Source organism: Chlamydotis macqueenii, chromosome 5 (genome assembly GCF_036417535.1).
Source record: "Chlamydotis macqueenii isolate bChlMac1 chromosome 5, bChlMac1.mat, whole genome shotgun sequence".
Lineage (NCBI taxonomy): Eukaryota > Metazoa > Chordata > Aves > Otidiformes > Otididae > Chlamydotis > Chlamydotis macqueenii.
Window position 1 is genome coordinate 48688883 of NC_141560.1, and position 144179 is coordinate 48833061.

The 144179-nt window shown below is 43.5% G+C and overlaps 4 protein-coding genes across 6 annotated transcripts; 2 read left to right on the top strand and 2 right to left on the bottom strand.

Annotated features, from left to right (window-relative positions):
• Window positions 1-38: 38 nt before the first annotated feature.
• RAG1 (recombination activating 1) lies at window positions 39-3149 on the bottom strand. Its single transcript, XM_010117486.2, has one exon. It carries the CDS (start codon window positions 3147-3149, stop codon window positions 39-41), a length of 3111 nt encoding a protein of 1036 aa, XP_010115788.1.
• A 9288-nt stretch (window positions 3150-12437) lies between these two features.
• TRAF6 (TNF receptor associated factor 6) lies at window positions 12438-35091 on the top strand. Of its 3 annotated transcripts, none has more exons than XM_086748647.1 (8): window positions 12438-12469; window positions 20588-20914; window positions 26390-26540; window positions 27152-27310; window positions 28221-28292; window positions 29529-29606; window positions 30437-31321; window positions 32094-35091. In XM_086748647.1, the coding sequence occupies exons 2-7, from the start codon at window positions 20619-20621 to the stop codon at window positions 31316-31318; spliced, it is 1638 nt and encodes a 545-aa protein (XP_086604773.1). In that variant the 5' UTR covers window positions 12438-12469; window positions 20588-20618; the 3' UTR covers window positions 31319-31321; window positions 32094-35091. The 3 variants fall into 3 exon arrangements, with proteins under 3 accessions (XP_086604773.1, XP_086604774.1, XP_086604772.1); XM_086748648.1 differs by having other exon boundaries at window positions 34133-35091; XM_086748646.1 differs by having other exon boundaries at window positions 30437-35091.
• Window positions 35092-48932: 13841 nt separating this feature from the next.
• PRR5L (proline rich 5 like) lies at window positions 48933-97020 on the bottom strand. Its single transcript, XM_086748898.1, has 10 exons — window positions 96971-97020; window positions 95455-95524; window positions 84400-84657; window positions 82947-83027; window positions 79410-79458; window positions 66937-66994; window positions 63762-63853; window positions 60388-60528; window positions 58824-58950; window positions 48933-51340 (listed from the first exon to the last, which is right to left on the bottom strand). The coding sequence occupies exons 3-10, from the start codon at window positions 84567-84569 to the stop codon at window positions 50958-50960; spliced, it is 1101 nt and encodes a 366-aa protein (XP_086605024.1). The 5' UTR covers window positions 84570-84657; window positions 95455-95524; window positions 96971-97020; the 3' UTR covers window positions 48933-50957.
• Window positions 97021-127697: 30677 nt separating this feature from the next.
• On the top strand, window positions 127698-137202 carry COMMD9 (COMM domain containing 9). The gene is made up of 6 exons (XM_086748903.1): window positions 127698-127816; window positions 127921-128046; window positions 128535-128674; window positions 129451-129485; window positions 132742-132845; window positions 133661-137202. Exons 1-6 carry the CDS (start codon window positions 127766-127768, stop codon window positions 133799-133801), a joined length of 597 nt encoding a protein of 198 aa, XP_086605029.1. The 5' UTR covers window positions 127698-127765; the 3' UTR covers window positions 133802-137202.
• The last annotated feature ends 6977 nt before the right edge of the window (window positions 137203-144179 follow it).

The following is a 144179-nucleotide window of genomic DNA, read 5'->3' on the forward strand; positions in this document are numbered from 1 at the left end:
GATACCATCACAAACTCCACACCAAATGCACTTTAGATTTAGAGTTTCACTGAATCATGGCCTTCCAAGTCCTCCAGTGGCAAGGAGTCACCTAAACTATCCTCTGGATCAACGGTGAAGCCCTGGCTTTTTAATGTTTTATGAGCATTCATGAACTTCTGGAGGTACTTAGAGGTATATAGCCAGTGATGCTTCAAGACATCCTCCATCTCATAGCATTTGGATTGCCTGGCATTCATTTTTCGGAATCTCCTAAACAGTTTGTTTCCAGACTCATTTCCTTCACTTGCCCAGGCCCCAATGGACCCGTCTCTTTCAATGATTTCAGGAACATGAGCAAGGGTTTTGTGGAAATAATTTGTAATCTTGCCTTCATATCTGTACTTGAACTTTGTAGATAGGAGCTCAGCAAAACGCTGTGAGTTGTAGCTATACTGGCACAGCAATTCTGGACACTCCTTGGCAGGGCATGAAGAACGCCACACTGGCTTCATCTTCAGATAAAGGTCCATTAGTTCTTTTAGGGCTTCATGCCTTTCCTCACACTTTATTAATTCACATACCGCCTCTACTGTCTCTTTGGACATGAGCTTTCTAGCAAAATTTCCACTCATCCTCATCACAGGCTTCAAGTTCATCTTCTTCCTGAGGTGTTTGTCAAGAGTCAACTGCCACCTCTTCCGCTCCTCTTTAGACACATCAGGATTCTTATAAACTTCACCGATCTCCATCTGGAAAATCCTGTAGAATTCAGTTGCATTGCCAATGTCACAGTGCAACGCATCTATAGAGGGAACGGTTTCGATAAAAGGTTTCGCTGAAACACCCTTCACTCTGTCACGGAGCTCATCAACAGATTCGTGATATGGGTTGGACCTCCATATTTCATATCGCTCCAGATTTTCAGCATGGCTCCTGGTTATGGTGTGAAAGACCAAATTCTGGGACGCTTCCAGGCGGGTTGCGTCGCACAGGGTACAAATGTACGTGGAACCTGAGGCCTCCAGCCCTTCCACTTCCCGTACGAGTTTCTCATCATATCCTGTACCCCTGAAGATGAATTTGAATGTTCTCAGGATGCCTCCCATTTCAAGTAGCAGTTCACTGTTTTTCATAGCCTCTCTTTCCGCTATGAGGGGACTCAGGATTGCCGTCAGAGTTTCGTGATCTGATTCATCAGCCAGCATAAGGCACAAGGGCTTGCAACACAGCTCTGAATTGGGCTTTACTTCTTCAAAGATCCTCTTGCTTTCATTCCCATGTGCTATAGCAATGTTCATGACTGTGAAAGAGAAGCGAACAGCCTTCTCTGGGACAGCAGGCCCACTTCCATGCTTCTCGCTGACATCTCCCATTCCATCACAGGATTCTTTTACTACCACAGTGAAGGGACCACTCAAATAGTTATCCAGGTTTTTTGCTTTCATGCCTTCCAAGATCTCTTCCTCCATGTCCTTTAAGGCACAAACCAAGGCTGCATCATATCGAAATCTCTTTGCAATTGTGTCTACTGGGTAGTCATCTATTGAGAGTGGCAGTCCTGATAGTCCATCTATAATTCCCACTTCTGTGTTAGTGGATACATTTTTCAAGGGAGGTTTCCACTCGAATGGATGATAACCTGGTAGGAGGGCTTTCTCAGCAGTGCGAAGAGCATGCAAAGGCTGGAAGATCTGCCTCCCAGTGACAGCTTTTACTGTTCTATACATTTTATGATATTGGCTACAGCTGAGAAATGTGTTGACTCGGATTGCCAGGCAGACAGCAGGGTGAAGTCCAGATCCCCTCCCTTGCATTATAGCCTCCAATTCATCTGCTTGTCTATGTTCATTTTTTGCTCTTAAAGCTAGCAGGAACAAAGTCATGCATACAGCCTTTATATCACCACCCTCTTCTTTCTCAGCAAAAGCCTTGACTTGACGTTTCAGTTCTCTCAGACGATGTTTCTGAGCTCTCCTGGTCAAAGACAGGAGATGCTGCCTTGGTCGGCCACCTTTATTTATGTAGCTGTAGAGCTCTCTATTTTTCATCTCCTTGTGGCTGGAGAGGTGTTGGCCGTATTTTCCATGCAAGATCTCTTCATCACATTCCTTTACAGGGCATCTTATACCCAGGTTGTCAAGGATGTTCAGGAAGGATTTCACTGGGCTTACCAGATCAGTAGGGAAGCAAGGATACCAGCAGGAGGGGCAATAGCTGCCCATAACCTTGATACATTTAAGGATGCAAGTTCTGCAAAACAAGTGTCTACATGTTGTTTCCACTGGATCTGCCAAAATATGCTCACAGATCTGGCAAGAGATGGATTTAATGAAATCTACTGGGTAATCAATTGCAAGCAGCTTGGTGCTGAGATGTATATTCTTGCAATTGACAATCTCTTTCATTAAATTTTTGTTGTTTATCTGTGCTTGGTTCTTTACACTTCTGTTGATGCGAACATGTTCTGCAATGGTCTTCACACGTTTGCCATGCTGTACACTGGGTGGCTGGCTTCTTCTCTTGACTCCCTGATTGGTAGTGTGGCACACATCGCAGTTTGGGGAGTGGGGCTGCCACTCCATTGTGCTGTTCCTAGGAAAATATACTTCACATGGAGTATTACTGAATTTTCTATGGATAATACTCCAGCAGTTGTGACAAAATCGAGTGGGATGGATAGTATCAATATCCCCTCGCACATCAATCTTAAAAACCTTAGCGATAAGATCTGGCCAAGAGGTTGCTTTCTTCTCTTTCTTCCTCAGAAGCCACAGAGTTTCATCATCCACGGGCCCATGCACTGGATGAGTTCTCTTGTAACAATCAGTTTTAAATGAAACTCCACAGATGCGGCAAAGTTGCTTCAGATTGTTCTGATGAGCTTTATTGTCTTGTGTTTTTATGTCATTGGCACCTTTCTCAAGTGCTTGCCTGTTGCCCATTAAGTCCATATTTTCTCTTCTTGGCTCTGCTTCATCTTTTTGCAGTAGGATTTCTTTGTTTGATGAAGTGACCTCTTCTGCCTGATCTTTGGTTATGTGCTGGTTGTCATGAGAAGGTGTTTTTTCAAATGATCTCACTTTAAACAGCTTGAATTTCCATTCAGAAAATTTTGTATACGAATGCTGAATTTCTTCAGGCAAATCCATTTGTGACGCTACTGACATCTGCAATCTGGGAGAAACCAGATCACCTGAGAAAGAGAAAGAAGCTGTAAGTTTGCTTATATTCCAAAATTAATAATAATGCCGTAGTTTTTAATAGAACAGTTGTAATCACTTTAACTGAGAAATGCTTTGGAAGTGAGTTACTCATCCAAGACGCCTACTGAATCGAGAGGCCCAGACATGGCTGTCCACTCAGTATCTCAGGTAAGTACCCGAATGGCTTTTAACTTTGATCCTGAGGCATCCACATGTCCATCAGATCACTGATGCACCTTACATAAAGCTAGTACAAATATCCAAATCTGTCCCTTCCTTCTTATACTTAACTAAGCTTATCATAAGTAAAGCTACTATAGACAACAGAATTACATTCTGGAAATGTGGTGACTTTTTTATAAGAAACTGAACTCAATTGGTATCTGAAAGACAGAATTTTGTCTGCCTCATGCTGTATTATCTAAATCAGCAAGACCGCTGCTCTCATACCACTTGTTAGACCCAGGTAACTACAGGCCGGTCAGCCTCACCTCTGTGCCTGGCAAGGTCATGGAGCAGATTCTCCTGGAAACCATGCTAAGGCACATGGAGAGCAAGGAGGTGGTTGGTGACAGCCAACATGGCTTCACCAAGGGTAGATCGTGCCTGACCAATTTGGTGGCCTTCTATGATGGGGTGACGGCATCGGTGGACAAGGGACGAGCAACAGACATCATCTACCTGGACTTGTGCAAAGCTTTTGACACTGTCCTGCACGACATCCTTCTCTCTAAACTAGAGAGACATGGGTTTGATGGATGGACCACTCGGTGGATAAGGAGTTGGCTGGATGGCCGCACTCAGAGGGTGGTGGTCAACGGCTCAATGTCCATGTGGAGACCGGTCACGAGTGGCGTCCCTCAGGGGTCCGTGCTGGGCCCGGCCCTGTTCAACATCTTTGTCGGCAACATGGACAGTGGGATAGAGTGCACCCTCAGCAAGTTCGCCGACGACACCAAGTTGTGTGGTGCCGTCGACACGCTGGAAGGGAGGGATGCCATCCAGAGGGACCTTGACAGGCTGGAGAGGTGGGCCCATGCCAACCTCATGAAGTTCAACCAGGCCAAGTGCAAGGTCCTGCACCTGGGTCATGGCAATCCCAGGCACAAATACAGGCTGGGCGGGGAATGGATTGAGAGCAGCCCTGAGGAGAAGAACTTGGGAGTGCTGGTGGATGAGAAGCTTAACATGAGCAGGCAATGCGCCCTTGCGGCCCAGAAGGCCAACCGCATCCTGGGCTGCATCAAGAGAAGCGTGGCCAGCAGGTCGAGGGAGGTGATTCTGCCCCTCTACTCTGCCCTGGTGAGACCCCACCTGGAGTACTGTGTCCAGTTCTGGAGCCCCCAGCACAAGAAGGACATGGACCAGTTGGAGAAGGTCCAGAGGAGGGCCACAAAGATGATAAAAGGGCTGGAGCACCTCTCTTATGAGGACAGGCTGAGAGAGTTGTGGCTGTTCAGCCTGGAGAAGAGGAGGCTCCAGGGAGACCTGATAGCGGTCTTCCAGTACCTCAAGGGGGCCTACAAGAAAGATGGGGAAAGGCTGTTTAGTAGGGCCTGTTGCGATAGGACGAGAGGTAATGGTTTTAAGACTGGTGGATGAAGGAAAGGCTGTTGATGTGGTCTACCTGGACTTCAGCAAGGCCTTTGACACGGTCTCTCACAGTATTCTCCTAGGGAAACTGGCTGCCTGTGGACTGGGTAGGTATACCCTTCTTTGGATAAAAAATTGGCTAGGGGGCCGTGCCCAGCGGGTGGTGGTTAATGGAGTCAAGTCCAGCTGGCAGCCTGTTACAAGTGGTGTCCCCCAGGGGTCGGTACTTGGGCCCATCTTGTTCAATATCTTTATTGATGACCTAGATGAGGGGATTGAGTGTATCCTCAGTAAGTTTGCAGATGACACCAAGTTGGGTGGCGGTGTTGATCTGCCTGAGGGTAGGGAGGCCCTTCAGAGGGATCTGGATAGGCTGGATCGCTGGGCTGAGCTGAATGGCATGAGGTTCAACAAGGCCAAGTGTCGGGTCCTGCACTTTGGCCACAATAACCCCATGCAGCGCTATAGGCTTGGAGCTGAGTGGCTGGAGGACTGTGAAGAGGAAAGGGACCTGGGGGTGTTGGTTGATGCTCAGCTGAACATGAGCCGACAGTGTGCCCAGGTGGCCAAGAGGGCCAACGGCCTCCTGGCCTGCATTAGAAATAGCGTGGCCAGCAGGAGCAGGGAGGTAATCATCCCCCTGTATTCGGCACTGGTGAGGCCGCACCTTGAGTATTGTGTTCAGTTTTGGGCCCCTCACTACAAGAAAGACATTGAAGCCCTGGAACGTGTCCAGAGAAGGGCAACAAAGCTGGTGAGGGGTCTGGAGCACAAGTCTTATGAGGAGCGGCTGAGAGAGTTGGGATTGTTTAGTCTGAAGAAGAGGAGGCTCAGGGGAGACCTCATTGCACTCTGTAGCTTCCTGAAGGCAGGTTGTGATGAACAGGGGTTTAGCCTCTTCTTCCAGGCAACAAGCAGGACCCGAGGAAATGGCCACAAGTTGTACCAGAGGAGGTTTAGATTGGACTTGAGGAAAAACTTTTTCTCTCAAAGAGTGGTAAGGCACTGGAACGGCCTGCCCAGGGAGGTGGTGGAGTCTCCGTCCCTGGCAGTTTTCAAGAGGCGGCTTGATGAGAAGCTACAGGATATGGTTTAGTAGCTGTGGCAGCAATGGTAGTGGGAAGACGGTTGGACTAGATGATCTTATAGGTCCCATCCAACCATGTGATTCTATGATTCTATGATTCTATGATTCTATGATAAAATAGAGGGGGGTAGATTTAGATTAGAAATTAGGAAAAAAATTTTTACGATGCGAGTTATAGAACACTGGAACAGGTTGCCCAGAAAGGTGGTGGAGGCCCCATCTCTGGAAACGTTCAAGGCCAGGCTGGATGAGGCTCTGAGCAACCTAATCTAGTCAGGGATGTCCCTGCTCCTTGCAGGGGGGTTGGACTAGATGACCTTTGAAGGTCCCTTCCAACCCTAACCATTCTATGATTCCATGATTCTATGATTCTATGATCTGATCTGAAGTGTCTAATACATGCCATTCTCCAAGGGTAGAGCGACACATACTACTCGATCCCAGTGTAGACTTTATTCAGCCCTCAGTTTTGTAAAGTACTTCAGCATGTGCTTAATGAATGTGAGTAGCTCCATTGAAGCAGGAGTCTATCCTCTGTTAATGCAAAGCGCTATAGTTCCCTGGACTCTAAAGGAGATATGGCAATTTATACCAGGTGCAGATTTGCTCTAGAAAGAGCATTTATACACTCTAAGTTAGTCGTCTGTTTAAGTACCCTGCTGAGAACACTCTCTGTAAAGACTACTGGTACTGGAAAGCTGCAAACATCTGTTCAAATTTGACCCCAATTTTAGCTTTCATAGAGATGCAGCCAAAAGTAATATCAATGTGGTTGCCATGGAAATATGGTACTGTATAAAAATAAATACCAGACTTTCACCTCAAACACTGAAACTTTTTGCTACTGCACCAGACTTAGAAAACAAAATTGTGTAGAAACAACAACAAAAGTGACTAACCTATTTTTCATTACCTGGCTATGAGAAGTGCACAAAGTAAGCAAACAGTATAGAGAAGAGTTAATTATGTTTTCTGATTTATTTTGGTTTTATTGATCTGGTTAGTGTGAGTAATATGAATGAGGAAAACTGTACATGAAGACTATATACTAGAACCAGAAATGATGTGGGTGTGGCTGTGGTTTCTTTAACTGATTATATCGCCACTTAGCAATTCACATAACTTGCTAGAAATCTCAGTTCAGTGTCTATTCGGAAGGTGTCCTTCATGAGAAATACATCCAAGTCATGGTCTAAAGTGATGATGCACACGATGTTTCTGAGATTATTTAATTTATAACCTTTCAATGAAGCATCATTTCAGTACAGTCTTTCAGAGTCTGTTGGGAAAGGGCTGCATGCTTTTCAGAGCAGATCCAGAATGACATATCAGTCTGCTCAGTAATTTCCTTAAGAGCTGTGTTTAACTTCAAAGTCATTCATTAGGCCTTGGCAACTAAAATTTAGGTTTGTTTTCTTCCCAGCTCCTCTTCATTTTGTCCCACTGAGAACAAGCTGCCCATACCACTGTCCCCATCTGCCTGCATTGCTCCATTCAGCTGCCTCTACTGTTAAATATCTCTGTCTGCACTGCGGTCCCCTGCTGTACATCACCAATCCAGCCTGGCAACATGGTTGCTTTTATTCTGCTGTTCATAGAGCTGTGATGTGCAGCTGTGCCCAGATGTATTCAGAGCATTACTACTGCTTTCTTGGCTGCATCCTGTGGCAGACTTGGTAAAATCTATCCACTGAGCAATAACTTGTTTGCCCCTGAATAGTCTTGTGTTTCTATTACCTGCAGAGTAATTGAATAGCTAGTTGACCTATACTGTTTGCAGATCCTTTTCTTCTACATAACACCATATGCAATTTTGTGTGATTGCACCATCTCCAGCAACACCTTCAGAATCTCTTAACCCATGAGCAATGCCTCCTCAGGGAGGTATCTAAGTCATTGTAAAGGAACAGCCAGCACCAAGTACGTGTAGAGCAAAACATTTAATACTTTCTCTATTCCTCTAACCCTTTGACTAAGTGCCACCATAGTGCCATACTCATCTCCAAACCCCTGACCTAACTCTTGCTATTAATCACCAACCCCAATGAATCAGAGAGGATTTACCCCTGTTAAAGAAAAGTTCAAGTGTTCTTTTCTTTTTTTCTCTTCATTGAACATGCCCTAAAAGAAATGAATGACAAAGAAGCCCTCTCAGGTCACCCAACCTTTGCCTTCTGCAGTAGATAACTGTTGCCAACAGGCCACTCATCAAACACTTTGAACTGCCTAGCTCCCAGGCAGTGGAGATTTCAGCAGCTCTCTTAGGAGAGTTAGAAATATTCCCAGTGCTAGGAATATTTCCTTCTACTCGTGCTAAATTTGCCTGTGTTCTGTTAAACTAGGTGGGGATCATACTGAACAATCTTTCTTCTTTCTGCCTACTCCACTCAGATTTTTCTGGAGTGAACCCCAGGAATGAACTCCCAGCTGTGGCTGTTTAATCGACTTTGGCAGCTGTGTTCAGCATCACCTCTTTTTATCTTGAAAAGGGAAAAGAAATCCCTTTTGTTCCCAAATCATAGTATTTCATACATTTCTGAGGACGAGCAAGATTGCAATACTTTTACTCACATCACATTACTTTATAGATAGTCTCACTGAAATGAACAGAACAACCTCTGAGGTGAGGAAGCAAATACAAAATAAAATCATTGACCTGCACATTAAACCAGCAAAAGGAACCAACACTCGGATGTCCTACAAGCATCTGGGATGCTGTCATTAGTACTGCCAGCCTACCTTTAGCTCACTGTCAGTCTGCAGAGCTGCTGCTATGTCCGTTCAGTTTGCTCCAAAAGTCAAGCTTGCTTGCTCTCTCTCCTGCATGCTCCTGCTCTTTCTATGTTCCCTCTGCTTTTTAAAGACACTGCAGTGCTGTTTATCTCACTTATCTCTGTCCTTCTGAGCTCCCAGTACTACCCTGGTGCTAACCACAGGTTACTTCAACTAAACACAATACAGAACTCTCAGATCCAGGTGGCACCTGGCAATTTATGAGGCTTAACCACAAAATTCATATAAACAAGATCTTCTTATGTGAGACTCCTGGGCTCTGAGACAAGTATGCAGACTGTCTCTGAGAAGCACCTGCACTGTTTTTTAACACAAAGTTTTGCATTTGGCTTTCTCCTTTATAGTTTCAGAGCTGGTTCCTTCACTGTTAACTCTCAGAGAGGAGAACCTAGTGTCTGGTCACACCACGGTCCCACATCAAATCCATTTCCAGTTTGCACACTCTTCCCTGACAAGACAGCTACAAGGGAGGTAACTGTGCTTTCACGGCAGCTCAGGATCTGCTAGTTAATGCAGCTCCTACCTGACAGCATCTTACACGACACTGATGGCAGCCAGAGGGAAAATCAGCAAAAGTTGTAATACTTGGCATTTGCTATAGCTAAAAGAGGTGAGAGGATTCCCTCTCTATTATCCACTCTGATGTTACAATGCTTCCAGTTCTTAGAATCATAGAATCATTTAGGTTGTAAAAGACCCTTAAGATCATCAAGTCCAACCATAAACCTAACACTGCCAAGTCCACCACTAAACCATGTGCCTAAGCTCCACATCTCCATGTCTTTTAAATACCTCCAGGGATGGTGACTCCACCGCTTCCCTCAGCAGCCTGTTCCAATGCTTGACAACCCTTCAGCAGCTCTGTTGCCCTTCTCTGGACGCGCTCCAGCACCTCAATGTCTTTCCTGTAGTAAGGGGCCCAAACTGCACAGAGTATTCAAGGTGCGGCCTCAGCGGTGCCGAGTACAGGGGCACGATCACTTCCCTACTCCTGCTGGCCACACTGTTCCTGATACAAGCCAGGATGCTGCTGGCCTTCTTGGCCACCTGGGCACACTGCTGGCTCATATTCAGCTGGCAGTGGACCAACGCCCCTTTTCCACCGCCCAGCTTTACAGCCACTCTTCCCCAAGCTATTCTTGTAAGATGATGTCTTGGAGAAGCGGTTAGTCTAGAGTCTGTGTGCCACACAAGAGGCCAACAGTTCCTCGGTAACCAAGTGTAATGACTCATGCCAAAGCAAGTAATGCATAGAGAAAGTAAACAAAGTTCAGGGCGAAACCCTGATATCCTTGCTCAGATTCTCTCATGCAAAAAAAAACCCTGATGTGAAATAAATCTCGATCAGAAAAAAAACTGAATGAGACTGTCAGGATAAGGTGAAACAGAAATTTTTTCCAGGCTCAGATAATGTGGGACAAGGATGTCATGGCAGAGGTATTTCTAGACCTCTGAAAACATTAGCTGGCTAGTCCTGAGCCCAGCTCTTCTGCTGCCCCTGTTTTGCCTGTACTTCTTAACAACCTGCCTATTTTTACTGTTCACTCACTAGCATTTGGAGAGACCTTTTCAAAAACTGATCGGATCAGGCTGCAGTACCAGATATCAATCAAAATCATTCTCTGCAGTCACATACTAGTTTCCTCACTTATCTTGAAATGGCAGACGCAGCTCCCTGACAATAAGCATTGTTAGCATTGAGGGATTGGAGGCTCTTTGAGAGGTAGTTTAGCAAATCTTTCCCTCTGGGGTGCTTATTCAACACTTCACTCGGGTTGCTGGCTACCTGCCCCCGTTCCTCCAGGAGCCCGAGTTCCCATGCGAAAGGCACTGTACAGGCAGCAGCTTGGTTATCAAAGGAGCCACATGAGCATAGGTAAGCCTGACTAGTAAGTGCTTTACTTCCAAAGTATTCAGGAAATCACCTTGAAAAAATATTTTCTTGTAGGGGATACTGCAGGCAACTAAAGGTTTTAATTGATCTCGAATTGCTACAGCTTTGGGTGTGTTTTATGTCTGGATGAGCATAATTGCGCAACAGTTTGAGCTGCAGAGAGCCAGCGCTGGAAAATGTTTTCCCTGTGCAACTGGCACCACCGAGTGGAGAAAAGCATTTTTGCATTGATTTCTGTTACAGCGTGGGCATCTATACATGATTATGGGCCTAAGCTTGGAATCATAGAACAGTTAGGGCAGGAAGGGACCTTTAAAGGTCATCCAGTCCAACCTACCTGCAAGGAGCAGGGACATCTCCAACTAGATCAGGTAGCTCAGAGCCCCGTCCAACCAAGCTGCCTATAAATCATACAGATTTGGAAACTGCTCTGAATAAGGGCATTTCATTCATACTTGGAACAAAAACTCCAGATAAGTTCCTTGAATTCTCAATTAAAATAGACTGGGCATCAGTGCTCTAGGTACCTTACAAATTACTAAAAATAGTATCTTTCACCCACAGAAAACTCTCCATCTAAGGATATCTGTTTCACAAAGCTATGTAATGATAACTTTCCCCATTTTACAGCTAATAAAAGTAACATATGGTTTGTCCACTTGGCAGGAAAAAAAAAGAGAGCTCTGAAATTCAGCCAGTGGTCCAGGAAAGGGTCCACAAAGTTTTAAATTTGTTCTTAATATAGCTATTTCTTTATTGTGATATTTTGGAGACCTATCTGATGAGCCAGCTATCTCTCTCCTCTAATTCTTAGCTTCCTGGCAGGTCTTAACGAAAAATGTAAGTATGTTTTGGACAAAAGCAGGGCTTGGAGTGGTGGGTTAGGGTCCAGTGTGCACCTTTGCTCCAGCAGCAGCACCCTGCCTGCACCTGGGAGCTCAGCACTCGGAGGGAGATGGGCAGTTCAGCCACGGCACCAGCCCCTGGTTTCCAGCTCTCAGGGAGCATGGCGTGCAGCCAGAGACACTGAAAATTGCTGGCAAACTGTAGCCCTGCGACCCCCTCCAGGTTATATCCTCCCAAACACTGGGAACAGAAGTGTTTGCTGGATTTAAATATGTGTTAGTCAGAGATTCTTGCCAAGAGAACTCACTGATGCAAACACCCAAATTCCCCTTGTTCGTTTTTAAGGAAATGAAGCTGTCTTTGCGTTCACGCTGTCCCAGTTTTTCACTTCCTTAAAATTGCCCGTTGTCGCAAGCCACCGGGAAAGGTTAAGCTCAGCGCTTGCCCAGAGATGGAGGTAGGGCACCTTGCAGGAGTCCCCGTGCGGCAGCTGAGGTTGAGACAGAAATTATGTCTATTAAGGATTTGTCTTCCATTGAGAACTGGCTTTATGGGGAATCCCAAGTCACTTGCCAAAACTCCCTCAACCGGCTTTCCATGCCTCGTTTTTACTGGTGGCCACAGCGGAGCCGGGTAAATCCTGATGGCTATTCGTGAAAGCATCGGCAGCGAAAACTGGTCTGGCAGTAAAATTCGACGCTGACACAAGAACTGGTGACGGCTTTATTTCTTTTTAATGAAAGAGGTGACAGCTTCACTGAGATTTCCACAGCTCTGGGGAGGCTGCCCGCTCCGGGGCATACAGAGGGGAGACACCGGCCCCTGACAGGCACAAAACCTCTCCGGGTCCCCCTTCCCTGGGCCCGGAGAGCCGCCCCGCCCGCCGGGCCCCAGCGACTGCGACTGCGCTGACCGCCCCGCCTCTGCGCTGCCGCCGTTCCCCCTCCGCGGCGACAGGGGGCGCCGCAGCGGGCGTGGGGCCTCGGTGCGCCTCTCTTGGTCTGGGCGAGCGCCGCTCCGCCGCCTCCCGAGGAGAAGGCGGAAGTGGCGCCCAGCGGTGAGCGGCCGGCGGTGAGTACGGGCGGGGGGTGGCCCGAGTCGCGGCGGGCCGGGCTCCGGCAAGCGAGGGGCCGGCCGGGGCTCCGCCGGCGCGGAGCGTTGTCTCACCTAGGCCGGGGCTGCTGGCTCGGGAGCGGAGCGCGGCGCGGCCCTGGCTGTCGGGCGCAGCCAGGCTCCTGCCGAGCCCAGGCGGGCCGCGGCGCGCAGCACTGCGGCCTCTTCCCCCGGAGCAGGGCTCGGCGGCTCGGCTCTCGGCCGTGCCCGTCCGGTCCGGTCCGGGGACGTGCCGGTGAGGAGGACTCGCGTTAGAGGAGAGCGGTTACTCGGCCTGAGGCACGCCAGCCTGCTCTGCTCCGAAACTGAAACCGCGCCGGCTGCTGCAGGGCGAGCTCAGCAGCTGTGAGCCCGGCCCTGCCTGCCAGCGGCAGGGGCTCAGCGTTACGCTGCTTTAACTGGGGCGGGGTGGGAAGCCGGCTGGAATGACTTTCTCTTGTCTCCTAACTGTCCAGAGTGTGCCATCGGACAGCTGTAGGAGCAGTAGGAACGGGCAGCTTCCGAGTTGTAGTCCGAATGGTTAGTTGCTCTGCAGCCTCGAGTACACCACCTTAAAAGTGGGCTCTGTTTGCCCGCTGTGAAATGGAGATACTCAGTACATTCCTCGGGAACACACTAAAGGTCTGTAAGGATAATTTGTAAGAGAGGTTACTGTTTCTAAAACCGAGAGCTCCGTTTTCTGGTAGAGACTGGCAGCGCTTAATATTTATGGTAAACTTATTGACACGAGTAATAAGTTTGGACTTCAATAGTACTTTCCATCAATTTCATCTGTTTTAGATAGGTCACACGAAGTCTTTTCATACTTAAATGGAAATCTCAGCTGAAGGTGGGAGGAAAATGTTCTAATTATATCCCTTATACCCAGTAGTTAAAGCTAGCCGAAAGTATTTCTCCGCGTTTGCCTCTGGCAAATTCTGCATGCTGCAGAGCTACCCATAAGCTATGTGGATTTTGTTGTGTCTTAGATACCATTGACAGAATGATTAAGAAAGTATGGATGTGAAGCTTCTGGTGAGGGAGAGGTAGGAAAAGGAATAGCGGGGTGGGAGGCAAAGTTACTGGCTGTGCTAACAGCTTGTTTAACATCTCCAGTGCATTTTACTCTATGTTCACCAACTATGGTAACACTTGCAAGCAAACTGCTTTGTCTTTCCCTGGTATGAAAGGGCCATAAAACTAGTCCCAATAGTATCAGAAGGAAAAAAGGTCTCGGAAGCATGCTGATAAAAACACTTGGATTATTTTCATGGGCGTAATTCTTCTGCATGTTCCATGTTACCTTCAGCTTTTCCCGGCAGCTAAATATTTGTGGAGCTCAGTCTGGGTCTGTTGAATGAGATATCTCAGCACATAAATGGCTCTTTAAGTTTTGTAGTATTGCATCACTGCAGTACTGCTTTCTATTTTAAAAATGTGCTACTGTTTTTAAAAAGACAATGAGCACCATACATGCTTATGCTGATAGAACTTCAGAATGAAAAAATGTCTGAGGTGAACATGCTTTTTCTTCACTTGTTGAACTTCCATGAGTTGAATACGTCAAGAAGTATTCAGCACTTCAGTAGAACAAATTAGATAAACAATTATTAGAAAGTTTCAGATTCAAACTGTGAAAACGAACAATAAAAGATTCTGGGTATAAAGCATGTCAAAAAGAAAATAAAAGTAAACATAAGATAGAGTGAAAAGGAGAAATATTTGAGTTGTTTCAGAATGTGTGCTTAATTCACGATTTCTTTTCCCAGGGTCTCAAATCGTTTCACTAACGCCAGATATAAGCTTAATGCTGGTTGAGGTAGATGATAATTAAATCTAGCCTGGAGACTGTCTTGTGGAAATGGCGTTTGTTCATAGCCATGCTTCTCCCTGCCTCTTTTTGAAGTAATTTCTGTCCTGATGCTTACTTTGTCCCCATTATGGCAGCATCTTAAATTCTCTGCAGATCTACTGAGGGATATAGAAAGGCTCAATGTGTATCTCGGTGTTCTCGGTGTGCAAAGGGAGAGCAGAGGCCAAAGAGAGCACAATCTCTGCCAAAGTAAATAACTAAATAGTATTGTTCTTCTCACTAACAACACTTTCCTTGTATCTTTTAATCTGAACAATTCTCCATGAAATGTCTCTAGAAGTTAATCAACTGAAGAAAGATTTGGGGGATTTTGATTTGGGTTGGTTTTTTGGTTATGGAAAAACCCATGGAATATTTTGGTTTTAAATACAGTATAGTGCACTTCCACTGCTCACTAAAATTAAATTTGTTTTGATAGTACCTCAAGGGGGCCTACAAGAAAGATGGGGAGAGGCTGTTCAGTAGGGCCTGTTGCGATAGGACAAGGAGTCATGGTTTTAAAATAGTGGGGGGTAGATTTAGATTAGATATTAGGTAAAAATTTTTTACAATGCGAGTTATAGAACACTGGCACAGGTTGCCCAGAGAGGTGGTAGATGCCCCATCCCTGGAAACATTCAAGGCCAGGCTGGATGAGGCTCTGAGCAACCCGATCTAGTCAGGGATGTCCCTGCTCCTTGCAGGGGGGTTGGACTAGATGACCTTTGAAGGTCCCTTCCAACCCTAACCATTCTATGATTCCATGATTCTATATATAAGTAGGATAAAATATGAACATAACTGGGAATAATCTCCTAAGTAACACTTAAGCATAAAAATACATATGCGATTAAAGACTGACAGCATTCTCTCCAAGCAAAGAGAAATAATCTGGAAAGCCTCAGGAACTCCCCAAAAGCTGCTCTGCTCCAGTGGCAGGAGCTCTTGATACTGTCTGATGAACTTTTAATATTGTTGTTTGATTGTATTTGCCTCAAACAAAAATTCTTATTTTAAGTCTTTAGGTTCACATGTTAAAATCATAAGTATGGTGATTATCCAAAAGACTTGGAAGTCTTAGCAGTTACTGCTATTAGGAAAAAAAAAAAAAGTTGGTATCTCAACAAAATGTTTGCAGCATGCCTGTGGGCTTTTACAAGAAACCAGAATTTGTTTTCTGCAGTTACAAGTTTTGCCCAAATCTCCTATTGCTTTGGCTTGTCTCACCACTTGATAGCTTTGAAATGAAAATGTTTTGTAGGTATTAATTAAAAGGAACTTGCATCATTCAATATCTTCTGCCGGGATGAGGCCACAGTGATGATGGTTACAAACCTCATAATGGAAACACACAGTGCTTATCAGTTGTCAGTAGACCATTGATTAATATGCCTGGGAATACGTGTTGCAAGTATTGCTTCATAAACAAATGATCCAAAGTCACTCCACTAGTCTGTCAGTCTCGTGCCCCAGAAATCTTTATGTACAAAATTGTTCTCTGCGAGGCAGAAGAAAAGAGAAAAGTTTGGCCAATTTTTCTGTCCATGCGGTGTTGAAGGGATTTCCCCTGCTAGCTGTGTGCTAGCCAGGCTGCAAGCAGATTAATCATATTTGTGAACTTCAAGTAAGAAAAGGGATTTGGAATAGTCTTTGGTATTGATTTCCTTGTTTATAAGGCTAATCACTGTGAATTTTCTAGGAAAAAGCATGTGGAAATTAATTGTCTTCAGTACTTACTGATCAATATTCAAAATTTTCTATTTCATGGTAACTGCTAAACTCTCTGTACCATGTTCCTTCACCTTTGTGAGATGCTGAAAGGTATCTTTTCATATTTCAATGTAAATAGGATACAATGCCTACTTTTATTTCCTTCCTATTACTCTAATTATAGTGTAATTTCCCAGGCAATCTGAAGATATCTTCTGGTACCAGTAATATTTTTTTATTTAGGGAAACTTCTGAATTAAGCCTGTGGCTCTTTGGAGCATGAAACTCTGTAAAAGTCCTACCTAAACTCCATTATACTGTGGGATTTTGCAAATCAGAGTACTGAGTTTTGTTGCATGCGTTAATTTAAAATAAGAGCGCTTTTAAATTCTGTTTTGAAATTGGTTTTGTCAATCATAAAGTACAGTGCAGGATTTTGTTCTTCTGGACTGACTGTGCTCAGATCAGCCTAATTGCTTTGTAATGCAACAGTGTAAATAGCAACATAACACAAGTTACTTGCTGAAGAAAGGTTTCATTATGGTTTAATCTTAAAGTTGGAAGAATAGTGTGGAGACTCCCTATAATCTTAACTGTGTCTTTTCTGGGGCATGAAGGTTTGATCCTTAGGATGTTCCAGATTTCTGCAGCACAAATAATGATCAAACAAATTCTGTCCATTACCAGCTGGCTTGGAAAGCACCTTTCTTTCTGTTGTTAAACAATACAGCTGTTGTCTTGGAGAGAGAAATCAACGTTTGCTGGCCCAAGGACTTTGGGTACCTCATGTGTGCTAGCAAAAACCCATTATCTCTCTGCTCAGCAAGTCTGATAGGACTTCCTAGCTCTAGAAAAGGGTATTTCAGGTGTGTTACCAATGGAGTTTTAAGACTTTCTCTACCTGAGAAACTTCACACTATCAAAAACAAGAATTGCCATGTAATGATCCAGTTTAATTTCAGTTGTTCCTCAATCTGAAGGCTGGATTTTGTCCAAACAAAAAAGGTCACAGAGCAGGCTACCAAAGTGTTTAATGTATTAAACTACCACCGTCGAAAAATGGATAAATTCTAAAGGCTGTGGTGTAGACAAGGTATTATAAATATTTGCATGTTGTTGTACTTTGACTCAATTTTGTTCAGCACAGAGGAACAGTAACAACTATTATCAATAGAAAGAAAAACTGATGTGGTTTTGGGGGGATGCTTTTTGGGTTTTACTCCACTGGTAATCTGTTTGGTAATCAAAAAGAAAGGGAGTAATTTGATCTGAATTTTGGGAATTACTATTGATTTGGATTTTTAAATCCATCCTCTTCTAGCCTGAAATTTTTTTAAGTTCCCCAGAGGAGGAACATGCAAAACTGCTACAGTAGGCTCACAAATTGTCTACTCCACCTTCATCAGGGAAAAGATCTGTCATCAACATTCAAAGTGTACTCGGCTTTGCTCTTGCAGTGCTCTGCTCAAGAAGATTGAATCTATGTTCCTACTCTCAGAGGGAAGATACATGCCACAAGAAACAGAACTAATTTCTACTACAGTAGTTATAACTTGTAGAGGAATTGTTTTAAACTCTGGTGGAGTAATCATGTCTCAGTTAATGGTTTGAGGTAACAGCAGTGGTTTTTTTTTTATTTGGGAAATTGTGCCTTGTGCTACATCTATAAATACACGTGGAGGAAGGAGGATTTTCCTCACTGATTAGATGAAATTAATAAGAGTAGTAGGAGAAATCCTGTTTTATAGAAAACGTGAGCAAAATTAAAAATCTGATTCTTAGTCACCTTAAATTGCCTCTTTGTGGCTGAATTTCCCTATTTAAAAAGAGGAGCCAATGATACTTGCACTTCTTTTTTTTTATGAACCCCTTGGTCATGTGCAGACAAAAAGCTGTCCGTGGGAGTGGAGTTTATCACTGAATAAGGGAATTTTTGTGTGAGACTGGGATGTTGACTGTTGCGGTGACTTATTTGTTAAAATGACTGGTATAGGATTTTTGTTTCTGTAAACTGAATGTATATACCTGCTATGTCTGTAGAAACAATTTAAACAGGCAAAAAGAACACGACTTAAGTCTACGAAGTGTTCAACTGAGTCAGATGCTGTTTTCTTCCTTACAAGAACAGTGTTTCAAATAGTATGGGTTTTTTCCTAGGAAGAACCCAAGGGAAGAGTTGTGTACTTCTTTGCAATTAATGTGACAGCTGAAACTGGGTAAAGCTATTATATTTTCCTCCTTGCGACTTCCTCAGTTCCTTTGTGACATTGCTAAAGGGATAAATGTTCCTCTTTCCTTTCTTAGTCTCACTAAATATACCCTTGTGGCTTAGAATAATGTGGATTTTTCAGTCCTAGGCTGGCCTATGGATTCTGATATCCTGCATACCAACATTCCTACTCCATTGGCCCAACTTAGTTCCTGTAATTTTTTGTGATATATGGCCTGTGGACTAATCATCCTCTGCAGCAGCTGTTAAATAAAAGTTATGTTAGTTTAACAATAGAAACAAGTTGGTTTTCTTTCTCCAGAGAAACACACCTACCAATGGCAGTTTAAAAAAAAAATCTTTCTGTCAGAGAGCATCTTTCTAAGCATCGATTCTTCTGCTTCCATTCTAAGTCATTGAGGGAGCTGCTCAGTTCCATGGGATTAAATTGATTGTTGTTGGACTATGCCTGAAGCAACTGCTGAGAATTTATTTGGTGTTCAGTTTTCATTGCTGTTGTGTTTAAGAGCCTTGATTATAAAGCCTGTTGTGGTAGATAATGTATAGGGATAATAATGGGAGCAGGGAACAGCAGTAAAGTAAACATTGTGCCTTGGATGCAGGATAGTGTAAAAAAAAAAAAAAGAGAAAGCTCATACACTGTTAGCATGGGCAGTATTGCTAATTGTTTACCATGTAGGTGGCCTAAAGCCCATTTCTTTAAAGTTGCATTTGTTCAAAATGGATTTCCAGTAAATGCTGCTTGTGGCTTTGTGTGATTAGTATTTCCGTTGATGTAATCTTCAGGTGTCATATAATAAGTACCCAAATAAAACTACCTGTATGTCCTCCTTGTGTCCATGAATGTTTTGTTAAAATGACTTGTGATGTTCGAATTATGATAAAGGCAGGGAAAAAAATTCAGTTTTGTGAGCTTGTGGTCAAGGTAACCCTACTGATTGTGCATCCCTTGCTGCCCCCAGAGTCCGCAGTAGTGATGCAGATGAACAATCCTTACAGTTCAGCTTTTGATTCATCCGTAGATTTCCATCCCTATATGCTTTAATTGATGTAATGGTATTGCAGTGAATGCGATAGGTGAACATTGCAAGAGACCTTTGCCTATACTGCTGTGCAAAAGAAGATCAAACCTGGGCTTAGTGGGCTTGTTTTACATGCCTGGCTTTGTAATCCTCAGCCTACTCATATTGTCTTGCACTTGGTGATAACCTCTGTGGTTCAAAGAAATGTGATTTATAGAAAACTAACCACAGTAGGGTTCTAAGAAAATGGTTGTAACCATTTAAAAATTGAGGGAGAGGAAAATTTCTTGGACTTTCAGCATTTATATTTGTTGTTTAGGCCTTTTTTTAAAGTTCCCTCATTCAATGTAGAAACATTTGCAATCTATTTGGAGATACCAGCATTTTTTAAATTTCATACCTATGAGTTCAGCCTGCTTTGTCAGCATTATTTTAAAAGCAGGCTTTACTATGCCATTCACCACTCTTCAGGGAAATGTGACTTTTATCTTCTGTTCTTACAGTGGTGTCCCCTGTCCTCCCTGCCAACTAGACTGGAGTAGGGAAAGGAGAGCAAGAACTCTGAGTACTAGTAGTTTGTAGATAGCTTTTGAGCTGTGGAAGTATTAGCCTTATCTCATGCGTAGCTTCTTCCTCAATTTAAAGTCCTATTGGCAGTTTTAAAATGTTATCAGCAGTGTTGTATATTTGAATTTCATTTGCACCACAGCATCTGCTTGATTTCAGAACGTGGACTTGCATTTTATTTTTGGACATGCACCTAAACTGATTAGAACCCTATACTGTGAATCGCTGTTTACAGAAAATGATAAATAACATTTATTCACTCCAAGGAAATACGGAATTGAGCTATTGTCATCCAATAAAACTTCATTTTATACAGCATTTTTTGTGCACATCATATTTGAATGCTTTAAAAGTAAATAATACTGAAGGGGTAAAGAGGCATTTTCAGTAAACTAGCAAGGAGAAAGAGTATTCCTTTTTTTTTTTTTTTTTTTCTTTTTTTACAGAAACGAGGTAGTCAGATGAAAGAGATTACAGAAAGGTGTGTGTGTTTGTGTTTGAACTAGGCTGACAGGATGCAGTGCTCTTTCCTATGTATCACAAGATGAGTAAAAAAGATAGATAACAAACTGAGACAGAACAAAACCAGTGATTTTGAGTAGAACTAAGTCTGCACCACTTTCCCAGTGTTTCTGGTCAGAAATAAAACCTATTCTTGACTGGAAAGGGAGGTTTTGGAATACTTTAAATTAACACATCTTTTTGTCATTTTTCAGAGCATTTCTGTGTAGCACTTCATTAGCTACTATGAGCTTGTTATATAGTGATAACAGTTGTGGAGCCCGAGACGTGGAAAGTGGCTGCTGTGCAGCCATGGCCAGCGCCTGCAGCGCTGGAGCGAAAGAAGACAGCGTAAGCGTCAGCAGCGGGACTGGAAACCCTCCAAGTTCTTTCACAGAGGAAACACAAGGATATGATGTGGAGTTTGATCCGCCCTTGGAAAGTAAATATGAATGTCCAATCTGTTTGATGGCTCTTCGGGAAGCAGTGCAGACACCATGTGGACACCGTTTCTGCAAAGGCTGCATTGTCAAATCAATAAGGTAAAGGAAAATTTATGAAAGTTGCTTTTAAGAAGAAATTAACTTATCAAAGCAGAGCCGTTTAAGGACAATGTAAACTGAGTAGAAGAGCTTAAGGTGCATTAGCACTGAGTGCTAATAGAGCTCTCAGAATTTATAATTTATTAAAGATGCTTTCTAATAAGCACCGTGTGTGGCCAAAATGGCACGAGTTTGGAGGTTTCATGAACTTTAGATGTTTTGCCATTTATACAAATTTACCAAAGTTATGAATCTAAAAATTTGATTTGAGTAAACATTAAATAATAATTTTTAAAAGTAGGCAAATCCTCCAAATAAATTCCATTTTCAGCCCAAGATTATAAAACGTGTCCTTTCCCTGTGATTGTTTTTCTTGATAACTACAGGCAACTACAGACGACATGGTTTCTTGGTGCAGATACAGCAATCCATGCTTTCAGTTCTTCACTTGAAATCAGCTGCTTCCTTGTTGAGCTGGAAGAGAGAATGTAATGAGGGAATAGTCTCAAACAAAGCATTGAGAGAGAAACTAGGTGGCATATGGGGGGGAGTGGGAATGAGATATGAAGGCAAAAACAAACTGGGCTCATAAAAAATGATTGACTGAAAGAGCAAGGAAGGACAGAAAGTACACTGGTAGAGTGTACTTCCCTCACAGCTGGAATACAGTCGTCAGTGTCCCACACGTGTCAGTGAGTGTTGGATCACACTGACAGAAGGCTAGATAATATACTGCAGGGTTTTTCCTTCTCCACATAAGCCAGATTTTTTCTTATCAATTGCTTCCTTAGCTCAAATGGCAGGGTACTTTGGTAGGACTCTAAATTGTGTGACCCACATATAGAATTGGTTAATTTCCAACCTTACTTTGCACACCTTTGTGTAAAGATCAATCTGTCTTCAGTGTTACCGGACAACATTGTTTTTCTCAGGCATTTATTTTTAGCACGCAAAATGGACAGTGCTTTCTTGATTGGTTTTCCATACCATTTATCCATAGGTCTATTCCATTTCTTTTTCTCTATGGTCCATCATTTGTAGCTCACTAAATGAATAGTATGCCAGCAAAGATGTTCTCTAAATACAGTATTTTGTGGGCTTCTTTATAGCTTCTGTCGCTGTTGTGTCTGAAGCTACTGTATTTCTCTATGGCATCCCTTTTAGATCAAGGAGGGAAATGTCAGAGCTGAGCATGAGAAGACAAACTTAATTTTGCATTCCCTACTTATGATAATAAAAGAGCAGGGTATTTTCCTTTCTAGCAAGTGCTGAAATTTATTACGAGTGTTTGCAGCATGATTTTTGTTAACAGTAGTTTTATCAATATTTCTGAGAGAAGGATGCAGAATACCACCAGTATTCACCTGTGAAAAGTGACTCACCTGTGGATTCTGCAGAGGAAGCCGAGATACTCAGTTCTCCACTAACCATACCATGAGATCACTCTGGTCCCTTAGTCCCTTGCCCTGTTCACTAGTTTCCTACTTCTGCAAGGAAAGTCCATCAGGCCAGCCATCACTCAGTGGTATTCTCGGCAGCTGGGTGCATCAAAGAAGGCAAAAAACCCCAAACCTGAACCTGTCAGTTTTGACTTGTAATCCAGTTCCCTAGGCGCAAGCAGTTGGCTTCACTTTCTGGCTTTCACTTTGCATGTTCTAACCTAAATTCTTTCAAGAGGTTAATGTACATCATTTCATTCATGCATGTAAGCATTGAATTAGACGTTTGTACCAATAAAGGGTAGTAAATTTTGGAAGTCCTTACTTTATCTCTCTGAGCTTGCTGTATTTGTTGGGAGTGGCAGTTTTTATACCCTTCTTTAACTTGAGTATTTCTGGGAGAAAGCAAAGAAATCTTTAAACCTTCTCATGGGAGTATGGTGTCTATAAATCCTGAAGGTAAATTAGTCAGTACTTGAGTATACTGAGCTTTAGAAAAGACGACTCCCGAGTCACTTCAAAGACAAGAGAATTCCTAGGTTGAAAACTGGGAAAATTTACTAAACTTAAAATTATCAAAAATGAGTGTCTCATTTCCAGTCTTTCAGATCCTTGATAGCTAAGGTGATCTTGTTTTCTAATCCTGCTTCTGCTGATGAGTTGCGCAGTTACGGTTGATGGTTAGAATTTACCACAGCACTGAGTGAGGAACTGCAGTGAACCCATGCTCAGAAGGCAACATCTCCTAGCAGGTAGAGAAACTTCCTTGTTAAACCTCAGGCATGGGAAATGGTTTCTCTTCCTTCTTAAATTAACAGAGCATTTGCTCCGCTCAAAGCTTTAGGTCTGCAAACAGTTTCAATGACCAGAAGCTTTTGCTCCTTTTATACCCTTTCCCTATTTTACTTCATTTCTGTTTCAGTCAGGTGGAAAGCGTTTTTCATCTTGGAGACTACAGATTATCACTGTGATATTTCAGATGTTTCATTGATAGTAAATGTTTTCACTTTTTCCCCACTGAAATCTGTCTTTGGAGTGCAATTTGAGTGAATGCTTATGAAAGCATAGCAGACAACTTAAAGTGCCAGACCCCTCTGAACTGCATGCTTAATTGGGATCCACAGATCAAGCTATTGATTTAGAGTATGTAGTGTCTACAGTACCGTATTGATTGATGTCACTGAGAAGCTTCTATAGAACTAAAATGAAAATGGAAAGTGATTTTTACATTCTCTAAGTACTAGTTTTTTTCATTAAGTGATTGTCACAGCCTTTATTTGATCAGGGAAAAAAAAAATCTTATTTTTATTCCTCATTTCCCCACTGTCTAGCTCAAGTGAACACAGATTTTAAATTATTTAAAGGATTTTAAATTATAAAGGATGGACAAGTGGTTTTTGAGTAATTGCTTCTTGTGACTTACACAAACAATTGTAGTTGTCCATGTTGAAGAAGTTGCAGCTGAAACGAGAGAGTTTTTTTGTGGGTTTTTTTTTTTTTTTAAAGAGCTTCTAAAGACTGGAGTCTTACATCTTACAGTGTGAGGGACATGGTTAGACCAGATGGATTTGATCACAGTAAATGTTTGCCTCCCAGAATGTCTTGGCATCTTTATAAATAAAGTTGTCTGAAGTGCTTTGAAGTGCTGTGAGTCATGGTAGTGAAGAAGGTTATCTACCTAAGTAACTACAAATAATAGTTTACAGATGTTACTGTCTACAAAGTACTTGATTAGAAATTTTAGAAGAACTAAGTTCAGATGCAGTAGCTAATTAAATTGCCCTCTAGTCTTTCTCCTCCTATATCTTAGGTCAAAGCTAACTTAGGGCTTGTAGTAGAGCTTGCCAAATATCAGAAGCTCTTTTTATCAGAAAAGCAGAATTATGAGCTTACGAGGGGAGCAAGGAAAGCTTTGGGTGCTAGCAGTTCATCAAACAGCCAGTATGGATGCAGTTACAGTGTATGCCAACTGTTTCAGCTTCTAGGCTAAACTGCTCAGTTGCTAAAATCACAGAGGAGGTTTTTTCTTGAAACAAATTTATTCCGGCTTTACCTTTCATACCTATACTTTAATTCAAGGGAGATTATAGGAATATTCATTGTACTTGGTAGCAGATGATTATTGTTTCACAGGTACCGTTGTGGGTGGCACAGCCCAATTTGATAAATTATTCCAGCATAGGAAAGCCTCCATTGTAATGTAAATTAGAACTGAGGTGCATAAACTCAGTTGTGTGTTTGCAAATGTATAGCAACATCTTTGTCTGTAGGTGGATCTAGGCAGCCTTTTAAACACTGTCTCAATACTTGGAAATGGTGTTTGAAGTCTGTTTAATATACTACAATAAATTATTGCTCTTTCCATACTATAATTAGAAAATTGCTATTCATGCTTATTTTACCCTTTGTCTGCTAGTTATTTAAACTGGGGATCTGGTAATCATTATTTAAAATTAATCTGTTGTTCGCTGTTATTATACACGATTAGCTCTTCTGTGCAGAAATAAGGCTGTTTTATCAGCACGCCTACTGAGCTCTCATTATACTTCACTAAACAAGGTATTTGTAACCAAATTATACCTGTGAAAACTGATTTCCTGTAGGTTGCCTGAGAAGCGAGGGAACGTTTCTTGGTTGTGACAAAGATCAGCGCAGTGATCGTAGCTCAGGGGAGCTATGAAACAAAATGGCATGCTAGGTATTTTGTTTTTTCCACTTGTTTAGGAGTATGACTATCAGACTTGTGGCAAGCTAGCTCTTGCAAGCAAAACCTAGGAAAGGAAGTTCATTGGCTTTTTCTGAAGTCTCAACTTTACCTCTGCTTCCTCTAGCAGTGTTGCTGATGAAGGAGTTGCTGAGCAATTATTTCCTTTTCCCATAAAGAACACAAATTCCCTCCTGGTCTCCCCAGCCCACTAGGTTCTACTTCCCCCTCATGCTTGCAAGCAGTGACAATGATCTGGCCTTTGATCTTTGCACCACAAATGCTCTCTGACATTTTTCCGCCCCATGTATTTTTTCCATTTTATTGCAGTTTCCATTAGCACTCCAGCTGAGAAGCTTTGATCCCTCATGCCTTTTTAAACTCTATTACTTAATTGTGAATAGATCTCTTGACCTACTGCTTTCAGAAATGAGCTGCTAGTGGATATTTTTTAAAGGAAAATTCAGTGGAGGTGATCCCTTTTTTACTCCATTTGTAATGATTCTTGTGTTTAAATGCAGGTAGACAGAACCTGACAAAGTGGAACAGGCTGTTAGTTCTCTTGTGCAAGTTGTACGCACCCGCATTCCACAGTCCGACTCCCGGGTTCCTCCAGTTAGCACTGACTTCCAGTCTGTTTGCTGTTAAAATATCTTCAGACACAACACCAGTTCCAAATCCAGTGTATTTTTCATAGATATTAGTAATTTTTATGTCTGGAGTTTTTTCCACTCTGCTGTATAAATAAACAAATTGCAGGATGACCAACTGATCAAATGGTTGTAGAACAAAATAGTGAAATAGGCTATATGAAATGTAATGCCAAATAGATTAAGTGAATCTGGAAAAAATAAGATGTGTTTGCTTTTTATCTCAGCTGCGATCACCTTGGCTGTTTATAAAGTGAGAAAGAAAGGCAAGAACATCCAAAAATCTTTGAAGGATTGTTTTGAAATAGTATATGAAATATTATTTGATGTTTGAGCTAGGTGAAGTACTTAAAAAAAAGGTGACCATAACTTCTTAGTTTGTTTACATCCTCCTCAACTTCATTTCCAGAGTATCTATCATGGCATTTGTCCAAATAAAAAATATTGATTTGGAAAAGTGCTGCAATCCTAGTCATGCCACCTGGAGTGAAACTTGCATATTGTCCATTTCTCTGATGTACATTGCATACTTTCTGGTAGTTGCCACATAAGTGCCATTCTTTTCAAAGACTTTGTTCATGTGTTATAGTTTGGCCACTAATGTCTTGCTAGTGTAAAAATATTTTAAATGAACGGCAAAGGAAACTTGGAATCTCTTTTTCCTTTCTTTTCTGCATTGTAGAGATGCAGGTCACAAATGTCCAGTAGACAATGAAATTCTGCTCGAAAATCAACTTTTTCCTGACAACTTTGCTAAACGGGAAATCCTTTCATTAATGGTTAAGTGTCCCAACAAGGGCTGCAGTATGAAGATGGAGCTGAGGCATTTAGAGGTGAGAATTAGTTTTGAAAATATGGAAGCTTGTTTTCATGGACAAGTAAAAATTCAAAATAACTTAACATAGATCGTTGTACCTGATACCTGTTTATGCTGATTCAATGCATTGTTCAGTCAAGACTATAGCTACACATTTTTGTTTCTTGATGAGTCTTTTATTGTAATCAGGTGATTCTCAAATGAACATCGTAGTGCATGGAAATTCTACTAATGCAACTTTCTCTTTAGGATCATTCCTGTTTGTCTTTTGATCAGCTGTACCTATACTTCACACAAGCTCCCTGAAGTCAGTTTAATATTCCCTCAAAGCAGCTAGATATATTAGTTGAAATAATTGTTTTGGAAAATAATACACAAAGTGAAAAGGATAAACATAAAGCTGAATTTTTACCTGAGAGCATTCTTAAAGCTCTGAATACACAAAAGTCCTGATCTTGGTAATGGGACAATAACAGGCCATTGGTAAAGTCAGCGTAAGTGTATACGGATTTGCTTGCATGAAGAAAAGATTGCAATTTGTTCATCTTGTACTGTGCTTTATCTTGAAAACAGATGAGATGATAGTACCTGTTTGTAGTATTAAATCCCTCTTTTGTCCTTGTTCAGGACCACCAGCTGCAGTGTGATTTTTCCACTGTGGAATGCCCACAGTGCCAAGGAGCCTTCCAGAAGAACCATCTGAAAGAGCATATGACACAGGAGTGTCCAAGGCGTCAAGTCTGTTGTCCAAACTGTGCCACATCTATGGCCTATGAAGATAAAGAGGTACTTAGCAGGAGTCTCAGTTTTTCAACCTTCATCCACATGGGTTTGTTTGTAAATGGAACATCAGTTTAAAAAAAAAAAAAATTTCTAGAAGAGCTCTTTGTGCTGCACAGGTGAGAAGCTACAAACTCAGGACATTAGTCTGGAACAGGCGAAAGCTGGGAAGAGAGTTGTGCTTAAAATACAGGCTTATTGGGAACCCTGTGGTATGAAAAGACTTGTGTAAGAACCATTGATTTTTGGCTTTACCATCGGAGAGGCCAGTATCTACAGCCAAAGTAACACACAAAGCAATATTTACATTTACCGTTTGGCACAAGAATGTGTCAGGAAGTGCATCTTTTGGGGATATCTGCTAACACACAAGACCAAGATAATTTCTGAATTCTTCTCCTGGCTCTACGTATTTTACTTGGGTAATACTGAGGATAGGCCTTTTCTTTTGGAGCTTCCATTTCTTTTTCTGTATATGGATGTGTTTTATCTCAAGGGCTGTTAATTTTGTGATATCATATTATGAATTGTCAAACAAAAAGTACCTCATATAGTCCAACAACACAAAAAGTCCCTTTACTATAGTTCCACTACAATTAAACATTAATTTCAGAAACTTCTGGATAAATTCAGACCTTTGGACCATAAGAGCTTTAGGAAAATAAATATCTTTAGGAAATAAAATATCTACAACTTCATGAATCTCTTGTATGAGTCCAGGAAAAAACAGTAGTTCTAGAAAACATACTATTCAGGGTAAGGGCATTGTCTGTGTTTCACAATTACATACAGCTAAATGCAAAATTTACAATGTAAATAAAAATTTAACATCTTAAGAGAGGTGAATAGCACTCTTAAATTGTGTAACTTTATTGATTCTTTCTTTCCTCTCTTTTTTTTCTGTTTGATAATTAAGCTTCATGACCAAACCTGCCCACTCGCCAATGTATTTTGTGAATATTGCAACACAGTGCTCATCAGAGAGCAGGTAAGAGACTGCCTTTCTCTGTGTGTAATCTGGGTCAGATGTTTTCTATTTACGTTGCTGCTTTAACCTGAAATTAAACTTGAAGAAACAGTTTGTCTACTAGCTAATAAATCTCTGTCTCTCTGAAAATGTTGCATCCAGTGCAGGTGTAATACTCTTAAATGCTTCTCCAGCTTGCAGTTGCAATCTGGTAAACCTCTGTAGGATTATTGTCTGCAAATCACATTGTTTAGCTATACTGCTTTTTGAGAGGGGCCATGCTGCAGGTTTTTGATCTTTAATGGAGGTTAAAGAATACCAAGCAGCTGCTAGTGGTTCTTGCTGACATTAGAAGACAAGGCTTTGAATTGGGCAGAGAGGGGCAGTATTTTTAATTGGAAAGCCACTGTTGGAAAGTAGCTATAAATAATTCACTATCAAACTGTAGATGCTGGCTGAAATTCTGCTGTACATTACTATTGTAATAGCCATTATTATTTCTTCTGTTCAATAATAACTTACTTCATTGAGAGGGAAATGATAAATGTTATTTAATTTGCAGCCTATTCCTGTTTGAATAGGAGGGCAACTATGTTAATGACCTGGGTAAAATAAAGAATGACCTTGTTAAATTGGAGAAATACTCTGAAAAACAGGATTGAGTTCAGTAACAACAAAGGCAAAGATCTGTTGTTAGGTAGAATAATGAACTGCAAAAATAGGGAACAGAGAATGCTAAATTAGGTAATGGTTTAGAATTAATGGCTGATCTATATTAAGCTTATATTCTACTTCATCATGATGTTTAAACAAGGCAAACATACTGCGTTATATGAACACATGTTTTGCCTGTGAAACCCAGAGTTACCCTTTGCTCTGTTTAGAGCTCGTAAGGCCTCAGCTGAAGCTGTCCAGCTTTTGAGGTGGGGCTGGATAGGGAGGATCCACAGTAGTGAGATAGTTGGGTTTGGAAAACAGGGACCATACGAAAAATGGAAGTAACTTGAGCTTTTTGAGGAAGAGGATAACAAAGACACACAAGTATATGCAAGTAATACTTCAGAAGGGAAGGAAACAGACTGTAATCTAGCTTGAGGATAGGCTAGAAACAAAAGGCATTTGTTCTAGCAAGAAAACCTGAATGCTTTTGCATGCCTAATGTAAGAACAAAGGCAATGAATTGTTCAAGTACATACAAGGAGGATATAGAATTTTTATCATCAGCTAACATTTTTATTCAAAACTGATTTGTTTTAGATGCCTAACCATTATGACAATGATTGTCCTACTGCCCCAGTGCCATGTTTTTACAGTGCCTTTGGGTGTCCTGAAAAGGTAAGCTCTTATCAGAATCATGAATTGCAGACCTTCTGCATGTGTGTGTTTGAGGTTTTTAGTGTGTTTTCCTATTCTTGTCTCATTCACCAACCCAAATCCTTAGTGATTTGTGAGGGGTTTTTTTGTTTTGAGGTATCTTCATTCTAAAACACTGTATGTTGCTACATTGCCTTTTGAAAGTCCTTTTCAAATTTAAAATGTGAATGATGCTTAATGAACTTTTATTAATCCATGAGTGTTTTCTCAATTTTCATATCAATAAAGTAGCTTCTATAATTTTTTCCAAAGTTGTGACCAAATACCGTTATAGCTCTTAGAGTTCAGTGAAGAAAACATGACAATGCTTTCAAATTTATTAAATTCTAAAATTATTTAATCTGGATACTTTTTTCTGTTGTTTAATACCTCTTTGTAAAAATTGATTTTTCCCCTTCATCATTTCTGCAACAATTTTCATATACCTTTGTACTTGGTACCATGGAGCATTTTAGCAAATTAATAAGGGGAATACAATGTGATTTAGAACACAGAAAAAATACTAAATGTATGTTCATCACTAACACTTTTTTACCATGTCACTATTTTGAGTTGAACAATATTTGCCCACTGGCATTTGAACTTTTTTTCATTTGTCATAACACTGATCTTAAATTTGGAGCCCTCCATTGGTAAAGTGCTGCTTTACCACATCACCTGTCCTTGATTCACATTCTTTTTTTGCACATAACAGAACCAACTAGTTGTTTGATTTTCTTTAGAGTCATATTTAAGATGTGATTGCAGATAATGGTTGATATGTTCCTAATGCCACATCTCTTAAATTCTAGATGCAAAGGAATGAACTGGCACGACATATGCAGGAGTTCACTCAGGTTCATATGAGAATGATGGCTCAGAGTTTTCAAAATATCAGTGTTACTGCTACAAATCCTGTACCCTTCCTCAATGGCCTACCTTTTGAGCCTGCTGTCTTCTCACAAATGTCACATGCCACGTATGATTGTAATCCCGAAGTTGAAAACTTTAAAGAAACCATTCAGCAGTTGGAAGGTCGTCTGGTAAGACAGGATCATCAAATCAGAGAACTCATCGCTAAAATGGAGACTCAGAACACTCACATGGCAGAACTCAAGCGTACTATCCGAAATTTGGAGGGAAAGATTACTGAAATGGAGGCACAGCAATGTAATGGTATCTATATCTGGAAGATTGAGAACTTCAGTGGACTTCAGAAAGCCCAGGAAGAAGAGAGACCTGTTGTGATGCACAGTCCTGGCTTCTATACTGGAAAGCCTGGCTACAAGCTGTGTTTGCGCCTGCATATCCAATTACCAAATGCTCAGCGTTGTGCTAATTTTATATCTCTGTTTGTCCACACTATGCAAGGAGAATATGACAGCCATCTGCCCTGGCCTTTCCAAGGCACTATACGACTTTCTATTTTGGATCAATCAGAAGGCCCTGAAAGGCAGAATCATGAAGAAGTCATGGAAGCCAAGCCGGAGTTACTAGCCTTCCAGAGACCAACAATTCACCGCAATCCAAAAGGTTTTGGTTATGTGACTTTCATGCACCTGCAAACCTTGAAACAAAGAACCTTCATAAAGGATGATACCCTGCTGGTGCGCTGTGAAGTTCTAACACGTCTAGATTTGAACAGTCTCCGCAGAGAAGGATTTCAAGCTCGCAGTACTGATGGAGCTATGTAGCCTGTAAGTCTTAACCAGAGGAATGGAGCCACTAGTAGTGGTTTTCCACCACAGAGTACAAGTGCGCTTCGTCATCCATGTAGGCTGCATTTGTGAAAGATCATAGTTGCCAACATAGTTGATCTTCACCTCAATAGAACTTTCTTGTTGCTCATATACTTTTTTTCCTGTATGAGGTCATGTGTTCAAGTATTTGGTATTGTTCTCTATTAAAGTAATAAGCTACTTCTGTAGCAAGTTAACTAAATGAAGTGTTGTTAATTAAAATGTAACTGCCCACAGGAAAATCCTGTACCACTCAGTTTTGTAACACTTAAGTCATAATCGGAAAAGACCTGTAAATCTCTTCACCTCAGTGCCTTGGAATAGATACTGTAGCAAGGAAATACTGTACCAAGCTAAATTTAAAATTATGAGGGGTTTTTTGTTTGTTTGTTTGTTTTCACAGAGCTTGGGAAAGTTGAGACAGTTTCTATATTGACTTATCTAGAATTTTGAATTGGCTGTGTTTCTCTTGAAATCTGAAGTCAAGTTAAGACTTTGTTCACCTAGGGTTGAGATATGCTTTGACTCTTCCCTCCTGTGGACTTAGCTTCAGGAAGTTGCATGTTGACGTAGAGTTGATCCTAGTATTCCTGAAAGAAATGGGGTGGTGTTGTGGAGAAGTCTACATGACTGAGCTGAATTCACTGAAGAAATATTTGTAATGTGATCTGAAAGTGTCCTCTCCAGTCTATTTTTTTTTTATAAGTCTTTTTGTAAGTGTGTCAACCAGGCCCAGAATGTCAGTCACCATCACCAGAGAGATGAAAGTATAGCTTTTGAATGAGATACCTTTGTGCTGGCAGGATCTGCTCCTAGTGCTGGACAGCTTTCAGGTTGAGTGCATACGTGAGCAAAGGTATGTACTAACTAGATAGGGTGATGCAGAATTTGCTTTACTGTTGTTGAAACTTGGATTTGTACCAAAGCTGAACTTGTGACCTGCATCTGTTCGAGTGATCTGTTGGTGTTCTGGGTGACGTGTGACCTATGTCATCTCCTGTGAATTCTTAGGGGATAGCTGGCCATATCAACATCTAGCTGTTGTGAGGATTTCCTGTCCCATTAGACAATAGGAGCTGGGCCGCCCTCAATGCTTTGGAGGGGAAGAAAAGCCTATTAATTAGACAGTGTGAGGAAAAATTGCAATCCTTCTTGCTCTTAGGAAAATAAATCTGGCTTCCATAGTTACTAATTTGCCAAACACTAGATTCACTATTTGAAGAATTCATGAGCTTCCTAATGTTGTGTGTATTATTGTTTTCTGTACTGAGTGTTTGTATGCCATATAAATATTAGTTTTGACCAGTCAAAGCTGAGTAGTTCCAGTTCTCTGGTGCTAAAGATTTTAACTTACCACGGTGCTGATAAAGTTCTGAATTTTGTCTTTAAAAGGAGGGAAGAAAAAAGTTTTTGTTCACCCTGTGAAGTAAGCATTCAATCTGATACCGAAGAAAGAACTAAGCCATACATAAGCATGTGTGTATTATTTCTCCAAGCTAGTGGAACAACCTAAAGACTTGAGACTCTGCAACTTAGAAGATACTGAAGAGTATTCCAAGTATTTGGCCCCATCAAAGCAATCCCACGAAAATCATCAGTGGGAAAGTGCATATGCTTAGTATATACAAGGCTAATGAAAGACTACTGTAGTGCATTGATTTGGGAGGATACTCTGCCTGCCTGCACGAGATTAAAAGTTTCAGGACCCAGCCTACCACTTTGTTCATCATATCCAGATGAGTAAAATTTATATTGCAGATAGAGCCTGTTAGTTGAAGAGGGATTGTGTTCAATGGAGTATTGTCACTACTGAAACATGAACTTCTTGGCTAATAGAAAATGCAGTCAGTTGTTGATTTTATTTAGTGTATTCTGTCAATTTAGAGGACAGGTAAGCATATATTACTCAAAATAGGAAAAGATCTGTGCTTTAAAACTGTCTTTTCAAACTTCTTAAGTATTTTTTTTATACTGAATAGCCTCATCGTATTAGCTGAATTGTTTCAGAGTGTCTTCAGTTAGAGCATTCCTAGTAGTTAAACCATTCTTAACCAAGTGCACAGGTCCACTGTATACAGAAGGCACTGTACAATAGTTCTCCGATAATTTTCAAGCTATGTTAGTTATCCATGTTTTTCCAAGATGCTCAAAGACTACCATTCTCCTCTCTTTTTTTTTTTTTTTGGGGGGGGGGGGCGGGGGGCAGAAGAAACACTTGTAAATTGAGAGCTTCTTACTGCCACAGTTCCTTTCTCAATCCTAGTGATACTAACAAAAATGCCCTTAGTCTGTGCTCTAGTCATTTATACCCAAGACCCACTAAGTGCATTAATACTTTCTTTCCTTCTGAAGCTTTGCATTATGAGCTGAATTTTTGCTTTGAGCCTTATCTGCTAGATCTGATACACTTTCTGGGAGGAAACTCGATTTGGTGGCAGGTTCAGGAGTTTAAATGATGCAGGCGAATATTGTACAATAGCACAAACTAACAGGGAATAGAAGGCTACTGCATATATAGTACTGTATTGGCCACAGTAATATGAATGCTTTATTCACTGCTGCTATTCTACTGGTTTTGTGTTTTAATATTACCAAGTAGAACTCTGAGTGATGTCAAATTACTGTAATGCCAGAGTTCTACCTGGGAGATTTCAGAGCTAATTTGCCAAGTATCAGTTAAATCTTTCTGTCTTGAAAAATTATAAATGTTAATGAAATGTATATTCACCCACTTGTTCCGTTTTCCTCTTTCTTCCCCCACCTTCCAAGCTACTCTTCATTTTAACTGTGATTCCAGAGCTTTCTTTTACAAATAAGAACATCATCTTCACCTAATGGAAGAACTTCGTGAGTCTACATTGTTACCATCTCAATGTATAGTCTTCATGGCTTGCATTTTATTCAAACTTTTCTAAGGTGAGCACAAAGAGATTCAGTTTCTATGTGAAAATATATTTTCACTGAAACAGCCTCTTTTCCCCTTCCTCCAAATCTGATCTTGTTTTACCATGGTGGATTGAGATATAATTTCTAGAACTACTTAAAAAGAAGCAGTGTTGAGAGTTGTTCTCTGAAACAAATATGAAGAAATACAGGGATTTAACTAGTTCCCTGTGTGATTTCTTCAGGAATGGGGTTCTTTAGTTCTGTAACTCTCGATGCTTTGCAACATTACTGGATCTCAGTGTGGTTTAGAAAGTGGCTGACCTTCTTTTATCTTCCAAATTTGTGTTGTCTTGAACATATTTTAAGTCAGCCACTCTCAGTATGTGTATTTGCAAAGCTGCTATGGCACAAATTTTCCAATTATAATATATTGCCAATGTGTTTTCTTTTTTTGCCTCTGAATGTTTTCCCCTGCAGGGCAGGGTATGTAATGTATATGTGGGAGCTCGGATAATGTGAGATGTATAGACTTGTTTTTTTAAGTGGCCTCATGATATGCCTGGTCATGTTTGCTATCAAGGGGTTAAACTTGCTAATGACATAAAATCAGGGTGGCCTTTCTGTTCTTATTTAGAGATGCCTTCACATCAAATATATTGATGATGGATGCAAAAGATTATTCTGTGGTCAGTGTTAAAGGGTTTGTATTGCTTTGCATTTGAACAGAATGAAAGTACTCCTGTTCCCTTGGAAGTATCGATAAGATTGTTTTAATATATTTTGTAATTAATGCACAGCTATATTTCTGACAGGATTTTAAAAAATAAACTAATTAAACTGTGCACTGTATGTTGCATCTTCATTCATACGGAGGGCTATTCAAAAAGATTAACTGATACAGGACCAGTGTGATAGTTTCTCGGTCTTGTGGGTTTTCGGGTTGGTGGATTTTTAATGAGCAAGACCATGTGTCTTATAGCACCAAGAAGGCAAATAATCTATTTCGAGATAAAAAGCTTCTGCCGTTTATAAAGGGTAGTGGTAGTTTTGTTCATTACTAGAAGACAGAGCTAGTATAATGGGTAATAAATTAAGTGTTCTCATGATCATTCTGTAATGCAAGATGTAGCTCTGAAAAACACTTCTCTGGCCACATCCTGCTTGCCTGTTATATTTGTCAAAAAAACAACTATGGGTTGAAGCTTTGTTTTAAGATACTCAGAGAAACCAACAGGAGTTCCTTTGTCAATAAGAGAAACGAGTGTTTGCTTCATGGCAATCTGCTAATTTATCTCAACCACAGAGACATTCTGGATCTGTTTTTTAACAGCATCTGCAGGAAGGGAAATCTTTATCACAGACTCCATGCCCTGGAGAGTGTATAATGTTCAAGACCTTCAAATTCTTCTGAGGAAACTTAGTGGTATTTATCTAATGCAGTGCAGTTAATAATTATGACTTTATCTTTCATCCAAGTTGGTCCTTATAGCTTCCATGAGTAAAGGATAAGAAAGCATGCTCAGATTATCAGTATCTGTTGTGTTAATCTATTTTTAATGCTCCATCTTTTTAAGTGCACTAAAATGATAAGATGAAGTAATATTGCTGAACAGGAAAACAGACATATGCTGCTGCATCTGTGAATGGAAAGTCAACATGCAGAAATAGAAGATGACAGCAATATAAGTATCTTCACACCCATGTAAACATAAATGTCCCAGATACCTGCATGTGTCTGAAAAAACTTGGCTTTGTACTGCTAAACTAGATGTGGAGACGGATGTTCTGACTGAATATTTTATTGGACAAATACCTGTTCATTGCCACAGCTTCACAGGAAGAATGCGTTTGTTTTAGCTAAAATCCTTAGAGTGTAAAACCAGTTGCTCTGCTGCCTTACTCATCCTCAAAAAGCACTGCCCAAGCACTAAGGCTGTTCTGTCTGGAAAGATAAAACTCCTTGTGCAATTCCTTACTACACTATCCTGAGAGAGTACACACAGTACTAGACTTCAGCTTTCCTGTGCTGTGTCTCTCATTTAGATGTTCTGGCTATTTAGCCTCTTATGACACCATTTGCAGAAGTCCACAAAACTTCCTGAGGGCTGAGTATGCAATTAACATGTGCAATAAATACAAAGCAATGGAATGGGAGATTAATGGACAAAAAATGCTAAGTAGGGAAACTAGGCCTGCCTGGATGAAGTGAGTTAAGATGACTCATGAATTCTTCCTGTTGCACATTTTGGCTCAAAAGAAAAAAAAAAAAAAAAACACAAACCAAAAAACCAACCACCACCCTCAAAGCTGCACTCCTGCCACTCAGAGGAAACTATTATCCTAGCAGGAAAAATGACCAAAGGAAACATAACTCACTGTCACTGTTGTCTCACCCTCATCATTTTCCCACCACTGAGCCTTTGTCTGCTCCATCTGGAAGGAGGGGCTTGACTCATGGCCACACCACCCTTCTAGGATCTGAGTTGCTTAGTGACCTGCAATACAAAATTTCAGAATCTGTGGCCTTTATGTCTTTCTCCTTTACTGGTTTTAATTTTTTTCAGTTAAAGCTAACCTCCTTGATAAAAACATGTCTCAGCGCAGAGGCATCCATTTAATGGTTATTTTAAGCTTGTAAGGGCTCAGAACGTGTGAAGAGTTTGTGTTACTTCTGCAGTGTTTTCCAGTTCACAAACACCAATTAAAAAAAAAAAATCAACCCACAGACAGAACTGTCTTGGTTTCTCCTATTCTTTTTTTCGTTTCCTCTTGCCTGCAACAAAGCAGAAAGAGATTCTGAAGCAGTAGTCATAGCTTTAGTCCACCCTCACTTGTATTTTATTCCAAGCAGAGCTGTTATTATCACCGCCTCTCCTCTCCTCTAAAAGAATGCAATTTTCTCTATTTCAGAAAAAAAAAAAAAATATGATATTGTAAAAGTGAATTTACCTTGCTATTTTATGATTGAGGAGAAGCAAGTAAAGACTGAGCTACAGCATCATGAAGATAGTCTTTCAGCTCAAAACCTGGAGCCCTGCTTCACTGTCCAGTCTTTCGGCAGTCATGTTCTTTGAACCCATTCGTTCCTCGGAAACAAGCGCTCAGATTTCACAGCTGAAAGGCTAGGTTTGGTTGGGTTTTTTTTTCCTCTCAGATAGAATAGGAAAATTTCTGAAACTATGTGAGAGGAGGCCACTGAAACAGGAAAATAGTTTTGTTATTAGGTGCATTCCCAGCCTCAACTAATGAGCCTCCTTTGCCTTTCAGTTTGTGCTCTGCCTGATCTCTGAGGCAATACAGCCCATGAAGGTTCCTGAGGTTAGTGATTTCAGCTGGTGGCTTTCGTCCAGGAGACTTAACCCACTCCACCATGAAGGGGCCAAGGGGTAAAGGGAGCAGTGCTTTAGCAGTTGAGTACTGATAATGTTGGGGAAAAAAAAAAAAAAAAAAAACAAAACCTCCTGCATTCTCTCAGCTTATTAAAAGCAGAAGTGATAGCTTGCTAAAAACCCTGTGATCAACTGCCCAAAAACATGAGTTTTCAGTTTCTTACCTCTCCCAGACAGAACCCAATTTCCATGAAACTCAGCTGATAATAGGGGTGAGGGGGAAAGCAACAAGACAACCCTCATCTTATCTCACCTGATCTGCAGAGAACATTGTTTTCTGCAGAGTCCCTATTCCTCTGCTACAGACCAGTGTTGGTTACATGTTGGTTTTCCGTTCTGTCCTCAGCAGCAGATACTCCTCTTGCTGACTGCTCACACAGCAGCAGGGTGGCAGGCAAAGGTGTCCTGTGAAGTCCAGGAGTTTGGCTTGCCAAGTTCTATGACAGGATGCTTGAGCTCAGCATTTTCATTACCATTTCGGTAATCATTTATGCATGCATGGACCTGTTTCTCTCTAAGATTTAACTTTGCTTCTGTTGCTGCCTTTAATAAAGCGGTAGCTTCAGCCAGGTATGAACTTGGGCTTTGCTAACAGAGTGTTAAGGAACCAAGGTACTGCCAAGGAAAAGTGACACATACAAGTTTTCCTAGTTTCAGTGTCACACTCAGGTGTGATAAACTTCCCACAATGTGGAGTTCAGATTTACCTAAGGAAGAGCCTCCAGTGTGATTCACCGCCTAGAAGCAGCTCCTTGGGCTAACACTTGGGTTTCTTCATGCCACAGTCCTTTATACAGGCATGTGCCTGTCCTTATGCTTCTAATTAAAATTCAGTATGTGAATCAAGATTTAAAATTCAGCTCAGTGATCTGCTTTTTTTTTTTTTTTTTTTTGCTTTGCTTCAGCTACGGCACCTGGACTTTTTTTTTTAAAAAAAAAAAAACCCTGGCAATGGAAGGGGGTTAGACTTCATAAGAGTAGAAAACACAATGATCTTGAAAGGCAAGTCAGTACTGTTGGGAAGGGGAAGGTCAGACCACCGACCACCGTGACCAAACAATTAAATAGAAGGACAGAGGTGAATGCCCACAGCGGGTTCCTTGGTTCCTTGCACAAGGCTTTCAGACAGCAATGCAGGCCAGTGTGTGAATGCAAAGGAGCCGTATTTTAACTTCTGCCCATTTCTGACTCTTGTGTGTTCTCAGCCCAGCTGTAATAGTCTCAAATAAAGTTAATGAAGCAGTAATAAAGATAATAAACTCAATTAAAAAATCACAAGTATATAATATATACAAATTAAATACATATTTTAAAATTGTTGAAAGTATGTAATGTGATGTAATAATATTGATATAATGTATTAAGTATATACAAATATAATATAATGTATAATATAAATAGATCATATATAAATGTACACAATATGTAACTAGTGTTGTGGTTTTGTTTAGTGGGGGTGGGCCCTAAGGTGGCAGCTTCTGTAGGAAACTGCTAGAAGTCGCTCCCCTTTGTTCAGTGGACTCGGCCGGGCCTAGGGCAGACCCGCTGCTGGCCAAGGCCGAGCCAACTGGCAGCAGAATGTCGTGTGATAACGCCTCTGCGATAACGTATTTAAGAAGGGGGGGGGGGGGGGGGGGGGGGGGGAAGAGAGAGAGAAGAGAAGATGTGAAGAAGCTGAGCAGGGGCAGAGGGGGAGGCACAGGCCTCGTGGGCCTTGCAGGCCTCACCCTCTGGCCTCTCACCAGGCAGCCGACTGGGCGCAACTCAGCCCGGCCTGGCTGCAAGAAGTGGAGAGGAGATGAGCTGGATGATGTGAAGAGATTCTGAGAGGTGTCTGCCAGCCTGTTGTGAAGAACTTTTCTTGTGAGAGGAACGGCTGCAGATGCCAAGGTCAGTGAAGAAGGAGGGGGAGGAGTAATGCGGCTCCTGGCCAAGATTCCCCTGCAGCCTGTGGTGACGACCATGGTGGAGCAGGTTGTCTCCCTGCAGCCCATAGAGGCCCATGGAGGAGCAGAGATCCACCTGGAGCCCGTGAAGGACCCTGTACTGGGGGAGGTGGATGCCTGAAGGTGGTTGTGGCCCGTGGAGGGCCTGCTGGGGCAGCTGTTCTGTAGGGACTGCACCCCATGGAAGAGATGACCCACACCGAAGCACTTTCACAAAGGACTGTTGCGTACGGGTGGGACCCCACGAAGGAGCAGGGAAGGAATGTGAGGAGTTCTTCCCCTGACTATGGAGCAGTGGCGTAAAACAACGCGTGATGAACTGACCACAACCCCCATTTTCTCTTCACCCCTGTGCCGCTCATGGAGGGAAGGTGGTAGAGATAATGTTAAGCTCGGGAAGAGGGAGGGGTGGGGAGAAGTTATCTTGTTCTCTGTCTCATTATCCTGCTGTTTTTAGTAATAACTGAATAGTTTTCCCCAAGTCTTTGTTTGCCCGTAACGGTAACTTTAAGGAGTTTCTCCCTGTCCTTATCTCAAACCTTGAGCCGTTTTTCTTATATCATCTTCCCCTATTCTCTCGGAGGGTGGGGGGAGTGAGAGAGAAACTGCGTAGTCTGGTCCCGATCGAGGCCGAACTACGACACTAGATATAAATATAAAAATCATAAAATCTAATAAAGATCATCTCAGTCCAGTCCAACTGTCCTCAGGTTTTTGAGCCAGAACTGTGTGTCCAACATCTTCATGTGTCCTTATCAGAATCAGAAAGGGTAAGAGTAAGGGTAAGCCCTTTTGATTCATTACCATGCATTGTTGCAATAACAGAACTGGACTGCTGCACCTAAACTCTGTCTTAATTTAATTGTAATCACTGAACAAGGCTTATTGCTCCTTGAAAATATATCTGAATAGGGCAACACAAGACCACACAAAGTGAGGATGATGCCCTTTGAAGAAGCCACCACAAGGAATGGAAGAACTAAGAGATGCTCACATGTACAGGGTACCAGACCTCACCCCCTCACTCAGTCCCTCCTTCAATGAAAAGCTTTTGTCAGGGTACTACCTTCACATCCATTTTGGTACAGCTTCCTACTGCAAAATTAAACTAAACTCCTGAATGTCAATGAGCAATAACAAAAAGTAAGAGCAATGAGGTCTTTTCAGCAGGAAGGAGTACCGGCCTGCACATTGGTGTAGCAAACGCCTACTTGCAGCATTCAGTTATTTGAAAGAGGGCAAGGACACCCGGCTCATGAGCACTTATTTCCAGGATTAGACAGGACATAACCCACAAGACTATAAGCACAAACTAACATACATTCATCCAGTTATTCAGGCAGAAAGCATGGCAGAGCACTCCAGCTGCTTCTGATTGAATCATCAGTGCTTTTTTTTTTGGTTGGTTTTTTGTTTGGTTTTTTTTTCCCCCCCCTGGAGGATGGGGTGGCAGAGGTGAGCATTATTCATAGAATCATAGAACGGTTTGGGTTGGAAGGGACCTTTAAAGGTCATCTAGTCCAACCCCCCCTGCAAGGAGCAGGGAGATCTCCAACTAGATAATTATTTTCAAACAAATTTATGGCTGAGGTCTTCCAAAGCACATTACCAGTGAAGTGTCCTGCCCTCAGTGCTTCTTGACCATTGTAATTTACTGTAATTCATGCTGAACATCTCTCTCTTTGGAGGACTATTTACTCAAGCCTAATTTAAAGACATCTAAAACTTCCCTGTCTTAAGAGATCATTTTCTTGCAAGTCATTTCCAAAACTGAGAGGTTTTACTCCTTGCTTGATTTGTGGAAAGTTCTCTTAACAGCCGCCAAAGATGATTTTCCTTTTAATTTAGGATTCAAACTCCATGTAAGGACAGACGTGGAGTTTTTTATTTTGATCTCAGCCTTTTGCTGTTTGGGCCCATCATAACCAATCTCTATTTTCCACTGAGACCTTCCATCCCAGTCTGCCTCAGCTCACTGTGCTGCTCCACATCTGTTGTGGCTGCAATGCCATGTGCCAGGCTCTCATCACACGCTGTCTTTCTGGCCTCTCCTGCAAACTGGCACTCAGCAAGGAGATTTTTTTTTTTGTCTTGGCAGAATTTCTTTACTGAGTCAAGGCTTTCCACAGACAAAACCACACATTTTCTCCCCACGTCTTTCAACAAGCGGTGGCATTTTGTTCTGGAAAAGAGAAGTCACAAACTCAGGCTTCATTCCTGTCACTTTTGATCCATCAGAAGGGTGACATGAATGCACCTTCACACGCAGGTTGTTAATCCCAGAGCATGCAGCAACATAAACATGTACAAAAATCTGTCTTTCCCCCTAGCCTTTGATCTCCCTGAACCCACAAAATCCCTGTCTCAGGGTAGGGGGGAGATGTTTATTCACCCAGACTTTCAGTTCATGACTTTACCAATTCACTTGCTTGTCCACTTTCCCAAACAGCGTTTCTCAGACCATGACCTCAACGCCACAGCTCATCACTGAGTGATGGTGAGTAGCACAGGAAGGAATGTCTCTGAACAAGCAATTCCGATACAAAGCAAGATAGAAACAGGGGTTGGTTTGTTTTGGTTTTTTTTTGCCTTTGCAGTGTGAGCTTCAACCCTTAGAGCAATCCACGCCTGTTGTTGCACTCTATTGATTGTCCTTCAGAAACACAAGCTGATCCGTTACAGTTCATTTAACCATTCTATTTACTTGCTTCCCTTCAAGGTCACAAGATAAACTTGCATCCAGCTGCGTGCTGAATCCCTGAAAGGCCAATGGATAGTTTTCCCACATAACAGAGTGCCCTGCCATCCAGTGAGGTAAATAACTGACCTCCTCCATCCAAGGCTTTCACAGTATGTTTCTCATGAGTGGCTTGCTAACAGACCTGCAGTTTTTGTTATCTATAATGTCTGAAGCAAAAGAAGATTCCAGCATTAATCGCAGGACCACGTTGGTCCCACTTCCACACGTGGCTCCCCCCTTCACCAAAGGCTGCCCTGCCTGTGAGATGCAAGCCTACAGAAGCTGCACCTCAGCCAGCATTTTGATGCAATTGCCTGTTTTATGAAGGGGTGATTGTGGAGCCTGCTGGTAGCACTTGATACCTGTGATTTCTCATGATTGAAAGGCACACCCAAAAAACCTGATCTGGCTTAGGTCTCTCAGTTTGGACTTCAAACACCACTGCAGCTGGAGAAACTTTGGAGTTTCTGGCAATGTGAGCCCTGTAGGGCAGCCAAAAACTTCAGTTCCTTGATTTCCACTGGTTACATTTACAGACGCTGCTGGATAGAGCAGATCTGCAATAGTGAGATAAACACACCTTTTATCAGCTTCAGCAAGAAAAAGGACACCTATTAGCAGTCTCAGGAAGCTGGAGGATAGGAAACAGGTTGAAAGGATATACTGAGTATGAGCATGGCTGTTGCTAACCCAAAAGCTTCATCTCCTACACACACCCCTTGCTTTCCCCACAAGAATTGCCAAAGGAGGCTTGTGGCACTAAGCACCTGGAGCCCCTTCAGGCCTGGCCCAAGGGTTCTGCCCTCCTCCTCCCCAAACCACATTTTCTGCGGTAATGCCCTGTACCCCCTCTCCAGCATTAACAAAATTGACTTACCTCCTTTCAGAGCCACTTTGCATCTCTCTGCACAGCACAGCCCCTGAGCTGAGCGCACGGCAGCACACTGAGGCCCACACAGCAGGTACAGGAGGTGAGGGCTGCCAGCTGGCACCGAGGGGAAGGGAGGGCAAATGGGGTAAGGGACAGGGCAAGTGACAAAGGACAAATTTGCTTTCCTCTAAGACTGTCAAAAGCCCATTTGAGGCAACCCCAAACAAGTAACATAGGAACATGTCTACAAAGTAAACATCCAACCTCTCAAAGGCCTAGCTCCACTCCACCTGCCTCCCCACAGTTGAATGCACCCCCACTTAATATTTTATAGAGCTGGGTCTTCCTGCCAAGCCGGAGGAGGTGTGGATAGAGCCCTGCTGCTGCCCTCTGAGGGCATCACTGGCTCTGCAGGTGAATCAGGTAATCATCACAATTGGGGGGGCAAAAAAAACCCCAAACAGATGGAGGGTACAGATCTTAACCGATTTCCACTCCACATTGTAAGCCCGGAGCGAAGGAGGATGGCAATAACAATGCAGCCAGCCAGGGGATTCGATTAAGCACTGGGGAAAGACAAAGACATAAGCTTTTGAAGATGGGCTGCTTTGTTTGTTTGGCTGACAAGCGTGGGCGTCTTGTTCGCACCAGCTTACACACTGTCAAAAGCTAGGAGGGCGCTCATGGCAAATGCTGTCAGGCCTCATTTACTTCAGCATTTGTTTTCATTTCAAAGAGCTGGACTTTAAAGACATGGGGACGCTGTCTTTGATGGGGAAATGACTAGATAGCGGCAGCTGCTTTTTGCCACAGTGCTGTTAAGGATGAGCCACCGCTTTTAACCAGGACGATGGGAGCAGTGGGCAGCACGCCTCCGGTCCGACACTGGGCTGGCAGGGAAGAAAGATGTGTAACGTTTAAGAGCCAGAGGAAAGGCTGATGATATCCAGCACCAGGCTGAACGGAGGAGCTTAGAGGAGCTCCATCTGCATTACCAAATGCAGTGATGCTCAGCATGTAATAGCTGCCCACCACTGTCTTCTGAGAAAAACTGAGGATTGGGGAAAAATCACAAGAAATCCCCTTCTTTCTCCCCTCCCCAGCACTCACTCAAACTTGTAAAGGAGAGTCATTCTGAATCCCTGAGAGTCAAAGTCCCAAATGCACATGGGAGCTCCCCTCCCATCCCCACCAAAGAGAACAAAAAAAAAAAAAAAAGGGATTAGAGCAGGGTGTTTCTTGTAAATACAGTGCATATATCACTTAAGGGGGACTTTTCACACATAGGGTGAGTCCCCTCCTTCAGAACAGCCTCTCCCACCTTCTCATCTCTTATATCCAACCACACAGCAAATAAATGATAATTCATTGGCCTGAGATGAGCCTCAAGAAAGACAGCATGTTTAGCACTTGTAATAGTGAAGCTGCCCCTTAGAGATAGATACACAGGAGACAAGAGAGGACTTCTTGTTTCTGCTCCAAGAACCACTGGTATATGTTAATCAATAAGCATTTAGTTTGAAGTGGATTAAAACTTACGGTGGAAAAGAGGGCTTGTTTACCAATAACGGGTATACATCAGCCTAAGAGGCCTACAGGGCAGGTGATGTATGGCACAGATTCTGCAGTTTCTTGCTAACATTTAAATTCTATTACTTTCCAGGTTGTGCTGGTGCAGTACTGACTTGAACCCTGAGCATCTCGTAACTGGCCTGTCTGCTTTTTGAGGATTCTCACAGAACTCATGCTTTCAAGTTAAAAAGAAAAGAAAAAATAAAATAATTTTCAATGATGATAGCAACTGCAGAAAACTCCTGGGTGTGAGCCAATGCAGCTGCCTTCATAAATTTCAAGATCAGAATGATTCTATGACTGCAATCTATTTTCCAGTGTAACAGAAGATGTTACTGCACAGTTTATGATAATTACGCCACAAGAATTACAAACTAGCTCTTGGCATAAGTGGGAGTTAGCTCTGAAGCCCAATGACAGACACTTCAAACAGCAACTCCCTGAATATTGCTGCAATTTATAGCTACTGCAAAGCTGCTCTGTACTATGGTAGAGTTTAAGGTAGGTGAGGTCCTTCAAGCCATTTTATTTTTGGAGTTTTTTGAAGGAGTTCGCTTCCCTTTTGCTCATTGAAAAGTCTGATGACCAAACTATAATTAAGCCTCTACCCCACCTTCTGTTATACCAATTATCTGGGAAAAGATTAATCTAGTCAGCTATTTCCTTTACCTGCCTGTATTTCTTCTTCATTGCCCTCTCCCATACGTTCTCCCACACAGATGTGTCTCCTACACGCACACCTGTCTTTGCAGCCCAGAGAGTGTGTTGGCCATACACAACTAGGAACTACTGGTTAATAACGACAATTTTCAGTTCACTTATTTCCTCACTGGAATTGCTCTTTCTTTTTATCATGTGGACTGGAGAAATGCAGCCCAAACTACTAATACACACCAAGTTGCCACTCCTTGTGTACTTCAGACAGCTTTCACCAGATTTAGAGAAATGCTTGGGGCAAGATTCCTTCCCTGAAAGGGATGAGCTTACACATAGGGGAGACATAAGCTGGCAAAACAATTACACAGCACTTGCTCTCCCAGGTGGGAATAATGGTTGGATATAACCAACAGAGGTACTCAAGGCATCTTCGGGTGCAATGAATAAAGATCAGCCAGTGCTGGGGTGGAAAGCGGCTGCTATCTTACCGCATGCCTTTTTAAGCACTGTATTAATGAGAATAGGCTGTGCCTTTGCTGCTAAGCTGCTTTAAAAGCTGGCACTGCTCTTTTGAAGCTTTTGTTTATTTAGTTAGGTGTTTGGTGCCCTCACTGGGAGCTGTTGGGATAGCAAGGGGGACTGTAAGCACTCTCCAAACGGGTGAGTAAGTAACAAAATCCCATTTAAGCTGTTGTTGTGCTGCCAGACGTGCCTTCCACATTTGAAAAATGTATAGGATGACTAATTATCTCCTCTTTGCTCAGGGAGATACCAAATAGCGGCCACACTCTTGCCACTTTGAATTAGGAGGAAAATTTGTGGTGGCTTTCCTATGGAGCTGTAGTGTTTGTGAGCGAGAAACAAGCTGACTGTGGGCTGAATTTCCAGCTCACGTCCCCCTGGGAAACTCCCTGGGTACCACGGGCCATCTGTGCCAGGGTAAGTCTTACTTTCTCACCTGATTTCCTGAGCTCCGCTGCCAGGCCGCTTGGCGCGGGAAGCGGTGGCGGCTCTGCGGAGACCCATCCCATGCAAGGAATGGGGCAGCTGGGGAGTGCAGACAGTCTGGCTCCCCACCTTTTTTGGGAGTTTCAACGCCTGATTTGTGGCTCGATATGACACGCACATTTCTTTCAGGAGTGGGTGGTTTACCACAAAGGGCAGACTAACAGAAGGATGCGCTCTCTCAGCCTCCTCCACAGCCCGTTGAAGATGTGCCGCTGATGAAATGGCACGGGGAAGATTCGTGGGGCTATGGAAAGGGCCTGACTCTGGCTCGGTGAGGAGGTACCTGGGCCTCACGGCATGGATAGGTGCCTGCTGAAATAAAATCACTGGTTAAAGCACAATCACTCGCTTCTACTGGCTGCAATTTCCACAGCTGAACAGATCTTTATCTGCTTCTAAATTTCAGTTGTGAATTAACATAGGAGCTTACTTTCACTTGTATAGCACCAACACTTAAAAAATCACCCTTTTTCAGCCTTTCCTAAGTATGAGAAAGACCCATACAGAGTGAGCGTGAGTGTCACGGCAGGGCCCTGCCTGCAGCCCTCTGCACGGGCAGCACCTTCTGCTCTCAGCACAGAACTTGCAATTCTGGCTCTGGCAATTCAGTGCAAGTCAGTGTCTCAGCTTTGGCTGAGTTTCTACACTGCTCAACTCCCCTTTCTCTCGCTGGAAACCCCCACACGCAGAATGTGAGGTGTGTGCCTGGCCCAAGAGCCCTGCTGCTGGCACCGGGAAGGAGCCAGGTTGGGAAGGAACAGGGAACCCAGTTAGGGAAACTGGCTACTCTGGGTCTACAGCAGAATTAAGAAGTTCATATAAGTGCACCATAAACACCACAATTTGTGCCTCACTAGACACTCAGTTTCTGCTCTCTGGGACACACAGGCTGCCTGTCAGAGCCAAGCATTCTCCATCTGTTGACTCAGGGTTTTAAGCATCAGAAGACTATTCCTTCCAGGGGAACCTATTGCCATTTGGATCTAAAAAGAAAGGGCAATACCCTACCTTAGGATCAATGCAAACCCTGCAGCACTCTCCCTGCTGCCACCAGTGCCAGTACCAAGATCTACTGCATTTCTTCAGAGAGAAAAAAAAACAAAATATAAACCAGGTTGCTGCCCACGCAGCTGAGGACTGAAGAAGCTCTGCTTGCTGGTGATAAAAACATGCTGCTTGCCTATGGGGGATGTCATGAAAAAGGCCAGTTGTACTAAGAATAGCTTTCTGCTGAGGCCCCCTCAGTTTATGACAGAATTGTACAGACATGGAAAATAAATTACATACCTTAAGAAGAGGAGACAGAGTAAAAATATAATTTTTCACAGATTTGGTGTGATGGGAAGTGACTCAGTCTAAATAATTATCCCATTAGAAGGTTACACACAGACTTTGGGAGGTGGTGAGAGAAATCCCTCCTTCCCATTCTGACAGCTCTTCCAAGAGGTTTTCTCAAGTAGATGACCATGAGGGTAGAAAAGACCTGCCCTGTAGCCCCACAGCTGTGTGACATGGTGAGTGGTGAAGGAGTGTAATCCCAGACCAGAACCCTGTATCCAAAACGCAAGTGTTCCTCACATTGCGGTTCTGGCCCGGGGACAGAGTCTTTGCTTTTCACTTCCAGGGGACTGAGCCTCTGCAGGATGAGAGCATCCTCAGCGGAGAGCAGCCACTCAGCGCTGCCCCCCAGGTCTGCCCCCATGGCCCTTGGGTCCCAGCCTCGCACTGCCATCACGGCAGCCGCAGGGCGCAGCTTTCCCACCACTTCCAGGTTCACCCAGTCTGCCTGTGAAAGGTATGGGCTTGCAGAGGCTTGTGCATTGCACATGGCTGTAAAAGTGGTGCTCATGACCAGACCCTCAGTGTGGTTTACAGAACAAGTTGTTTTTTTTTTTTTTTACTTCAGTTTACAAAGTAAAGCCACCAGCTTTAATTCTCCCTAAAAACCAAAACAACTGGGGAAGTGCATGATTCAGAGTGGCTTGGTGCAAATTTTTGCAAAGTAACAGACACAAAATCAAAATAATTCAAATTATACATACATGTAAAACAAAATAAATTCAAGTTAAAACCAGGACCGGATCCGTATTAGCCCTAGAGATGATCCAAGAATACGTCAGGAAATAAATAAATCATTCTAATTTTCATCATAAAAGAGGGCGCTACTCACTAATCCAAGTGGTTTGGGTATTTACAGAAGGCAAAGGGGTTAGAGGAGAAACAGAAAGAAAAAAGCGTTCATAAGAGTGAACTGAAATGCTGCAGGGTGATCACATCCCCACACGCCCCACTATGACTAAGAGAAGGCTTTAAATCACTGCAAGGGGCCAAATAAATTCCTTTTGAGCAGGATGCCATCATGTGCTCCACACTGGAGGGACTGTGCCAAGGTGAGACCAGCATGGTCTACTAGGTTCGGCTGTCACCACAGACAGCCTGAAGCTCCAGCACAACCCATGGCCACACTGGGGCATATGACAACAAATAAGTTGGCCTGGTCAATCTAATCCGTGAATAGGAGGGCAATTTATCCTATCATACATCTGAAAAGAAGACTCCTTAAAGCCACATCTTCCTGCCCTCCACTGGACCATGCATGCTCTGAGGAGGAGGCAACCAGCACAACTAAATCTTTGTTCTTCAACATGTAAGCACAGCTGGTGATCAAAACACTCAGCATTTCCACAAAGGCCAACAGCCAGGGGCCTTTAGGTGACTGCAAGAAAAAACCAGGCCCATTCAAGTATCTCTTTCAACATTTGCAAACCACAGGAGACAAAGCAATCACCTCTTTTACAAAGGTAGTATGACTTGTGCTCATCTCTGGTGTTTCTGATGCTTTGTTACCAAATAATCTGCTTTCTTTTTGCTGCACATGCCACTAAGGCCATATCCTGACAGGTCAGAGCTGTACTTTCGGTGCAACCAGTGGAGCAGAAGATGCTTAATGCCCAACAGAAGCAGGGCAAATTCTGCAGTTAATGTCATAGCATGCAAAGAAAAATCCTGAAGGCTCATCCTAAACTTCTGTTTCCTCGTCAAGACAGATTTATTTACAGTCAGTACCAGAGGGACTAGATTCAAGTGGCAGTGGTGTTATATCCATATTTTTAATGGGATTTGACATTTAAGGCAGCATTTCAGTTCACCTCTAAGCCTGTAATTACACTTGCAAATCTGCTTAGCAAGACATCAGCAGAGGATCCCAGGGGACTGCTCGAACAGATTGGTTCTGTTCCCATAGAAGCAGCATTTGAGTACCAAGTGATGCTACAAAGCAGACACTGCGGACTGCAGTGCCTAACCCAGACATTTGCAAACTGGACTCACTCCTAATCTTAAAAATAAAAATAAAAACAAAGACTGCAAAGAGCCCTTGCTTTATCTTAAAAGCAACACTGTGCTGAGTCAGATACCACTGGAGGTCAGGAGCACTTCACGAATACAATACCGGACAGGACTCCTTTCTACACCCTGCTGGTTATTTTGGTCTCACGAAATCTACAAGTGCTAAAAGTACCAGAGCAGCCCAAGGATGAAATCCTGTTTGTCACCTCCTGGTCTGGAATCACGATGGCCCAGTGCTGACAGGCATCTTAAAGTCTCCCGCACAAGTGCGGACTCTGCCCAGCATCTCCTTCGCAAAGGAATTCAGTTAGATTTGTCCTTTCATTGTAGCCCTGCCACCACTTCCAATTGATGCCAAATGCTAGGATGCTCAGGTTTATATTTTGGCCTCACTTTACACACCCACTCATCCTTTGCACCCAATTTACACCAGCACCCCAAAGATATGACTGAAACCAAAGACAGTACATATTAATTACTCAGCTGGGTATTACTGGGTATAATATTAATTACATCCGTGTATACTCAGTTCTATTCAGGTGTAGGAAAAAAGTCTGATTTGTTCAGATTTGGACTTTTCATCCATGCTCGTGGGAGGCAAAGTGAAGGATCTCCTTCTCTCACAAGCCAACTAGCCAACTGAGCAGATCTTTCTGCAGGATCCAAGTGGTTTCATCCCTGAGTTCACCTTTAAAAGAGAAAAATGCAGTCCTCGCCGTCACCACCCTAGTGCCACATGCAAAGAGAACATTTAGCACAGAGATCTCTGCTGGAGGAACAAAGAGTAAAGAAGCAGCATAAAGCTGGGGAAGAGGGAGAAAAGCAGAAAGAGGCTAATTTGTATCATTCCAAAGAAACAGAAGGAAACCTGAGGCTGAAGGGTTTGGACTAGTAAAGGCAGAAAGCTTACAGAAAGTAGACTGTGCTGTTCAACAGCGACACCTTTGCAGCCCTCAGTGCTCATTTGGGAGCAGCCTGGTACCTCCATAAACGATGATCCCAGACAGGCAAGAAAAACAAATCTAGAGAGCGTTTCCAAAGAGATGTAAGATTCCTCATGGCCATTTCAATGGCATGAACAGAACTCGAATTTTTCTCTTTTTTTTCCCAGCAGGGATGACACAACACTTTGTCCAGCTTAGTGCATACAGTTTTCCTCTCCTCAGCAAGACTTCTTCTAGCTGACTGATGTGCAGTTCAGCTCTGCAGGGTCCTGCCTACCTACTGCCATGACTCCCTCTGGCCCGTCGGCAATACTGGGCTCACTGGAGCACTGCCTGTGGCTAAAACTGGGCTGCCGGAGGCGGCACTTGTCGGTATTGTCAGACTCCTCAATCACCATTCCTGTGTGCATCATGGAGGCCATTGCCAGGAGCTGAATGTCAGAGTGAGCGTTGGCAACAGTGTGGCGACGGATGCTACCGCATTTCTCCAGGTAAGCCTCACCCTCCTGCTCTGTCAGCGGGGTCAGGGCCATCTCGCTGGGCTGCCGGCTCGTCACCACGTGAGATGAATAGTTCAGTACACCAGTCTTAGGGCGGGATCTGGAGTACCGCCTCTCTGAAAGAGAAAAAGGAAGCAGGAACGGTCAACAAGGCACAGACAAAGACATCCCGAACTGCTAGGCTGGCCTCAGGGAACAGAGAGGACTCAGTGAGCAGCTACAGAGCATCCTGCCTCATTGCCACCAAAAAATGGTCAAGTTCATTCTGCCAGGGTTTGGAAAGCAGGTCTGCCTCTCCCCGGGTTAAGAGACACCTCCCATCCTGCTGTAAGGACATGGTACTGCTGCCTGTAAGAGAAGAGAGCCAAAAAGTAATGAGTACAGCAAAGGGGCTTTCTTCAACATCGTGACGGTCTCCTCTCTTACCCAAGGGGCTGAGGCCTGAGTAGAAGCTCTCACATGCAGGTTCACGAAAATCAGTCACACAAAAGTGGCACAAGTCCTCAGAGAAACATTCAGTGAGGACCTGAGTTGCCATCCCTTTCTCTGGAAAATTTCTCTAAGGAGATTCTGTTAGCTGGTGTCAACATGAAATTCCTGATGCTTACAGTGGGCTGCCTCTCCAGCTGCCTAGGGAAAGGTGGTTCTGCTAGCATTATCCCACTGATTATTTTTTTTTTTAAGATTATACAAGAAAAAGAACATTTCATCCACTGGTCTGGTTTTGGCACTGGGTACTGAAAACACCTAACAGTGCACAGCAACAGCGCACAACAGCCCGGGGGGAAAGGCGCAGAAGAGGAAGGCAGTGACACAGAATTGATGGATGCAGGGTCTACCATCTGCTTGGCAAAAAAAATTAAGGGGGAAAAATGCCTAGTTTAAAACTCAAATCCAGGGCACAGCCCCCAGCCTCATTTTCTGTCGCGGAAAGCTTTAAGAAAAGCAGGGGTCTGAGTTTGTGCCTTGGTTCGCTGTAATTCGCTGCCCTAGCAGGTGGAATCAGACAGTATCACTTTTCACCTGCTGCCTTCCACCGCTGTACATGGTTGCCATGTGGTGTTAAACCCCTCATGTGGTCTGTCTCCAAAGTGGCTGATAAAGCTATTCCCTACCTGTCTTTCTGTTTCTCACCAACTTCCTTGAAGTGCAGGGTCTCATTTAGTAAAGTCGGAAGCCTTTAAACTGTATAAAATACTTCCACCAACACTGCAGAGCATAAGAGAGTAACAAAATGCAAAGCAAAGTATGTGTCACTGAAGGTTATAAAAGAGTTTTGGAAGCTTGCATGAGGAAGAAAAGCAGAAAACAAACTCTATATTGTTGCAGGGAGGAACGAGTGAGCAGCCAAAACTCCACCACTGGCAGCAGCCAAGCTATGACAACACTTCACCCGGCTGCTGCCAGTAACACATTCATTCAAAATGGCTCATTTCATGCTTAAAAGTATGTGCAAATGATTTTTGAGGCTGGTTACTGCAAATATACTCTTGAAGTGTCATCTGCAGATCAAGCCACAGCAAGCTGTAGTGTTGGAGCGCATTGGGAAAAAGTAATTTAAAGGAGGAGCCAGACAAGCAGCCTTCCACTCTGCAACCCCCTTTGCAGCTCCGGCAGCAGCAGCAGGCAGGGCAGCGGCAGGGCGAGCATCCTGGCCCACCACTGGCATCACCAAACCCCATGCACTGCCTTAGCGTTCTGCTGCTGCCCGTGTCAGGGTCTTGGAAAGTTACCCTGGCACAGACAAGACCAAAGTAACACCGGTATCATTAGCAGTAGCTGCTTCTCTGCCTTCACGGGTACTTATCAGGGCTTCCTCATTTCTGACTCCTGTGAAGTACTGATACCGAAAGAGAGAAGGCAGTGGTGGGGGCAGTTGTATACTTGCAACTCAACTGACCCAGGCTGGAGATCCTCAAATGCATCTAGGTGCCCATCTCCCCTCTACATGAGGGAGTCAGACACCTTTAAGAGCTGTTTAGCTCTTGGGCTGAGAGGAGAAAGAGAACTCAGTAGCCCCTTGAGGTAATGGCTCATTGCACTCCCTCATCCCATGATTTAATATTTACATTACATCTATCCTGCAGTGGCTTCAGCTATGCAGAGGTGCCTTAGCTAACTAGAGAGGTCTGAGGAGATCAAACTGAACTGAGCAGTGCAAAACGCTGCCAATTTTCCAGACTCCACAGCTGCAGATTTGTAGGCAAAGGCTGAATCTTTGTTTTTCTCTGTTTCTATACAACACAATCAAAATTAAAACATGCCACATTTAACAGGGACAGCTTGCAGCCCTTCCCAAAAAGCCAGGATACACAGGGGAAAAAAAAAAAAATCATGGCCATGGCTTGATGTTCACTTAATAGAGAAATAAAAATATTCCTGTGAGAAAAAAACTGCCAGTTTTGTGTGTCAACTTTCAGTGCTGCTGAAAGAGCCAAGCCTGATGATCTGAGAGATTAAAGTCCACTAGAAGCAAGCATGGTATAGGATGCAATAATATAAAATCATTCTTGCCCAGCCTGGTGACCCTGCCTTCACATGTATGATGGTGCCCCATCCCTGGAAGTGTTCAAGGCCAGGTTCGATGGGGCTCTGAGCAACCTGATCTGGTGAAAGGTGTCCCTGCTCCTTGCAGGGGGGTTGGACTGGATGATCTTTAAAGGTCCCTTCCAACCCTAAATATTCTATGATTCTGGCAAGGAGACCCTGAGTTCCTTTTCTGTCATGACCTTGGCTGCAGTGGTAAGATGGTCAACTAGTATCTTTAGTTATATCAACTACTGTGGTAGTTTGCAATCCAGCCAGTCTGTATTCATCATTTCACAGGCTTATAGATGATGTATGTACTGACAGACACATTCACATGGGTGTGTATGTACACACACTCACTGACTAGCAGACTGCACAGAGCTGGTGCACATGCCAGTGTTTCAGCTTTTGAATATAATCAGAACTTGGACGGAGAGATTGTAAACACCTGCTGGTATCAAAGGAAACACTGGCAGTAATTAAGAAGATGACGCTCTTCCCTCAGACCTAAATCAGCATGGAAACAGAAGCATTGCACTGCCTCCTGCATGCAAAAATAAAGCAAGTGTCGAGAGTTTGACTATACTGATGTAACTGCTGTAACCCAGACACCCTGCAATAAGCTGAGCCTAGAATTGAGCTTAGGTTGCACCCAGGAATCTGGACAGAGACGCAGGCAGCGTGCCCTGGGGCTTGTGCTGCCACAGCAGTCTGCCATTCGCCTAAACCACGCAGCTGGGTACCAGCATGAGCGCATTTATACTAAAAGTAGAGCCACATTTAGTCAGCATTCACATGGCATGTTTTTTAAGCAGGTAAGCAATCAATAGCAGTTTATCCCCAGTGCATACTTTCGTTTGGATAAACTAAACTTCTCCTCCCTTCTATTCTCTTACAGTCAAGTTGCTACTTTCAGTCCCAGAAAGAGCAGCATTTCACCATACTCTTCTTGCTCTTTTGAGATGATAAAGGTGCTGCTCAAACAGACACTGGGTTTCAGATACAGCTGAATGTAGCAGACAGCAGAAGAGTTAAACAAGTGACAGAAAAAGTGAGTTTTGAAAATTACAGAAACTCCCCTCCAACTCCTCTTATGGCAGTCTTAATCACCAACCAGGATAACGCTAGCACTTCACTGGTGGACTTGGAAACCCAGTTGTTTAAGTATCCAAGTGCCTTTGATAATCTAGACCTTTATCTGCGTCAATTCCTGACCATAAAATTTTACAGAAGTTGGGACAGAGGAGGGAGGAGGAAGGTAGAGTTGGTGTGAAATAAACTAAAGAGGTTAAAGAGCAAAGTTCTAAAATTTTATCTGGTGTAGCCACAGGAATTATCCAGCTTCACAGCAGCAGAGGAATGGTCCAGTACTCTGCTGTCACAACAAAATGAGCAGGACTCCAGTGAAATGTGTGTTGGAAGCACATATGACAGAGCTGGTGGCGTTCAATGGAAGAAGTTAGAAAAAAGTCTTACTTCTCCCCCATCAGCAAACGTTTTTCCTGAGCGAGGGCTGGGAAGGCTTGCCTGGACAGTTACAGGAAGCCAGCTGTTGTGCAACTAACTTAAGAAGAAAAAAAGGCAGTTTGGTTGCCATCTACTAAGGCTACTCAGTCTTCAGCTTGACTGAGGAAACAGGCCTGGCTTTTGACTCCTAAATTTGCTAATTCAGCTAAGAGCTGATAGGTCTCTGCTCTTATTTTCTCCCCACAACAGTGGCAAAGATATTTGGTGGCCTTCTACAACGGGGTTACAGTATTGGTGGATGAGGGCAGAGCAACTGACATCATCAATCTGGACTTGTGCAAAGCATTTGACACTATCCCTCATGACATCCTTGTCTCTAAACTGGAGAGACGGATGGATAAGGTGGATAAGAAATTGGCTGGACGGTTCAACTCAAAGGGTTGTGGTCAATGGCTTGATGTCCCAGTGGAGACTGGTGACGAGTAGCATTCCTCAGGGGTCGGTACTGGGACTGGCCCAGTTTAACATTTTTGTAGGTGACATAGACAGTTGTATTGAGTGCACCCTCAGCAAGTTTGCCAATTACACGAAGCTGTGTGGTGCCATTGACACGCTGGAGGGAAGGGATGCCATCCAGAGGGACCTTGACAGGTTGGAGAAGTGGGCCCATGCAAACCTCATGAAGTTCAACAAGGCCAAGTGAAAGGTCCTGCACATGGGTCAGTGCAATTCCAAACACAAAGACAGGCTGGGCAGAGAATCGATTAAGAGCAGTCCTGAGGAGAAGGACTTGGGTGTGCTGGTGAATGAGAAGCTCAACATGAGCCATCAATGTGTGCTTGCAGCCCAGAAAGCCAACCACATCCTGGCTCAAAAGGAACATGGCCAGCAGGTCAAGGGAGGTGATTCTGCCCCTCTGCTCTGCTCATGTGAGACCCCTACCTACAGTACTGCATCCAGCTCTGGAGCCCCCAACACAAGAGGAACGTGGACCAGTTGGAGAGAGTCCAGAGGAGGTCCACGAAGATGATCAGAGGGCTGGAGCACCTCTCCTGTGAGGACAGGCTGAGAGAGTTGGGGTTGTTCAGCCAGGAAAAGAGAAGGCTCCGGGAAGACCTTATAGCGGCCTTCCCATACCTAAAGGGGGCCTACAAAGGGACTTCTGACAAGGGCATGTAGTGATAGGACTTATGGCTTTAAATTGGACGGGAGCAGATTTATATTAGACATAAGGAAGAAATTCTTTACTGCAAGGGTGGTGAGGCACTGGAATAGGTTGTCCAGAGAAGTGGTTGCTCCATCCCTGGGAATGTTCAAGGCCAGGCTGGATGGGGCTCTGAGCAACCTGATCTAGTGGAAGATGTCCCTGTCCATGGCAGGCTGGTTAGACTAGATGGTCTTTAAAGGTGCCTTCCAACTCAAACCACTCTATAATTCTATGTTTATTCTCTTCAACGGAGGGATGACTCTTTTGAGGAAAAAATATCCACAGATTATTTTTGTGTAACAAAATTAAAATCGTTATGATGAGAATCAGGTAAAAATTACGCATTTGTTGCTTTACTTTTCTCCCTTTACTTTCGTGGCCATAAAAGACAGTCTCTTAAGGGACCCGTGATGCATAATATAACAAGAATTTTTATTGCTATTTTGGTGCATTATGGCCTGGAACATAAACTGGGAGGAGTTTTTAAGGCATTTTTTTTGCAAGCAAACTCAAATCAGCAGTGATGTTAGGGTTAATACATGGGGGAATAGGGTGAATGTTTTATCTTCCTCCTTATTCCAAATTTAAACATTGTTTCTTAGACAACTGGATTCCTTCAGCATACTCCAGCCTTACAGTGCAGGTTATGTATAATTTTACATGGGGAAAGCAAGAAGGGTGGTATAGCAGAAGAGCAGGTGGGGACACCGCCCTTTACAAATCCCCTCTGTGAGCCGTCCCGTCCCCTTTCACACCTATCCCTGCTGCACTCCTCTCTCACTTTAAATTAAGATACAGCAGCCTTGCAGGCTATGTGTATTCACAGCTGTGATCAGACACCTTCAGTTGCATTTCTCAGCACTCATTCGTCTTGAAGGCTCCCGTCCAGGGGGCAGTTTGGCCTCCACAGCAGCTGTCGAGAATGCAAGCATACCCAAAGCCCACCAGTGCATTTCCAAAAAGCTACTATAGGGGGCCTACTGGCTTTCATTGTCATTACAGGCTGCCCAGTGAGAGAAGGAACTCGTTCTGAGAAAGCAAAAAAGTGACCGAAAGAGGGAGAGAGGAAGAGAAAGAAGTTTGATTAGAAGTGGGACTTAAGGAAAACTTAACCATCACAGCAGCACTTTGAAAATACCAAGGTTATTTGCAGAAAAGTGCTGCTCTATTTTCAATGTCATACAATCCAAATACAAGTTCTTTCTTTCCTCCCGCTTGGCACAGGGTGGAGCAGGGGCAAAAGGCCACCTTGGAAATATATACAACTAAATGACAGCTAAAATTAAAGTCAATACAATGATTTTACGGCACATAATCTTTACAAGGTCAGTTCAAATTTTTTTTTTAATGACATTAGTGCCTTGTTCAGCTGTTAGAAATCCAGGATGGCTAGAAACTTCAGTACAGGTCAGACAGCTACCTTTCAAACTATCCCAGCAGCATGCAACATCCCTAAACAGCAAAGCAATCAAATCTGTCAAAGCTCAACTTTTTCAGGGGAATGTGGTGTAGATTTAGGCTCAGGATCAGGTCTGCAAATCAGTGCTGAACTGTATAATCACAGTCACTTGCATAAAAGGTATTTAATTGTTGTGTGTCTCCACGTTTCTGCAATTTACATGGAAGCAAAGGGAAAAGCGTATAAAAACAGAGGGAGACTGGAGCTTTCTTCACTTGTTCTATTTAAATCTTCTTGACTATCAAATCAGTATCACCATGCCCATCCCTTAGCTAGGCAATCTCTTCTGGCTGGCCATGTGTGTAAACAGAGCTCCTGGAGCATGTGTGGAGAAGTTTTACACTATAAGCACCCTCTTCCTGAAGTGGAGTGCCAGTGCTCTCACCCAGACCCATTTACCCACAGCTTAAACACAGATTTTATTTTTTTTTTTTTTTAAACAGAGTCCTCAGATGGAAGGAAGACACCATGCAAAAAACCCTGTAATCCCTCAGAATGAGCATCCAACAGTTTTGCTGTTTGTGAAGGCTGGCTGATGCAGCAGTGAGTATGCAAATCCAGGCAGCCGAAGTGGGCTAGCAAGCAGGGACAGAGAGCAGGCAGCAGAGGACTGGGTGCAGGCTCTCACGGGTGAGAGTAGTGTGCCAGGCATGGACCAAGGAGTTTTAAAATCCAGCCCATCTGCAGAGAGAGGGAAGACTTTGCACGTGTGTGTGTGTGTGCAGTGGTGGGGTAGTAACAGTTCACTTGGTCACGCAAAACAGAAAGCCCATCACAAAAATCTACGTTCAGGACATTCTCGAGGGTGTTTTAGCCTTTGTTTTCTGTCTCTCATGGGGTCATGCACTGTCTCCTTTTCTAGCATAGATGTGCACTGCCTCACATTAACCAACCTGTGTACACCAACAAGAGCTTCTGTGTGATGTGCATGTCTTACCAAGCAAGCAGGTGCTACCAGAGAAGCTGTGATCCTCACACAAACCCAAGTATGGTGATACCACCTGCTTGACCAGTTCTTCCAGCTGTAGGTAGCCCTCACTGGGGCCAGTAGGCTCATGGACACTCTGAAATGCAAACATAAAAAGTCAACGTAGTTTTGAATAAGTTTTTTTAGTAAAGCCTGGGGTCTGTCAAGTATCTCTGCACTGGAATATGCCAACCATATTGGTAGACCATTTGGAGGACCACAGCTGATAAGCCCAAATGGAGGTCCAAGTACCATTCAGGTCAACCTTCTTGTTCAAGTCATAGCCATAACCCTGTGTCTGTCAAGCAGCTAGCTGTCTTTTCTCTGACCAAGGGATAGGAAGGTACAAGGTACGCTCACTCTGAGGATTTGCACAGTGTAACTACAGCGATCTAATTATACCAAGGCAGTTCTACCAGGAAATGTCTCTTTGTAGAAAAGCCTCAACACACCTCAGGCAAAGCACGGCTCTTTTCCTAGGGAGGACTGCAGGAAAAACACCCTCTGTACTTCAGCTTACAGCTGTGAAGATGGTAGATAACAGTAACCAATTTAACAGAAATTTCAGAAACCGTTCACAGAATAAACTTCCTGCAAAGTCTCAATAAGCTTTTCTTTCTCAAATGCATCGCTTTGTGACCCTCTTTGCCTTCAAGATTCTTTTATTAAAATATTTCAGGGAAATTGAGCTGGGACTTTGGTATCTCCTGCTATTATGGTCTAGGTCACTGGGAACATCAGAACAGAGAGAACTCATACAGAAATACCAGCAGAGCCACTTTGCAACTTTGATTGTACTTTAGAAAGTTTAATTCCCCGCTACTCATTAGGAACCCAAACAGCCACCTGTAATATGATATTTTGCAGGACTGTCAGGTTGGGTGATATAAAGACATAAAATAGCTGGTATATGTGGCTGTATTTGGCATGCTTGGAAAACATTCTCTTAAGATCTGGATAAAGAGGATGGTTCTCACAGAAGATCTGGATCTCCTGGGAGAGGCCTTTGCAAGTTGTCTAGATTTTGCCTACTACCAAAAAGTATTCCTCCTCTCATGGGCACTGCTCAGCATCCCAGCCAGCCAAGGGACCAGCATGACGCAGCCAGCAGCCACAGCTCGTTTGAATTCCACAGTCTGCTGTGATGGAGACTCAGCCTGTCATTGCAAAGCTGAGAAACCAGGAGAAGTAGGGCACAAATAGGCATTCAGAGAAGCTGGGAGATTAACCTTTATGTGAAAAAAAGAGTCCTGAGACTGTTCCTAGCTGGGGAGGAGAGGTACCAAGGAAAATACAAACACCAAAGAGCAGAACCTGGCCCTTTTGTGGAAACATTCTTACCTGTTCCCAGGAAAGCTCAGGACATTCAAATTCAGCTCTCATTTCTACACTTACCGCTCCCAAATAAGCACACATCACTTCCCCTTCATCACACCCTCCACCCTCCCTACTCTTCCTTTCCAGGGTTCGTATTAGTTCAATGAGGCTGAGATACCCAAGGGGAGTCAGATGAAGAAGAGCAGAGGCTCCTCACCTGCAGAATTAACAGCATCTGTACAATGGAAGCTGGGAGCTTTGTCTGGACCAGAGGAAGAATTTCTTCCAACTTTACTTTTAGCAAGACCAAGTCTCTGAAGCCAAGAAGAGCAATCTGACGGATAGTCAACTCCTGACCCTAAAAAACACAGAAGGCAAAATCCAAGAGTTAGTAAAGGGATACGTGAGCACTGTACCAACACGTGTATGCACACCGACAGAAAGGGTCTATCCTGCCCATTGCTGCTGTGGCAAAGCACCCCTCAGCTGCTCAGGTTGAGGATTCATGGTACTCTTTGGTCACCTCCTTCTTCAGTCTCTGTCCCACACAAATTCTGAAATGAGTAACACCTCATCTGAGGTGCCACTAGGTTTGGAGTGAAGCCAAGAAGGGGCCTGTATCTCACCAAAAGACTATGTATTCATGAAATCCAACTGCCATCCCATTTGGTCACAAATATCCAAAGCCCAGGATGGATGCAGCTTGTGATTTGCCACTCAGAGCTGAGAAACCAGAGAAGGTTTGGTAAGGAAAGAGGTTGGTACAAAGCATTCCTTAACTAAGCCTACCTCTGGTATGTGTTGGATCCTCTTTTTGCTCAATGTCTGCACTTTAAACCTTGCTGATATGACAAAAATCCACTATTCAGTCCATTACAGATTTTAGGATTTAGGCTAGAGCAAAGCTAGCAAGACTGCTTGCACCAAACATCATCTTAAAAAGCAACAGTTTCAATTACAGCACTCCGTGTCCTCCCAGTTACTTTTTTACATCAACAATACAAGTGAACAGGCTTAACAGATGAAGATGTTGTAACATTTCTCAGCATATTTAAACCCAGTTGGACTCCATTTGGCATTCTGGTGTTACTACCTTTCCTTCTGCTATGCTTAGTGTCTGCACAACTTTCTCTTGCCCCACTGCAGTTTAACAGCACAAATTGTCCTCCCAACCTTGCCCAGCACTTTTCCAGCCTGAAGAGTTTCCCTTGTTCTTCCTAGCACGTTAATCCCTGCCCCACGGTCTGTTTGGTTCCATTTTATGGTCTCCATAACACACTCAACATGGCAAATATTTAGCTGGAAGGAATTAACAGCAGTTAATCATTAATTCATAATGGGTTTAATGTCATAATTAACAGCATCATCAATATGTAAATACAAATTAAAGCAAATAGTCTGGAGGGCAGGTTGGCCATAATAAAAGCATTTTACTATTTTAAACCATCACTGTGTGTTTAGAAACACGGAGGTGTAGAAAAGACTGGTACATATCTCTGAATAATATTTCAGCAGCTGCACACTTTATTTATATCATGCAGTTTAGTCCCGTTAACTTCATACTCCATTTCAAAATGCAAACATCTTGCTGTGCCAAACAAAACAAGATTTGCTTTTTTTTTTTTCCACACCAAGTAGTTGAATCAACGGCTGCAACTATACAAAAGCCAGTGACCTGTTTACATAGTTTCCCTCTGTACAGCAATTTAACCAACTTGGCTGCTTAAAGGTCATATTTCTGCAACAGCTATGAGCCTTGGGTTTAAACGTAGCTGAGATAGGAAGTTACTTCTAGTTACTGCCTGGGGTAGCACACGCTCACACATTTGGCTGACTTACTTTCATTCTGAATGGGCAGTTGCTGGGATCACAGAAGAGCACAACTAAATAACCATGTTGACATTTGCAGCCAAGGATGGGGAACTAACAACAAATTGACTTTCCCATGAACGAGATTTGCTAGATGAGCCCTCTTCACATGTGGTGACACGGTATAAATGGGTACGTACGGTTCCCTATTTGTAGGAAGAGCCTAATCTTGCTATTTGGGCACTGGCCTAGGACAACAGCAATTTCTTACTTCCTGTTGCACCAGGAACTCACTCTGTTGTAGCCTAGGGCAGCTTACTCAAGAGTCAAATTCAGTACGAAAGTTATGCTTTCAGAGAATCCCAACATCCCATAGTCACAGTATCACCACTACCACCAAGTTACTTCCAACAGCTGCACCCACTGTGCAGTAACTTTTGTTCAGCTTCTCATTAGAGACACTCAGCAGCTGATGATGTCCCTGCTCCTTGCAGGGGGGTTGGACTAGATGACCTTTAAAGGTCCCTTTCAACCCAAACCATTCTATGATTCTATGATTCTATAATAGCAGGGAGTAGAGTTTTCTAATAAGTGTCAGAATTATTAGCATCAGCAGGCACCACACCCAGTTAACTCAGCTGTTCCCACAGCATCCCTCAGCAGGATAGCTGCAGTGCAGACAAACCCCTGCTTAAATAGGTTAGGTCATTCCCTGATGGAGATTTGGTTGCAACAGGAGAGAAAGGGAGGATATTATAATTGCGCAGTTTTACCTGCCAAACACCTACCTTTAAGCATCTGCAGCAAGGAAAGAATAAAAATAAACACAGTAGAAAGGTTAGTGTCTGTCTTTACAGAAGTGCTTTCTCTTTTAGGAAATGCCAGCTTTAATAGGATTAGAGGAAAAGGGCAAGCTTTGAGCTTTACTTGCTGCATTTCAAACAATACAAGGGAAAAATAATTTTAAAAGGCTCTGGAAAGCATGTCTTGTGGAAGAGGCAAAAGTCAAGAGGAGGAGGCTAGCATTTCCAAGAACATCAGGTTCCTCATGAGGTACATTTTTCTCTTCTTCTGACGGAAGGGAAGATCAAAATAGGCTGGGGAGGCAATTAGACTGTATGGAAACCCTGACTGAAACTACATTAAGAAATTATACAGCTCAGCACTTCTGATGGGATACTCATCTTTCAAAATACCCAGTGTAAATAGGTCTTAGAAAAAGTTGTTCATTCATCCTCTACCCATAGATTTACTTGTCCCCTTATTAAAGCTTGAAAAAACCCAACAGAGGATTTCCCAAAGGCACAACTGGGACATAAGCCCTCCAGAAGTAGTTAGGGCAAGTTACACGTTTGCTCCTGATCTAGTCTTCAGATTTGTCCTTCTGAAGATAAGTTGTCCGTGTTGTCATCCACACCAACAGAGTCCCAAGTATTTAAAACCAGAAGAACTATAAATACAAATGGCCCAGAGCCTCGGTCTAGACAAGGTACAGTCCAATAATTTCAATGTGCAAGCTTAGCTAAGCACAGACAGATAGTAGACAAATGGGAATAAATTCAGCCTGAAACACTGCTTGTCTGGTAGATTTTAGCAGTCCTTCTCACACAGTTAATGCTGACTTGGGCAAACTCTTCCTCCTACATTTAGTTTCAAGATTCTGAAACCTGTTTAGCCACTAGCCAAACAGTGCTGCTGGAACAGAAGTTTCCATGTGCCGTTAGCAGACATTGCACTTACATTGCCTCACCTGCCTGAAGGCTGAATTATAATTAAGATTACCTGGACTGGGTAGAATATTGCCTGGAGTGTAGGTAGAGTCTCTGTAAAATAGTGATCCCAGATTTCAGACAGGACATCAATGCGATCCTCACCTATGAAAACAGAGATTGGGAGCAGGAGCTTTAGTGACAGGGACACTAAGATCAAGTTGAATTTTCCCACTATTCTCTAATTTCCTAAATAAGAGATACAAACCCACCCCTCACATCCATAGTTTCTGTCCAAAACTGGGAATCACTTAGCTAAGCTTCGCCTTAACTGACAAGAGACACGAGGCTGTGACCATAAATTGCTCTGCCACTTACTGAAAAGAAGCGACAGAGCAAAATATAAGACAACTCCAACAAAAGAGTGAAGCCTCTCTTCAACCAGAGGCTCTAACTCCACAGCAAAAAATTGTGTCATCTCACAGCTCACAGTTAGCATGCTCAACGAACATGGGAGCGTGGCCACACATTAGTGGTAGAATCTGACAACCAGCAGGTCGCAGCCAACTTCAACTGTTTGGCAGCAACAGAGTCAGGGGGACCATTCACAAGAGCTGAGCCCCCTCCGGCATCCCTCACTTCCCAGCACAGACACAGAAGTCAGGACCCTGATGAGGCACAAAGCCACCGTGCTTCCCTCAAACGTAGCACTTGGGGAGGTTCCTGAATGAAATCCACTGGTGGCCACCCCGCGTATGATTCCAACTTGAACAAACATCCCCAAATGTAACTGGGTATTTAAAATGAAGGTAGACTAAGTTATGCAACTTGGGAGTCTCGTAACAGGAATACAACTGTGGTCAAAAGCCTATTATTAACAAAAAATGCGTTACTGAACATAATTGTTTGAATAGACGTTTTAAATTATGTTCATAGGCTTGACGTACAGAGCTGTGTGTTCCACAGCATTTGGGCCCAAAGCTTCTATGTTTTTTAAGAGATTTTTCCCATCCCAAAGGCCAAAGGTTTGCAATGTTTTTTCAGGTTTTAGATACATTCCTCAGAAATTTCAGGTGCAAATACAGACCCAGGCTTAATAACACAAGTTTCTGACAAAAGGATTTTCCAGGATACCTTCCCTGGAGCCTCAGCTGGAACTCACAAGCAGTCAGGACTCAAGGAGCAGCAATGAAAGACAGCTGCTCAAGACAGCTTTGAGGGCTCAGCCTCAAGGTGACTAAAGGCCCTACATGAGGAACTGGAACACATGTAAAACTGCAACTCAAAGGAGCCTTAGCACTCTGTCCTGAAGTGCTTTCCCCATCTGGAGTCTTCCACATAGGCTTTCACTGTGGTTGCCCATGAGTTATCCTGCTTAGGACACGGTCAGAGAGCAGTGAGCCAGCAGGACCATGTCTTGCAGACATCTCCTTTTGAGCAGAGAGCCACCGACAACTGCAGGAGGGTTCAGAGGGAGGCCTTACCATTTCAGGTAAGACACCAGCTTCAAAACTGGGCCTGCAGGCAGATGAACACCTACCCAACACCCCCGTAACAGCTACCCATTACCAGAAACTGCCAACTATAAGTGAAAAAGACAACAGGAAATAGACTAAGTGAATGTTTAAATTTTTCCCTCCTCTGCCTCTTCCCCAGGGCTGCAACGCTTTGGTGTGTAAAGCCAGAAAGAAATGTCATAGATCACTTCTCCTTTTGAAAGGGAAGGGGGAATGGTTTGTTTCTTCAAGAAATCATAAATCCTACAGGCATTGAAAGAGATTCTGACAGACTGTATAAAGAAAAATCACGTTAAAATAAGAGGCTGTGATTTGAAAAACAGACACAGTAAAACATTGCCATGCCCTGCAGCAGGAACATTATTCCATCTCTGAGTACTGGGACAGTAGAAATTTTCCAGGAAGACAGAGCTAACCAAGAAGCATGTAGAAGAAGTTTTTGTTGCTGTGACCACAAGACCTGCAACAAGCTTAAACGTTATGAAAGAAACATGTCCATGAGTCATCTGCAGAGATGCCAGCCTGCATGGGCAAAGTGGCTCCAGTGTCACTTCAAACTAGGGGCAAAAAAAATGAGGCGTAGGCAGAGGGTACTGCTGTCTGCCTGGGAAACTTACCCAAACTACTTGAGCAGCTGCAAAGTGCTCCTGGGCAGTTCTCAGCTTATTACAGACTGGAACTCAATTTTCATAATGCTAAAGCAGATATTGTTACAGTTTTATACGAATACAGAGAACAAAACCTATGATAAGCTGGGCAGCCCTCATTCTGAAGAGCTGGCAGCGGCAGGGCAGGTATCCACGTTTGGGAAAATTTTTTCCTCACTTACAGGGAGGGCCAGTGCTGAAGCAGCACACACCAAGCAGGAGGCTGGCAACCATGCGGCTGCTGCCGGGACTGAGTCCTACAGCCGGCTAGCCGGGCGGGGAAGTCACTTGGTGCGGAGGAATCCAGCACAATGACACGAGATTATAAGCATCTATTGGCATTTAACGACACAGATACACCAGGCCGGTGATTAGCAAGGAATCTTCCCTACAGGCTACAGAACTGGATCAAATCAAACAGCAGCCTAGTTGTGGATAAAGCCGAGCTCTAGACAGCTCACTCTGCTTGAGCAAACTGTTAATACATGTGACTAACTCCCCACACACCCAGCACGGAGAGTCTCCGCGCCACGCTGGCCTTCGTCCACAGGCTCTGTGGTAGCAAGCATCTGTACCCCAGTGGTTTGAACAGAACTTCATGTGCGGATCAACTCATTTACTGAAGGATTTCATTCCCACCCAAATGACTGCTTTTTCTTTAAGATTACATAAAGCCTGTTAGTTCAGCTCTCAAAAGCATGACACAGTAACCAAAATCGTGCTTCTATTGAGCCGCAAATCGCATTGAGAAAAAAACAGGCAGAAGGTAGCTCTCAGCAGTTTTGCAACAGGATCCCAGGCCAGCCCAGAACTGCTTTAAGCCCAAGTTCAACTGCCATATAAGACTCACGTTCCTGCTCTCGCGATGAAGACGTGGCTGGTGGGAGTGTTGCAGCTACGTGGCTATTCAAACAGCCTGCCATCCCTCACGCCTCACAAGGGCTGCACTGCAGCCTGACTCCCAGGAGGCTGTGTGACACCCGAAGACAGTACCAGAAAGGGCTGTACGCTTTCCAGACATGCAAATTATCTTGTCTGACCAAACATCAAAGCCCTTCCAAAGCGGGTTTCTTACTATACTTGCCTTCACACAGCTTAACCTTCTCCTCTATAAACAGCAAGCCTTTCGCAAGGAGCTGGTTCTGCCAAGAGAGAAGAGAGACATGCATTTGCCTTTTCTGAGATTTAAAAGAACCATGGAAGAATAATTTTTTTTCAGATGTTATCCACTTTGCATGCAGTTATCTAAAGATTATTCATATTGTAGTACTTTCTCCCAGCACCACCACCAGACCTGGTCTCACTGTCAGTTCTGTACATTCATTAACCCCATCTTGTTCAGCCAGACATGAGAACACAACAGAGACAGCAGACAGTTGAAATGCTTGCCAGAAGTGGGAAGGAAGGACTTCTTCTGGGTCACAGGGAGGGAGTGAAGAAAATAAAATAGTTCCTAACATAAGAGTGCAGCCACATAAGCCATACCTCAGCCATATGATGGAGGCGATCAAAGGGCCAAATGCTACAAAAATGTCTCACTCTCTTCTTCCTTTGCACTAGCTCAGCACTTGCCTCACTGCACAGTAAGCCAGTTCAGCTCCCTAACCTTCTCTATTCCTACCTATTCTCTTTCATTGATGCTACTTTTTTTTTTTGCTGTATTGAGCAGTTGGATCATCTCAGCATGCAGTGAAGAAGAGGCAGGAGCTGGTTCATCTAGATAAACTTAACTAACACAGAGCAGAAAGATCAAGACATTGATGTGCTTGTTTGCAGTTCAGGACATCTAAATACCTGATAAGCTTTCTGTTCCCACTTCCCCAGACCTAAGAACGTACAAAAACCTACCTTTTTGTTCTCCCAACAGCACTAGGAGAATCACTTATTCTGAAAAGCTTTGAGAATCCCAGAAAAAGGAGTTGGTATCACAACACAACACAATATTACAGCATCCTAAAAGGTTCAGCCCTACCACACACTGATAGAGAATAAAGCCTTTTCTCCCTCTGAAAGCATTCAGTATTCACACAATATTCAGAGACCTCTCTCTCTCTCATGTTCATCCTCCAGCTTTTATTTTTAATGGGTAACCAGGTCAAAGTTGCACCTTTCCATCAGCTGAGGAGCAAGGCACATCTTTTTTCACTCCCAATGGACACTGCTCTACACCACTGCCTGGACACCACCATGGCCTCCCAATGAGCTGCCATACCACACACCTTCCCGTGTGCTGCTGCTCTGGATGACAGGCTTGCCTCCTGTAGCCATATTCCAGGCTGGCTTGTTCATGACACACACAAGCAGGTAACCGTGTAAGCCACCCCAAGCGAAGAGAGCAGCACACCTCTACACCCTCCCTACAACAAGAAGCAATACTGAACCGGGGTACCGTTGAAGGGACTAAAAAGAAGGAAATGTTGCTGTGCGACATCCTCCGCTGGTACTTGTTCTTCACTTTCCAGAGCAAAATAGAAACTTCCCATTTGAGAGTCCTACTTGTTAGCATCATTGAAATGTGTAGAAAATGAAGGGCTCTTCCTTAAACAGTATCTAATCAGACAGACTCCAGAAGTCTTTTGCAAGTAGGTTGAGGCTGAGGGGCTGAAGAGACCACCATACATCCAATCAGTAAGGAAACATCTCTGGATGCATTATCTTGGTGGAGAATTTATATTCAAAAAGCTGTCAGGTAGGAAAATACTGAAAATAATAAAATCAGGGGCAGAATTCAAGAAACTCCTTTTGCTTTGGAACCTCACCTCATGCAAGGCGAGCTCTGAGACCCTTTGGGGCTGGGTGCCACCGTAATACCAGAGAGAAATTTTTCCATTGGCATCTTTGTCGAGATTTCAGCAAAAAGGGTCTCGAAGAAAGAACAAGCCATACAAACTCACCAGTCACCTCACCTCCTATGCATAGTAGGAGGAACTTCCATGAAAAGTTCCCACTCAAGTCAAGACAAGACTCTATGGACATTGTCTTCTTCATGGTGTGAAAGAAGTATGGTGTTATACATGGGTACCTTTCCTTGGCTGTTGTCCCATCTCATGGCTAGTTCATCCACATTAAAACAGTAACTCATGTTTTGCCACAATGGCTTACTTGTCTTAAATGAGCCAGATATAAATACTTTTGAGACACTGTTAAAAAAAAAAAAAACAGCACAAAAATCTGCATCCCCTAACATGTATGCAGAGCTCAGTCATGACATAAGGAGGAATGGCCATTCAGTTCACCAGCAGTAAGCTCTATTAGTAGCAATAACAGTTAAATATTGAATACAGCAAACAAGGGAAACATAATTAATGGTCATGCCTGTAATTAAAGTAATTTGGCCCTGCTAGCAGGTAGCTTTTTTTTCAGAACTCAAGGCCAGAAATATTTAGTATGGTCTTATTCCCAAAATAATGTAGAATTTAGGTTCCTTTTAAATTAGTTATACAACAAAACCAGAGCATTTTAGGAGAAACACATGGGATGAAACTCTATTATTTGAACCACCCATCCAAGTCACAAGACTTTGACCTTTAGCAGCTCTAGCAGAGTGCCAAAACAATTCTATCCATGCAGTATAGTCAAGCTATAAATTTCAATACTCTACCACCAACCAATCCTAGGAATTTCAGCACAGGAATCAGAGCTGACTTGAATAGTCCTATTTGTCACAGGACGATGCTAAATTGCTATTCAGCACACAGATGACCACGTGGAGACAGGAGCCCAAAGCACTTTTGTATGTGACCTTCTGAACCCGGTCACCAGCAGTGTACAAGTGACCCTCGTGAACTGCAGTTGGAAAGCCATGGATGCCAGCAGGTAAAAAGCAGAGCTCTGGTAACGCTGCAGACAGCAAAGCAGCTGCTTCTAGGCCTCCCGTAGAGCACGGCTGTCAGTTTAGGAGGGTACGCTTTGGTCTTTGCTGACTCCTCCCATGATGCCGGTGCCCACCCGGGTTATCAGGAGTGGAGGGGCCTCCACCAGGACAGGCACTGCCAAGGGCCTGGCAGCTCATGCCACCTCCACGGCCTGCGGTATCTCACCCTGCTTACAACAGCTTACCCAGTTTCAGCCAAAAAGCCACACATTTAATCTGAAAGAAAGTCCACTTTCTGCAGTTTTTTTGACTCTGGAATTCCCTCCAGTAAAACAATTTAATTTTTTTCCTGCAGAGCCTATTTTATGATTCATTCATCGTCACCAGCATGACAAAGGGCTGCCAAAGGAAGCTGCAGGGAGCACAGATAACTGGTCTGTGAGAAATTTGTAATGGCTGAGGGGCTTTGTCTAGGGCTTGCTCCTCAGTTAGGGTGAGTGTTAGTGCTGAGAGAAAGAGAAAACCAGAGTTCCCAGCAGAGCCTAGGAGGAACAGGGCTGCCAAAGGATGGGTAAGCTGCAAAGAGAACATGCCTGGGAGACACTCTTCACCTGGGCAATGACAACAGCAATTAGCAAGTTGGATAAATACGTTCACACCATGAAATAAAATCACAACGTTTCCACAAGATATTATCAACGACTGGAAGGTGAGTATTTTGCAGAGATTCTTTAGCAGAAATACAGGCTTTGGAGGGAAATATTAAGTTGTTGGGATCTCCATTCAAATTTTAGATTTGTTCAGCAGAAATAAATGACTACATGTGTCAGGCTCTGGACATTAGAAAAAAATACTTTCACAGAAAAAAGAAACAAACAATGTGAAAAAGGAAGAAAGAAGAAATTTGGAATGAAAAAAATTTTGAGGGGAAAAAAAGTGAAACCCACTTACACTGTAAATATTTTTCTGCCTGAACAATAAGATAAAGTTTGGACTGATTGCACTTTAATGCTTCCAAATGCTTTCAGTTTATTAATAAAGTACTTCAATTCTTTATTTTTCAACACATAGCTCAAGGCAATTACTGCTCATATATTGCAGGGAAAATTTACAGCTGGTTTTTTATACTGTGTCACTTTAAACATCTATATAATTAAAAAAGTATATACATATATATATATGAGGGTGTCACACTTATTTTCTTGTGTTTCTCTAAAGAAATACGAATTCCTTCTCTATCTGCACTAGAATATTAGGTTTCAATTTACATCCACTTCCTGAGCACTGTGGATACAATTTTCCAGCTACTTTGCTTGTAAGTTAGTATCATTGATGCTTTCTACTTTCAGAGATTTTTTTTTGCATTTTACAGCTATGTCAGCAAACAAAATACACATTTCTACACCTTCATGGACAATATAGTTCTATCTATTAAAAATAGATATATTAATCATAATCCTGTAGTAAAGAATTTATAAGGCCTTTATGAATGTATTATCAGTAATCCCATGTGCTAGATAGATTACATCATCTCATTCTTAAGGTTTCTAAAAAAAAAACCAGCTTAGCTCCATATAGTCACTGCAGATGTTTCAATTATCCTCTCAAATTTTCCCTTTTCCTGTGGAAGACAGACTTTTGGAAAAACAAAACAGAACAAAACCAACAACCACACTTCATTTCCCTTCTCCCTATCTTAAAGATACCTGGAAATTTTACTTAGCTCTCTTTTCTGCTAAAGTCACGGGCTTAGGAATGGATTCAATCCGAACATTACTCCCTCAGATCAAGCGAGATAGATACATTTTAATTTAAAACCCTATAGGCTTTGCTGACAAATCAATACAATTTAATAAATGCAGCCACAGCCGAGGTCTGTATCAGACCTTGTCTAGATTACAAGTCTCATTTTACTGCTTTATCCCTGGTTGCCAGAGGCAACACAGAGGCACAGAGCTAAGAGGAAAAAGAAACCTTTTCTTCACAAGCAAGACCAAATAAAGTCTCACACCAAGTGAGCTTGAAGGGTGTATTTATTTGGAAAAGTTCAGCTGCCACCTTCCGTCTCTGCAATTATAGCTGAACTGGGTGCTCGGGGAAGCAGCTATTCCCTTCTCTCCCCAAACCAGCTTCCCCTGCATCCCCAGGGTGAAGTCCTCACCCTGCTGCTGAGACACCACAGGCTGCTACATCCCCATTGCAGCTGCTGCACATCTGCCCTCACTCTCTTTATGGTGAAGCATGCACCGCAGAGAAACAAAGCCCCGAGTTAACTCCCGATATGTGCATGCAGTCAAAAAAATTTGGAGAGAGATGTTTTGCAGCAGATAGAAGTGAGCTTGTAAAATCTTGCAGGTGAATCTCCCCTACTTTTCTTGGTGCAGAAAATCACAATAGCTGTTTCAGGTATACGATCAAGAAGGGCAGCTACGAGAGAGACTTTAAGTATGTTTTTTAAACGTTCTGAGTTTTGGAAGACTCAGAAAAATCACCTTTTTTTTTTTTTTCCCTCTGCAAAGACCCTCCCGTAACGTGCGTATGCTTGCTACTCTTGCAAAGTAAGCTACACTGAATTCATTTGAAATAAAAAAAAAATCTGAAGGCAGTCACATGCTATGCTGTAAAACACAGACACTTTCCAGGTAATTCCTTCTTTTTCCTGGCACAGACATTTTCCCCTTCCCCTCCCGTTAGAGAAATAGAGGCGAGTTTCTCCATCCATACCCAGAGGAACAATTGCAGTTCCCCCAGTAGAATGACTGCAGGGGAAAGCTGTCCCACACACCACAGCTGGGGCTCCTCTCTCAGTGATGGGCACCTTCTCCCTCCCTCCACCTTGTCAAGATGCTCATCCTCGACAAGGGCTGTGGAGGCCCTTCCTGTGTGGGCTCTCACTATGCTCCAGGCAAAACGGTACCTATCCAACTTTGCCAGAGGCAAATTAGGTGTTGCCTTTTGGGAGCGCTCTGCCAGCAGCCTGGTAATGGTGACAGCCTCCATGCAGAACCAACAGGAAGGGTTTTGGGGAGATAACCCTGCCACTAGCATGGCTTGCTCTGCTGCTCTTGGAAGCAGAAGGATGGCGAAAAGCAGCTGCATGGTTTTGGCAGCAGTTTCATGGAAAACATCGAGGAGGCTCAAGACATCACTGGCTATTTCACATCTCGTCAGAAAGCCATGTCTCTGAGGTGTAGCAAGGCACAAAGGAATTTTCCTGCTAATCAAAAAAATATAACTGCTTCCAAATAAGCCACTACTCTTGAGGGGAAACAAAAGTTTACACGAAGACCCACTTATTTATGGACAAATTTTGTTTTCCTTTTATGTCTCCAAGCTGAACATGGCCAGTATGCCTTTAAAAAGCCACATTAAAATTAACAAATTAATAACTAGTTCATCAAACAGAAACATAAGTTGGAACAGGAGTAAAATGATCCAGAATAAACTTAAAATAATTGACCACATTTTGCTGGGTGAAAAAAAAAATCAGTTTTTCTTCTACAGCATTTCTTAAATGCAGCCTTCTCTTCTAGCCAACTGAGGCTTTGTGTTCTAGAGTTAAACCACACTTTTACAGGCTCTACAAGCATACAGTGACAGCTTCTTGGATGATCTGATGTTAATTTGATTTAAAAAGCATCAGCCAAACTTACTTGACAAGTATCTTCTACAAAGTTATTGCCAGTTGCACACAAACACCTATCTAATTCTTGGTAGTGTTGTACAAAATTCAGATCTGTGCGAGTTGCAGCTTCTCATACCTGGACCATCCCCCTCATCTTTTTTTTTTTTTTCTCTAGAAAGAGGGGAAATAGTGACAGAAGCAGAGAGATAACTTTGATCCTACATAGAGAACTAATTGCAAAATAAATACAAAATAACATCCTAAAATGACTCTTCTAGAGACAGCTTTGTTCAAAACAGATAAAAAAGAAAGCCCACTTAAAGAGAGAAAGTGAGGCAGGAAGAGTAAAAAGGAGAGCAGACCCAGCACACCGAGTAGGCAGCGCTGCTACAATCTAGACCACAACGCGCCAGCGAGGCAGCAGCTATGGGAAAATCCCGCGGCCGGGCCCCCCGGCTCTGCGCCAGCGAGTCACTGCTCCAGGCGGGAGCCCTGTTTAGCCAGTGCATGGCACGTCATCCCACGCTACACTTTGGGCGGTAGCAATCAGGCACCATTTCAAGTGAAACACGCATGTCTACAGAGCCGATGTGTGCAGGGCCTGAAAGCAGGTGTCCCTGCTGCTGCCACTGCCACCCAGGCCTAGGTCGTCTGCTCAGCTGGCAGTAACGGGGCTGAGCGGCCGGGTGACCCCATCTGTGATAACGAAGCTGGGCAGTTGCTAGGGAGTCTCTGGCGCTGCTCCATGAAAGCTCAGTCCTAGAAAGTGCCAGACGAAGCAGAAATAATTAGCAGACTTGCATGAACGGGGGTTCCCAGCCAGCGAGGAGAGAAATACAACAATAAAGACCAGCTTGACCCAAAAGAGTACTGCAGACATATGGCTGAGCTCTGCAAATCACACAAGTGTGACTTGTCCCTCCTTGTGCAGTGGCTGAGCTGCTGCAGCCCCTGGCAGCAGGCGTGAGACAGCACTTGGCCAGAGAAGAGCTCGCGTTGCCTTTATCCAGCGATAACCATCGCTCCAACAACTCACACAACTATTTCCTTGCCTTGCGGTTAAACAGGTAGAAGTAGAAACCTGTCACCAAGGAAGGAAATGTCACACACACCAGGTTTTTCTCTTTGACCAAGCAAAGAAGGACACATGGCATTTTCAGCTGTTAGCATGACTTTAACAAAGCAGCCTTTCAGAGGAAAGCAAGCGTCATGAAAGCTGCTGGATAGGCTGGAGTCCCAGAAAGACAGGCAGCAGAGACTTACGCAAAAGCTTTGTGGTGCCACAGTAGAGGGAGGAGCGCTGTTTCTCCCCCGACCTTGCACAGCTGGATAACCTACAGTGAGAGGGGCTAGGACCACAGGAATGTTCTGGCTGCTCCAAAGGGAGGGGACAAAAACCAATTTTGGTCTAGATCCGGGCTTCCCTCGTTGCTGCTGCTGCTTACTTTCACAGCTATCCATTATTACCTTGCTATTCTGACTTTGCTCGACACCCCAGCAAGACGGGTGCTTGCGCACTGTGGTTTCTATGGCTTTGCATACAAACAGAAAGCCAGGCCTAATTCTGAGTCAGGACTCGTCGCCTCCCGCAGCTCTCCATTGCAGCAGGCTGGAAATTATGTAACAGCTTCATTTCTGGTTTTATGATATCAAAAGTCTCATTGGATTAAATGAGGAAATGCAGTCCACTCGCCATCCCTCACCTACCAGCTCTGCCAGCGCAGGCAGTGGATGTCAGCCTGGAGGGGCATCAACTCCGGGCATCGGACTTTCTGCACTTGCAGCCCGTGGGTGCTGGGAGAGGTTACAGTGCCTGGGAAGGGACTGGGTCTCTCCGCCTCCGGAGGAGACAGTCTGGAGTTAATATGCATAAACCGGGCAGTTATGCTAAAGCGGTTAGCATCTCCATTTTCCACCATGAGTTTCAAGATTAGCAAGCCTCCAGAGAGTGAAAAGAAATGGTTCATCCTTTCCAAAGGTTTTGTTTCAGGCTGTTTGCAGAATCAGGAAGATAATGCATCGATTAATCAACACTCACTAGTTTTATATTTCGAAAATTTTCTCCACAATCACGAGGGTCAGAAGCATGAAAACGAAGGGAGCTTATCTGAAAAATCTTACAGCTGCCCCAGAGAAGTCCCAATCACCGATACACCCCGTTCCTCCAAATCCCAGCCTCTTACCTTCCATGGCCATGGGATTTCTCCCTGCTGTGGTTCAGCTGACCCCCAGAGAACTGACCCAGCAGTGAGAGCAGATGGTGCCCTGCTGGGTTACTGAGCAGAGGGATGGGTACAGAGTGCCCCTTTTCAGCAGCGGGACCCTATGGGATCAGCTCAAGGGCAAAGTCAGTACTGGAAAACCTGGAGCATGAAGCATTGCTTTAAGGCAGGTCTGCAGCAAATATTATGAGTCCCAACCTTCTGGCAATTACACTCAGACTCCAATCCAAGGAGATGGCTTGTATATATAATAGGGTTGCTAAAGCAGCAGATTTATAAACAAAAATCTCCTTCAGAATGAAACATCTGAGTTCCCACCAAAGCCCTTACAGGAATTACATTTCTCTTTCAAATACAAAACAGACTCAGTAACTCTGATATGATGATGGTTTGGCAGCAGAGAAAGACTGCCTAAAACCCACTCATTTCCTAAATATTCCTTTAGCAACTTCAGGAGCTAAAAACTGGTAATTTGCATGAGTGTTGGCGAAAAGGACTTGTGAATAATCAAGTCAAGTTTATCACAAAGGTAGATCTGTCTCACTGTAAAAGTTCTGATCCATTTTAGTCTTAAATATTCAGTGGTTAGAAAAATTGTGTGTGTATAAAATATACATAATGTAGGAGCCAGATCTCTTAAAACAATGGAAAATGGGATTTTAAAAATTACCTTAGTGGCTTCTGTTACAACTGCTGTGGCATAAGAAATGGAAAACATTTAAGTCAATTTATCACATCTAAACATTATATGATCAAGTTAATTGCTCTAATTGCTGCTAGGTTATTTAAAACTGCCTGGTTACACGAGAGCAGATCCTTCAGGGTCCATTTCAACCTAAGAGAACACTAAGCTTGGTTTTCAGGATAGCTTTTCAGTGGGCTTCGACAGATGGAGGAGGAAGTCGCTGCCAAAAGATGCACTTCCACTCCACTCCCCATCCTGGTGACCTGCTCCCATCACATGCCTTGTAATGAGCACAACAACTCAAAGGAAGTAGTTGAAAATTTTCTTTTTTCTTTCGAGGTTATTTTTCAGCCAAATCAGCAGCCTGATTCAACTCTGCTCATTTTGGTGGCAGTATTGCCATAAATCAGCTGGCATCAGCAGTGAAACTGAACCCACAGACAAATGAAATAATGTTGTCAGCCCCTCCCTGGCACATGAACAGTCTTTCCCCACTTCACAGCCTGATGATTTTTGGGTAAAGACATTTAGGAGGGAGTGGTAACTTTTATTACTGCCATGCACTGTCAGTCTAGAATCAGAAACAAGTCTGCATCTTAGCCCACAGCAGGGAAAAAAGCTCATTTCCTACAATAGCCTTTATCTCAGTTTGTCTCATGGCTTGCCAGCACCAAGAGTTTTACTTCAGGCTAAGTCTGACAGATGCCAAGTTACTTCTTTTAACATGGAGCAAAAAAAAAAAAAAAAATCTCAGAAATTAAATTTGAGTCCCAGCAGTTTCAGTGGGAGAACAGCAGCTGCAGATGAACTAGTACATATACGCTGAGGTATTTGCAAATACACAGACAGACTGACAGAAAAACAAACTCAGAAGTGAGCACGGCCATACCCTTGCACTGCAGGCTCTCTGAGGCAAAGGCCACTGCTCTCTTGGCAGCAGCACAGTGCTGAGTACCCACATTGCGATTGTGCCCGTGGGTGAAGTAGTACAGCCCTGCCATTCGGGTGAAAGAGCACAGTTTCTGCTCCTGCTTTTGCAGAAAACAGTGCTGGTGATCAGATCCTTCTCCCAGGACAAGATCAGATGCCCTTGGCTTGCCAAGAGGGATGCAACACAGATACCCAGCTTCCAGCAGCGAGCAAGCTGCAGTCTAAGCCACCTCAGCCGTCATCAACTCTGCTACGAAGAGATCTAAGGAGTCTCAGCTAATGCCACTAGCCCCAGCATGATTGAGACAGGCTTGAGGTTTAGTCTGGAGGAAGAGAACAACACATCCAAACCCCAGCATTGGGAGCCATCTGGTCCCCAGCAGTCGTCGGCTCCTCTTGCACAGCGACACGACGCAGCTGTGTCTTACTCAACGCTGGAACCCACCCAGGCCTCTTTCAGCACACTCTGAATTTTAGAAATAAGATAGCAGTCAGCACCTCTCATTCCTCAGGATCATGCTCAGCTCCGTGCTCCTCCGTTCAGGCTTATGAGTGCATGAAGTTGCCTCTGGACATTTTTTGCTTATTCCAGCCTTGCACACCATGCCTAATACTGTAGTACCTGAATAACTGATCAAGACCTTTCAAATGGATCTGTTGGACCAGTCCTTACATGGACCTGTTGCAGTGAGTCCAAAGGAGGCCATGAAGATGATCAGAGGGCTGGAGCACCTCTCCTATGAGGACAGGCTGAGAGAGTTGGGGCTGTTCAGCCTGGAGAAGAAAAGGCCTTCCAGTACCTAAAAAGGGCTTTTAAGAAAGATGGGGAGAACCTCTGAGCCGGGCCTGTTGGTTTCAAACTAGAAGGAGGTAGATTCAGACTAGATATAAGAAAGACATTTTTTACAATGAGGGTGGTGGAACACTGGAACAGGTTGCCCCTGTGGTAGATGAGGTGGTAGATGCCCCATCCCTGGAAACATTCAAGGCCAGGTTCGATGAGGCTCTGAGCAACCTGATCTGGTTGGAGATGTCCCTGCTCCTTGCAGGGCCATTGGACTAGATGACCTTTAAAGGTCCCTTCCAACCCACACCATTCTATGGTTCTATGAAATTTCAATTCACCACATCTACTTAGTTGCAAACTTTCATTTGCCTGTTTTTATATTAGCAGGAGCTGTAGCAGATTTCCACTAAAGCCAGGCACTTTGCACCACAAGCTCACAGCCTTTCTGCTCGGCTGCCACCAGGCCCCACTCACGGTTTAGGCAATGTCCCGCCATTCAGCACTAGCAGCCGCCTCTTTCCAGTAAACGACTTGTGCAGATAGAGTCTAAAGAAGTGAAACATAACTGCCTCTGGGGCAGGAGCTTGCTTCTCACTTGATAGCACAGCGTGGGGGATTTTTTTAAGTCATGTAATCTAATAGTGATAGGAAACTACACTGGTTGTCTTTTTCCCCTTTCTAAGCTGTTAGCACAGTGCACAGTAGCGGCAGCCACTTCAGAAAGTACTGAAATTTTTTTTTTCTCTCTCTCTTACTCAAAGGGAAGAAAACTCTTGTTTTCAGCAACCACCTCCTTTTTTTTTAGTCAACACTACACTGAACAACTTACAACACCGAAAGCCATCAGTGCTCTCTCAAAATCATCCAACACACTTTCATGTGGTTATATTTGAACCTCTCTCTATCTGGACAGTATCAGTAAAAGGCAATAACACTTATTCACATTCGGCATTGATCAGGTCTTCCCTCATCCTCCATCTTTCACTTTTTCGCAGGTTGCATTTATATCTGTGGGACTAAAAGGCAAATAGTACCCAGGTTGATTTCCTGCTGATAGGGACTTCCTTCTCTGCACGCCCCCCTCCACCCCCAAAACAGACAGCCGTTATCTGCTCTCTTCACTTTTGCTGGCCCCTGTTGCAGAAAATCTACTCCTGAATTCTCTACACTTGAAAAACAGGGTGAAAAAAAAAATGAAAAGGTATCTCATCTTCTTTAAAATGTTCAAGTTAATACCTTCTTGACCTTGGCAGGCTACTAGCAGCCTTTCTTAAGCACCAAGGAAGATTATTTAGTGCATACACCCGTAAATATTATTACTCCCAAAGCTATATGGCCCACATTTAAAAACTCCAGTACCGCCATCATCTTCCATAGCAAAACAAAAATGAAACTTGTAGGCTGCATGAACTTAAAAAGGGGGGCTAATCTTTTTATAGGCTAAAAAACTAAAGAGAGCAAACCTAAAAAGAAAGCACACAAATCATGTAATACCTGAAAGTAATCTGTGATGAACGATCCAAGTTCACTCTTCAGCAGCCGTCTGTAGACAGAAGGAATGCAGCCATGAAGTAACAGCCATTGCTGGTCATTTCTTACAGGTACATCCACACTTTAACTCCAGTCATCCCAAACATACATGAGTATATGTCAATGTGTCATTTTGGCCATGGTTAGATTTATTTTACATTTACACTCTACAAATGCTCACAAAGGCTATTCTCAAATTTTGAAGAAATGAAACAATTTCCCCAAACCTGAAGTCTTCTATTTACAAGCCATACACCTAGAACAAGCAGAAAAAAAAACCAAAAAACATTTACCCCACTGAATACGGGGGGTGTGTGGGGGGGTAAAATGTAAAGTTTTTTTCTGCTTTTTGTTTACACAAAGACACCTTTCATTTCACTGAAAATAGCATATCTCCTTAATGCTGCATTTCCTTTTCTCTTGGAAGTAGAAGGCGGGAGATAAGGAGATGAGCAATGAAATAAACACACAAGCAAAGGCTGGGGCTTACCCATCACTACTGCATTTAAAAAAAAAAAAAAAAAGGTAGCATATTTTCCAAGAAAGAAATTCTAGAAATTTAACAAGAGGTTTTTTAAATAGATTCAGGTAGAAGCCACTGTAAACAAGTATTTCTGATAAAAACTGATGGATTTTAAACCAGGCTGTGATAAAAGTTTTAAATTCTAATATATATTTATATTTCAAAACTCCAATATAAAATTCAGGATTGTTTTACATCTGAAAAAGCATTAAAAAAAAACAAACCAGCTCACAAAGTTCAGAGCATTTCCACTTTCAGCTTTCAGTGACTGTGAGCATAAATTCTGTAGCAAGAAATTCAGCCTCAAATTTAAAAGGCGTCCAACACTTCACTGCAAAACATTGCATTCTTTTGCTGTTCTAAGAATTTTGCTTTTCACCAATATGAAATACAATCAAGAGTGCGCAAAAATGGCATTGGAATTGGGGACCATCCAGTTCTCAGGCTGGGCTCTTACTAACAAACTACACCACTACATTTCTTAATCTTTGCTGAAAGTTGGTTTTGACAGCAGCCTTCCTCCCTAGCCCTTTCGTAACACTTTCACACGATTCGCTTGCCAACGTGCCTTTATTCTTTCTTCCTCAGAGCAGTTACATTCACCTTGCCCATCTCAAAGCCCATTTCTGTTTCTATGAGATGGATAAACCAGACAAGTCTTTGGGGACCCATTTGCCAAAAGCTCTTTCACCGGCTTTGGCAGAATCCAGGGGGCTTTCCATCAGCTGACTGACAAGCCCACCGAAGGACTTTGCCTTGCATAGGAAGACCAGCAACCAGAGGCTCGCACCCTAGAGAGAATCCAAGTGAGGGGTCTTCTCCTAATCATGGCCAGGTCACTCCTGCTTCCTGAAATCTCATCTCCTGATGGCATTTCTTACATTTCCTCTTGCTGTGACAACTGACTTTCAGAACATTAAAAAAAAAAAAAAAATTATCCCAGTGAGATGATATCAAATCACAGCAAAATAAAAACTTGGTGGCAGCAATCCAGAGCAAAATGTTATCACCTGCTCATCTCCTGGTTCTGTCACTACTGTCCTACTTTAGAACTCTCCTGTTTCCCACTGTTGAATACCTAAGTGCTGCACAGAATCTGTGAGCTTCCTAAAGCATTTGCTGACTTCCACCAAGGAGCTGGACGGAGACCTAGAAACAAGGGAAAAGCACCAGCTCAGCATAACGACACAGGAGAGCTGGCCCTCTGACAGGTCTGGCTTTTTGCCCAGTGTCAGGAGAGAGATTCCCTTTGCACAAACACAGCTAAGGCTGAGCTGGGAGCCACACCAAGAGCCGCAGGTAGGAGGCTGCAAACATACAGGCAGATGTGTGTCCTCTGCTCCTTAGATGGACGTTAATGAGCTACTTGAATGTTAAAGTGGCCTATTTAGAGAATGACATTTGGAGATGTAACCAGTGCTCAGGGTATCTGCAGGAACATTAATCATGTATTTCAAGGTAAGTGCTTCCAAGTGCTGCCTGGGAGTGCCTGTCTGTGGAAGAGGGCATTTCCCCTCCCACCATCAGCACTGCTTACAAAGCATACACAGTTCACAAAGAATTTCCCATTCTTCGCTAGCCTCTCGACAATCTAAATCCATCTCAGTAACCAACATGAAGAGAGCATGGTCCAGCCACGGAGGCCAAGCTCAGGCAACACAACTATTCTGCCCGGCATACTGCCTCCCAGCAAGGGTGGGAAGGAGCATCTCCTTGTACTGGGGAGGGAAAGCAGGCACCACGGCGGCCAACTGCCTGGCAGACGAGTCACAAAACCCAAAGCCAGTCCCCAGCAGGCTGTGGGTTAGGGTAATTCCAGAGTCTTAGGACATTTGGTTTTCTTTTCTCATACAGAAATACTTATCCCATGGAGAATTAAGACTTAAACCTAAGTACTCCAAGTACTGAAACTAAACTCCAAGTACTAAAACCTTACTTGAGGACTTCTGACCTCAGCACGCTAAAATATCGTTAAAGCATGAAACACTGCCCTCACTCAGCTGGCAAATGGAATTATATTAAACTTTCACCTTTGGGACCAGATCAAGTAGGACAGAGTCTTGCGCCCTGCAAGCTGCATTTATTTTGAAAGTAGGGAAAGGGGTAGTTTAGACTGCTGCTTAGTACGTGCTTAGCTCAAATTGCCGTTTGAATCTCAGCACTTAGGAAAAATGCAATACATATGGGGGTGGGGGTGTACATAAAAGGAGAAGTGAAGACCTATATGACAGCATTCCAGCATTCACAATGAATGAATACGGATGTAGTGGGAAAGAGAGAGGGAGGAGGAAGTACAGCTATAAGTTCTGACAATACTCCTCTTAGCAGCATTTGGAATCAAGACAAGAATAAATTGTTCTTTATCTACTCTACAGTCCTATCTATTACTAACAAAACTTTCCAAATAATCAGAATGAAACCACAGATGATCACAAAACTTGCCTAAAAAAAAATTATACTTTTAATCATTACTAGCATCAGTGGTAGAAAATGTTTGTTAGGCTTTCCGTTTGTATTTTCAGGTCTTGCTCTGCAATTATCAAGTTAATATTAAGCTTTTAAACGAAATACTGTGGTTTGCCTTCATTTTAAACACTCCACAGATCTGAGAAGCTTGAGTACAGAAAAGACATGTTACTGAATGCCCTGATAAAAATGTGTAAAAAAGCCAGAAGAGGCAAACTCCATAGGAGGGGACAAAATCCTTATAAACCAAGTCAATACACATTCTGTCCTTGTCAAAGCTACACATCCACTCATGTCAGAGAAACATTATCTGAGGACCCCATGCCATTCACTCCATCCAACAGCAAAAAAGAAGCAAGTTATCCTGACACCCCAAAGCTGTGCTTAAGTTTGCTGCAATCCCCGCTTCTCCCACCAATATCCTCTAACTGCGGTTCTGTAGGGGAACAAAACCAAGCAAACACTAAACAAGCAGCAACAAAACCCCCTTTTCATGCATTTCGGCAACCTACCTGATATTTTCATTGAGGGTGTAAAGTTCATTGTTCTGCAAGCCTCCCCCTTTGAACACGTTTATCACTGCCGTTTGAACACTGCCAAAAAAAAAAATAGAGACAGCACAACATCCATAAATAACTGCCACCAGTATGATTTAACACAGAGCGCAACGTGAGCTAGCCGCCAAAAGCTGGGTGGTTATAATGGGGTGGAGAGGTTAATTGCACTTAAATACTTCCACTTTTTCTCCCCTGGAACTCATCACTCTTACTTACCTACATCTCTCATGGGATACAGAGCAGAACCAACCTCAAGTTGTGCCTAGAGTAAGTGAGGGAAAGTTGCTACAAGGGCACTGTTCACAAAGAACACGTTCACACCAGATATATCTTTAACACAACTGTTTAGCGGATCTCTCTGTGGGCTACAGGCTAGTTGCTATAAGACATAGATTTTTGGCAATATCTGCCTAACACAGCACACTGCACTGGCCAGTGATGCTAGCAGGAACCACCCAATCTGCAGCGCCTAGCAGGATCCTGGCTGTGCTGGAAGATGTTCTGCAGCCAGCCTCACCTCAGTCAGGCCCAACTTTAAGCCCTGTTAATGCCTGTAAGATGCTGCTGGAGGATCTTCTAACTCCTAGTTCTCTCACCAGCACAGAGGAAGTGATAAAGTGACAGCATACAAGATGGTTCAGCAGGTCTAACAGCTAACAGGTGTCATTCTCTTACCGGGCATTCCCTTCTGTGGGCCAGTTATGGCATTTGCACGCTTCACAGATCTCAGCTCACTATCCTCTGCACAAAACTGCGATGCTTTTGCTGGGCGACTTTTGTGCAACATTAGTAAGCCGAGCTAGGTCAGCAGGAGAGAGGGGTCTGCGGAGGACAGAGCTGGTGCAAGGTGGCAGAAGGAAGGTGGGAACACCCACTTCTGGCAGGAGCAGACCATTAGACGAGATTAGGACATCTCATCCTTCACCCTACGTATTGTTTTTCCCATTGCCATTGCTGCATGACACGCACTGCAGGCAGGATTTGGCTGTCAATAGGAAATGCTGGTAGAAGCCACAAGCTTAGCAGTTGTCAGAGGAACTTGACTGTGGTAAAAGCTTCGTAATATGCAAATAAATGCCTGTTTTGCATTAAGAAACTGGCCTTTATTACAGTACTAGGAATGTTTTTTCCTAAATGGTACTTAAAAGACGCAACTGTTAACAGAGAGCAATTCCGGTTTACTTCAAGACCATACCTCTGAACAATGTTGGCCAAACACAAGGCTGAACACTACTAGGTCTAATTTTTTCACCACCACGGAGGCTTGCAATGCTGGCAAAGCTTGGCCATGCTAAAAATACAGATGAGCTTAGCCATACATGGTCTGAAGCACGAAGATCAGACACCCACGGCCCCTGTCACAGGGCTGCTGCAGGGCAAGAGCTCAGCCCGTGTGGGTCCCACTCACCTGTTCCAGGCGGAGTTGGAGCTAAGCTGCAGAGCCTGCCGGGCTGCCTGGAACCGTGGCAGGTCACTGAGGACTGGGGAGCTCATGAAGCGAGGTCGGGGTCTTCTGAACGAACCCATCTTGTGGAACTGGAGAGCAAAGGATGGAGCTACGGCAAACCCTTTAGTCATAGGGTCAGGCGGAGTGGAACAGGGCCATCAGAAAGTCCAAATGTCAACCTCAGTGATGTCAACGAGTCTTCCAACCCAAGGACTCAGCCTGCAGCAAAAGCAAAGAGTCAGCCTTGGACTAGCAATTCCCCACAGCACCAGGTTGTGACATGAACACACACTGCAAGACGATTAAGGAACTGAAGCAGTCCTGCAAAGTGAAGAGAAAGGAAAAGAGCAAGACAGAGAAGGGACGGGTGAAAATATCCTATCCCATTAACAGCAAATTTGGACAAATCTTCTGGAGTTCTTCAACAGCAGCCCCCTTTCCCATCTTGCCCAACATAGCCAGTCAGAAATACAAGCGTGACTGCCCTTTCCATTTCAATTAGCAGAGACAAGAACAAAGGTGCCTAAACTCTTCTGCCACAGGCACTTTACAAATACCTTTAAATACAGTTAGTCATTCAGCCTGTATTAAATAGTAGAAATTGGAGAAAGAGAAAAGAGAACTATTTCAGAGAGGAACAAAAGATGAACAATGCAAGAAAATATGAACAAACACAATGCTTTTTTTTTAAAAAAAAAAAGTGTTGTGCAAGGGAATAAACCTGCTTATTATCAGTTCATTACAAAAATGATACAATACGGAGCTTCTGCAAAAGACGTCTGACAACCAGATAGTTTGAGAGAAAGCAGAACTGTTATGTTTGTTTTGTTTTCAACAGAATGAGAAGTAATTGCTAGGCCAAATACAAAACGCCCATATTTTCCACTCTGATCATCATCTCCATATAGATGAATATGTAGCCCCAAGTAAACCACAGAAATAGAAGAATTTAACTTGGATAAAAACCACAAAAAAAAACCTTGGCAAAGCTTCTCTACTTCAAAATCTTCCACTTCAGATGAATACAAGCAGTAGATGTGGTTGACAGTTTGGAGAATGGAGATGTGGGATAAAGGAGAGAGGAGGTAAAACAAACAAACAAGAAGCTGTATAACTGAACTGCACATGAAAGATGTAAAGCAAAATCTTCTCTCCTCCACTATCTCTTCAGCATGAGGCGAAAAGAGTGATGATCAGCCAAAGAAATGTTGTCTATCAGCACTGTGCTTCTAAATTGACTAGTGCTCAGCTTCAGGAAACTCTTTCCGCTCCCCAAAGCGTAATTAACTGATACGTGTAAGAGAAGCGCTTTCTTCCCACCAGGCCAGCCCCATTTCACGCTGAGCTCACTCTGCTACCCTGCCTCCGCACGGCCTCATCAGATTCTGATCAACCACCGTGAAGCCCTCACAAGCCCTTGCTGTGCCACAGACACCACGTTCCCTGCCATCAAGGAAGTTAAAGGAGAAAACACAGAGAAAACACCTTATTTTTTGGCACTGAAACGTGTGGTGCTATCATTCTTGGTGCTATTCAAGAAATAAATACAGTTGTTTTTTTTCCCACACAAGCTAAATACAGTTTGCACAGATAGTTGTGGGACTGGAACGTGGCTATAAGTGCAACTCTTTTCTGTCTTTAGACAACTTCTGGTTGTCTTTAGAGATGACGAAGCCCAGAGAGTCTTTCATTACATGAGCTTAGCCTTGACTGTTGTTGGTTGAAAGGGCAGCAACCCATTGATTCTGTGGCTGCTCTGTTCCAATTGAAGAAAAAAAAAAAAGGTCATTACTTTTAGAAATTAAGAATAAATGTAAAATAAGACAACCAAATCAGCAAGGTCTTCTGTGTGCAGTTCGAAATAACAGTTCATTTGACATTGCCCACACATTTTCAGTCTTCCAGCAATTTCTCTATTGGCAATTGTAACCACATCAGAAATCATCAGAGGAAAAAAGCTACAGCACCTTGGAGACTCAAGGGCAAGCTTTTCTCACAACGTACCAAAAGGTGTCCAGGAGGCAAAGCGTAAGTACAACGGATGTTTCTGCTGCAAAACAAGTGCTGGTGCCAATGTTTGTCATTCCCAAGTTCCAAAGCTGACAACGTGAGGAGCTGAATGAGTGACAGCTCACTTCTCAGCAGCACAGTAAAATTTCTAGCTTAACAATTTTTACATGGGGAAAACAGCACATATTTTTCAGAGCTATAAAATGCAATGCAAGTGTTACTTCAGGTCAGTTGTAAGCATTTAACAGGGCTAGAAAGCAGTGGTTAAGATGCCTGTGCTAGCCCACAAGCCTCCTCCTATCACTATTTCAGGTGCTCTGCGTGCATACAAGCATCTTGCTCCCCAGCAACGAAATCATTTTATAAAGCTGCATTTCTATTAATTTGAGTTAGGTTAAGTTGCAAGGGGAAAGCTTAAATTCAGAAATGTAAACTGGGAGAACACCCTCTGGGCCGTAATATACATGTATTTAGAGTCTGTGTAGGAAATTCTTCAGCAGTGAAACACCGCGATCAGGAAGGTCTCTCCTGAGTCTGGGCTATGGATTTACCAGACTGATTCCACAGCAGCAGAACCGTGGCATTACACAGGGCCCCACGACAGATTTCCTGAACACTTCTTACCAAGGGAATGTGCTTGTTTTTGCTCACGGAAACATACATGTTGTTTTCCTTAATCTCCGTCAAAGTCACCCTGACAGAAAATAACAAGCTGTTGTCTGCGAAGAGCAGATAAGACACCCCTCTTCCCCCTTCCTCCCTAACCCCATGCAACTGTCAATTCAACCTCACTTTAGGTTCTCATCAGGAATTTAAGACAAGATCTTCAGCTTTAGGACAAGTTTCAGAGTCTTATTTTCATTTCTTCAAGATTCAAAGATACAGATCTCTCCTATCTTATCTAAACCGCTGCTAAATGGCAGGCATAGCAAACTGTTACTGTGAGGGCAGGCCAGCCGCCAAACGGTATCCAAACATAACTGACCCTCATGTTGTCAGAACTGGAAATGCCAAAGTCCGTGAGTAGGACCATCCTCTCCCCACGCCCACAGACTACTTAAACTATTTTCAGAGTTTCATAAAGCTTTAAGTAACAGAGCATTTACTAGAAAACAGACTTTCAGCACAAGTAGTTTGCAGATCCTGTGCACCTGAGGGTACAACAAAGCACCCAAACCCAACCAAACACTTCCATCAGACCAGATTTTCCTTTCACAGCAACTGGTTCCCACTGAAAGTTTCCCCCAAAGCAAGGCAGCCTTGTAAATACTGCTTCATTTTCACAGGGAAGTTGCATTAGCAGTTTGTTGGCAATGTCCGTGGTGTGCATTCTGCAGTGTGCAATTTTTTGGCTTTTTACTGAGAGAAACTACCCTTGTGGCAAGCAAGGCATTAACATAGTTATAGGTTAGTAAGAAGCCCTCATGGTATTCAGGCTATTTTAGCTATTGGGAATGAACAGTATTTAGCAAAATGCTGAGTCCAGCAAGGAATAATTTTCCTCTTCAGTTTGCCATGAAAACTCTCATAGAATTAGGCAGAAATATTCAGAAACAGATATCGTCCTCCTAGAGATCTTCAGTCCAAACCCCCTCGCATCTAGTCTCCTCTTCCTAAAATTCAAGTGTTTTAGAAGACTACAAAATAAAACCTACGCCAAATAATCATAGTTGTATTATTTATCAACCACAAAACTAGAAAAAGATTTACAGAGAAGCAATTATTATTTTTTTTCCCTTTCATACAGAGTGAAGGGAGGCACCAGGGTGCAGCATGTTCTAGCCACCAAGCAATGCTCTCACCATTACAGACGGCACAAAGACCTGGAGAGTAAAGTGCAGCCACTGGAGAAGAGATACAGCCACACCAAGATAATCTCTCATTGCCACACGCTCCAGCTGCTGGGGTGATGTTTTACGTGGCATCAGGGCATTTCAAATCACTTGCCAGTTGATATTTCCTAAAACATTCCCCACTCTCCTCATCTCACTTAATGACCCTGCATGTCTTTTTTGGAAAGATTGTCATAAGTAAGTCAGAGAGATAGGTATTGCTCTTCCTTCCCTTCCAGTTGCCCTACTCCCTGGTCTTTTTTATCATCTCAAAACCCTCTTGATCTCTTACAAGGGAGATATGTCATCTGTGTAAAACCCAGGTTTTTGAGTGAGCAGACTCTTCAGAGCTGGAAGTCAATGTTCTCAACTAGGGGAGCAAAGCAGGACGATGAGTCAATCTGACAACAATGTAATTTCATCCACTTCTAATTCATCACATCTGAGTAAACACTTTTAGGATTAATCTGAATCTTTAAAGAGAAGAACCAAGCATGGAGACAAATCCTTTTCCAATTCACACAGATACAGGCATTTATAAAAACATTACAGTCATCAAGCTAGGAATTTTTTATCATTTATTTTCTGTTAGCCACAAAAACCAACAGAGAAATCATTATAAAATGATTTCATGAGAAGACTGTTCCCTCCCAACAGACCAAAGTACATCTGACTGTTTGGAGGAAAAGCAAGATCAGGCAATATACCTCGATCTCTCTCTTTCTCTCTGCTAAAGAAAGAATAACTCAAAGAAAAAAGTTGGCAGCAATTCCTCCAAATTATGAATCTTCTTGATAATATTGGGCCAAACAAACAAAAGTCCATGGTAACTGAGATTTAACAAAAGAGCAGACCATTTAAAATTCCTCTGATGCTCTCCCTGCAAGACTCAGAGCAACAGCCCCTAATGGAAGTGATGGGGCAGCAAAAGCTACAACTGGTTTTGCTTCTTAAAGAAAAACTTGCATCAACACTATTTCACTCCAAATTCACACCAAAAAGCCGTAAGTCAAAAAGGAACTTTAAATTGGATGGCAAGGGAGGGAAAGGGAGAGTGGAGAAATCACAGGATCCTCAATTCATCCAAACAAGCATTTCCCAGGTTTCCTGAAATGGAGCAACAGAGACTGAGGGGTTACACACACAAGTGATGTTTTGCCATTTAAATTTCTTTCAGTGGTAAAAACCAGCCCTTTCTTGAAGAAAGATATCTACTTACCCATTTTCCTCTCCTTTGTGCAATTGTGATGTTGATGACCTACAACCATAAATTAAACAAACTAAAACCTGCAACATAGAATAGAATAATAGAATCTTAGAATGGTTAGGGTTGGAAGGGACCTTCAAAGGTCATCTAGTCCAACCCCCCTGCAAGGGACGTCTTTAACCAGATCAGGTTGCTCAGAGCCCCATCCAACCTGGCCTTGAACGTTTCCAGGGATGGGGCATCCACTACCTCTCTAGGCAACCTGTTCCAGTGTTCCACCACCCTCACTGTAAACATTTTTTTTCTAATATCTAATCTAAATCTATCTCCCTCTATTTTGAAACCGTTACCCCTGTCACAACAGGCCCTACTGAACAGTCTCTCCCCATCTTTCCTGTAGGCCCCCTTGAGGTACTGGAAAAATTTTTTGTAATGATTTTACGTGTGGAAGAAGCCTAATCTTAAGAAAAATCCCCCACTGTACTAGGCCTACAGACCCATAATTGGTGGTTTCATTCTACCTCAGACACCGAAAAATACACAGAGAACACAGAATACACAGATTGTTGTTAACTGATTCTTCTCCCAGCCCAGTGAACCTTTAACAAAGTATGTGATTGGCAAAATCCTTGATTCAAGTTCAACTGACAAGATTTGAAGACAATTTCTGACAAAAAAAAAAAGCCTCATTTATTTGCTACGCAGTCATACTGAGAAGTGGAAAAACAGCCCATAACATGCAACTTCAAGCCTTTTAGGTCATCACAACTACATATGCACATGCATGAACTTAGTTCGAATTCTAAAACAGAGACAGCATTTACCACTGTTAAATTTACAACACATTCAGTTCCTCTTATAGGCCCCAATTGCTCAGTTTCTTAAAAATAAACAAGGTGTGCTTTTCAGAAGGAGGGAAGATGATAAAAATCAAGATTTATTCAATAACTAACACAGGTCCTTTCCGGTTAACGTTGATCAGAAGTTGTGTCTTAGATGTAAGTCAGAAGTTACTGAAAGCAAGAGTGTCAAAAATTTTGGAGGCAGTCTGGGGCCCAGTCTCAAGGCATGGTCCCTCCTACACCCTCACCCTTTCCTGCCTTCACACCTTCGGAAATCTAACTTGTGAAAATTTTAGTGCCTAATCCACAGCCCATGGATTTGACCAGCCTTCAGGTCTGAATCTTGTCAGTAAGACTAATTCAAGTCGCAGTCTTTAAAAGACAGCTTCTTCCACCAGTATATTAATGTCCCTTGTTTCTGAGATCCCACTGACAAAACCAGCTGAGAAATTTTGCAAGGGGAAACTCTAGTGAAGCTATGATCAGGGATCGCAGGCCACAGGATTGCACTCCTCAGCACAAGGGCAGGATCCAGGAGAGGAGGAGGACAGTGGTCCACCAGCACCCTGCTCGGCTGTGCCCCAGACGCCGCGCCATGGGGGAATGCAAGGTGATTCCTCAAGCTCTCCATGCAGGTTATGTGCCAGCTGGCAAATACAGGACTTCAGCCAGCCAAAGCACATGACCTGCAGCCCCATCGCACACCTCCTGCCAACCCCACACCACTGCCAAGCACTGGCGGGGCTGCCTGACCCACACTCCACGATGCGCCATGGGAAAGCTACAGGGTATCCCAGGAAGGCTCAGCCCCAGGGTGGATGGGCCACTCAGTCCTGCAAAATGCTCCTTTCATCAAGAGCTTGTGGAGGATTACTAATAAGAGTGAAAATAATTATCTCAATTTTCTGGCTGAGGAAATGAAGTTGCAAAACCAGTGAAGTGATTTGCCCAGGTCTTCCACTGCCCAAGCCAGGATCCTATTCACCAGACAAAAAAATCCCTCTAAGCTCCTTTAATGAAGCTTTTAAAATCATTCCACAGAGTTGGAGAAAACAAGGATTCATCTGATCTACCTCTCCTTTCCAAATCTGACTCAATACTAAAAGGTATCAACTTTATTATTATTATTATTATTATTATTATTATTATTATTATTATTATTATTATTATTATTATTTTGCCGGGCTACCCCAGCATGAAGGCAGCAACTTAAAATGCCCCCAGCCTCACCTATTCTTAATTAAACTTGATAGATTTTAACTATTGAGATGAAGTATGTAAAAGAAGTGACATCAACAGAATATGGGAAAACAGCCCTCTCAATACAAAGTGTTGACACTCTGGAATGCACCCATATAACCAACATTTTTACTGCTAGTTTTTGACTACCCAAAACCTTCCCTAGATCTCACCTTCCCTATCTTCCTAGTACACACCCATCTTCACAAATGAGATCCCAGCATCCCTGCCTTCCTCCCCAATCCTTTCCATATTTCCTCTTCAAATTGGAACCACCTCATGCCTTTATTCATAATATATCTCAAACAAATTCACAAACAAATCTAACTTGGCTTTGATAGCAGAGCCATGTAACATTTGAAAAGAAACTCAGTGGTTTCCACTTAGTTATGCTTTGAGTTCCTGAGGTTAAAGCAAACCTGAAACTCAAAGTGAAACTCTGCTTTGAATGAGAGGAAATATATGAGAAGAGGAGGGGGAAAAACCTTTGCTTACATCCCACCATGCTCTGAAAAGCTTCTCTGTAATTCAGAGACCGCTGCAAACCCTTTGAAGTTAATGGCCAGTTATAACTAAGACTGCTACTTCACATCTATATACATGATAGTACAATTCCTCATTAAAAAGAAGTAAGAAACCAGTTATGGCACAGAGCGAGCCGGTTCAATATGAACTAAAGAGATCAGGTCATAGTAAAGAACATATAGAAAATGAAATATTTTGTATTTCCAGTATTGGAGTGGCATCTAAGACAACAAAGATATTTTGTTCTCTACCACAGTTTTTCTGTGTTGTTTCAAAAAAATTACTTAATTCTTTGGACTCACATCATTCAAAAAAATGGAGAAAATTGTTATGGCTATTAAAAGGCGCCACATGTTTGCAAAACACACAGAAATGCTTGGGTGGAGAATAGAGGAGGACACCTCAGTAGAATCACTTCGCTGGTCAGTATGAAGCTAGAGACAAACCTGAATTAGATGCACTAACAACCACCTGGTTGAAACAAATTGAATTCCCTGCACAAGCAACTACCACACCAAAAACTTAGCTATGAAAGGCAAGAAGCAAAAACATAGCAGAGTTTCAGAACCATAAAACTGATGGACTGGATTGGGACTGAAAAAATACACTTGCCTCTCTTTAAATAAGAACCCCATCCAATAGAGAAAAGGAAGGGATAAGAGGGGGAAAACTCGACATATTATCACCATTTTCTGATTAACTGAAAGTGTTAGGGATTTTTAGGCATTCCGTAAAGTTGTATCCATGACAGCTACAGCAACTATCCTTTCAAAATGAACTCAGTGCAGTGCTGTCCTAATTCATGGCAGTTAGCACAGATTTTTTTTTTTAAGCTTATCTGCATCCCTCTTTTGGGTTTCACCCACCAAGATGTAGCTCGCGGCAGACAGCAGTTAAAATCACCATTGCTTTGTCTCCAACTCTATAGTGAGGCTTTACTCAAGCTGTTACATTCTAAAACTACAACCAATTTAATAGCAAAGTAGTACTCCAAGCAGCTCAGGCCCCCAGTTCAGGGGTCTGTGTTATTCCCAGGCCCACCAGTCTTAAACCCTGTTGATTATCAGAGTGACTTTTAATCACTACAGCTGTATGGGAACAAGCCGTAGCACGAAAACAAGAAAAAAAAGATGACAGGCACATAAATAGTTATTTCCTTCCCCTGATGGGAACAGTATTTAACAGATGCACTAATAAGTGCATCCCAACTGAGGCAAAACAGGCCAGGAATGTATCACTTGAACGACACAACTATGAGCAAGCTATCAAACTTTTTGCTGTAGAAAAGGCCTTTGGATTGAATTGACAAACGTGTTTTCAAACCCAGAAACTAACTTAGCAGCTTCAACCTGTTTCCAATAACTCCCAAGTAGCATCTGCTGCAAAATTCAGGAAACGCGTGTATTAACTCATTTGAAACAAACTACAAAGTACGTTGAACAGTCTGTAGAGATCACAGCAGTTTTGCTTAGCATACGGAGAAGCTGATGGCTTGTATTTAAAAGGAATAACAGCCATAGCTGCTCAACAAGTAAACTGTTCACAATCAGTAGTTACATGAGCAGCAGAACTAAACCAGCCCTGCTCTCCCACATCACACTCCCTTCTGAATTTCACATGTGCCGGAGGGGTAACTCCCACCAAGAGCCCTTCCTTCAGCATGGGCTCTAAAAACATTTTCACAAAGCTCAGAGAAACTTTATCCTTTTAGACCTTCTGGTCCTTGGTCAAAGGTGGTGAAATTCACCAGGTAATTCATAAAGTTACAAGAGGGGAACAGACAAGGTAAAGCCAGGGGGATGCTTTCTTAAAGATGCCAGGCAGAAGCACGAAGGCAGGGAGAACACAGTTGCAGAAGCAAAAAAAGTCTTATGAGTCTAAATGTAAAGACCCGTTTAATTTTCTAGGAATGTTAATCAGAAAGCATGCAGGATCCACTTCATCAAAATCAAACAAAACGTCTGCAATTATTTTAGGAACTATCTCTGCTGCAACTTAGAATGACAATCTATCACCTTTGTCCTTTCTTGCACTTCAAACTTATTCCTTGTTTGTTTTTTGTTTTCACATTCCTGTTGTTGTTATTAAAAACATAGGCAAACCCCTCATTTTTAACCCTGGGGCTACAAAACATGGCAGTTAAGCAGCCCGCTTGTACATCCCAGCCCACCCTCAGCCAGCTCTAATATAACTGGGATTTTGCTAAAATCCTCAGCACAACCTTCCATCCTCTGAGTTGCGCTTAGCCCCGTCTGGTGCAGTAAGAACGGGTTGTTATGCCCTGCTGAATAAGCCCTGGAACCCAGCACATACTTAGTCAGTGTGTATTTATGCTTGAATTCACATTGGCAGAAACAATGAGTACAAAAAGCCGTACATTATGGGGAAAAAAACCCACAGATATTACAGGCGCCACACAGGAAAATTGAACTCATTGAAAATGAGTTACAAAAAGAATACAATTCTAGTACTTACTTGCCTGCCGCTTCTAAGCCCTTGATGATGCATTCAAGTCCCATTCCTCCACTCTTTCCACAAGAATGGAAGCTACATCTACTTATCTCTCAAATAAAAGGTTAAATATCTTATCTATTCCTGTGCCTCTGGATGCTAGAAATTTAAGGAACTGAAATTCTTCCAAAAGGGACTGAAGAGTCAGTAAACACTACCTGTGCTCCAGCTGAACTTTGAAAGCAAACACTGGAAGTCTTATCAGAGTCTCAGCTGACATCAGGCAGCCCACAAACACACTGCATAAAAAATAATTACAAAGAATTTTATCTTGAAGGCTGAAGACAAATGTGAAACTGTCACCTTAACTCTGCCGTAAAACTGCCAAAAGCAAATATTGCTATCAAATTGACACAGTAAAAAAGACTCCCATATGGGCTTGAGTGCACTTGAACTTCCCTGCCTACCCTTGGCACCGTCAACTTGCAAGCACCATCCATGTGGAACCCAGTGCAATTCACCGTACCTGACCTGACAGCTCTTTCAATCAGAGATTCAGGACACCCCCATCACAGGCAATCACGGAATAATCCACCTCTGGAAAAGTTTCTTCCTAGCTTCACCAAAAAGCAGCTGTTTTTCAACCCAAGTCTGAGAATTTTCTTCCCTCAGATATGTCATAGAAGTCCATGGTGCTAAAATCTTTGCAAGAATGCCAGACATTTTCTATGAACTGTGTATCAAGAGCGTACATTAGATTACTGTGAAATTTTCATTTACTTGGGATGTGCTTTTTCTTCTGTTTTGGAACACAAGAGAACCATATTTTCTTTTTTTAGTTCAGTACTTTGGTAGTATTTTTATGTTCATGGATCTCTTACACGTGATAGCTAAAGGAGAAGTTACAAACCTTCTGCGGGAATCTCTCAGCACTCTCCACCCTATGTGACAGGTCAATCCATCACAATGGTCTCTCTTGGCTGTAAAAAAATATAAATAGCTTTAATAGGAGAAATTGAATCTAAACAGCCAAAAAAAAAAAAAAAGAATGCAAGTGCTTTTACATCCCGATTCTCCACTTACCTACGTAGAAATGCCATTACATTTGGGTTGCTACCACAGATCATCTGCTCAAACCTAGCATCTTTCACACGGCTGTAAAATAGCTGGCGTAACTTAGGGCACATATTTTCATATCTAGGTCATTTTTTGTTGCCAGAATGCTAACAAAGCTCTTCACAGGGGTCAGAAGACAGGATTTTATCCCTAGGCAGGTGGTTCCCTAGTTTCAGGAAAGTCAGTTTATCAGAAGAACAAAACCTCTTGTCTCCACTGATCTATCTATGCCACTGGGGACTACCGCACCGTTGGACTGTGGCATCTGTTTTAGAAAAAATCTACATAGCCTACACATCAGCGTCTGTGTCCTGTGCATGCTGCCTCGCCATGAAATAAGATCTATGGGGATATACAATAAATATGCATGCACACACAGCACTATACACAAGATGTAAACAGCTCTCGTGCACTGATCCCGGTACCGACGAGTTCTGCATAACTGAAACTTTTCACACCACAAAATTACAGCATTACCTATAAATATGCTCAGCACTTGTTGCTGACAAACAAAAAAAAACCCCTCGAGTCAAGACAGCCCGCTTACATGAACAAATCATCATATGACTGGAAAAGGCAGAAAAAAAATAGCTGTGCTTCGGACTGTTCCTTCCAGCACAGCCAGCCAGAAGCTGTGTTGACAGGGTCACCGCTGGCGTGACACGCGGCTGTGGCCGATGTCCCACAGAGAAGAGGGTGACAGGAGACGGGTTTGGCGGCTGAAGGAACCGAAAAGTAGATTGCGTCCACGAAAATGGAAAGCACTGTAAATATTCCCAGGACAGAGAGGCTCTGAGAAACACGAGTGGCATCACCATGGGGGAGAGAGGCCGGAGGGAAAGGAGGAAGGGATGGAGCTAGGCTTCACTTTTTTAAACAGGCAGCTTGCTACTCACGGCTTTTGTCTCCTCTTGCTGCGGCTACGTGCTAATTCAATTTATTTAGAGAAAGAGGGGAGCAAAATCTCTTCACCCTCGGTTTCAGAATTACTGTGTCTCCTGGTGGGAAGCGTTATACCAAGACATTTGGGTTGGAAATGACTCACTCGGCAGCGCTGTGGAGCCGGAGGGTCTATTTTTAATATTTTTTTTAATTGAGAACTTACCCCGGTTTTATGCCTGCGCTTTGCTCCCGAGGCACGGCCAGGCGAGGGGAGGGGAGGGGGGGGGAGCCGGCTCGGCCCGCTCCCTCCCGCCAGCCGCCCCCTGCCCGGGTGAAGGTCCCCTCCGCGGGGGCCGCCGCCGCCCGCATCCCCGCCGCCCAAAACCCCGCGGAGCCCAGCGCCCCGCCGTGCTCCCCCGCGCACTCACCCCCGCCGGGCTCCAGCGCGGCCCCGCGCCCCTCCGCGCCCCTCCGCGCCGCCGCTCCGCCGCGAGCTGCCGGAATTTGCCAGCAGCCGGCCAGGGCTTTACACTTCCTGGCTGCCGGCCAGCCCTTATTTTTTACAATCTGCCTCTTGCTGGCTCCTCCCAGCAGAGACAAAAGGCAGAGCCGGGCCGAGCCGAGCCGAGCCGAGCCGGGCGGAGCGGCGGCTGCCTCCCTCCCTCCCTCAGCCACCCACCCCGCTGCTGGGTAGGGGAAGCCCATGCGCCCCCCCCCCGCCCCCCGAGTCGTCCCGGCAGAGTCAGGAAGTTTAAATTCTTCTGACCTTTAGCGAAAGAAAGGGAAGGGAAAGGATGGGGGAGCTCCGGAGGCCCTTCCCGCCCCGCCCTCAGCCCAGAGGGGGTCCCGCCGGCTCGGCCGAGAGATAGGGTAGCGGCCGCCGGCCTGGCTCGGGGCGCGGAATTTGGCCTCAGACCGAGCTGCGGGGAAAGAAACGGGTCCTGGAGGGCAAGGAACCGTGCGGCACGGGGGAAGGGGACGGGCCGCCGGATTTCGTTTCGATCGCACGGTTCAAGGTTCGTTCCTCCGGCCGCTGCTTGCTCTGTTCGGCTGTCACGGTCTGCGGCAGGTACCGGACAGGAAGCTGCTGGGGAAAAAAAAAAGTAAATCACATGTTATTCGGGGTCTTTAAGGAGATTAAAAAGCCACACTTAGTTGCAATCAGCAAGCCATCGCATGGAACGTGTAACTCAAGTAGTGATGCTGGCTTTTGGAGAGCTACTCATTAATTTGAAGTGCCGAGATTTTCAAGTGTTTAAAGGAGACAGACCAAATCTGTAAAACAGTATCGTTTTCTCTAACTGCTTAAGAGGCTTTTGTGAATTAGCTTATGATGCTTGGTAACCCAGTGCACCACTTGTTCAGAGATTTCAAACCATAATTTTACAACTGAGTTGCATCTGGTCTCAAAATGAGACTGGAAGCTGTGTGTTAACCCACCAGCCCATGCTGGAATGCTCTGACACTTTTAAGTTGTTCTGTGGACATCCGTAGCAAGCTCGTATGAGAACACTTGCTGTATGTGTTTGTAGGAGAGGTATTCTCACGTCTCTCTTCATCCTTTTCTATCTCTAGTTGTGTAAAACAAAGACTCACCGAGGTACTCCGACCCTTACCTGCTGCCCGTTGTTGCCACCAGTTATACAAGTAGCATTTACCATTATGAACATGAAGTCAGTCCCTGGGGCTTGCAGACAGGACTTCACTGCAAGCTATATGAACACGTACAAAAACATGTTTCCCATCCCAGGCGGATGTGGGATGTAATGAGAGTTGGTACCTATCCAGCACATAGAATTTTAGTGCATCTGTTAATCTACAACCAATTAAAAGTGCATATTGTCATTCATTCTGCACCTGCTTTTCAAACCAACTGCTACTAATTTTTCAGAGACAGCATTGCTGATGTGGAGTCTCAATCTGTGGCTCACAATACAGCTGGGAAGTGACCACCACTATGGGGAGATTGACTGCAGAAGCAAGGATGTGGTTTATCACAGTTGAACTGTTCTCCATGGGCCAGCAGAGATCCTAAGAATTTGCAGGTGAAGAGAATGGTGACCTGACATACCTGATCAGGTGGCATGCTCCAACTGAGAGAAATTCTCAGGTTTTCTAAAAAAAAAAAAACAACCCAGTACACAAGCTGGCACCTTTCCCCAAATTTTAACTCATAGGGTTATGAACCAAAACTTGACAATGTGTTCCAGGTGTGGAACAAATACGTGCACATGCAGAGTTGTGGAACTCTGTGTTTACAAGGGGGAAGCTGTTCACCCTACCCGTGTGGTTCTGGTTTCAGGATTACCACCAAGGGACATCATTGCCACCACACCGACTCACTGTGACCATCCTGATGGATGGTCTCCTGCTTGTGGGAGAAGAGGGAGGAAAGAGCTGAAAAGATCCCTGCCACTGCATGAGGAGGAAGAGGGAGGTCCTCTTTGATTTCCTCATTAGGAAGAAGTGAAGTGAGCGTTCTGTGGAAAGGAAAGAGTCCTTGTCACTGGGAGTGAGGGCCCCCAGTTATCTTATGCAGGAGCAGGGGTACTGGGAAGGCTTTAATATACGGCCAGGGCAGACAAGAAAGACAATTAGAAACATTAGCCCAGTAAAGAGAGGTAAAAGACTTAGGTGGGATTCATTTTACCTAATTTCACCTATCAGAGATTATGCAAAAGGCACCTAGCTTTCAAAGTTAGGTAAGGTAAATCCTGCCCTAAAGCTTACCCGAGGGCAATGGCGTTGCAGTGAAAGGGATGTGAAGAGAAAAGAGATATGTTTAGACTGACAGATGAGAAAAATGACCTTTAATAGCTCCTTTTACCCTTTTAGCTTTGGTTAGAGCAAAAAGAGAAGAATATGGTTTCCAGAGCAAGCCCCTTGCCTTACACAGGCAAGAGATAATTTACAGATGTCTGCTTTCAGCACCGAAGCCAATACATGGTGCAAACAGACCGCCATGAGCTTTGTGTGAGAGGAATCGACTCTTCTGTGACCTCATTCAAGTCTGCAGCATCGTCTCAAAGAACCAAAAAGTGGGCAAATTGACAACATCAACGATGTTGCTGCAGACATTTATATAATTAACGTATATGTGAAAAATAGCTACGGCCTTAATTTTGGTTTTGACACTCGGCCTCAAGATCACACATTCTCTCTGCAGCACACTCTATAGCAAGACAGCCCTGAGCACACACACGTCCCGCTGTCACACAGCCTGGTGTTCAATAAGAGCCAAACCACAAGAGCTGTGACTAACAGATGTGACCTTTTATTGGTTTGCTTTATAATGCACTTGATGATGGGATGAATCCACAACATATCGCCTTTGCTTTGGCTGTGTGATCCAACAGGTCTTCAGCATCACGTGCTTCCCAGAAATGAGTTCTGGGAAAAGACTTGCAGTGTGGTCTGTGAGGAGGGCAGTGAGGAGAGTAATCATTTCTGAAAAGCATTCCTAATTCTGGGACTAATATTCAAAGAGCTGAGGGTTGCAGCTGAACCAGGTCACCATCCTTCGGTCTATTCTTTAGCTTACTCAGTAGATCCACCAAAGATGTCTTTCCCTTTCCATCTTCTGGGATAGGATGTATTTGCTCCAGCTGTCCCAGGAAAGAGAGACAGAGGTCACACAAGCAGGTGAGGGGAAAAAAAAAAAACAAAAACTTCAATTAAAGTGGATGATTTTGACAGCAAAGGATTCCGTAGAAGCTACACTTGAAGTTGCCCTGCAGATTCTAGCAAGGAGTGTGGGGCAGACAGCTGGGAATAAACTAGGAGCAGCAATCTCTTATCCCAGCTTGGACAGCGAGGACAAGAAGTCTGGCAGTCCTCAGTGACATTGTGCAAATTATTTAACAATGCGGTTCATCTTTCTCTTGGGGCTGTAGTGAAAAAATTCCGTGTATCAGTGATGCTAAGAAGCTTAAACAACTCCTGCAAAGAGAACAAAAAAAATAATAATTTTTTCTTTAGTTGTCTTTTAATATTCATTTTTATGGTCTCAAGCTTGGGGAAGGGAGGGAAACACCTCTGAGCTGTGGTGTTGAGGGTACATTGTTAATTGTACAATTCAAAGCTCTGGCACAAATTATATTCGGGAAACAAAATGTAAATCCATAGGGGAAAATGCAGCTATACTACATCTGGTGAAAAATAATTCAAATCACAGCTATTCATCGGGAAGAAGGATTCTCAGAAGCTGTAACGCTGAAAGATCTAAAATAGCAGAAGAGCAGACAGTAAATTAGACATGCCTGTAATTTGAGATGACAGGAGGGGGAAAAAAAAACAGAAACAAGAAAACAATGGGATAGTAGAGTTCATAAACAGACACTGTAACAAAGGCCTCTGATAGTGGTATTGTACTGTAAAGCCCTTGGAATACTGCATTCAGTCCTGAACATCTTCTTGTCAAAAATACATCATCAAACATAAAGGAATTAATTTTTTTTAAAAAAAGTAGAAGTGATGAGGATTGATTTAGAAGCACTGTCATATGACTTGAAAGAGCTAAATACAGCTGTGCATGGCATGTAGGACACAAAGCCACAAAAAGTAGGCACCATGGGAGAACAACTGTTTAGGTTTGCAGAAGTGAGAGCATTATTATTGTGAGGAAGGAGAAATGAGGATGAAACGAGGCCAAAAGATTAGGATGAGTACTGTTACAATGGCTTGGCTGTAAGATCCACTGCCTGGTATAGCAGTTTCTCCGGGAGGCTTCTTCTTGCAGTATTTTAAATAAGCACAGTGCTAGTGTTTATCCCTTGGCCTACCAAGCACAGCGGGCTAGTTGATCTTTTACAGAGGAATGTTCCATCTCTAATTTCTGTGTTTTTAAAGCTTCCTCTGCAGAGCACTGTTTGTCACATCAGTGGCAAACCTCTGAGGAGAAGACAAACAAACTAGCCCACAGGGAGAAAAGATGTAAATGAAGAAAAGAACTAAAGCATGTTTGCATGTGATACTTTACAGTCACACTACAAATCACAGCCAAGCAAAGGCAGTGGCAACCAGTCTTCCCTATATTGGCCTCTACTAGAAGCCATACTATACATTTCCAAAGGAGACAAACAAGCAGAACCAACCCTTCTTTCCATCCTCCTGCTTTAATTCGTCCCATGCCACTCCTGGCTTCATTTGACATCATCTCCATCTGCTCCATCTCCTTCTTGCCTTTCGTGCCCAAGGTCGGTAAACTGAATGTTTAAATTCATTACTTGGAATCCTATATATCCATCCTTAACCCTCTCCAAATCTAGTTTCTATACTTTAGGCATCAGAGTGGTATGACACATTTTCTAAATACCACATTTCATTCAATCCTCAGAGCTGTTCCTATCTTCTCTGATGCGTCAGCCATTTTTGAAACACACAGCTATCCTTTTGCCTTTTGTTTTCCCTGATGGTCCTCTTGTGGTTTCTTCTACCTTTTTAATTGCTTAATCATTATATCCTCCTTTACCTTCCTAAGGGAGGGCTTTTTCTTTTGGTCACTTTTCTTCTCCTTCATCTTGTCTCCAGGTAATTTCATATACAAAAAAAAAAAACAGTTTTACTACCAGTGCATGGTTGTGCTCTCTACTCCAGTCTTATCTCTTCCAGTTTACTATACTATAAATGCCCCCCAACACACCCACACATTTATTTGGGCATTAGTTTTAGCTGAGACTTTTCTTTCTTTAGGTCCTCATATTCAAGCAATGTCTAAGTTTTGCAGATACTTTCTATGTGTCTTCCTTCAAATATGTCCTACTTATCCACAGAGCAATATATCTCAGCCTGACTTTAATCACTTCATATAAAAATTACTGTGATATCTTTTCCTCCAGCTTTCCTCCAGCGTATAATCTTCACTCATATCTCTGCAGAACAGTGCTACAAATGTCATTGCCCTTGCCTCTCATGTTGAAAGCAATATCTTTTACTATCCATCCCTCTCTTGGTGAGTCCTTCTCTGCTTATCATCACAGCTCTCAGCCTGTCTTCATGTTACTGCGGTTTCTCACATCATAGTTTCACCAAAATTAGCTGTGATTGCCACTGAAAAAGGCCATCTCACACTCATATGTACGTGACTGCACAGCAAATTGGATCAGGAAGATCAACTGGGTTACGAACATCACCCCTGCCCTCGCTCCCCACGGGGAGCTTGCCCTGACTGTTCTGTTGATGGCATTGGAAAAAGGCAATTGGACCCATTGTTGTTGTGTGAATCACACAGTGACACCAGCCTAAGAGCCCAGGAGAACCTCAGCGTGTGCCCTTAGTGTGAGGAAAGCCCCAAAAGCAGCACTGTATCTTCTTTGCCGTGTGTGCTGCCTTGCTGTGAGCCTGCTTCAGGGGGCTCAATTTCAGGTCATTTAGGATCTGTAGCCTGTGCCAGTAAAGAGGTCACTGCAGTAGGTAATTTTGGGAAGGTGACCAACAGCTCGGTTACCAGCTGTGGAGAGGTCTGGTATTTCATGTATCAGCTGTCTGCTGGCAACAGCTTTGGGTTATATTGTCTTTCAAAGCTGCACACCCAGAAGAGTATGCACGTGGTGTAAGCCATCTTACGGCAAAACAAGTGAATCACTAGGTGTTAGATGACTCTTACTGGTGAATGGATGCCAAATCACGCTGTTCTAATTACAGGAGGTTTCTAGGATGCCTTCCTTTATTCATCCCTGACTTGCTATGATTCATCTGTTTGTTTTCAGTCTGTCTTTTTTTTACTTCCTACACCTCACTTGCTGACCATGCAGTGCTCTGCTGGACAGAAGCACTCCAATGTGGTGAAAGCTACTACCGGGGTAGAGCTCTCTTTGTGAGAAAAAAAAAACAGGCTTTCCTCCTTAAAACACCTAAATGCATTCATCACTGTCACTTTGATGTAGCTCTTGGAGCCAGCTGAAGCCAAGGAATCTGTGTGGACGCAGCAGAAGGACATGTTCACCTCCTGAGCTGACTGGCACAAGAAACAGTTTAGTGAGGGGCCAAGAGGAAATCATGTGTCACATCAGAAGTGATTGCAGTGGCTCTGCCTGTATTTATGTTCAGAAAGGATGCAGGAGAGACTTGAATCCTCTCAGCCATCCCACAGTTGGTGGGATGATGAGCAGACATGCCTTTTCCCCTCGGAGCATGTTTCTCATGTGTTGTCATGTGGTATATGCTGCTGATTTGGTGCACTTAGCCTCACCTCAAGAAAGGCAGGGTGACCCTGCATGACAGAATGCAGCCGCATGACACAGTCTTGAATTTACAGGGTTACAGCTTAGTGCTTATTTACTCATCTGCTCTTACTCCCTAGGTAAATGCCAGATCATTTCTTCAGATGTAGCAGTGCTGGGGTTGAGACAAACTGGAAGATGCCTTTAGTAGCTAAAGGATCTTATTTTGTCTGTCCAGGAACGGGGTTGTGCTGTCGGAGAGAAGGCTGGGGGTTTCCAGAGGGGAGAAAAAACCCTCAGCCATTCAGAGTTTATCTACACAGAGAAAGGGACTGGCAGAAATCAGTGAGTTATAACTCTGTAACCATAACCCCCTTTCTTGACTAGTTAAACCCTTTGAATAAATGCTGTCTGGCCATAGGAGTTTAAGTGACTTCTGGCATAGAAGTGATATATAGAGTGAGGCCATACTGAAGGATTATACTAGAGAGGCTGAGAAGGCTTGATGGATGAGTAGGGGCATTTGAAAGGTGGACTGCATTTGAATATACAGAGTAAGATGCAAATACTGACAATATGCATGGCTCGTGGTAGTTATGCGGATGGTAAAGTGAAGGACAGCTTCATGGAGTATTCCTCCATGTTATCAGACACCTCTGATCCCAAATTATCTATTGTTACCAGAGAGACCCTTTGTACCACAAAGGCACCATAAAGTGGGCGGAAGGATGCTAAAGGTGCAGACTGTGTATCAGTCTTCTGCACAGGATGAGTCTGCAAGCCAGCAGGGCTTCTGCACTTGTGGAATTCAGCTTGTGATTGCCAGAATAAATGTATTTAATTTGAGAAACCCATATGCACGTGTTCATAGTGCTTATGAGCAATCCTGTGTGGTAGCCAAATGGCTGTGTGTACAGACACACTCTCCTCCAGAGAGCCAACATGGGTGTTCGAACACCAGCTGTGGAATCTGTGTCTAGGGCTTCGCGTTTGTGTGGAAGACAGTCATATCCTAACTGCGCCAATATGAAGCTGGGCAAACTGGTTTGACACATTTCCAGCTCTCAGAATTTTTCTCAGTCTCTCAGGTTTTTTATTTATTTTCAAAAACTCTCCACAGACTGCTCTTTATGTGGAACTTACCCTTCTGCCAGGCAAGACTGGAATTTCAGGCATTCACAAAGGAAATCCGAGATTTTGTGTGTATGTGTGTAGTGCCAAGTCACTAGAACAGACACAGAGCCAACCCCTGGGCTTTGCAAGCAAAAAAATTCCACAAATAAAATAGCTTGCCTCTTCTCCTTCCCTCCCTCTCTCCCTTCCCCACCATGTTCACACCTCACATAAACACGCAAAATCTAACGGCAAAAACATTCCAAGTAAACAGTAGTTTACTCTGGATTATCGCTCACCGGATCCACACGTACCATGCCCTGGGCAGGCGTCCTCTCCCACATCCTCCCTCTGCAACAGCAAGTGCATCTGCTAGGTCACGGCTAAGGAAAGGCGCAGTCCTGAACTGTGGAAGAAAACAGCTTTCATGAGACCTCAGCAAAGTAATGCCTGAGCTAGCACTGCATTACGTCATGGGCCAGGAGGGCTACCAAAGGAGGCACATGGCAAAGAGCAACTGAGTGTGGTGTTCACCCGCAGCTGGGGAATGTGCCTTCTGAAGGGACTCTGGATTAGGCAGCACTCGGTGCACGGGGTTGCTCAGTGAGGGAGAGGTGATGTTCAGGCCAAGGCAAGGGATTTTGGAAGTGAGAGGCAAAAGCAAGTGCAGCTACTTGTTGTCTGACAGATCCATTTTCACCACAAATGATCAACCTGTTTAAAAATGAGTAGTTCTACCACTGAGAGATGCTTGCTTAGTCTAATTGTACAACTGGAAATAGGGAACCTGGTTATCTCAGCTCAGACAGCCTAGCAGGGACCCCAGCCAGCTTGCATCTGGTTACTAAGCAATGTAACATATTAATGGCCACAATAAGTCCATTTAGCCCTGTTTTCTGTCTCCAACAATAACCAAAAGTAGATGCCTTGGATGGACCATAGGAACAGGAAAATCATATGGAAAGATGACTTCTCTCAGTCATTTCCACCACTATCTTTACCTGTATTAGCTAAGGTAAAGCTAGCAGGAGGTGCTCCCTGCACTTCAATCACTCCTCTGCAATTGCAGATTTGTTTGAATTTATTTTCACATCTATGTTTTCCAAAGTCTGAGGAGGGCAGATGCCTTGCCAGGGAAAACTTCACGGCACAAGGATGGCACACATTCCTGGGAGGAGGCAAAGAGAAATAGTGAGTTAACATGAGTTAAGCGATGTTGCTGCCAAGTATGTAGCCACAGGCTGAACTGCAAAGTCAATGAAGTCAATGCTGCCTAGCCATAATCTGATTCCATATTGTCCCCTTCTCTACACACAGCGGTCATAAAATTTAGCAAAAACAGTCGTCTTCCATTATAAATATGTAAGCTTAAGCAATGAAATCTTCTGTCACGTTGATTACCCTTGAAAAAGACATTTCGCTGACATAAAGGTATTTTTTTCATCTGATGAAAGTTGCAGTATGCTGCAGCGCTCAGGGGAATAACAGTCTGTACGCACAGGATACAGACTGCCTGCACCTACCTTCTGGCATGAGCCTGGACCAGGGAAAAAAGGGCAGAAAGACGCAAGGTTAGCAGCTGACCCGGGAAGATGTGGATTCTTGTAGCTGCAATGACTTATTACCGCTAGAATGAGCTTCCAGTGTTTACCGTACACAAACAGATTGGTATGCGAGGAGATGGGTTGTCTGAGTAAATAAAAAGAAAAGGCCAGGGTTCAAGTCTGACTGAACAATAGACTGGGGAGAATGTGAGCCTCCTCTTCAGCTGGACTTCCCTCTAGGAAACCCAGCTTGTAATAAAATCCTCCTGTATCCTGTGCCCTAGTCTGGAGGTGTTGACTCAGTTCCAGCTAATCATGTAGATCTTATTTGCAGAAGGAGGTGAGTGCAGGCTGCTGGATGCAACCAAGAAAATATTCTGGAAGAAACCTCTCTGTTCTAGATGGGAAGAGAGTTGGCCTCAGCATTCTGAGAGAGGTTCATCTGTTCAAGTCCCCTCAAACATTACTGCTTCTTTAGTCAAGTCGCTGGCCACGTGTCACACCTAAAAAATTCAGAACTTCTCTCTTCCCTCCTTATCTTGAGAAAAGGGAATGATTGTCCAAACACAGCCATTCTCATGACTCCAGCAGAAGGAGATTTTTAGACTCTGAGGTAGTTAAGGTTTACCTATGTGGTTTAGTGAACATGAAGCTTCTTTTCAGCGTATGAAAAACTAAGGCATCCATTTTTCAAACTGCGGCTTTAAGCTGACCAAGAGAAAGAGAGAGCTGGGAGAGGAAGTTTCTAACTGAGAATCAATATCCAAGCCCAATCCTAGGCCACGAGGAAAGCAGTTCTCAACCTTTTGTAATTACAAGCCAAATAGTTTTCTGGGCCGGGGGTGGGGTGGGGGGAGAAAAAGTAGGGAGCCTCTGGAACATTTTATATACTACTAGTGTTTGTCAATTAGGAGCTCAATAAATAAAGCACCTGACATCTAGTTAATAAAATGTCGTGATTTTGGAAAAATTAAATTACATGTTATAATCACAAGCCATTTTAACTGGCTTCCAACAGTGAAGTAGTCCATTGCCTGTACTCTTACATTTTATGGATCGATAGTGGTTTTCAATGTCACTTCATCTTTCTGAAGCTCTAAAGCTCTTTTGCTTTTTTAATATGCTGCATATTCATATCTGAAACTGGTTGTCATTACACTTGCCTTTTCAAAACCAAGGTAGAGCCTTTTCTTGGCAAAGAAATGAGATATTTTCACCTCTTTCAGAAGGATTTGGAAGTAGACTATCCCTATTTTTACATTTCCTGTTCCAGGAAGGAAAGAGGGGTTTTAAATTGTTTTTTTACTGCAGACTTTTCTTTCCTAATGGAATCAAATCCAAATCAGTGGTGATACTGAAAGAGTTATGCTTCCTGTTTGTTTCTGCTTAAGAAAAAAAAGTTCTTGTATGAACTGTTGAAAATGCAGCATATTTTTCTGTAACTAATTAACATCCCACTTTCTCCGAACACTGTTTAACATTTACTTATCAATGTAAGTCCTTACATTAGGCAGTATTTCAAGTACCTTTCCTTTTAGAAATGCAGACAAGAAAAATATCAAGGATGCTAAGAGTACACTTTTTGCTCTACTGTAGAACCATTTTTCTCTAAGACTTCTGCCCCTGCCTCAGTTTACTGAGCTAGAGCAATTCCAGACTATATTTCCCAATGAAATGTAGCTGGGAGGATCCTAAGTACTTAAAAATCACATTGAATCTTATCATAAAAGCAGAGGCAAATGCTCATTCAAATCCAATTTGGGTTGCAATATGCTGATATTTACCTAGGGGATGGCATTCTTTACACATTTCCCCTTTTTCCCGCCCCCCTTCCTATAGTTATAGTGTCATTTTGTGTGCTGACTCAGCTGATATGTTCCACTCTAGAAGTGGCTGCATTTTCAGCAACAATTGAGTGTTTAACAGTTACATAAGTTGTGAAATATTTTAGAAGCTATGGATTAAAATAACATCTTTTCCTCACTGTTGTAAGTACATTTACAGCAATGACATGCCATTTGCAGAGATACTGTGTAAGCACCAATTCACTAGTGATCACAGTTTATGGAGCAAAAATTTCACTTGGTCCATTTCATATATAGGGAAGATGAAAGAAAAGCCTGATTTTCAGTAGGTCCTCTAAACTCCTCTTAAAAATCAAGTAAGGTTACATCTGCATGTAGATAGACCAAGAATCTGCAGAGCAGATGCTCTACACACACAGTTGATGCTGCGGCTCTGACATGCACACTATGCATATTCCAGTTTTTTTTTTTCAGTTCAAACCACCTTCATTTGCATCTCCTGAACTGAATGCCTATTGAGGGTTGAGCACATCAGGGGCACTACTGGAGAACATCTTCCAGTTTAATTTCACTCAACAGAATCTAGTTCCTGTGCTCCAAGAGCAGCCCCTGATGCAAAATGAAACACAGGCAATAGAGACAAGTGGGAGATTTGCATTAAAAATACACTTCTGATCTGCTCTAAAACACTAGTGGGGACACATCGCAAGTACTGCTGTCAGGACTGCCGTAATGGTTATGCTCTGTCTCATATTGACCTTATTTATTATTACAACCACAATGCAGAGAAAAGAGATAACAGACTGACACATGGTTCTGCTGTTTCCAGACGGGTGTATGAGGTCCTACTTCTAGGCACATCTCCTGAGGTATAAGGTAACTTTACTTGTCTAAACTGTAAGTTTGTATCTGAAGATGTAAGAATTCATTCTGCTTCATTTCCAGACATGCTGATTCAGAATAGTTCATTACAGGAAGCTGCCTTACTACCAAAAACATGTGTTTGTGTTGATTTAAGCATTATTTTCACTGGTGGAAGCAATTTTTCTTGAAAGTAGTGCTTCAGCTCCATGGTATTTGTGTCACTGCACAATGAAGTTGCATAACGTTACATCCCGGTACCTTGGCAAGTTATGACAGTATGAGGATTCAGGCAGCAATGCTCCCATGTAGCTTTGGCATGAAGAGTTACAGGTGAAAGCAGAGAATCCTTAAAGGTGTGGTTTACACCACTGTATTTTCATTGCCTTTTGTAATCACAGGTTTGTATGGTGTGTGGATACACAAAAACTATAGAGTCAGCCAGCAATGTCCAGCCTTTCTGTTGCACACATAGTCTTCCTGAGCTGACACAAATCCTCAGCAAACATAGAGTTGCCAGAGGAACACTCTACCAATAAAACCATGTCTGCAGTTGTCTTCCCTGAGCTCCTGTTCCCCAGATACTGGCTCTTCTGCCAATACAATCTGTCACAGTGAGGATGCAGAGCCTGGATAAAAGCAAATACCCCCGTGACAGGGCAACATCAGTAGCTATAAGCAAGGGAATGACTTCCTAGGGTTGATGTTAGACTTGCGATCTTTGGGTTTACCCTTTAACTAAGATAATTTTACAACTATGTCAGAAGAAGAAGTTTTTAACACATAAATACTGGAGAACCTGGTTTAAACAACAGCTATCAAAACAAAACAAAACAAAACAAACTCTAGGTTCAGTCACATAATTTTTTTAGGCTGTGACACCCCTCCCTAGCCCTTCGATTCAGTCTCTGGTACCACGAGGCACCATGCATCCGTTGATGCTGATCTGTGGCATTGTACAATGTTGTCATTGTGGGGACAAGGAATGAAGTCAGATTGTTTGCCGGATGTACCAGTCAGCAGGAAACAAAACAACAAGCACACCAATGCTTAGGTGCTCTTCTCGGCATGGCAAAAGATTCAGATAACACATCAAACCACGCATTTGGGTGCTAGAATTAAATACAGCACGTCCTAAGAGGCTGTGGCTTTTGCAAGCTCCATTCTGCAGTTTACTGAGAGGAAAAGATCATTAATCACCATAGCCATAAGATGTTCTGAATTAAAAAAAAAAAAACAACAAAACAAGTGAATTAAATTAATAAGAACCAATGGAGTATTTAGTATATACACAAGAACTTTATGCTTTCAGAAGTAACCAACTGATGCAGCGTACAGTTCCCGTGTCTGCCTGCTGCCTCTGTCCCCCTTGCCCGGGGCAGTGGCCTGCCACCCCTTGCCCACAGCACCCACTCCTGTTGTTACCCTGCCCTTTCTGAACCAGACCTGCCAAACCCCACGTGTTGAGCATGAGAGCCGCACCACTGACAGACCCCTCCTGCCATGCCACAGCTTGGTTCACACCGCACCTCGCGTGCTCACAGTGTCACAACCACTGCTCTGCATCCCTTGGAGAAGCAGAGCTGCTGGGCACAGCATGGCATGGCTGTGTGGCCCAGGACAGCACTGCCTGCAGCACCGTGTAAGGACATATGGAAAACATTTTTGCTTGTTTCCAACTCCAAACAGCACCTCTCTCATGCTTACCACTCCATGCCTGTCTCCATTACAGAGTTAGGACCCCCAAAGCTCTGAAAACATCTTTCTGCTTTTACCTTGGTGCATCTTGTTGTTCCCAATCTGTTCCGTTTCTTAATCAAGAGGGAACTGTCCCTGTTGGCTCAGGAAAAAGAAACCTTGACTATCATATCAAACACAAAACCTAAATGCATAGGCAGTAGAGGCAGGGATACACATCCTGGGGAGATTAGAGGGATATGGCCTGGGAGTGCAGGGCCTTGGCTAGGGACATAAAAAATAACAAGAAGGGTTAGGGACATAAAAAAAAAAAAGGAGGGTTTCTTCAGGTACATAGGACAACAAAGGAAAATGAAATAAACTGTACGTACCCAATCAGCTGGCTACAACCAACATCGAGAAGGCTGAGGTACTCAATGACTTTTTTCCCTTGGTCTTCACCAGTAAGTGCTCTAGCCATGTTGTCCACCTCACAGAATCCAAAGGCAGAGACTGGGAAAATGAAGAACTGCCCACTGTAGGAGATCAAATTCGAGACCATCTAAGGAACCTGAAGGTGCACAAATCTATGGGCTCTGATGAGATGCATCCAAGGGTCCTGAGGGAACTGGCAGAAGAAGTTGCTAAGCCACTATCTATCATATTTGACAAGTCATGGCAGACTGGTGACATTCCCACTGACTGGAAAAGGGGAAACATAACCCCCATTTTTAAAAAGCAAAACAAGGGAAGACTCAGGGAACTACAGGCCAGTCAGTCTCACTTCTGTGCCTGGCAAGATCATAGAGCAGATTTTCCTGGAAACCATGCTAAGGGACATGGAAAATAAGGAGGTGACTGGTGACAGCCAACATGGCTTCACTAAGGGCAAATCATGCCCAAATTTGCATTAGTGGATAAGGAAAGAGCAACTGACGTCATCTACCTGGACTTCTGCAAGGCATTTGACAGTGTCTCACACAGCATCCTTGTCTCTAAAATTAATAGACACGGATTTGATAAGTGGACCATTCAGTGTATAACGAATTAGCTGGATGGCTGCACTCAAAAAGTCGTGGTCAACAGCTCAGTTTTCAAGTGGAGACCAGTGATGAATGGTGTCCCTCAGGGGTTGGTATTGGGACCAGTATTATTTAACATCTTTGCTGGGGACATGGACAGTGGAATTGAGTTCACCCTCAGCAAGTTTGCTGACGACACCAAGCTGTGTGGTGTGGTTGATACTCCAGAGCGAAGGGATGCCATCCAGAGGGACCTTGACAGGCTGGAGAGGTGGGCCTGTGCAAATTTAATGAACTTCAACAAGGTCAAGTGCAAGGTCCTGCACAAGGATCAAGGCAATCCCAAACACAAATACAGGCTGGGCAATGAGTGGATTGAGAGCAGCCCTGAGGAGAAAGACTTGGGAGTGCTGGTGGATGAAAAACCGAGTATCAGCCCAGAAAACGAACCACATCCTATGCTGCATCAGAAGAAGTGTGGCCAGTAGGTTGAGGGAGGTGATTCTTCCCCTCTACTTCGCTCTCATGAGACCCCACCTGGAGTACTGCGTCCAGCTCTGGAGCCACCAACATAAGAAGGAAATGGACCTGCTCGAGTGGATCCACAGGAGGGCCATGAAGATGGCCAGGGGGCTGGAGCACCTCCTTTATGAGGACAGGCTGAGAGAGTTGGGGTTGTTCAGTCTGGAGAAGAGAAGGCTCCAGGCAGACTTTATAGCAGTCTTCCAATACCTAAAGGGGGCCTACAGAAAAGATGGGGAGAGGCTCTTTATCTGGAGTGAAGTCATAGGACAAGGGGTAATGGCTTTAAACTGAAAGAGGGTAGATTTAGATTAAATATTAGGAAGAAATTCTTTAGTGTGAGGGTGGTGAGGCCCTGGAACAGGTTGCTCAGAGAGGTTGTGGATGCCCCATCCCTGGCAGTGTTCAAGGCCAGGTTGGATGGGGCTTTGAGCAACCTGATCTAGTGGAAGGTGTCCCTGCCCATGGCAGGGGGTTGGAACTGGATGATCTTTAAGGTCCCTTCCAACTCAAAGCATTCTATGATTCTATTATTTTTCTGCCTGCTACTAGGGTCCTCTACGGCCCAGGGCAAGTCAACAGAGGTATTTCTGCCTTGGCCACCCTAACCATAGTCCCACACCCCTCTCCTGCACTGCAAAAATTATTTCACGCTCCTTCCTCATGCTGCGCTCACCTGGGCAGAGCTCATGGACGAGCTGGCATCCAGGCACACTCACCCTGTTATATATGTTCACATATATGAACACTGCTGGTGGGTCGTTCTGTTCAGCACTTCTTGCTGCAAGAGTGCTCACTGTAAAACCCAGCCTGCTTCTGACTGAAATAGTCCCAATGCTGGCAAAGGAAATGCAAGTTTCAGAGCTCCACTGTTTTCAGATGAAGCTTGGTATGTTTCCATCCAAACTAGTCCTTTGGGAATGGGAACTGTGAGATATAATGAATGCAGGCACCACAGTTACAGGCATTTCTTCTAGAGAAAGTTGTTATTAATTTCTGTTAAACATGTTGTATTTACTATCTAATAGATGACGTGCACTGGGGATGAAGACTCCTTCCATGTATCTTGCATAGTGTGCTTGAAGAGCTTTCCTTAAAAGAAAGGTAATTGGTTTGTACTATTTCGTATTTCATTCTTCCCGTATTGGTAAGAGGCCAGCAGAGAGGTAGGTGGATTCAATTTGTTTGTGGCATAATATTTCACATCATCTGAAATCTTAACCTAATTAGATAATTACTGCTGTTCTGAAGTGAAAAGCAATGATTAAAATTAAGCAGCTCTCACAGCAAACAATGTGCTCTTAGTTTACATCAGGCATCAAGTAAGGAAATTGCATTATTGCCCCTTTAGAAAGGACTAAATTTGAGGGTGCTGGCCATCTCACGCCAGCTCGTTTAGTACTGACGCAGTCATAGGAGGCCTGATCAGAGCCCTTATCCCTGTGTGCACATGCAGGGCACACACACAGAGGCTACAGACACAACTGGCTGGCCACAGCAGGTTCAAGTCAAGAATGACACCTCTTACCTCCAAATAGTTTGAGATAGGAATTTCCATGACAGAGCAGATCAGCAGTCCACAGAATTTGTCGCCTCACACACACCGGTCACTAATACCGGATATTTTACAAAACTCTGCAGAAGACAGTGAAGTATAGGCTGCCAACAGGAAGCTTCTTTGAGAGGCTGGCTCATGTCCTGAAATGATAGATGCACAAACACAGCTGCATTTGTGCTATTTCTAAGAGGCCAGAGGCAAAGCATCTAATATACATTTATAGAGATATGAAACACCCCTCTGGGGATTTACTACTTCCACCCGAGGAAGTTAACCATGGCAACAGCAGATAAATAATGAGAAATCAATTATGTTTTAAAGAGCCCTTTAATTGTAATAGTCCACGGTGATGTTAATAATACAGAGAAGGATATTTATCTTGACATTTACCCTTATGATGCCTTGGTAATTTAAGCATGTGGTTGTGATGGGGTAAAGCTTCAGTAGAAGAAAGAGGGATATAATTTATATTCCAGTTTCTCAGTTTTTACAATTCTGCTCTTCTGTTTTGAGGCATTACTAGAGGCTTTTCTTAGTGTATGGGGTATACTTCATCTTTTCCAAGTTTTAAGCCACCTAAAACAATCTGAGAAAGAAACTCCTTTTTGATTGTTTTCTGTTGCAATTACATGTGTGATCAAGGCATTGTTTAAATAAATTGAGGCTTTATGATTTTATTACTCTCTTTTAGCACTTAAACCTGGACTTCTTTGAACTAGCCAGAATATAAACACAGAAAGAAAGGACAATCCTAGCTAGCAAGGCAGAAATAAGCCCTTCATAATTGTCATTTCAAACCAATAGAAGGCAGCAACTGCAAGAAAGGGGGCCTGAATGACCCCAGGATTTCCTTGGTAATGGGATATGAATTCTTTTGCTTACTGAGATGCAATTTAAACTTCTGGTGACTGCTCTCTCACAAATACAAAATGAGCTGATGGGGTTCTTGTTGCAGTTCTGGGTGACAGTCACAGCTGTAAGGACAACAAAGCTGTCCTTACCTCCCGGCTCTGCAGGCAGCCTGTGCAGCAGGACCAGCAACATGAGGTCAATGTGGCCGTGCAATTTCTTGAAGTACGTATGTGTCTGAGGCCAGCTTGATCTGCCCCTGCCCAGGGTGTTTCACACAGCTGCCCTTATCACAAATGCAAACGGAGCACACGCACCGCTAGGTGAAGTGGTTGAACACTGGCCTCTTGGCGCATTTGGTATGGTGCCCTGCAAATCTATAAGCGATTCACGTTACAGAAGCCAGCAGCTCTGGATGCTCTACACTTGCACTCTATGCCTTGCTTTGAAGAACATCACATTGGTTTATGTGATGTTATCTCTGCTTATCTGCCAGCAGCACTCCCATCACAGGAGGACGAGCCTATGCATGAGTGGCTTCCTGCTGGGAGGCCCCTGGCACCCGGTGACTAAAGCCAGGCAGGGCAGAGGACAGTGATCAAGTGGCTTTGGAAAAATGGAAGGGAAGCAAAAAACTTTAGCAGAATAAAAACGGTTAAGCAGAGATTATAGGTTGTGTCACAGCGACCTTGGATTGTGCCTGCAGCTGACTACAATGGGCTGTGGTGTAGCAAGACTTTGTAATGAATACAGAATATTAAACTGATGAAATGTTTCTAGAGCTGGTTTGTTGATCCTGGCATGACTGCACTCCGAGTTGGTCCTTGATGTTCCACTCTGTTCTGAATTCTGAACTGGCCAGAGGTCACCAAGATGGCCTGGGGCCCCACTGGTGTGCAGAAACTGCTCTCCTGCCGGTAATGGTTCCCAGTAATAGATCCTACTAACGACTTGCTATTGAAGGTAAGTTCCTCTATTGGAAGGAAGAAGTCATACAACTGAACATGCATGCTTGAGGCTTGCTGTTTTACATACCGTGTGTTGAAGGAGGGCTTTCTGGCAGCTGCTTTTAACTGCAGTTAACCCAAGAACTTCAGCGTGTCTGAGCTTTCCCTTGCTGCCTTCCCCTCCATGTTGTTGCCTGCACAGCGTGGCCGTCGCCTTCAGTGCCTGAAAGGGAGAGCTGGGACCCCGTCCTGGAGCTGGCCTCGGCTTCGTTGTCCAGCCTTAGCATGGCTAAGTCATGCTGAGAAACACTGACATTCAAAAGGAGAGCAGAGAGAAAGAAATGTCCCCTTCAATGAGTTTTAAACTTCCTATTTATCCTTTGCCAACTCTGTGCTTGTTTACTTTTTGCTTTTATAAGAGAGATTAAATGCCTTGCTCTTGTCCCTGGGTGGCTTGCTCCTTCTGTCTTGCCAGAACTAACTCTGTTATGGTGTCAGGATTGCAAGTACTTCCAGGAAAATGTTTCAAAGCGTGCTTTAATTTGCTTTTAAAAAGTGGATGCAGTTCCACTGATTTGAGATATGTTACATAGAATTTTCTCCCAGGAGTTCTTGTGAGCATCAGTGAAGGGTTGTTACATCTGGATGAGACCTTGGATAACGAAAGTCATAAAAGCTTGGTATTATGCTTAGGCTAAATGTTTTCTGCTGGAAAATACTCAGCTTCTTTTTGTCCCAATGACACTTTGCAGTTTGAACACATTCATAATATCTTGAACTGGCACAGTCTGACCCATCTATCAAGTTTTATAGGGACCGTCTTGCAGCAGGGGGGGAAGAAAATGACCTTAGATGAACTGCTAATATGCAGTGCCTTCTTCACAGGAGTGTTAGGCTGCTCATTTTCTAGTTTTAATACTGACAAGTGTCCACAGACTTACATAGCACACAGAGAGTATCCGTTAGCACAGAGTCTTACAGATCACATCTGTCAGCAGTGGTCTCACCCTCTAATTTGCAGTTCCATTTGAAGAGTCTCAAGTATCAGCAACTCAAACTGAAAAGGCACTAGTGGCTTCAGCTAAGAGGCCAGGGAGGAAGGAATACTGTAATCTGAAGGATGATTGGGAACTGACACCGAAGAGTACAAACCAGGTATTAACCACATGGTTTTTGCTCCATTCCTTCAAAAATCATAACAGTAAAAATCTGTCAGGAGTGTTAAATGAGTAGAGATGGGACCAAATGCCACGTGAGTGCAAACAGGAAAGATCTTGATTCTACATTGCGTGCACCTTGGTTACCCACTGCAACAGACAACAGACTGACAATGCGCAGGGTGCACAGCCATGCTGTCAAGGCCAGCATCGCTAATCATGCCCACGATATACCCCAAATGGCCCTACCCTACTCTCACTCTCACAACATTAACCACTAACAGAAATAAAAGCAGGAAATTTTAAGATTAAAAGGATTATCTACAAAGGTCTACAAAGAGGCTGTGTGAGTGGCCAGGGATAAGGTAAGGAAGGCCAAAGCCCTGGCAGAACTGAATCTGACCAGGGATATAAAATGCAACAAGAAGAGCTTCTATAGGTATGTAGGGGACAAAAGAAAGTCCAGGGAAAATGTAGGCCCCCTCCAGAAGGGAACTGGTGTCCTGGTTACCCAGGACATGGAGAAGGCTGAGGTACTCAATGACTTTTTTTGCCTCAGTCTCCACCAACAAGAGTTCTTGTCCCACCACCCAAGCTGTAGAAGGTCCAAGCAGGGACTGCGAGGATGAAGAACCGCCCACTGTACTCGAAGAGCAGGTTCGGGATGATCTGAGGAACTTAAAGGTACACAAGTCCATGGGACCTGACAAGATCCTTCCACGGGTCCTGAGGGAACTGGCGGATGAAGTTGCCAAGCCACTGGCCACTGTATTTGAGAAGTCGTGGTGGTCTGGTGAGGTCCCCGATGACTGGAAGAGAGGGAACATAACCCCAATTTTTACAAAGGGGAATAAGGAAGACCCAGACAACTACTGGCCGGTCAGCCTCACCTCTGTGCCTGGCAAGGTCATGGAGCAGATTCTCCTGGAAACCATGCTAAGGCACATGGAGAGCAAGGAGGTGGTTGGTGACAGCCAACATGGCTTCACCAAGGGCAGATCGTGCTTGACCAACTTGGTGGCCTTCTATGACGGGGTTACGGCATCGGTGGACAAGGGACGAGCAACAGACATCATCTACCTGGACTTGTGCAAAGCTTTTGACACTGTCCCGCACGGCATCCTTCTCTCTAAACTGGAGAGGCATGGGTTTGATGGATGGACCACTCGGTGGATAAGGAGTTGGCTGGATGGCCGCACTCAGAGAGTGGTGGTCAGCGGCTCAATGTCCAAGTGGAGACCGGTCACGAGTGGCGTCCCTCAGGGGTCCGTGCTGGGCCCGGCCCTGTTCAACATCTTTGTCGGCAACATGGACAGTGGGATAGAGTGCACCCTCAGCAAGTTCACCGACGACACCAAGTTGTGTGGTGCCGTCGACACGCTGGAAGGGAGGGATGCCATCCAGAGGGACCTTGACAGGCTGGAGAGGTGGGCCCGTGCCAACCTCATGAAGTTCAACCAGGCCAAGTGCAAGGTCCTGCACCTGGGTCATGGCAATCCCAGGCACAGATACAGGCTGGGCGGAGAATGGATTGAGAGCAGCCCTGAGGAGAAGGACTTGGGAGTGCTGGTGGATGAGAAGCTCAACATGAACCGGCAATGCGCCCTCGCGGCCCAGAAGGCCAACCGCATCCTGGGCTGCATCAAGAGGAGCGTGGCCAGCAGGTCGAGGGAGGTGATTCTGCCCCTCTACTCTGCCCTGGTGAGACCCCACCTGGAGTGCTGTGTCCAGTTCTGGAGCCCCCAACACAAGAAGGACATGGACCAGTTGGAGAAGGTCCAGAGGAGGGCCACAAAGATGATAAAAGGGCTGGAGCACCTCTCTTATGAGGACAGGCTGAGAGAGTTTGGGCTGTTCAGCCTGGAGAAGAGAAGGCTCCGGGGAGACCTTATAGCAGTCTTCCAGTACCTCAACGGGGCCTACAAGAAAGATGGGGAAAGGCTGTTTAGTAGGGCCTGTTGCGATAGGACAAGGAGTAATGGTTTTAAAATAGTGGGGAGTAGATTTAGATTGGAAATTAGGAAAAATATTTTTACAATGCGAGTTACAGAACACTGGAACAGGTTGCCCAGAAAGGTGGTGGAAGCCCCATCATTGGAAATGTTCAAGGCCAGGCTGGATGAGGCTCTGAGCAACCTGATCTGGTTGGAGATGTCCCTGCTCCTTGCAGGGGGGTTGGACTAGATGACCTTTGAAGGTCCCTTCCAACCCAAACCATTCTATGATTCTATGATCTGTCAGGTCCCATGATCCACACAGAAACTTTCCCCAATCACGCAGTCCAATAAATTTGTCTGAATACAGTAAAAAGAAGTATGTGTCAAAATGCTAAATGCAAGAGCCTTGTTTTCATGCCTGAAAAGGCGTTCAAATCAATGTACTTTCAAGGGTTGCTTCAAGTAGTCTTATTTGTACAGCTTTTCAAAATTTTTAACTGCTTCTTGCTATATTTCAAAAAGAACAAACATACTTCGTGCTTGCCTAATGCTTTCCATCTGTAAATCTCAAACTTCATAAAAGAAGATTTAAATAGTCTTGCCCATCTTTTACCTAGGAGAAACCTAAGGGCTTTGACAGGCAAGCTGTGACAAATCTTGCTGTAGTGTCCAGAGAAATTATAACTCCAGTTCTCTCTCCTTCTACAGGATACAGCTGCCTCTGCAGCAGGATTGCCAGAAGGGAAGGTATGCCTGATGCTCCAACCCCCAGTGCCACGTCTCCTGTCTAACTGGCTGAAGACAAAGGTGTTTTGAAGGTAATGCATCAGTCTGCACCACAGTGGGTGCTGCACAACCAGGCTTTTCTCCTGCTGACTCTCCTGTGGAGTTGGCAAGTGCTGGAAGGCAGATAGGTGACTATTTGGAAATCCTGTACCCTAAAACTCCACAGGGCTTCCCCTCAGACTGGCTGGGGCACAGAGCTTTTCTCTTGGTCACCACATAGCCTGCATCCAGTTTGATCAACATATACTTCATGTCATATCTCTACTGCATTAATTTAGGAGCCAAGTCCTGCATCTTCTAATTTGGAAAAGGATAAGCAACTTTATTATTAGGAATCTGCTTTTTCTTATGAGCAGTAGGATGCTGTTGACATTGTATCAGCTTCTCACCTTGTGACGTGAACATATGGAAGTAAAGGAAAAAGGTACAAAGTTCCCTGTTTATTTTTATTAATTTTTGTAAATGCAAGACAAGGAAAAAAATAGAAAAAAAATCTGCCCTGATATTAAATATTTTCACTCACAATGCAGAGAAATTTTAGAGTGAATTTTAAAATAATATTATTATTGTTGCACTACAGGCTTTTAGAATTCTTCCTAGTAGCTATTTCAAATAAAGGCAACGCACTGTAAAATTGTTGGTACTGAGCAATTATAGGTCTCACATAGCAGAGGCCAGATTTATTTCCATTAAGGCTATGGTGTGTTTAATCACAGTGCAATGAAAATGCATAGGAATGTCATGGTTATTTTCCAGGCTCTCTAAAAATGAGTTCCTTTTCTATCTCCATTATAACATCAGTTTTAACGTACATATTATTTCTCGGCCCTATGGCTACGATTTTCCATTCTGTTTACAAGTCCACAATATTAATGCTTTCCATTATGAAAGATATCCCTCAATTTTAGCAACAGCAACAGGAAAAAGAGACAATAAATACCCCTGTGGTAGTAGAATTCCCTTTGTAGTAAGGGGCATGTGAATAGCTACTTAGAAGTGAAGAATTGGTACTGTGTTACGCCATAAATATTCTTAGCAGAAATCTCTGCATGCAAGTTATATTGCATATATGGTAACAATGACTATCTCATTCCTAAAGAAGTCAATAGTTGTGTTCCTCTATGTATATATTTCAAACAGCTACTTTGATTTTTGTCAGAATTTCCAAAAGTTTTCTGGTAAGAAAAATGAAAAAGGAAAAGTAACATAAAATAAAATAGAAACGTTTCCTCACCTTTTTGTTTGTTTTCTTTTTTGTTTTTGTTTTCAGAATTGCCAGACATTTTCCATCTCTGTTCCCCAGTGGTTTAATGCCAAACATTGTCACGGATGAGCTTTTTCAGTGTACAGCAGGAGAACTTCTGGCACAGGGATTTCTGGTACTGGGTACAAAACACTATCTTACAAGTTTCGTATGCATTTTCCTTACCTTACCTAGCAAGAAACAAAAAGAGAGAGAACATAAAGTTCCTAACCTCTAACTGGTAGTCTTTTATAAGCAAGTCTCAAAGTAAATAGACTACATACAGTTTAGGGGCTATGGGTTTTGTTGTTTTTTTTTTTTAATTCTGTGAATGAACTGTGAAAACCTTGGCTGTACCCATAACATAAATAATGTGAACCAATATATTATTTTATACTTGGGGTATTTTGTTTGCATTGCCTTCACTAGCAACATTAAAAATAATCCCTACTACCTGGAAAATGCTACAGCAACATAGTGTTTTTTCCTTCAGCCCAGTTGTTACAGCTGGAAAATATGGACAAGATTTGGTGACCACAAGCCCTTCTTCAGGACATTTGCAGGTGGGTTGTTCAAGTTACAGGTCCACATGACTCCTGGCTTGCAATCCTCTTGGCAGGGGTGGACCCTTGTGTCTATTTAGAGACCTGCTGGCATCTAACCACAGCTGCCTCATGTCTGGCACCTGCGTTTAATAAGCACAAAAAGGCCAAAGCAGAAGCATCTGAGACAGCTACCATTTAGAAACAGATCTGTATGTTCTAAATGTCTCTCTATACTTTTGAGATTGCATTAGAGCAGTAGATTAGCACAAAGGCTTTCTCACAGAATCTAGTAAGTTCTTCAGCTTCCATTAATCACTCAGGTTCCTGAGCATCTTAACTAGATAAATACTTTTCTTTTGATGCAGCTGGCTCTACTTCAAGTGTTTTACCAGTAGAGATAAACTGGTTTGAGGGCACAGTGGCTGCTTATATAGCCAACACTTTTATGCTGGCAACATTTCACATTTCAAGCCAGTTCAGTCTTCCTGGTTGAGGAGGCTATTATGGTTTCTCTAAGTTCATCACTATTTTTATGACTAATAAGTCCTTAGGAACCTACATTTCCTATTGAGGTCAGAGGCTTTCTGCATCCTAATAAAGGATCAGCCAGCAGTTTAAGCAACCCCCATTTTCTTCAATGTCAGTTCTTTGCTCCATCCATTTTGCAAGTATTTTTCTCCCCATGCTTTGAATGAAAAGTGAATCCATCTTGTTTGCTGCTTAGTTTCTACATTGGTCATCACCTCAAGGCCAATCAGGACATGCTTGGTTCTCACTTTCTGAGTCAAGGTGCCAAGACACTTGCTATTGTCTTATGCTCCAGGGCAGTTTTTAATCATATTTAAAATTGAAGGCTGCTCCCTTACTAGATACGTTGAAATGTCAAAGTTGTCTACAAAGTTTTGTCAACACAGAGATGCTAGCTAGAAATGTGAAGAAAAAACTCCATAGCTTTGCTGGCAGCACCTCAGCATGGATGAGTCTGGCCCCGCTGAGTGATGCAGGCAGGTAACCCATCGGCAGAAAAAACACCTCTGGCCTCGGTGCTCTGCACCTCCCCTACAGGGCTCTGCCTACATACCTAAAAACCTCCACATTTTGTAGCCTGAGGATTAAAATTCTGGATTTTAAGCTTTTATACCTGCTCATGAACTGCAGTCTTTCTCTGCCCTTAGGCACAAAAGCTGAGGAGGACTGTGGTAACCTCTGGTGACTGATGTTCGTGTAGTGGGTTAGGTGGAACAGAAAGACCACGTCTGCTGGAAAGCTCATTTTGACTGAGGCAAAAGGACTGAGGACAAGAACGTAAAAGTTAGATTTGTGCTAGTAAATTAAACATGCTCTGAACTGTTTTCTGGCCCAGAGACCAATGGGCATAGGACAGTTTGCAAGAGCTGCTCAGCTCTTGGCCTCTTGGATGGCGTGGCCTCATGCACGCTGCTCATTGGGGCGGCTTTCTAGTCTACGTTGACTCCTGATCTGTACCCTGGAGCTGCCTGGGAGAGTGACAGTCAGTATGAGTGGAAACCGTGCCAAGAAAAGCACTAGCAATTTAACAGTAATGGTCTCAAGAATGTTCTCTGCCCCTGTTCAGTTTACTAGTGTCGATACAACCAGACATCTAGGAGGAAATTTGCCCTCCTGGTAATATTCTCGGTAACAACAAGAAGAAGAAACTTCTGCCCTAGCCCTGGCATGGAAAGACTGATTTATCCATCAATATGTAAGATAGTATAAATGGGACTTTAGAAAGTTGGAGACATTTCAGGAAAGTCCTGGTTGGAGAATATGATTCCAGGTAGGCAGGTAGTACTAATAAACCCAATCTTGCCTGCATGCTCTGTGAAGATTTGTTTCCTATTATTAGCTCTTTGTTTCTAAAGAAACACCATTAAAAAAACAAATAATGCAAAAGTAACTGTGCAAAATATGTCTCTCACACTTTATCTTGCTCAGTCTCTAACCCAGAATCACCTAGTACGGAGTTCTTCTCTTCAGGGCAAAAGAACATCTTCACTCTTCCTTGCAGCAGCACAGAAATTGCACACACGCAGGAGGGTGCGGTTGCAGAGCACCGCCCTGCCTTGCAGCAGAAAGCCCGTAAGGAAGAGACCATTGTTCTGCAACAGATGCTCCGGTGAATATAAGCCACACTGCTGGAAAAAACCTAATATTTCTTCCCATCGAATTGTCACCGTCCCAAGGATTTCTCTCCCAAGAATCCTTGAATGGCCAAAATGAGCTAGAATTGTGTGCTTCTTTCCCTGGAGTGTAAAAGGTTACTGTTCTCCAGCCAAGAATTGTAGGGAAGCTAAATTTATTCCTTTCCTTTTTTACTTCTCAAGGGGAAGAAAAAAAAAAAAAGACTGGCTGGAATGGGTTTTGGCAAGTCATTTGCTTGCTTTTTTATGCTTATTTTTTACCTTGAACATACTAAGAACAGCAGGACTGAGCTTTCCTCACAACACAGTCCCTCTCAAACACATTTATTTTGGGCTCCCTTTTAATTGATGGACTATAACAAAGATGACATTTTTGCAAAGTGTTTCTCTGTCATTGGAGTTATATAGCTGTGTATAAAAACACGGAGTGTATTTTACAATGACTTATTGAAATTCTTCCATTCAGCTTTTCATCTCTTGATTTTTGCCTTGCGGCATCACAGAATTTATTCTGTCATGATAGCTGACTTCTGTTGAAGATAAACATGTTGTCAGTGAAACCCACACAGTTCTTTCAATGTCTTGTATATGAAATACGCACAGTTCTTCCCCTTACCTCCCTATTTTTTTTTTTTTAAAAGGAGCTGGTAGTCTCTCTCCATCAAGAAAAGGCAAAGGGCATATAGTCAACTTCCCTCTTGATAGCTTACAGGTAGGGAAAAGTTTAAAATCCCTCAGAGTCCAGTAGAGAGCTGTATATATACCTGCCAACAAGGGAATTCCCCCTGGCTATTCCTTGCCAAGTACCAGTAGATACAGAAAACTAGGACAGCTTGCTATTTTAAGTGAAAAGGCAGGATGAAGAACTATTCTCCTACTGCAAGCACCAGGAGGTCTCCAACTCCCACCAGAAACTTCCCACCTAGCTCTCAGAAGTCATCTCTTCATGCCTCACCTCCCTTCTCATTTAAGTGATTCTCAGCAGGGTCCCTGATCCTGTCTCCCCACATGAAATACCACTTCTGGAGGCTTTTTTACGTGGCTGGGAATAGAGGTCACAGACAAGAACAGCAGATAGCAGTCAAGTATACATACCCATACCCTTATGTCCCCATGCCCAGGAGACCCCGAATTTAGAAAGTTATCAACAGTATTTAGGAGTCCCATAGTCTGGAAACTGCTCACTCACCTAGCCCCCTGCAGTGCTATTGCCCATGTGTTTTTTAGATAGATATATCTGCACTACTTCAAGAAGGACAATTTGTAGATACCCGAGGCTGGCTCAACCAAGAGAGACAGTCAAATCAGTCAGTACTATAGCTGCATCACCCAGACCTGAACGCAGGCAAATTTGTGCGACTCAGAAACAGAGTTTAAATTTCAGACTCAACGATCGGACTAACAGCAGCTTGGCTCTGGAGACCCAAGCCAATTCCCACACATAGTGCTGTGCAGATACATCTGCAGGCTCCAAGCTCACAGCCGAGTCCCACTGGGTGATAACAGACATGAAATCACAGAAAAAAAAGGGGCTGTGAGAAGACCTGAGGAGGTCATCCAATCCACCTCATTCCTCCAAGAGTTTTTGTTCAAATTGGAGACAATTGTCTCTGGCACAGCAGATAATTGAACTGGTGTCTTTCAAAACTTCCTGATAAGCACACTGATCACAGGGCCAGCCTCTCTTACATGATGCAGTCTCACCGTTAACCCCTTACAGTCTGATTTTGGAGGTCTGGACTTTGAAGACTGCTACAGACAGTACCAAAAGAATTAAAAATGGAAGGAAAGGAAGGACCTACTCACCCTCAGAAAAGCATTTTACTAAGCAATTCTGTTGGCTTCTGACCATGAACTTCAAACAAAGCTTCAATTTTGATATTAAATCAAACCTGTCTTTATTTTCTCATAATTAGAAGGCTCCCTGAGTGAGAAAATGGCAACATCGGGAGGTGGACTGAAGAACAAATTCAGTATGATGCCAGCTGTGCTTACTGGCAGGCAGCACCGTTGTCCTGAGTATGTGACTCACAGACAGACGTTATCTCTTGCCACATACACCTGTGATAGTTAACAATGACAGTTATCTACTCCCCCTCCCGCCCCACCTGTTGCATCTCTCCACCTACTTGTCTGACAAAGTTACTCTACACAAATAAGTCCTTAACCTAGGCATAGACCAATCTGATTTTACAGAAGTCTTGTAAAGCCATTGCTTTAGAAAAGCCCTGAGGGGAAAAAAAAAAAAAACCAACAAAAAAACAGTCACCCTCTTCCCCAGTTCGATACAGCATTTCAGAAGTTTTACTGCCTAGAAAAATTCTGCTTACCTCTGACTGTAGAAATGCTAGTTTTATTGGTTTGGGAACAAGACAAGCAGGCAGATTATAAGAGGTCAATGATGCAGATACAACATTAAGTGATATCCTGTGAACAATCTCTAGGTTTCCTTTAGGCTTACTTGCTCAGATTGTAACACAGTGTATGTTTTTTCATACTGCCTTCATTCTGTTTTCCTTTCACAACCTCTAAGATTACTGCTGATGTTAATAAATGCCCACATTTCTCAATGCAGGACTTTATGTTATACAGTTAGTTACATTACCGTCCTGTCACTTAGGCAACAGAAGTGACCTACCTTGATTCATCTGAAGGCCGAAGCAGGGTCAAGAGAACATGATTCCAGTTTCCTAGCTCTTAAACTCTGAGCTCTAACCACTACACCATTTTATTTCCTTTGGGGTGCTACTGTTTAACTCACTAACTCTGAAAACCTTTCATTTTGGAAACAGAAATTAGGATCCCATCCTCCTTCCCTTCAGCTTCTGGTCTATTCCAGTGTGTAGTTTACAGATACTGTTGAATTTCTGTAGGAGGAAAATTATCGCTGTGACATCAGTAGAAGAGAGACCATCACCAAATCTTTCAGAGACTTCCTCTCAGGAAGGAATAGACAATGTCATCTGTGTAGCTCATTTTCCTTTTCTGGTGAGAGTATTGAGTTGTATATTACAGTAAGCAATTGCCGTCCACAGCCCAGTGTCCACTCGGTCCTGCCACCCAAACTCAGCAGCACACCAGCTCTCCCAGGAAGGCCTCATCATGAAGATGACTCCACATGGCAGACTCCCAGCTTTACCTAACGTGCTGCCTGCGCTAGGTTAGCTTTGCTGGTGACACAGTGCTAGAGAAAGCAGCACAAATACATGGTAGCTCTCCAAACTGATCAATCATACTGATTAAATTCAAGAGGCCACAGATAGTAAACTCATACCCCAAAATAGTTCCCCCAGAGCCTCATTTCCTGCTGTTCATGAAAAATGACGGAAAATAAAATCCTCTCCCTTTGGATCCTTCTACCCTTTAAAGTTTCCCAGCATGAGAGGGGGAAATCAGTTCCTCTGCAAGAGGAAGCCCTTTTCCCTGCCAAGCCTGCAAAGCCCAATGCAAACAGCATTTACATATTGGCATTTCTTACCGTGTGTTATCCTGCTCACAGAACAACACAAATGGAAATGAGATGGGAGTGCTGTGACAGAAGTAGCAATGAGGAAATATCTGCGACTTATTGAAATCCTTTATAAAGTGAAAGACACACACAGTTTGTTAAGATATGGACCACTCAGTGGATAAGGTGGCTGAGTGGCTGCACTCCAAGAGTTGGGGTCAATGGCTCAATGTCCAAGCAGAGACTGCTAATGAGTGGCATTCCTCAGGGGTCGGAATTGGGACTGGCCCCATTTAACGTCTTTGTCAATGACATAGACAGTGGGATAGAGTGCACCCTCAGCAAGTTTGCCAATGACACCAAGCTGTGTGGTGCCGTCGACACGCTGGAAGGGAGGGATGCCGTCCACAGGGACCTTGACAGGCTGGAGAGGTGGGCCCGTGCAAACCTCATGAAGTTCAACCAGGCCAAGGGCAAAGTTCAGCACATGGGTCAGGGCAATCTCAAACACAAATACAGGCTGAGGGGAGAACGGATCGAGAGCAGCCCTGAGGAGAAGGACTTGGCAAGATATTTACTGCTTGCCCTTGTCCCTGCTACCTCCCTACCCACACTGGGGTCCCGCTACTGTGTCGGGCTCCGGCTGCAGACCCTGCCCCCACGGCGCCCAGAGTGGGCCGCTGAAGCTTCGAGATGGCGCCGCGGTTCGAGGCCGCAACAAGGCGAGGCCTCTGCCGACGCGGCAGGACTACAGCGCCCGGCCTGCCCGGCCGCTCCGCCCTCGGGCCCGTCCCCGTCCCCGCCCCCGCCCGCCTCAGCTGACAGCGCCGAGAAGGTGGCGGCGCGGCAGGGGGAGGTTGGCGCCCGGCTCAGCTGACAGCGCCAAGATGGCGACGCTGCGGGACGGGGAGTTTGCCGCCCTGCAGAGCCTGCTGAAGGTGAGCGGGCCGCCGAGCTGCCGGGGGACGGGGCGCCCGGCCCGGTGGCGGGGGCCGCCTCTCCCGGGCTGCGGCTGAGCGCCCCCCGCTTTGCTCCCCGCCAGGCGCCGTCGAAGGACGCCGTGCGGCAGCTGTGCCAGGAGTGTTTCTCCAGCCCGCCCGCCGGCCTGGGCCCGCTGGCGCAGCGCTCCTGCCCCGGCCTCGCCGCCGGCCCCGAGGAAGCGGAGCAGGTAGGGCGCGCAGGGCAGCGCCGGGCCCCGGCGGCAGGGAGAGCTGTGCGCAAACGGGGGGCGCGTAGGAAGGAGCGGGAGGACGGGAGCTGCCCGCCTGGGCCTCACTGGGAGGGGAGCGGGGAACCGGCAGGAGCGGCCCGCAGCGGTGCGGGGCTTGGCCCGGGCCCTCGGGAGGATACGCGGCGCCGTGGGGCTCCGAAGGACCGCAAAAACTAAGTGTGTTCCGTAAAAGCTATCGTCCCTGGAGGCACGGCCCGGAGCGGCCTGACAGGGAGGCACAAGGGAAGTGCATGAGGCTGCGTGCTAGAGGACAGCGAGGAGCTCAGCTCCTGGCCTGTTAAGGCTGTCGGGCAGTGCTTGGATGTCCAAGGCCCTGGCAGTCTTGCTGCAGAAGCTGTGTGTCTCCAGGCTGCTGAAGGCCTGTCCGAGCTGTACGGAGAGCTTTTCAACCCAGTGGAGCCCTTTCTCCTCTTCCTTTCCTACAGCTGGTATCTGCTTTGCACAACCTCACCAGACACGTTGTGTACCGCGGCTTGACGAGGGCAGAAGATATCCTGTCTCTCTTTCCAGAAAACTTCCACCAAAATCTGAAAAACCTTTTGACTAAGATAATCTTGGAGAATATGTGAGTGCTACCCACCTGCCATTTGCTTTCACCTGGAAAATTAAAGCCTATGTATCTGGCTTGATATGTGGATAGTTGTCAGCATGCAGAGTTTTGTTTCTATGAATTCAGTGAGTGCCCTGGGCATAATCACACAGGTTGGGATGAGCAGAGTTGAATGAAATACATAATCTGAGTGGAATGGCAAACAAAATACAGCCGTGAGTACAAAGGGTTTTCCCGAGACTTTTGGAATGGATGTGGGCCTCATTCACGTAATGCAAAGCCTCTTCTGTCCTAACAACTCACCTGTGTGGTGGAAAAATGCTACAGATGAGGATAAAACTTAGAGGACTGGATTTCAGCACTACAAAATCTAGATGCCTGTCCACTTACCACCTTGGCTTAGGTGCGGAGGCACTGTATGCAGTAGAGCGTACGCGAGGTGGTGGCAGAGGATAGCAGCTCTGCATACTTGTACATCTCACTGCTTGGTAGGCCGTTGCTTTGATAAAACTGAGGAGAAGCGTACATGGCATAAGTGAGCTGCACTTGCAGAAGAACCAGTAGTTGGTCACCAGTTTGTGTACCACTGCCCACCAGTGACAGCCTTTCCTCGGCACTCTGTAGCATAGGCAGTCTCTCTCCTCAGCTTGCTGTTGCAGCCCTGGTGACCCTTCTGTCAGAGACAAGCCACTCTGAATGCTTTCCCTACCTTTTTTTCTTTCTAGTTTTTTGGTTTGATTTTTTTTCAAAGCACTGCTGATACTGTTTTTCTCTTCTCCCCTTTTTCACAGTTCTGCTTGGAGGAATGAAGCACAAGCAAGTCAGAGTAAGTAGTAGTTGACATCTTGGTGCAATTAATGTTTCCTGAGGTCATTGGAGCTTAGAGTTTAGAATAGTGCATCACAATGTATTTTCGTAATGTTTTGCACAGGGATACCATCATTTACGGTAGATGAAGCTGTATGATTGTGGCACCACAGAGCTTAGCAAAGGCCAGTAAGCTTGTATTCAGATCTGTGCTGCTGTGCTAAATTGTTTCCAGTCCTCAAGCAGTTCTATTTAATGCTCAGTCTGTTGCTGTCTTGCATAGTGCAGCGTATAGCAAATATTTATTTGCAAAACTTTTGAAAGTGAAGTACTTGACTTCCTCATTCAGGTCATGAAGTGATGTCCATGTTCAGTAACTGTGCAGTGCAAAGGATATGTATGTATTGGGGAATATCTTATCTTTGTGCATCTAGTCAATTCTGTCCATTCTTTCTCTTCCACGCATCAGGAAATACACTGCATATATTCATAACTCTGCTTTTTCCTCACCTGTCTGAACAATGATGTAATTAAGGTGCAAACTTTAACACAGCTTCGTGGGCGACGAGTTACATCCCAGTTAGGTGTTCCATGTAGCTACAGCACTTTGTTTTCGCCCCAAGAGATTTTCTTTACAACTGTAGCACTTGTAGGCTTACAAATAAGAGCTGATACATAGCAGAGGAGAGAATGTCCAACAGCTACACAGTATGGCAAGACCTGGAAATACACTGTCCCTCAAAGTTTTAATGGAGTATAAATTGGGAGAGGGAAGAAACCAATGTGTAGTGCTAATACAGTAAATACAGCAGTTGCTTACACTGAACAATGTTTTAGCGTTACCAAGACACATAATGCATTTCCCTGTATCCTTAACGCTGTCATGCATTAGGGGAAATGAGAGCAAGCATGACGCATCAGCATGACCCACTAGCTAGGTCTTCACACTTAGAAGCAAGGCTGGTTGTGTGGCTTTCAGAGCACCGCTCAGGATCTCTGCTCTGACACTCATGTCTCTTTATTCATTAGATGAGTATTTAACCCTGCTGGAATTAGATTGTCTTCTAAGAAATGATGGATTTTTTTAGTATTGGATTCATTAAATATCTGAAATACATTACATAGGGACCAAGGTAGTGATTTAAAGAGCAGACATTCCGACTGATTGATCTATGTTAACATAAAAACATGGATGGTTTTCTGCCCCTCCCAAGTCGTGGCAATCAAGCATTGCAAATTAACATACAAGGCTAAACAGATGCGGTTTATGTTGTTGGAAGTGGTGCCAAATGCTGGCCCTGGCAGACCGTGAACTGGAATTTGTTCCAAAAGCAAGAGCAAGGCAGCTGGTTCTGCGCTGCCCCCTGGAGCTCTGCTCAGGGGAGCAGGAGGAGGAGGAGGAGGAGGAAGAGCCTTTCCCCAGATAGAAAGAGAAATTTCTGTAAGCACTGTTAGGAAGCAACTTGAGCATCTGGAGTCAGTAGGAAGGCTAGTGATCAACCTTTGCGGAGGAAACTAGGCATCTTATGATAGACAGAATCCAGAAGGCTGCAGCTGCCTATTGAGACAGCTCTTTCCTTAGCACGCAGCAGACTTTTTAGTCTTTGCCTCTTCATCGCCCTTCGGTACTCTTAAATAGATGTCAAATAACTGCTGCCACCCAGGTTCAATAAGGCTTTGCAAAGACACTCAAACCTACCAAGCACCTCAGCTGAGATTTTAAATTGAGTTTGGGAATAAATGATCACCTTCTTAAAGATCTTTTATGGGGTTTGTCCTACATTTCTTTTGGACTTCTTTGAAAATCCCTAGCTGACATAAACAGGAGCAATGTTTTTTTTTCTGGCAGCCTGTAGCCATTTATTCTGACACAGTTACAGCAGTTAAGCCCCTTAGCTGCAAATGCCCTTTTCAAACCAAAAGGGTTTGTCTTTGTTTCCAGGTCCTTAGTGTGGATTTATTCTAGTGAGAATTTACTGGTTTTCCCAGGAAACTGGATGCTGCACTTCTGAACACAGGAAGTACAGCTCAGCTCTTACCAGAAAATGAAGTTGAAAAAAGGTGCAAGAGGTGTTCCAAGTCTTATAAATGTGACAGTACCAAAGTGGGAATGTGTTTAAGTATACCCTGTTAAACGGCACTTTACAACTTGTTTTCGTTACATATATTTTAAACAATGAATTTACCTTACAGACATTTTCCAAATTTCTGGATTATGTTGGTAAATTGCGCTTTACTACTGGGCAGTCAAGTGTTCAAGCATCGTCTTTTAACACTTGCTGTTGTTATCTAGTTGGATAAGTAATTACGCTTTCCTCTGGTTTGCAGTTTGGATGAGAAGACACTTGTAAATCTGAGATTAAAATGTCAATACTGTTTCTTTTTTCTGAGTTAAAATGTATTTTTTTTTTTTTTAATTAAAGTAGGAAACTGTGTTTTGTTCAAACATGGTGGGAAGATATCTGCATGCCAGCCATCTAAATACCTGCCTCAGTTTCACTTTAATGCACAATGCTTAGGGACTCTTGAGTGTTTGTAGTGCAGTGAACTCCATTAAGTACACACTATCATGTGAGAATATCCTCCTCTCTGCAGGAGATAACTGCACAAATTTTTCAGCAGGGCAGCCAAGTCAGACCTGTCCTCCTTCCCTTGGAAGGCTCATGGTGTCTCCAGCCCTGAACTATTGATGTCAGTATTGCACCAGACTGTTGAATGATTTCTGTTAGGCTACATCTAATTAGGATGATACCTTCAGTATTTTTAACAAATTGGCAAGACATGTTTACCAATACATATGCTTTACTGCAGGATGCTTTGGTTCACAGGTTGGGGAGCTTGAAATAACATGTGTTATACAGCTGTATTTTAAGAGCATTCTTGTGTGCTTATCAGTTCCAAAATAAAGCAATAAGCACGTAGGTCCCAGAGCACTAGTTGAGTGCTGCAGGCAGCAAGGCAAGGGATGAAGAGGTAGAGAAGACGTGTTCCTGCTCCCAGCTGCTTTGGGAATTTACCAGTGTTTGTCTTGCACTGTACCATCCTTGCATGTGATGATGGGAGAACCCTGTTTGTCCTTCCAGTGTCATGAAGAGACCTTCAGAGATGGCTTACTGCAGAGCAAAAATGATGTGAAACCATGTAGTAGTGCTAAAGTTGTACACTTCCCAAGGCCAGAAATGGAGAAGCATGTACATGGTGATAGCCACAGGTTCCAGGGTCTGGTGTCATCATGTGCTGCCGAGCCTAACGAACCCATTTTTTTAATCCCTCAGTCTCCCTGCCTCGTCTGGTCGACATGGACTGGAGGGTGGACGTCAAGACATCTTCAGACAGTATCAGCAGAATGGCAGTCCCTACTTGCCTGCTTCAGTTAAAGGTAATGTCAGTGTCTGTAAAGGATACAGGATCAAAACTGACTTAGCAGTGGTAGTGCAAAACAGTTCAGACAGGCATCTGGTGCTTGCCTGTTGCCTGGTGGGCAATTACCAGACTTTCTCAGAGATTATCTTTGAAATACTGCAGAGCCTGGGAATGATGTCTATGATGAAAGCCCTCTTTTCCTTGCAAGGGAGAGTTTTCTTTGCATGAGGATGCAAGAAGGCAGCATTTTTCTTCCTGATCACCATTGTTCTCTACAGAAAGAAGGAAGATAAATTATGAAGTCATCAGCCTTTAATTCTAAGCCACTCCTCAGCATGTTTAGCTGACTGCATTAGTTGAGAAATGACTTTTGATTACTAATAACTTCCTTCACTGCCCACATCTACCATTTGGGGAGTATAGCTGAACTTACTGCTTATATTCTGCAGAGTTCTGGATCCCCCCAAACAGTAAAAATGGGATGGGTGTGTTTCAGAGGAGGAGAAAAAAAATCTAATTTCTCTGTGTGGGATGGGGTTAAGTATCCTATGCTGTATCTGCTAAGATGCTTTTGATATGGATGTGTCTTCCTGCCATGAGTCTCTTCAGAATTTCCCCGTACTTACGGCAGTATATGCTTACTTGCACTCTGTCAATGGGAGTGCATTTCCCTAGGGAGACAAAAAATCTGCCATAGTCCTTCACGATGGAGCTGGATACCAAATTTAAAGCATTTTTCTGAATCTATTAAACACTGACTTTCGTAGTGGCACTGGAAAAACATGTGAATGATTTTTTTCCTAGAGCTGACATCTGCATTCCTGTTTTCAGATTCAGGAAGATGTTGCCTTATGTGGAAATAGTCCTGTTGTTTCTGCACTGACTGTGGAACTGAGCAAAGAAACCCTGGACACTATGTTAGAAGGTCTAGGAAGGATCCGTGACCAACTTTCTGCTGTTGCAAACAAATGAGTACTCAAGGGCATGGATTCCAGCAGTGAGGAAGGGAAGTAATCTCCACCTGCAGCTCCCATAAGTTGCAGCCTAGTGTAACATGTTTTCTGATTATTAAATTAAAGACATTTCTTTATTGAGTTAATAGGATAGCTTTTGAAAACCTAACACTTAAACATTCCTTTGGTCTGATGCCAAAAAGTGTTTTCCTGATACGTTGTTGAATAAAAGCTAGTCTCTATTTCAGAAAAGGGTTTGAGGGCTCAGACCTTGCCTTAATCACAAGGGTTATAACTGGAAATAGCAAATAGCTGCAGCCAATGAAGCAAGTGCTATCTCGCTGCCCTGAAATTAGGATCTAAATGGCTCGAGCTGGTTAATGGGCTGCCTTCCAGCATTAGCAGACAAGGAGGGTGCTTCTCCCTGGAACGTGCGTGTGCTGAGGTGCCTGCTGGATGTAGCACTCTCTCCCTCTCAGTGAAGCACAGCCGTGCTGCAGATTGTTATTATAGGATAATGCTTTGAAATAGGGCAATTATGCTACAACACATTCCCTTCTGATCAGCTTCATAGCACCATTTGCAAAATTACTAGTCTGAACATCTTTAGCAGCAAGTAATTTCCTCCTTCTGTTTGAAAAGAAAAAAGGATTTCAGATAATTCATGTTTGGGTTTATTGGACTCTGGGCTTTGTCTTCACTGCACAAAACCCAGACTGGGAAAGTAAAGAATTGATGGCTGTTGTCTGTACTGTAGGAAACCCTTCTGTGGCAATACGTGCCTATACTTCCCCAAAGTGTTCTGTTGTTTGTTTGTATAAATGTTCATTTAATTAAAAAATGAAGTGCTAATTGATTTTGTGAATCCTTTTCAGTCTAGATAAGATGTTGTCCTAGGTTATATCAGCCTCTTTGTGATGGTGCCTAGTTTCTAGGTTGGTTTAATGGATGTTCATGTTTGTTGCTGAAGAGGGATCTCTTGTTTTCCTGTTCAAATACATTAATCTTTTAAACTGTCTTCTCTTCATTATAATACAGTTTCTGGGCACCTTTTTCTGTGGACACCATCACCATGCAGGTGATGACCCTGATCTGAAACTTTATAAATATATGTGCATGGAAAGTGTGGAGGAGTAAGTGCAGAAAATGAACAAAATACAGACTCTTCTTTCTAATGAGCTTTTATAGTGCTCCAAACTGGAAAACTGGATCCAAATGCATTGTTTTGTCAAAGTCTCACCTTTCATAAAACATGTGGTTCTCCTTCAAGACAAAACACTGTCTCTTGTGTTTGGAAACATGAACTCATTCAAGAAGTGTGCATAAACTACAGAGCTTTGTTAATTAATTTTATACGTCTCCATAGAATGCAGGCTAGAGTCTAAGTGGAGCCTGTGCCTTTAAAAAATACTGGTGTAATACAGCTTGTGCATCAAGATGAGATATATGACAAGTCACTTGTTAAGGTCTACTTTGAGCAGAGATTGTAAGGCTTAGTACAGTGTCAAGGTAAACTGGTAAATTTCATATATAATAGGAAAATCTGAAAGGAGACAATGGATATTCAAGAATCTCTTCCATAAGATTCAAGCTGTCAAAAACATCTGTAACAGACTTCCTCAGTTTGAGGGAGTTTAGTTGCCTTTGCAGCCTAGCCTTAAAAAAAAAAAAAAATCTTAAGTAGTTTATGTTGCACTGTTTCTTTTAGGAGGTCAGAATCACTGAGGAGGTAAATAATGCATAATGAAGTACTCACTCATCGTGTTAGAGTTGCTGAGGAAGTCAGTACGCAGAGGAAATCCTTGAAGTAAAGACTGAAGTTACAGTCAAAATGTTATAGGCCTAATGAAATGAAAAACTGAGAGATGCATGAAGGTCTCATACGAAACCACTGTACAACTATAGAATAGTTGTAAAGAAAAGAAAGACTGAAACCTGAAAAGGCTTTTCTAGTGTCAGAGTGGCACTATCTGCAGGTAGCTAAAAGTTGCTCATGGAAACTTAATAAAGAGGGCTGTCCACTGGATCAAAGGCATGACAAATGTCTGATGACTTCAAGGGGTGTGTCTCAAGTCATTCTGCAAGAAGATACTGCTGTTTTCTAGCCCACGATTTAGAAGGCTGTGAGAGCTTGCTTTCAAATCTTTGGCTAAAGTGTTAGGTATTCTCTTGTTGGCTCTTAGTGCCTGTGTCAGAATAGCTGAGACTGCTCAGAAAGAGGTTTATAAAACAAGAGAGGCTGAGTAGGGCTGTCATTACCCAACCAGCAAGAGCACTTCACATTAAAGTCCTCCTGTGTAGGAGACTGCTACACAGAGAAAGAATAATATGCCTGCTATTGCAGGCAATCATATGTGATCTTTGTCATAAAATGATTGCGCCCTTAAAAACAGATTTTTATGCTCCCTCCACATACTGCTGCTATTTGGTAGGCTAGCCTAAATATATTCAGCACTACTTTATTATCAGCTTGTTCCTGTGCCAACACTGTCCTCTTTAGCTTACTTCTGTCCGTTTTTTCCCTTGTACTTTGAAGCAGTGAAATCCCTCTCCACTTTTGATGGCAAAGCCTAATAAGCTCTGTGTTCTGTGCCTTTCGGTATCGTAGCGGCCATTCTTCACTTACAGTTTGCATCTCCTTTGAATGGGGTCACTACAATTATTCATCTCTGGAGAAGAATAGTCCAAGGTCATTAGTAAAGAATACAGCTGTGAGTATGTGAATCACCTGAATGAACTCTTCCTCCCAGGAAACCACAAGTCTTCATTGTGAAGAGGAGCTCAAAAACTCCATCTTCCTTCCAGTATTTGAAGAACAGCAAAACCGCCTGCTACGTGTGCACTGTTTATCAAGTGATAACTCAATTACACTTAGCAAAAGAGTGATAAATTTATCTGTAAAACACAAGTATGCAAGTTAAATTCAAATTGTAATTTCACAATTCAGACATTGTGTTGGATCTGACTGTGTCAGTGATGAAAAAGCATTTAAAACATTAAATCCTACTTTGTATTATTCAAAACAAAATTTTACTCCTTCTTACTGCAAGAAAATGTGTACTTCAAGGTGTTCAAGCTAAAAGTTGTATAGATGTTGTGACTGAGAGCAAGAAGAACTTAGGAAGAAAATGCCTTTATAATTCCTAGCATCCACTTCAATTAATGATCTTTAAACATTGGTTTAAAACAGTAGAAGGCTTTGCAAGACTCATGATGGTTTGGTAAAGGTGTAATATGTTTAAGTAAGTTTTGGGTTTAATTTGTGAAATTTACACCTTCAAGCTCTTTCAAAACTATCATCTATACAAAGTTTTTGCTTTGTTTATAACTGAAGTGTTATTATTTAACTTCAAGAAAGTTATTTTGTTACTAGTAATCTGGTTTAAATTGTTTTGACCTAAGTAAAAAATGTTATTTCAATTTGTTTGCTATCTAATTTTCACTGGAGATAACAGAGTTTATATTTAATAACATATATGGGATCCACTGCCCAGATTAGGACTGAAAAAGGCTTTTTTTTTTTGTAAGAAATCTGATAGATTTCATATTAAGTGAATGACATCTGTCTTAAAAATCACAACAGCCCAACTTAATCTCAGTTCTCGGTACTAGGACAAACTTTTCTAACAGTATAATTTCCTCAGTTGCTTTATAACTGTTGTTATTCTGAGTCATCATAACCCCAGTAACCAGTTTAATGAATTAACCAATCTTTCTCACATACCCCTTAAAAGATTCATCTCACTAAGCTGTAGAAAGGTGAAGGAGGTGCTTACGGTTGCAATAAATCAGTGGCAGCACTGGGAGTTGAGGAATCCCACCTCCCCAGACCCTTTTCTAACTTCTTGATGCCTTGGGAACTTTATTCTGTGACACCATAATTACAGTAGCTGCCATATGTTTTTCTCACATCTACACAGAGTTTGTGCAGGTAGTTGCTGATTTTCGCTGTTTTTAATGCGAGAGGTTAATAATGCTTGGGACATTTGGTCTTTGCTTATTGAATAACTGTCACCTCCAAGGTGTAACTTGATTAACGTTATACCATTTAATCCCCAGTTGGTTTACCGCTTTCCAGTAGCCGAGTCAGGAATATCACTGCACTAGCACAGCCCTGTAGCATTACAGTGCAACACCCTGACTCACCCACCATCAGCATTCAGTAGTCCTACCCAGCATCGTCAAAGAACTCTCAGGTTCGCGTTCATCTGGCCCCTGCTTGAAAGCTCTCCAGCTGTGTTACAAACACTGGTGAGTGAAACCTCACAAACTACAGCAGGGCGACTTTTGTAGCAAGCCTGATGAGAATGTGCAAAATGTAACTTTTTAAGTTACACTCCAAAATCCATAGGTATCCTTAGGAGCCTCACTGTAGGCCTCAGGTTTTGAAATGGCATGCCTATTTATGAAACGTAAGGTGTTACACTCTAACTTTCATAGTGTGCCTGTACTGCACTGGGCGTAGGTGCCAGTTGCTAAACAGTCCTGGCCGTTTTAAGTACATGAGGAGAGCCTGACTGTTCCTGCATCTGCTCAACACTCTGTAAACCTCTGGGGTTGTTAATGCACATGAGCCTTGCTGCTGACATTGCTGCTGCTGAAGTACGTAACAAAAAGACAAACAGCATACCCACCCTGGGACATAAATTCACTGTCTTATTTTACTGAGTCTCACGGGAAGAAGAGGGACCACAGTAGGGTCAGAGCTGGCATTGCAAGCCGGCAAGCTTCCTAAGCCTTCTCCTTCAACCTTGGACTGTCACAATGAAAGACGAGTGAGAATGAAAGGAGGGAATGAAAGAAAAGAAACTTTCCTGGAAGCGTAAATGCCTTTTGCCCAGGAGGTGGCGATCTTGGTCTCCGGTTTCTATTCCCTCACCAGTTCCTCGGCAGGAAGCAGCAGTCTGGGCTGTCCTTCTCAGAAACTGGAAACAATCGAGTGCCTGCCAGAGCCCAAACAGAACCAACCACTTCAGCACCAAAACAGAAAGGGGGATGTTACTCACTGGTTAGTAAAAGGTCTCTCATCTGCTAACACATTTGTGGGTTGAGGCAGCTGAGCATATTTTAGGGGAAGCTGGCAGAGATGGTAGTAGCAGGTGCTTCTCTGCAGCGTGCCGGTCATTTTAATCACAAAGAAGTAGGAACTCTTCCTTTTTTTTTTTTTTTTCCCCAGGTTAGATGCAAATTCCTCCGGAGAGAGCTTTGGCACCTGCAAGGGAAAGAACAGTGTTGTATTTAAAGGGATGCTGACAACTTGAACTATTTCCAAACTGGCCCATATGAGACAATGCAAGTTTTGCATAGATTTGTCTTTAAATAGCGGTGAGCAGGGCACTATAAAAATCATCTCTGGAGAAGGAAATAAGACAGGAGGAGTAAGATGAGAGTTCCCTCTCTCCCAAGCATGCTACAAACCAATTTTAAACAGTGCACTAAGCACAATGGCATCCTGTATATTTGATATCTGTTCTCCATGTACATACAAATCCTCATGTTGCTTTTTCACTCACTTCTGCTGCTGCTGTTAATAGAAGGCCTGGGATGAAAGCGTCCCCTCTCCTTGCTGACCCTTCCGCACCCCACCTCCCAGGAGGCATCATCTTGCCAGTCTGAGAGAGGAAGTGCTAATGCACACCAGCAACACTGAAACGCCACAAAGCGCTGTCACATATGCAAAGCAAACACTGAACAGAGCCAGTTAAACAGGACGCTGTTCACATCCTCAGTCTCTTCTAGTTACTGCTGTGGAAAAGGCTGGTTTGGAACAATAGTAGGTATGGCTTCCCCCCGCCCCCAAGGAAGACAATTTTTCAAGTTGACAGCATCCCTTTATGCTGATAAGGTAGTGAAGGTTGAGTGCCAACTAGCAGCAGAAATATAATAGCATCCATTAGAGCTGTTAGCTAGAGTCTGCCAGTGCTTCTGTTTGTAATTTAGAGGGTTATAACTCAGCCATGCAAATAAGATGCAGGAGAAACTTTACATTGAAAATCTGGACCTTGCAGTGGGCTTTTTAGCTCCTTACAAAAAAAAAAAAAAATACTGACTTGGCTTTGACACTCTGGACTATGCTGTAAAGAAGAGATAAGAAAGCTAAATGAGAAGACTGGTATACCAATGCCTGGCCTTTGCACTGACAGGGAGCTGGGCTAATTGGAAATGCTGACATCTTTACAACTGTATCAGTGGCTGTAGGTCCAGGGGTGTCCAACCCCCCATTCTCTATCAGTAAGTCTTGAGGCAAATGTCATCATCACTTCCAGACAAAGCACTATACAAGCCAGCGAAGCTCCCTGAGCTGTGTCTCTGCTCCGCGTAGCAGCAGGGCTCAGCCTGCATAAAGTTCACTGGAGATTTATGACCAGAATCAGTAAGTTACGCACTGTCCGAAGTATTTTTGTTCCTTAATGCTTTGTGGCATTTAGGCCACAAATGTGCTTCGTTCCCAAGCGTGTTCCTGCATTCACTTCATTTGTATGCCCACATACAGACATGGCCCTTACTTTTGATTATTTTTTTTTTAATCCGCTAATAACAGTCTGTATTATTCCATGCTCTACTAAACCAGAATGGCAGACAGTCGTGGATAATCTAGAAAGTTTGAACTGGATTTTGACAGACAGCTGATAGGCTTTTGTAAAGACTTGTCTGGTGACAAATAAATAATGAGAAGATCAGAACGAAATCAGAGAAACACAAAAGGATGATTGAGTGCACTGGGTAACTGAAAGTTATGAGAAGTGCATTTAGAGACAATTTTTTTTCTCTTCCTCTGTGAAAAGGACAGCATGAAAGTGCACTTGGCCATCTGTGTCTCAGGATGTTTTTCCTTTTCCTGGGCGCAGATGGTAAACTTCAAACATCACTATCTCTCTCATCTCCCACATCAGCCCTGCAAGTAAGCTTATTTACAATTTCTACCCATTGCTTTCCAGTGACCTCATTTCTTCTTTTGGTGCTATCATCTTAGAAGTTCTGACTAATATTAAAAGCACTGAAATAGACACGTTCAAAGCTACCCTTTGGGTGTGGTAACATAGTTCTCAACAAAGCAAAGCCCCTTTAAATGAAAAGAAAGCTGGACACATTTTTGCCTTGGCCTCAGACAACAAACAAGTTAAAAACCTTTCCTATCTTTTTAAAAAAAAGTTAAAATAAAATAGCTAAGCAAGAAATCTAACCAAGGTGCACCTGTTGTTCCCTCTTCTGCCCTAGTTTGCACATCACCTCTCTAGACTGCACATTCTCTGAGGCAGAGTCCTTGTCTTCACAGCTCCATGCAAGGGTCCAGTGCTACCACCAGTACTCTCATCGCTGACAAGGATCCCGTCCCTTGGTTGTAATGCATCAAGAAGATAGTTTAGTTATTTCAGGGCCAGATTTCAGACTTTCTAGTTGCTTGACACACCAGTGGTCTTATCTTTTCCCAGCTAAGTGAGGCAGATGTATGCAGTTTAATGGGTGGACTGTGTCCCCAGAGACATCTCACAGAGAAACAGTCCAGTTTTCAGAGGTGGGAGTACTTTCTTCGGAACTTCAGATACTTGTGATATACCTCCAACAACCCTCCCTCTGGGGCCATTCAATCTGCAATTTCAGAAGGGATCCCAGTACAATTTTCATGAAGAGAAGTAATTTTTGCGGCATTTTTGGTTAAAATTTCTTCTTCCTCTACATTTCCTTTTTCTTAAATCATTTTGTATCATACACACTGTCATCCTCCACTCCAGAGCAGACTGCACTCTGGCAGTGAAAGAACACCATCCTGTTTCAAGAATTCAATAATAATAAATGAAAAGTACCAAAAACAAACAAACAAAAAAAGACACAGACTGTCTTAATGCCTCTGTTGAAGCAATGAAGAGAGGTATGAAGTCTGCTAGTAACTGAAAATGAATTCGACTTTCAGGTGAGGAGATTCGATTCATGGTAATTTTCTAGAGAGAGGGAAAAATCTTTGGGGGTGATCACTGCGTACAAAATAAATATCCTGGTCACTAATGATATTTATTCTTAAGTACAGGCAGCTTATTCTCATTAGCAGGGTTCTGGAGAAGGAGTATCATCTAGCATAGGGCTGTTCTACCAGTAGGCACTGGTGCATGTCTGGACCACAGCCTGGCTTTGCTTAGACCTCTGCATGCCCTACAAGAAACGAAACCTCTCACAGCTCCTTGGCTGCAGAAACAAAGAGGGCCCAGGAGAGCAGCCACAGCTCTCCAGGCTTGTGGGCCATGTCCGACCCTGGACAGTGGGACTGAGTTTGGCCTTTATAGCAGAACTGGAGTCCCTGATGTCACCTCTGGCACCCCAGTGAAACTGAAGCAGGTAGCTTGGGTGGGAGGGAGAGCAAGGCCTGGAAATGCAAACTTCTGAGCTGCGTGCTTGTCTCTGCTGTGACTCTCTAGCATCTCACTTTACCTCTGCCTAGCAAGTAGAAAGCTAGGTTACACATATTTTGGAGGAGATGATAGAATAATTAACTGATCCACTTGGTATTAAGCCTCTTGAAGTGTGTAGGCAAAGGAACTTACAAGTGTCCTGAGCATATTGCCAAGAAAAAGATGTCAATGCCAGAGTATTGTGTTCCCTATGACAGCGCAGGCTGAAGTGATTTTCTGCTGCCTACATAGAAAAAAAGTGTTTTGCAGAATTTATCACTCTCTCCAGTTCCTCAGGAGCACAGTTACACACAGCTTTCAAAATACAAGGTTTGACTCCTGAACTAAAACCTGAATCACTATTACGATGCTCTTCAAAGGAAGCATGTCCTGCTGGGGTCTATAGCTGAGAGCAAGTCTTCACCTCTCTCTCCCTGACCCACTTTAAAAGTCTGTCCTTCTACCTCATTTATTTGAAAGGCTTCAGAAAGAAACTGTGAATGGAGAAGGCCACAATGAAAGAGTAGCTCATCTGGTTTTTTTGGAAAAAAAAACAAAAACCCTTTGCTTTGTCTCAATTTCAGACCTTCCACATGAACCGGCAACTATCGAGATGATTCCCCTGGATACGTCCCCTTCCCTTCTCCACCTCTCCAGAGGCATCTTGACCCTTAGCCTTGCCTGTCTTGCTGTGAATTTGCTGGGTGCAGGAAAGAAATTTAGTGTATTTAAATTCCTCGCTCTCTATGTGATGCACATGCCCAGGCAGAAGGAGGAAGGAATTGTGGCGCTTCTGAATGAATCAAGCCTGGGTGTTTCTGATCGACTCTCTGACACGACTTTCATTTTCACAGCTAGCTCCTTGTTGCCCAGAGTGTTTTGTTTTTGTCAGAGTTGTGTCTTTTCCAGTCATTTGCTGTAGGATTTGCTACAGCAAATAAATATATCCTGGAGGGCAGCATAGCCTCAGCAGGACTTCAGGAGGGTCTGCAGAGCTTGCAGATATCAGTGATGTCTCATGGGTGGAGTGATGTATTGCTCAAATAACCCTGAGATGAAGCAGATACAGGGGACAAGGAAGGGGCCTAATAAGGCTTCAGCCATCCTAAGTGAAATATAAATACAGATATTTTTAGCTGAAATCAACCAGGGACTTAATCATTGCCATTTATTGCCTTATTAACCTCATTTTATTATAGCATTTATGATGTTTGGACATCCCACACCTGACAGAGAAATGCCTGCAATGAACTGGTTGCGTTCAGGTATTGCCCTTTATTTGGGCTGGCCCACAAAGAGGTTTATGGGTCCATTACTATTCCCTTGAGATCTACTGTACATCGACTTACACATAAAATGCACAATCTCTTTTATAATCATAAAAAAAAAGCCTCTCAGACAGTGTATCTGCCTCTCTTCCTCCCCTCATGCCCCTCAGGAGCCCTTCATCAGGACCCCCCCAGGTGCATCACCAAAAAGATCACTTGTCTCTAGAGTCCCTGTCATTACACACAGCTATTGCATTACCCCACAGTCCTACTGTGCTTCTGAAAATAAAACAAAAGTAAACCCAAGCCATCTCCACAGATTCCCTCCCCTTACCCCCCAGCTCCTTTTCATGCCTTGTTAGCGCCTTCGTGTCCAGTTTGGAGCACAGCCTGAAGGGCAGATCTGCTGCTGGGACACAGGGCTGGGGCTCTCCGGGGTTAATCCTGGCTTTGCACGCCATGACACGACTGCAGGCACCACAGGGCTCTGTAACCAGCCAGGCTCTGTCAGGAAGGCAACGACAGCATCGATACTGCTCCAGTGACTACAGCTTGCCTTGTTTATTTGGCGCTAGGAGCATTACAGAAAAGAGAGGGAGTGAGGTGGGGAGGGATCAATTTTACTATGCTCGTTGCAAAAAACGAGACTGAAAATGTTCACCCGTCAGCCTACTGATGAGACACGGCAGGCTGAGATTGACTGACACCACGCTCCTATTTTAACAGACACTAACTGGTTGCTAAC

Excerpts from the sequence above, each read along its gene's own strand:
- RAG1 (XM_010117486.2), bottom strand. The coding sequence starts at position 3,149 with ATGTCAGTAGCGTCACAAATGGATTTGCCTGAAGAAATTCAGCATTCG.
- TRAF6 (XM_086748646.1), top strand. The coding sequence starts at position 20,619 with ATGAGCTTGTTATATAGTGATAACAGTTGTGGAGCCCGAGACGTGGAA. Across the intron at positions 26,541-27,151 it reads TGGAGCTGAGGCATTTAGAG|GACCACCAGCTGCAGTGTGA; the intron begins GTGAGAATTAGT and ends GTCCTTGTTCAG. Across the intron at positions 27,311-28,220 it reads TGGCCTATGAAGATAAAGAG|CTTCATGACCAAACCTGCCC; the intron begins GTACTTAGCAGG and ends TTGATAATTAAG.
- PRR5L (XM_086748898.1), bottom strand. The coding sequence starts at position 84,569 with ATGACTAAAGGGTTTGCCGTAGCTCCATCCTTTGCTCTCCAGTTCCAC. Across the intron at positions 83,028-84,399 it reads TCCAACTCCGCCTGGAACAG|TGTTCAAACGGCAGTGATAA; the intron begins GTGAGTGGGACC and ends TTTTTTTGGCAG. Across the intron at positions 66,995-79,409 it reads TCATCACAGATTACTTTCAG|AACCAGCTCCTTGCGAAAGG; the intron begins GTATTACATGAT and ends CTCTCTTGGCAG.
- COMMD9 (XM_086748903.1), top strand. The coding sequence starts at position 127,766 with ATGGCGACGCTGCGGGACGGGGAGTTTGCCGCCCTGCAGAGCCTGCTG. Across the intron at positions 127,817-127,920 it reads CCCTGCAGAGCCTGCTGAAG|GCGCCGTCGAAGGACGCCGT; the intron begins GTGAGCGGGCCG and ends GCTCCCCGCCAG. Across the intron at positions 129,486-132,741 it reads TGAAGCACAAGCAAGTCAGA|TCTCCCTGCCTCGTCTGGTC; the intron begins GTAAGTAGTAGT and ends TTAATCCCTCAG.